The sequence below is a fragment of the Malania oleifera genome, chromosome 13, assembly GCF_029873635.1.
Source record: "Malania oleifera isolate guangnan ecotype guangnan chromosome 13, ASM2987363v1, whole genome shotgun sequence".
In the NCBI taxonomy this organism is placed as follows: Eukaryota; Viridiplantae; Streptophyta; class Magnoliopsida; order Santalales; family Ximeniaceae; genus Malania; species Malania oleifera.
In genome coordinates this window covers 10,470,579-10,614,757 of record NC_080429.1, presented here as the reverse complement: position 1 = coordinate 10,614,757, position 144,179 = coordinate 10,470,579, and the positions used below count along the sequence as shown (strand labels likewise).

General features: G+C 36.8%; 2 protein-coding genes across 3 annotated transcripts; one reads left to right on the top strand and one right to left on the bottom strand.

The window, feature by feature from the left end:
• Nucleotides 1-35,226: 35,226 nt before the first annotated feature.
• On the top strand, nucleotides 35,227-81,012 carry LOC131146450 (uncharacterized). 2 transcript variants are annotated; one of them, XM_058096072.1, is made up of 15 exons: nucleotides 35,227-35,397; nucleotides 35,504-35,651; nucleotides 36,153-36,271; nucleotides 36,433-36,520; nucleotides 37,771-37,925; nucleotides 43,272-43,424; nucleotides 43,534-43,644; nucleotides 54,785-54,896; nucleotides 59,287-59,430; nucleotides 59,648-59,685; nucleotides 59,762-59,854; nucleotides 62,997-63,080; nucleotides 73,784-73,933; nucleotides 80,161-80,297; nucleotides 80,614-81,012. In XM_058096072.1, exons 1-14 carry the CDS (start codon nucleotides 35,329-35,331, stop codon nucleotides 80,293-80,295), a joined length of 1,599 nt encoding a protein of 532 aa, XP_057952055.1. In that variant the 5' UTR covers nucleotides 35,227-35,328; the 3' UTR covers nucleotides 80,296-80,297; nucleotides 80,614-81,012. The 2 variants fall into 2 exon arrangements, with proteins under 2 accessions (XP_057952055.1, XP_057952056.1); XM_058096073.1 differs by having other exon boundaries at nucleotides 35,233-35,397; nucleotides 80,161-81,012.
• Nucleotides 81,013-82,473: 1,461 nt separating this feature from the next.
• Nucleotides 82,474-106,390, bottom strand: LOC131146449 (uncharacterized). Its single transcript, XM_058096071.1, has 3 exons — nucleotides 106,038-106,390; nucleotides 103,150-103,204; nucleotides 82,474-83,071 (listed from the first exon to the last, which is right to left on the bottom strand). The coding sequence occupies exons 1-3, from the start codon at nucleotides 106,272-106,274 to the stop codon at nucleotides 82,644-82,646; spliced, it is 720 nt and encodes a 239-aa protein (XP_057952054.1). The 5' UTR covers nucleotides 106,275-106,390; the 3' UTR covers nucleotides 82,474-82,643.
• Nucleotides 106,391-144,179: the final 37,789 nt, after the last annotated feature.

Genomic DNA, 144,179 nt, shown 5'->3' with positions numbered 1-144,179 from the left:
CAGGGATACCTATATTATTATTATTATTTATATTTTTATATGAAAGTATTGTATTATTATTTTATCATATATTTTTACAATACATATCGATCAAAAATATTATTTTGTATATATATATTCTTATATATGTGCACTAATTGTATCTACTCTATTTATTCTATTAAATTTCACCTTGATCAGGCCGACCTCTAAGGAGCGACTGAGCCGTAGTGATCTCTGAGCACTTGTTTAGACAAGGTCTTTCTTAGGTATCAAACACAAAATCAATGATCATAACAAAAAAATACTTTTGTATTGCTGCTAACTTAATGATTATTTTATTATTTTATTATTTTTCTTTAACAGTGTATGGAGTGAAACTTTCAGTCAAACATATTATATATGTGTGTGTGTGTGTGTGTGTGTGTGTTCATATAATTGAAGTGGAGGGGGTGGCCAGCATTATTGGATGAAGGGGAAACAAAGGATTCTATAATTGGTGAATTGATGGGTCCGCAGGTGGGCCACGTGTTTTTTTCTGTTTTTTTTTTTTCCAGGTTATCATAGAAACAATTAAAAAATTATAAACATTTGGGGCCTCCTTAGTTGTTGAAAATAATTTTTATTTTTTATTTTAATTTTAATAAAAATCATAAAATTTACTAAAAATTTTCATTTTTACAAAATATGCATGAAATAAATAAACAACAATAAATATTTTTGGCACCATTTGCTTGTTAAAATAGTTTTATTTTTTTATTTTTATTTTTTAAATAATTACAAAAAATGTCATATTATTTTTTAATTTCCAAATTTATATAGAAAACTTAAAAAAATATTTGTTACTATTTCTTTAGATTTTAACTCTTACTTGTGTATGGAAATAGTATGGAATTCGAGTCTTACACTTTAATTTGTGTGGACTTTATATATTTTTTAAAAAAATCTACATGAATTCAAATTAAAGTTTCAAAATTCATAATTCTAAATATTACCTTATATAAATGTTTAAAAATTTAAAGCATATTTTTAAAATTATTTTGAATTATAAAAATAAAAAAAAATTATTTTGTACATGTAAATGAACTCTTTAATTTTTATTTTTTAAACAAATCTTGAAATTGTTTAAAAATTTTAAATTTTATAATTTTTAAAAATCTAAAAATTTAAACATAAAAAATATTTTCTACAACTAAATATTCTTAATTTTTTATACCTTTAAAGTTTAGGAGTCATTTGTTATCACTATCAAAACGAAAACTAGAAATGAAAATAAAAAATTAGAAATAGAAACTAAAAATTAGAAAACAACATCCTGTTTGGTTAACCTTTATAAAACTACTACAAATTAAAAACTTAATTAAAAATGTTCATTTTCATATTTAAGTAAAGTGCAATTATAAAAAAATAATAAAAATAATAAAAATACAAATAATACCTATTAAAAAAGTACTATAATAAAAATAAAATTTATTGTAATTATTTTACTTAATTGTTCTACTTTCAAAATTTACTTTACAACAAAAAAATTATTGAACATGATAATGGAAAATAATAAAAGTATTTTGTAATGCGTTTTATTATTATTTTTAAAGTATATGTATATTTTTTAATTATATATAAATTCATACAATATTTTAATTTTAATTTTAATTTAAAAATTATATAAAATAAATAATTTAATCAAAAAAATTATTTTTGGATATTAAAATTTCTAACAACAGGTTGTCAAAATAATTGAAAATCATAAAATCTAATCTTTATTTTTTTGACAAATAGTTGAAAATTGACAACGGAAACAAAAAACATAAACAAATGCACTTTTATAATTTGTTTCTTCACTAAGGAGAAAGAAAAATGGAAAACAAAAAATAACAATGATACCAAATAGACTCTTTGCCTATAATTTATTAAAAATTTTCATTTTCCTTTATTTCATAAACAAAGTTATTAAAATTTCTAATAGCAGGTTATCAAAATAACTGAAAATCATAAAATCTAATTTTTATTTTTTTGACAAAAAGTTAAAAACTAACAACGAAAATAAAAAATATATAAACAAATGCCTTTATAATTTGTTTCTTTACTCAAAAAAAAAAAACAACAACGATACCAAATAAACTTTTTACCTATAATTTTTTTAAAAATTTTCATTTTCCTTTATTTCATAACAAAGTTTAAAATCATTTTTTGATAAAAATAAAAAATGAGGAGGTTTGTCTGCTTTCGTGAAGGAAAAAAAAATTATTCATACACTAATAAGGGCCCAACGAGGTCGAGTTGGTGGAGTTTTTTTCCCAGTTTATTATTATTTTATAATAATATATTAAATAATACTCTGTTCGGAAAAATTATTCCCAGAATGACGCTAACACAATCTCGCTGCTTGATCCAGCGAGATTTGCCATGTGTTAGGACGAGCTTATTTCCTAGGCAAGTATTGTTGTACCAACGAGCAAGATTTGCTTGCCATGCATCACTCAATCGATTGGGCTACCATTTAAATATCGCCGGACCAAACAGCGAGATTTACTGTGCATTCAGTTTTTTTTTATTAATAATCTTAAGTATTCCATTTTCAAAAATCTTTTTAACTGCAATTTGTAACATGGGCTGTTTAAATTTTTTGTGTTCTCCTTTTTTATTTATTTATAATAATAAAGACAACGACTTGCCACATTAAAAAATAACCCAATGGATGAAATATGCAAATGACTTGCCACACTGGGAAATAATCCCAATTGATGAAATTTGCGGTCCTTGTCTTCTGCCATTTACCACATATGATAACTTGAAAGGCAAGCTTTTATGACAGTACTGAACTTAACACTGAAGTTACAATTAGAAGGGCTAGTGAGATGTCAATCTTAAAAGTGCAGGTGACAAAATATTTGATTTGTTTTTTACTGTTGTAGTGTTGTATCTTCTAGGGACACTTTTGGAAGTCTAAAATGTCGATGTTGATTCAAATATTGAAATGTACCCAACACAACCTGATATATATTGAATACGTATATAAATTGTATTAATTTATTTTTATTTATGAACATGACCGAGACACTTCCGATACGACAAGGACACCTCCAGGACACTTATTGTATTGAAACACTATGCTTATGTTTCATTTAATTCTATTAACAAAATTTTAAAAAAAATATAGGGATAAGTCAAGAGATCGAGAGTGAGGTTCTTTGACATTGAAGTGGTTGGACTTCGGAACCCTAACGTCACTACACTAGCCTTGTAAACCATGTTAGACCTTCCACCCCCAAAATTCTCCCCCCCCCCCCTCTCTATAAGGTTATCACAATTTTGTCACTCTTTATTAAAGAATGTTTATTTTAATAAATTTGTTAACTAATGACTCCCATTGCCCATATTCAGTCATGCACTTTAAGTTGTTTATTTGCTGTTGAACCAATATTCTATAATATGAATAATATTAAGTAAATATTAGAGCTCAAAATTTGATATGCATATCCATTTTGCAACTTACAAGCTCATGTTCTGGTTTCGACATATAACTGCATAGTTAAATATGTCGGATCTACGCAGTGTGCATCCAACACAATGTGCAGACCGTAATCATTAGTTAAGGGAACAGTCTCATAGAGGATTGTATCATTGAACCCTCACATAGGGTATATTGTAGTCACCCGCAATGCATATTGATTTGGATCAATATGCAAATATTTGTATATTTTTTAATACAATTTATTTAATTTACTCCTATGACCAATTCGAATTGGTTGAACCGGCTTAGTACTGTAACTAACACCTTCTACTCCGATGATAATTTCTCCTTATATACAACAACACCATCACCAGAACACTGTTTGAGCTTCCTGTCATTTAGATCGACCCTCAGGAAATAAAAGACTTATAAAAAACAAAATTGTATATATATAAGTGTATGACATAACAACTCTTTTCATTCATGGTAAGTTAATCAACTATAATCATGACTCCATTAATTATGCAGTAATCTTTTAAAATAAAGTCCAGCATGCAGCATTTATTAATCATTTGACACATAATTTATACACTTTGATTATTTTGGGTAGGAAAAATCTTATGAAAAATTCAGCAGCATGCCGTCTATAAATAAAACATTTTCCCATCCTGCATATCACAAATCATGAACCAGATATCCTAAGAGTTTCTACAGCATGCAATTCACAAGTCACTGCAATAGTTATGCGGGTGGCATTCAATTCATTCAACATGCACTCCTAATCAACTACCAGCATGCATTTCACAATACTGCATCAGCCATGCAGTTGGCATTCCAGATTAATCATGAAAAAGTAGTTCATTCAATAACAGTTAAGAAGTAAAACTATTGTGTGCATGAACATCAAATAGTTAAAAAGTTACTATGACTACAATAAGTCATAGTAGCCATCTCAAACAGTTTGATAGTAAGTTGTTTTCTTTGTAAGACAAAAGAATAATAAAAAATTTTAGAGAAGGGAAGAGGATTATTATCGCATGCCTATATTTTTGACTTGAACTCAGTGACTAAAATACATGGTAATTTCTTTGTAAATTGAGGCAAAATTAAACTTGGAGTAGAAAAGGTGAAGATGTGCAGAAAATTTAAGTAAATTCATTTTTATTTGAAGATACATATCAAAATATTATTTGAACTCAATGATTATTCATGTATAATGCATTTGAACATTTATCATCACCTAAGATAATTTTTATTATATGTATTAAAACTAATATTAAATTAATCATAAATGCATTAACTAAAGTGTTGGATGCATAATCTATATTTAATGATAAGTGATCCACTCATTTTAAATTGTGTTTATGTTTTTTTTTTTCTTATTAAGAAACATTTCAAATGGTTAAACTTGAGATCCACGACCCGAGCCATAAGAATGATGGAAAGATGTATGAAGTAAGAGATGGGTTATCTTTCATTGTATGACTCACGATTAGTGTGGGCAACAATTATGATAATTAGGAGTTATTATAATTATACTTTTTTTATTTACATTTGTAGCATATTTATTAATAGTTCTCATTATTTTTAAAAATATTTTAATGAAAAATTATAAACTAGCAACCACCAATATAGCACATTGGAAAATACTCATGGAAGTTAAAAAAAAAAATCTATTATTGAGCTATTATGTGACAATATAAATGATTACAAAAGATTATTAGAGATACAATATTTTAAAATACATATGTGAATATATTATGTTATTATGTAGTAAATGCCCATAGCATATTTTTATAGGTTGGGGATATTTTTTATTTAAGTTGATATTTTTAACAAAAATTTGACATATTTGTATTTGTTTAATAAAAACTCCTGTTGACCTGGTTGGTCATATCCCGTTTTGATAATGACAAATACCTTGGTACTAATATTTGTCATGAGCTTGCATGCAGGTTCATTCTACGCATGGAATTGAAAAGAACATTATATCATGATGGCGTATGATGACCCCAAGTAAGAATGAAGATTAATATATTTCATTTGTAATTGTATTTTTATATTTTTCATTCTGGATTGTAATTCAATATGGTTTATAATAACTGCATCATGAAGGATAGGACTATATGCTCAGGCTGCCTCAGATTGACCTTTAGGTTCCTACACACTTAATGCACGTAACCCCTATAAGCTCACATATCATCAAGGATAAATTTAAATTAAAGTATGGACCTTAGGCTTAAAATCATAAGCGTTTCGGGTGACCGAACCAAGCAAGTCAAATTGCCTCGATCGACCAAACTGTTGACTGGTCAAATAGTTGACTTGACTTAGGGCGACCAAACTCAAATGACTTGAGTGTCCACGGTCAACCGAACTCATACCCTTACTTTTTCCAACAACTCAGGCACTCGAACCTTCACGTTCAAATCACCCTCGAGCGACCAAATATGCAAGTTCGATAAATCAAATTTGAGACCAGGTGACCGAACCTCAGACAAATTGGAAAATTGCCTTGGCCAGTGGACCGAACCCTTGATCAGGCACCCAAACTTCAAAAGTAGCTTTTCTTCATGTGTTTATTCGGGCGACCAAACCTATGGGTCGGTCGACTGAAACTCTCGAGTTTGCCAAATTTTTACCACAGTTAATTTGAGTTAAATAAGGTTAATTTCTTAAACATATTTTAAACAATTTTAAGAATTCCCTGAGTGTCCCCAATGGTTATAATTTTGTCATTTTCTATATATATAGGTTCATTTGCACAATTAATACAAGATTAGCATTTAGATTAGCCTAAAAATCCTCTAATTTTTTGAGTGCATATTTATCAAATCCAAAGCCCATAAACTCTTCCTTTGTCATTCTTTTGATAAATCAAGCTTCCTAAGAGTGTTCTTGAGTGATTTCATTTGCTTAAAAACTCTTCTTGTTCTAGACTGATTGATTGTTTTTATTAAGAGTTTTAGTCAAGGCTTTTCCCCCGGTTTAACTAATAAATCTTTGTGTGGGAAAACCTTTGTAGCTAGTGAGTCTTTGCATCTTTGTTACAATACTCATCAAACTTGTGTGTTTTTTATTATGTAAAATCTTTTTCACAAGCTTACTTTTCAAATATCTCTTGAGCTATTATTTTGAGAAAATTATCTTTTAGATATTTTGAATACTCTAGTTGGAACTCTTTGAAACTTGTGATGATAGTTTAATATTGATACTTTGTTTCAAAGATTGTTTGAAAATACACTCTAGGACTTGATTGTATATTTACATTAGATTGAGTGTTAGCACACTTTATTGGCACTAAGCATAAATTCTATCATCTGTGTATGCATATTTATCTGGGCTATATTATAGTACATACATGCTTGTGTAGAAGTGCTTAAATTGTACGCAAAGTTTCATATATGATTGTATACCTGAAGTGTATTCGGAAGAGGGAGACTTGGCCTGTGAAAAGTCTCGAATTGACTTTGACCCGGTTAGGAAAGTTAGGTGCACCATCTTGGTAAGGTGTTGTAAACAATGCCGCTTCACCCGTTAAGTGAGTCGTAGTTGAATTCTTGTGCTTGTGAGCCAAGACAGGGACATAGATAGTATTGGCCGAACCCCGATAACATTTATTGTGTCTGCTTTTGAATTTCATACTTAAATTTACGTACTTGAATGTTGTTATTTTAATTATAGTGTTTGGTTGAAAAATATTGAGATTGCTTTAATTGCTTTACATTTATGCTCAGTTTGATTTTTGCTGAGTTGGATACTACACAAAAAGACCCTAAGTTGTGCAATACTGTTGCTAGACTGGTTGACCTAGGAAGAAATTTTTAACTATCCAATTCATCCCCCTCTTGGGATTGCATCAAAGTCAACAACTCTGTAATTATTTAATTTATAAGATATATTTTGCTGAATATGAAAGTTAGAATATTTAATAACTAATTTACAACTATTTTCTCTATGAGGAGGATAAAATTTAACTTTTTGTTAAAAATTTAACCTTTATTAGAATAATTTTTGTTTTTGTTTCTCATGTCTATAGGTCATGAGCTTACTTTATCGAAATAATATTTAATTTACTCGAATTATGGGCAAAATTTTATAATTTTAATTCCTTATTGTACCAAAATTTAAAGGAGTGTATAAATTGTAATTCTTCAACGAAATTCTTTATAACTATTTTTTTTTGTATATTTAACTATAACATAGTAAGTTTGTTCTTTTAAAGAAACATAATATGTTGGCTTTGGTGTATTCCCAAGAGGGGGGTGAATTGGAATTTTAAAACTTATTCCTACCAAATTTTAGCAGTATTTCACAACCTAGGGTCTTTCTAGGCAATCTCAAATACGTTGATAAATATAATATGCGAAAATTTAAATCATGCGCATGATTTATCAACGTATGATACACGTGTGTCAATAAATATGAAGATATATGCAAAACTCATAAGCTCTAAAAAGTTTTCCTACGGAAGGCTTATTTACGAAGCCCCTAGAAAAACTAGAAGTTTACTCTCAAAGAAAAATTAATCTTAATCAAAATGAGCAAATGAGAGTTTAAGCTTGGTGAGATGAACACAAAAGCACTCTTACTAAGTGGTATTTGCAATATGAATGAGTAAGAGGAGTAGTATATGACTTGAATATGATATTTTAGCTTTTTGAAAAACAAAGAATATTTGCTAACTATAATTGTTAATCTCCCACTATTTTTTGCAAATTAGGGGGTATATACACACACCCCTGAATTTTTTACCGTTTGAGACCTATTTGTCATCTTTGGAAATGTTTAAATGAGGTTAATTAAAAAATAACAGCGTTTTAAACTCGGTAATTTTCACCAACCTAAGAGCACCGGTCGACCGTACTTAAGGTTCGGTTGACCAAGTGTTTGGGTTCGGTCGACCGGGAGTATTTTGAACTAGAAATATGGTCGACCGTACTTGAGGGGTTCAAAGGCGATTTTCCAAATGCACGTAGTTCAGTCAACTAGGTCATTTTGAACTAGGATGTTTGGTCAACCAAGTGGTTGGAAATTCCCACGTGGGGGTTCGGTTGATCAGGGCGTTGCCTATATGTTTCTGCTTGGTTGACCCAATGAGGTTCGATCAACTAGGGATTGCCTATATGTTTTTGGTCGGTCGACCGAGCGGTCAACTTGTTGACCCGATGAGGGTTCGGTCGACCAAAGAGTTCTGCGTGTAGAAGTTCAGTCGACCAAACATGCCCTTTTTGTACATTTCAGTCTTTTTCTTCTTATAAAGTTATCCCTATTCACATGATAATTAACACTAAAATTATGGGAGTCATTTTCCTGTAATATTGTGGGTCCTATGATCGATCTAAGGCCTTTGAGCATATACCCTAAAAATCTTACGTCGGTCGACCAAAGGGTAATCATTAAGGTTAATCTATGGTTTTGAGCTTATCTATCCTACCATGCAGGTAAGACATTAATTATTACAGACCATTGAACTTAAATTATTACAGACCTAATAATATTACAACAAATGATATATATATATATATATATATATATATATATATGTCGGGTCTTCATAATTCTTCAAGTTGCTGCGTGCTATCAATGTGATCCAATTAGTATGATCATATACACAAACTTGAAAGTCATCAAATACAAAGAGTATTTGTCATTATCAAAATTGGGAATGACCTATAAGGTTAACAATCTCCCCGTTTTTTATGATGACAAATACCTGCCTACTTCTCCCCCTTTTGGACACAGCAAAAAATACTTTGATAAATCATTTAAGTATGTAGACAAATAAAAGATAATTATCATTCAAATAAAAATATGGTTTTGGGAAATCTTTAAAAAATTTGACAGCATACCGTTTGAAAATAAAACATTTGTTAGAAGAATATTTGTATAAAAAATGACCTGATTGAGTTTTAGATTAACAGTTTATCCACAACTACCAACTCAAACAGTCGAGTATGATAAAGAATTATTACTTTTAGCATCCAAAAAGATAATATAATCATACAATGCACAATGAATGACAAAGTATGAAGTATAGCAATTGAGCACACAAACTATATAACTGGTCATTTAAATGATTTAAATGACATGAAAGCAAGGTTAGACCATAAGCATACACAAACCATTGCAATTAAAACATATCATAAGTGTGATGACCCAAAATATATATATATATATATATATATATATATATATAATTAAAGTACAATAATAATAAAATAATAAAAATAGTCATTAAGTTAATATCAATACAGAAGTGTTTTCTGTAGGATCCTTGATTCCATGTTTGATGCCTAAGAAATACCTTGTCTTAGCGAGTGCTCAGAGACCATTGCGACTCAGTCGCTCCCTGGAGGTCGGTCTGGTCAAAATGGAATTTCATAGGATAAACAGGATAGACACTATTTGTACACGTAAATAAGTATATATACATAAAATAGTGTTTTGACAGACATAATTTGTAGAAATACATAATAAGATGATAATAATATAGGTATCATATGTGGGGCCCACAAGACTATGTGGGGTCCACATGAGTCCCGGAGCCACAAGACACTGTTTATATACGTAAATAAGTACATAAAATAATGTTTTAACTGATATAATTTGTAGAAATATATGATAAAATAATAATAATATAGGTATCCTATGCGAGGCCCATAAGACTGTATGGGGCCCACATGAGTCCCGAAGCCGTATGGAGGTTTTCACAAGTCTCAAAGCTATGTAGGATGCATAAAATCGTATAAGAGTTATTCGAGTTACGTAGGATCCATTCGGGTCTCGAAGTTGTGTGGGGCCCACAAGACCATGTGGGGCCCACATGAGTTTTCAAAATTTAAATTTAATTTTTATTCAAAAATAAATAATAAAATAAATAAATACTAAAAAATGGTTCAAAATTAATAACAATGATAATAATGATTAATAAAAATAATAAAATAATAAAATAATTAATTAACTAATTGATTAATTAATTAGGTAAGTGATTAATTAAAAATTTATTTAATGGGAATGGTGGCAAGCACTCCCACATGGCCTCCATCCCCATCCCATACTCAACCCATACCTTACCCATCCCTTGCCCATACTTTAATTTTTAAAAATTATAATTTCACCCATCTCCCCACACTTTTATAAATTTCATTCTTTCCCCAAAATTTTCTTATAAATAGGGAGCTCTCAACCTTCATTTTTCACAACAATTTTCCAAGGAAGAGAAGGATTAGTGAGTGAAAGAATTTGTGGTGGAGAGAGAATTTTTGAATAAGTTCTCAATCACCCACTCTTTCCGATCTCATTTCTTAAAGATAGTTATTGTGTTCGTAGCACACGGTAAAAGAAGAAGGTAAGTAAATTTTGATTATGTTAGTTTTTTTTTATTTTAAATTCATACCCGAGCTTATTTTGTACGTAAATTTTAATTATGTTACTTAGTTCCACAAAATTTCCATGAGTTTATTTTTACGCATATTTAATTATACCAGTTCTATCTTTAATATACTTGCATATATTTTTGGGTTAAGAAATGTTCCAATCCCCTCGGGTAAATTTTCAGCATTTCTTTCTATTCAAAAATAAAATTATATATATTTTTAACACAAAAATTGTGTGGCATGAGTTTATTTCTACGTTACATTTTTTTATGTAAATATGAGTAAAGATGAGATTTTCATGATATTATTTTAAATTGCATAAATTATAATAAGATGATTTTCAAACCCCTTATGGCAACGAAAGTTCAAAGTTACAGATGCTCGGTACCGCAGCTTAAAGTTTATACGGATCAGAGTGCACCCACACTGTTTACAGAGTGGTTATTTATGTTAGTGGATTTCTCCTGAGTACATACCTGGTTCCGGACCAGGACTTAATAAGGAAAATCTCACTTAAAGTTTACGTACGTTGATTTAGTTTGGTCGGCCAGCCAGCTAAGTCCAGTCTTCGGACCGCACAACCCAGTCATGGGGGTAAACATGACTTACGGCAAACAGACTTAAGGGTTGGTTTTTATAATATATGTTTATACGTATTTAATTACGTGTACAAAGTTACTGATGATTTGAAGGAAAAATGTAAGTTTACGTGAAAATGATCATTTTGGTGCTTAAATGACGATCTAAGGAAAACGTATAAGGAAAAGTATATATATGTTTATCATTAAATATTTTTACAGTTTTAAAGTTAAAAGTTTAATTTAGCAATTATAGTATATGATTGTAAAAATTTACTGTTGAAATTGATGACAAAAGTTTTATGCAGAAATTTTTAAATCTATATTTATTCTAAAAGCAGTCTTGAAGTTATAGTATTAAATATTATTTTACGAAATTCTTTAAAAGCTCATTTTGGCCACACACACTAATAATAATCTTATTTACTTACTGAGCGTCGTCTCACTCCAATCATATTTTTATTTTAGATAACTCTGAAGAGCATGTTGGAAATTAGGCTTAGCAAGCATACGGGTGGGGATAGAAAATTAAAGATTGATTAGAAATATTAGTATGGTTTCAGATATTTATGTTTGTGTAATTTTTCTTCTTTTGAAATAAATGATTGTAATATGGATAATTAGTGCTCTGGTTTAATAAAAATTGAGTTTATTTTGCTTCCGCTGTAAATCAGTAGTAAAAAGTTAATATCCCAGACCCCTAGGGGTCGGGGTGTTACAATAAGACCCGTGGAAGATTTGAGTTAAAGGCACATGACATATGATACCAGAAAGAAGGTTTGAGCATAAAAACAGTCTAACTAGTTTGCATGCATTTTCGTGTAAAGTTACCGAACCGGTTATACAATTTAAAAACATATATGTATATAATAATAATAATATGTATGTATATATATATATATATATATTCCCCTAATGATGTTTTCAAGAGTGCTGGGGGATGCTTGCCAAAAATTTAAAGATCATGCAAGCAAACAACATTATTATGGCTTTAGCATTTAAGTACAATTTCATAATAAAACCAAAATAGGACAACCATATAAATCCTAAAAATTTATCAGTCTCATGCGAGATCATATCGCAACACAAAGAACATGTAACAAAGCAAGATATATCAACTAAAGATTTTCACAAAGATCATTTCCTTTAAGCACATGCCACGGGTGTTCCAACACAGATCTAAGCTGAAAAGTTTGTGAGCATAATATGATAGGCATTTTAATTTTTGGATGCTCCCCTTATCAATTTGAGTTCAGGCTAAGATGTAATAAGCTGCTTATATAAGTTAAAGACCATTTTCAATATGTTTAGTAGTATAAGTCGTTCACTTTAAACCTTTAAACCAACCATACTAATGATTTATTAACAATATTCTGATTAGTATGGTCATCCCTATAGGCAACAAATGCATCAGAAATAGATATTAAGGCATGCAATGTCATGCTCCGAACCCAGTAATGGGACCCAAATGTAGCAACCTAACCTATCCATGTATCATACAAAATACAAATGATACTATAATGAATGAGGGTTCGACCCCGCGGGGTTCCCATACACCCTATACACATTCACATACACGACATATATGCATCGAAAAAGTTCATTTCATACATACATTGTACCATACCAGAGTCTATACAAATAGAGTCTAAGCTCCATATTACAAAACATAACCTAAGGTGCCAGCAATACCCAAAATGACAACCTTGTTACAGTCTCAGTACTTACACAAGTACTTCACGTAGTAAATTGACCACCACGCTCCCAACACAAGGACGCTAGTTCCGATTACTCGAAGGACCTAAAAACATATATGTACGATAGGGGTGAGACACCTCTCAGTAAGGAAGAATCAAGCTATATCGGTGTGTGGCGTATGAGTATTATCATGACATAAAACATATCATAGTTCAATACAATTCCAGTATTTTTCACAAAACAGTTCTAGTATAGTTCTCAACACACACATGATCAAGCAATCCAGTGTCATCACACTCTTCGGCACGAAGCCGGCTCGCATTACACAGTGTCCCTGGCACATGGCGTAGCCCCAGGCTCCCATGGCATCGTATCGGTACATCTGGTAGATACACACCCTTCAGCGATCAGCCGGTAAGAGGCGATATTTCACGCCCTCGGATATAGAGCCAGACACTCCTTCACAACCTGGAACAATTCAGAACTCACGTTCCTATATCTCATTTTAGCAAATCACAACTCAATGCATATTCATATAACAGTTCATTCCACACTCATTTGGTAATCTTAAAATCATGATTTTCAAAATACAGTTTAAAACAAGTCAAGGCACGACCATCTCTATAACAAAATATATCCACGATTTTCCAACGAAACCAAAGATGCAACCCGATGCCCCTTTTTTCCAAAAACTGTAACATGAAAACCCCATAATTTTACCCATTAGGTTTTCCCAAATAAGTAGCCAAAAAACACACTGGATTGTGAATCACAGTTCTACCGAATCTGATTTAAAAAATAATTGATATAAACAGAATCCCCTTACCTTTCCCCAAAAATCCAACACGAACTCTATGCTCCTAAACAATGAACCGAGTGCCCAAAACCTATAAATCACAGTACGATAATTACTTACAATCTTACTCTCTACAGATATACCGAAACAGAACTAAAAATCGAGACTTACCTCGCTTTTTGGGTCAAAATCTGAGGACCTTAAAATGAAGATCCGTTCCAAAGAACACGTAGAGATTCCTTCCCTGATCCTCACAATAATGTCGGTTCGTCGATTCTAATGACGAACGGCGAAGAAATCTAGAGAGAGAGTGGAGTTTCGAGTTATAGAGAGAGAGAGAGAGAGAGAGAGAGAGAGAGAGAGAGAGAAATTTTGAGTATCTTAGCTTCTAAGCAAAGGAAAAGATATTTATAGTACCTTTGACTCAACCAACTTCGTTGACGAGCCAGTGAAAGGAAATTCGTTGGCGTAGTGGTGGTCTCGTCGATGAGCCTGAAATTTCAGGATTTCCCACACCTCTCGGCTTCTCTTTGTCGACGAATCTCTACATTTCATCGTCAAACCGTAGAAGGGCCTTCATCGACAAAACTATGGCTTCGTCGACAAAGCTTGCTCAATTTATTGTTTTACCCTTTTCTTATTTATTTATTCCATATCTCACGGGTCGGGTTCTTACATGCAATGTAGTTCATAAACCAAGAACATTCCATATCATATCATAGAACTTCAAGTGCAGGATATAATGTTCAAGGGTATCAAAAGAGCCTTAATATTCGAGAAACAAATTAATGCATATGAGTTCTTTGAGCCTTTTCTATAGGGATGGAGCTGAGCTCCTCTAAATGTCTGATGATTGTGTCAGGATGAAGTTTAATTATTCAATTGATTTTCACTCATCCTTTCAAAAATATTTTAACTTTAATTTTATTATAATCATCTTTGGATAATATTTTATGTTAGGAAAAGTTTATCAAAATTTCGACTGCATGCCATCTGTAAATTAGACATTTTCCCATAAAACCTTTACTTGATAGGTTCAAATAAGTAATTTATAATTCTGTTTCAAGGCACACAAGAACCTATATCCACTACCAGCATGCAATTCTCATCAACTGCATCCGCCATGCAGGAGGGTTTCAATACAAGCATACAATCCAGTAGTACAATCAACAATTCATAAAATATAAATCATCCATAAAAGAGATGCAATCATTTAATGCATTATGGATATCAATTTGCAATGCTGTTTATAATGACATATAAGCATAAAAGATACGATATCAAGAGAACATTTCAATTTATAACCATGAAAGATAAGAGCTCCCCCTGAGTTATGCACTTATTCATTTTATGTCTTTTTCATCTCCAAATATTTTAGCCAAGGTTCCTAGGATTTTCAATGGATTTAGACTTGGCATGAATGCTTTAGACTTATCATGTAACGACCTGCTAAATTAACTAAGTTTTTTTTTCCTTTTTATAATAATAATAATAATTATTGTGAAATTCCATTTCTCTGATACCTTCCTATATAAAATTAGTCATCCACCTAAGCAGCAAGAAGCTAAAATCACACAACCACCACCATGTATAAATTATGTACAATACTAGAGAGTTTCAATGTTTCCAAACTATACATATATAATTGTTTCCTACCCTAAACTGGCTAGGGCTATACAGAAACACTCCCAAAAATACTCACTTTATTGATAGAGCGGTACTGAAGCCCCACTACTTGCGAGTCTGATCTGCTCACCTGGCTAGATCACTTGAAAAATATTAATTTAATGGGATGAGACGACGATCAGTAATATGAAATATGCTATTGCTAGTGTGTGGCAAATGAGTTACAATACTATAAAAATTTATTTCTATATAATTATGTATAACTGAATCTGTAAATGCAGTAAAAGTAATATAAACCACCACCTTCTTCCATGTTGCTTAACATATCTATATTTTAGGTTTCTATACATAATACTTTTAATATATATAAGTATATTTCCCATTTCTGTGAAACTGTACATACATAATAATAACTGAAAACTTCCCTGGATGGATAACTGTATGTTATGATTTAACCCCTTATGACATGGTTGTGCAACCCGTAGGCGAGATCTATCACTGGCTGGCCTACCAGGATAAACCACTATACTCCATCAGTCCAATCGGCCCTCCTCAACCTATATATAATGGGGTGCCTATCCACACGTGGGCACGATCAACTTATCTACCACGTATTATATAAATAGGTGGTTGCACTCTATTATATATATATAGCAACAGTACCGTGCTCTGTAAACTGTATCTGTAATGGTCCATCGGGGTTTGATACTATATAATACATCTCTATATACAATTATCTGTTTTACCATGATTCTGTAATAATTGTATTAACCATGACGCTATAGTAAAATGTATCTATATCAACTGTGTTTCTGAGATTAACTGTAAATCTGTATGTCATGGTACTGTAAAACTATATAATCATGGTATTCTGTAATTGCTGTAAATCATATTTCCTATCTGTACATTCTGTAAAAACATGATCCTAAAAATTACTGTAAAACATGTTTCTATATAAATACTGTAAAACATGATTTTGTACTGTATTCATATTCTCATGTCACGCAGTAATTTAAAATATATATTAAACATAATTGATAAACTATACAAATTTCTGCTGTGAATAATAATCTGGTAAAAACGTATAATTTATACTAAAAACATACTAGAATTGTCTAGCATAGCATATTTCCCTTACCTGATTCCTGCTAAAAATCCCCTACTATGACGAGTCTTACACCCGCAGGGTTATCCACTTAACACCCTGAAAACCATATATTTCATAACAAAATATTACTATTTTTACATCTACTGCATTTCCTACAACTGCTGGAAAGCTACTTGAAGAGAACTTCCCTAAGAGCGTCGTGGTGGCCTCAGATCGTCGATCCGATGAACGATGGAGCCGAAATCGAAGAAAGAAGAGGGAGAAACCGCAGGGAGGAGAGAGAGAGAGAGAGTTTTTCTGACTTTTGCTGCATTAAAATCCTAGGTAAGCACTATTTATACTATGGAATTCGTCGACGAGCCACGTCATCTCGTCGATGAGGCCAAGAAAAAGTTTCGTTGACGAATATCATCTCCTCGTCGACGAAATTCAGAACTTGAAATAACCTCTCGGTATCTTCTTATCGACGAAACTTGTCTTCGTTGATGAGGCCCTTTTGTACCCTTGTTGACGAATCCCCTGTGTTCGTCGATGAGGACTTGATAAATTTTCTTGGGTCATTACATCCCAAAGTGCAACGTCGTTGACGAACGCGAATCGGATGCCTCATTCTATTACTATTTCCATTTCCCTTTCTTTTTATTATTTAAATACCATTATTCTTTAGGTCGTTACATATCAGACCAAAAGTCATGCATAGTACTTCTTTAGGATCATAAGCTAGCACATACCACTTTGCTTCTATGAATTTCAGGGCGTGAGAGGCACAAAATGGAATGACTTTCAAAACTGCGTGTGTATAGGTCTACTTGAGATTTCATTTCATTTTCTAGATTTGAAACCTAATGCAACTACTTTAGCCATTTAACATTATTTGAAGCTCTAAGAGATTTGACTTAACGTTTTGAGAGCTTATCAAGCTAGTAGGGATAAATACACTTAAAGATTAAATTATTAATATGTTCAAAAGAGTATTTTGGTAGTAGCAGGACAATATACAAGATAACCATTCTAAAGAAAATGTCCTAACTATTTTCGCAAAGAGCATATAGGAGAATATGAATATTTTTTACCAATGCTCTTTGGAGATTGGAATGTATCCTTCGACTATGATCATAGTTTTGGAGCAACGATACGAATCAATGAGAGGATGGATCTTTACCTGATGTGATCGTGATATGGTAAAGATTTTCTATGGAAGAAGTTAACCAGAATTAAAGGATTTACAATCTAAACTTAAAAGGGACACTCCCCTTATGGATGCCTCTAATTTTTTATTAGGAATGATATCTTATTACAAGCACTTATTGGATTAGGAATTTATAATAACTAGTGCTTACACCTAGAGTTATGACTTCTACTTGTTCAAGGCTAAAAAGTTTAAGGATGGGTTTAGGATTAAATGATATATAGTGTGAGATGGATTCCCTAAACCACAAGTTTGTGCAATGGACAATGTGTGCTTAACTAAAGATTTTCATATTTGCGTGTGAGTTAAGCAATCAAAATTATATACTAGGCTTAGTTGTCTTGTCCATTCGGAAGTGGATTTCATTTTAGCAAACTGCCAATGTTTTCACATTTTCACCAATCATTATGATATATATACATTAAGTTCAAATTGGATATATTACATGTATTTCCACATTGACATGATTCTCTAAAGGTTCTTAGTAAAACAATATTATATAGTGAAAGCAATACCAAGATTTGACATATTAAGCAAAGACCACTTCCTAGCCTTTTAGTTATCACTACCCCTAAACCTAGGAGCTAAGGATGGATTAAATGATTATATAATATTAATTTAGATCCATTTTTCCTTAGGTCCTACAAATTTTGCTTTCATGATTATCCATTTCATCTCTTTTTCTAGGCCTCTGGCACTTCTGGATGAGCAAGTAAATCAACTGTGCCTTTTTCTTTTACAATATAAGCAAGTTTTGTAAATACATGAAAGATTATGCTTACAACACTTATGCTTACTTCTTGAGGCACGAGAGTGGGAATCATATGATAATCCTCAATCCTTTTTGAAAAGATTTTTATTTTTAATTTTTAAGGATTTATTATGATTATTCTTTACATTTAAAACTTTGAGTGTAGTTCTAAAATAATCATCCATTTCTTCTTCTAAGCAGATCATTTTCAATATTTTCTTATTCTTTATCTTTTCTAAGATGGCATGATAATTTTCCAACTCTCTCAATTGTTTTGCCAATCTTTTATTTTCATTTTTCACCACAATTCCTTGCTTAGATAATCTAACTAGAAACTCACGAAATTTAAATGAAGCCTTTTCTAGTTCTCCATATGAGGGCATGCTTTTAACACTTAGTTCATCACATGATTCATCATAAGATTTATCTCTACAACTACCATATGAATCAACGCATGCTTTGTTAACATATTTATCATAAGGAATGTCAAATGGTTCATCATACAATATATTGCAGTATTTTTCACCAGAATCATTGCATGCATCATTAACAACACTATCAACAGATGATTCAACATATGACATACCACAATGTTCAGCATAAGAATCATCAATAGAGCTGGAGTAAAAATCATATACCTCCTATTCTGTTAACGCACTAACACTGTCATTTACCACTTCCTAAGTGGTGGTTTCATTCTTCCGGGATTCTCTATATTTTCCTTCAAGTTCATCCCAGATTTCTTGTACACTTCTACATGCCATGATCTCAAGAAAGATGTTAGAATTCAAAGCACAATATAATATTTTCACGGCATATGAATTTGCATGCATCAAAGTAATATCATTTTCATTTACAGATATACAAATTCCTTTGACAATCACCTATCAGACCCTCCAACTCATAGACTTTATAAATACACTCATTTTAATTTTTCAGGTGGTGTAATTGACACCACAAAACAATGGAGGACTAGTACGTAACTGTCCCTCTCCGAATGGGGATACACCAATGAGAGTCATCTCGATCTTTTAGCAAAAAACGTTTAAGTTAATGTAACGAGGCTCCGATACCATTTGTTGGCTTTGATGTATATCCAAGAGGTGGGTGAATTGGAATTTTAAAAATTATTCCTATATTAAACCAGATATTAGCAATATTTCACAACCTAGGGTCTTTCTAGGCAACCCCAAATACGCAGATAAATATAATATATGGAAATTTAAATCATGTGCGTCATTCACACTATAACATACACGTGCAGGAATATAAAAAGCGAAAATATAAATAGACACACGATATGTTATTGGGGTTCGGCCAATACTGCCTACGTCCTCGCCTTGGCACACCCACATAAGGATTACGCTATAAGCTCACTTAACGGGTGGAGCAGCACCATTTACAACCAGGTCAATTAACGGGCCTGACCTCAACTTACACCTTACCAGGATGGTGCACCTAGTTTTCCTAATCAGGTCTAAGCCAATCCGGGACTATTCCACAAGGTTAGTCTCCCTCTTCAGGCCCACGCTTAGAATATAACAAATTTAACCAATAATTTGCGTACACGTAAAATGCTTCTTACACTAAGCACATATGTACTAATATAATCATCACACTACCGGATGATAAGATATGATAAGCTCAGTGTAGTCTTAATATCTACTCTCAAAGATTAATGCAAATATGACAATCAGTTCGTAAGAGTGTATATGAAAAGATCTTTGTATCAAAATAACAGTATCAATCACAATGCAGCAACAAAGATTTCAAGCACACTTCAAATATCCTCAACAAATATTTTTCTCACAATAAAACACAAGAGATATTTGAAGTTGATTTGTAAAATAGTATTTATCTTCAAGCACACTTTCAAATACCTTCAATAAATATTTTTCTCAAAATAAACCACACAAGATATTTGAAATTAGTTTGTAAAAATTATTTGATCTTTGTGTTAAGATGATATTATCAATCAAAAGGTACAATAACAAAGATCTTTAGCACGCAAGCAAATATCTCAAAAAATTTCTCAAAAAATAAGCACAAGAGATATTTGGAAGATGGTTTGCAAAATATTATTTCACAAACAAAACACAATACAAACTCTTGAGTATTGCAATAAATATGCAAAACTCATAAGCTTTAAGAAGTTTTCCTACGAAAGGCTTATTTACGAAGCCCCCTAGAAAAACTGGAAGCTTACTCTCAAAGAAAAATTAATCTCAATCAAAATGAGCAAGTGAGAGTTTAAGCTTGGTGAGATGAACACAAGAGCACTCTTACTAAGTGGTATTTGCAATATGGATGAGTACGAGGAGTAGTATATGGTTTGAATATGAGATTTTGGCTTTTTGGAAAACAAAGGATATTTGCTAATTATAATTGCTAATCTTAAACTAATTTTTGCAAATAAGGGGGTATATATAGACACCCCTGAATTTTTTACTATTTGGGACCTTTTTGTCATTTTTGGAAATGTTTAAATGAGGTTAGTTAAAAAATAATAGCATTTTAGCCTTGGTAATTTTCGCCAACCTGAGAGCACCGATCGACTGTACTTAAGGTTCAGTTGACCGAGTGTTTAGGTTCGGTCGATCGGGAGTATTTTGAACTAGAAATATAGTCGACCGTACTTGAGGGGTTCAAAGGCGATTTTCCAAATCCACGTGGTTCGGTCGACCGGGTCATTTTGAACTAGGATGTTCGATCGACCGAGTGGTTGGAAATTCCCGCATGGGGGTTCGGTTGATCAGGGCGTTGCCTATATGTTTTTGGTCGGTCGACAAAGCGGTCAACTAGGAGGTTCGGTCGACTAGGGATTGCCTATATGTTTTTGGTCGGTCGACCGAGCGGTCAACTTGTTGACCCGATGGGGGTTCGGTCGACCGGAGAGTTCTGCGTGTAGAAGTTTGGTCGACCGAACATGCCATTTTTGTACATTTCAGTCTTTTTCTTCTTATAAAGTTATCCTTATTCACATGATAATCAACACTATGATTATGGAGGTTATTTTCATGCAATATTGTGGGTTCTATGGTTGATCTAAGGCCTTTGAGCATATATCCTAAAAATCTGGCGCCGGTCGATCGAAGGGTGATCCCTAAGGTTCATCTATGGTTTTGAGCTTATCTATCCGACCATGTAGGTAAGACATTAATTATTACAAACCATTGAACTTAAATTATTACAGACCCAATAATATTACAACAAATGATATATATATATATATATATATATGTCGGGTCTTCATAATTCTTCAAGTTGCTACATGCTATCAATGTGATCTAGTTAGTATGATCCTATACATAAACTTGAAAGTCATCAAATACAAAAAGTATTTGTCATTATCAAAATCGGGAATGACCTATAAGGTTAACATAATATTAATTATTTGAAAAGTATTTATTAGATTATTATTTATTTTTTATTATCTATCTTTTAAAAGTTTGATTATTCATTTAAACGGCACTGACAGTTACAATTAACTTTCTTTTATTAAAACACATGGTAATTTCTTTGTATCAATTGTTTCTTTCAACACCAATTACACATACACAATACAGTAGAAATTATTATTTTTTCAATACCAATTACACATACAGTCTACATATGAAAGAAATAAATGGCTGGAAATACACATGAAATTAATGACACGAAGTACAATATTAAATTTAAGTAAATCAACCACAAAATCATAATAACCCTAACCTCAATCTTGGGGGTTTCCAACAAATACTTGCAATCAACCACGAATTTATTAAACACTTGAATCAAACTAATATATTATTCACAAAATCAATAACGTGAGCAAGAGTTGAGGAAGTCACATACCTTATCTCCCCCTTTTATACCTTCTCTCGATTGTTTGACGAGCAATGGTCGGTGAGTCCTCTCCAACGGTCACCTGCTCTCCCGTCCAATCATTCGGCCAGCTCTACCCTCTTATGTGCCTCTGCTCTGCAAAGCCCCTCTCTGGTCCCTCTGCAATTCATTCGCAAGCAAAGGAAGGAGGAAAGTCAATTTTCAAGCAAAACTTGTTGGATGGTCTAGTGAGTTTTGCCACACATCCAACAACGGATGGACCAATGAAACCCATTTCCAAAGCAAATCTCACTGGATGGACCAGCGAGATTTGCCACGAGTCCAACGCTGCAGCACTTTCCCAAGCAAATCTCCCTAAATCAAATAGCGAGATTTAAATGGTAACCCAATCGAGTGTTGACGCGTGACAAACAAATCTTGTTGCTTGATCAAGTGAGATTTGCCTAGAAAATAAGATGCGTGACAAATCTCGCTGGATGAAGTAGCGAGATTACGTAAGCGTCATTTTGAAAATAATTTTTCCAAAGAGAGTATTATTTAATATGTTATTATAAAATAATAATAAAATGGGGAAAAACTCTGAGCTAGTGACCTCTTGAGAGTTTTTTCCCATTTTAATTTTATTTTTTAATAAAATATCAAATAATACTTCGTTTGGAAAAAAATTTCTCATTTTAATGCTTACGTAATCTCGCAAGTTGAGGCTGCGAGATTTAAACAAATCTCGTTAGTTTGAGTTGCGAAATTTAAATGAGCAAAAGAAGTTTGTGTGATTACGCAAGCCAAATCTCGCACGATGGTCTTGTGAGATTTGCATGGGACTTTCTCTCCCCTCACCCTCTGTTATTCCCCTGTGCCTCCATCAGCTCAAAAAAATCCTCCAACCCCAACAGCCTCTCCCCGTCGGAGTCTGCCGACCTCGTCCGAGTCTCGCATGATTTTCTGCAGAAATCTGACTCCGCACTCTGTAGAAAACTACAAGTTCCCACCATTCCTCAATACAAATAATACCATGAATTTAAATTTCTTTTAAGGACAATAAAAGGCAATAAATTAAAACTGCCATACACCATCGTTTTTGCAGCTTGCCTATCCATGGTGATGTTATCCTTAAGCTTTATGAGTTTCAAAGAACACCTTGTTTGGAATTAGAGTGCTGTTGTGGCGTATCAGTGTGGAGTTTTCTGTGAGGGAAAATGGAGTTTTCGTTTTTTGTTTTGTTTTTGTCAATTTTCGGTGTGGGAGCGTCAGTCATAGGGTCAATTTTCTATCTGATTTTTTCTTGGTGTTGAACAGGATGAGTTATGGAAAGAAATATAGCCTTTGAACTCTGTGAATCGGTGTTCTCCGAGCCTCTCGTGATTTTCTGCAGAAATCTGACTCCGCACTCTGTAGAAAACTACAAGTTTCCACCGTTCCTCAATACAACTAATACCATGAATTTAAATTTCTTTTAAGGACAATAAAAGGCAATAAATTAAAGACTGCCATTAGTACTCCATCATTTCTGCAGCTTGCCTATCCATGGTGATGCTATCCTTAAGCTTTATGAGTTTCACAGAACACCTTGTTTCCAATGGCTTTTCACCACCCAACTTTCCATGAACTGTATACAAAAGAGGAAACAAAATCTCCCATATAATGCATTAACTTTAGCACTCACAAAAAAAAAAAAACCATATTTGCAGTAAATATTTTCATCTTTTTTTATCTGCAAATGACATCAAAAATGGTTCTGGCTCCAATGTAAGGTTGAAGAGTTAAGCAGTGATTGAAGTCTAGCCAACCCTGAAGTTCATCCTAACATTTTCTGTATCTATATGACAAGCAGCAGTAAATGATCCTCAAAATAAAACTCCACACTGATACGCCACAGCAACACTCAAATTCCAAACATTCATTCAATGCCTTTTGGATCACAAACACACATGCACCCACAATGGCGGCGAGCTGCGGCACTGCGTTGGGCGGCGACCTGCCGGAGGAGGAGGAGGAGGAGGAGGCAGAGGCGGCGATGAGGTCAACAGACTCCGTCGGGAAGAGGCTGTTGGGGTTGGAGGATTTTTTTGAGCTGATGGAGTCGGGGGAAGAACAGAGGGTGAAGAAAAAGTCCCATACAAATCTCGCAGGACCATCCTGAGGTACAAATCTCCCGGACCATCCTGTGAGATTTAGCTGCACGCGTCATCGCAAACACCTTTCCTTGTTTAAATCTCGCAACTTAAACTTGAGAGATTTGTTAAAATCTCGCAGCTTCAACATGCAAGATTACCGTAAGTCTTAAAATGTGAGATTTTTTCTCAAACAAAGTATTATTTGATATTTTATTAAAAAATAAAATTAAAATGGGAAAAAACTCACACTTTTTTCCCATATTATTTTTTTTTATAAAAAATATATTAAATAATACTCCTTTTTGAGAAATATTTCTCATAATGACTCTGACGTAATCTCGCTACTTGGAGTAGCGAGATTTAAACAAATCTCGCTACTCCAAGTAGCTAGATTTACTTTTGAGAGAAGGAGCTCGTGTCGACGTGTGGCAAATCTCGCTAGACGAACCAGCGAGATTTGCTTTGGATACTTAAATGCTGGGCCACTCGGCGTTTGACGCTTGGCAAATCTTGCTACTTGGAGTAGCAAGATTTGCTTCAGCCTAAATTCAGTCGTTCTTCCTCCTTCCATGCGCAAACAGAGAGTGGTACCTATTTGCAGAAAGATGGGGAAGAGCAGAGCGAGCTGCAAGTTACCGTTGAAGGACAGGCCGGACGTTTGCGCAGGTGACCGTTGCAACGAGTGGGGTTCAAGCATGTGTATATAAAGGAACAAATGGGGTAAGACACATTCTCAATGTTTATGGTTCATAAATTTTGAAATTAATTTTGTTTGATCGAAAACTTGTTTGATAATCGGAGTTGATTGAGTTTAGAGTGCTGAAAGTTTCGTTCGGAAGGGCTTTTCTTTAAGGTTAATACTTGTATTTTTGTATTTGAATTTTCTTTTTTATGAAAATTTTTTTATTTAGAGTGCTGAAATTTTTTTGTATGTATTTATATTGATATAGTAACAATTTTTTTTAAATGCATGTTTTCATTAATCATTGGATTTTGATGATCTCTTATAACATATTATGAATCAAGAAAAATAAAAATAATAATATTATCATCAAGAAACATTAAAATAATAATATTATCATATATATTGAATATATATTTATATTATGAAAATGTAGGATGATAATGTGTATATATATATATATAACAGACACTTATACATTGTTTCTTGATACTGTTTCTTGATAATGCCTGGGTGGATACTGAATTATTATTGTAATTAGTGCTGAGTGGGTAGGCGTGCAAAACTGCAAAATTATATTTGAAATAATCATGTGTATGGTCTTTTTAATTGAATTTTTTCTTGTGTGCTCCACATTACCAATATATATAATTAGTAAAGGAAAATACTTTTGAATAATTGTCACAACATTGATTTTGACTCAAGACTCTCTCTCACTAAAGAATTATCTTTACATATACTTTTTCCGTCTCAATAGGGAAGTTCTTAAATTTTGAAACGAGATTTTTCAGAAGAGTGCCTTAACTATGGGCAAAATGCTATATACATATATAAGATATAAGAAATAACATGTATATTTCTATATCACTGAAGATTATAATTATGTTTTTCATAAGATTATATTAGCAAGATTATGTGTGTTCCTAATGAATACTGCCTTATAAAGGGAAGGGGTCTCTGAGAATAAGAGTGTTCAGAATAGATATGATGAATCCAAGTCCTAATTTAAAAGGTGTAAAATGTGAATTTGAATTTGATTTGAACATGGAGCTTACAATAATTGGGTTTTTGAAATAATGAAAAAGTATAGAAATAATTTAGAAATTTAAAATTAAAATTATTAAATTAAATTATTTAAATATCTATGATTTGTAAATGATGTAATGCAAGGATATCTTGGCAGGAATGAGGGCTATTTAAGAATTATGAAGAGACTTTCCCTTCTTTAATTAATTATAGAGATAAATTCAAGATGTGCCACCCATATCATTTGAGTATTGTTATAATAAGTTTGAAAGGTGAAATAAACCTAAAGTATTTATTTCGTTAAGCTATAAGTAACACATATCACTTATACATACAATTTTATTTTGCGTAGGTTTTTTTTATTTCCCGATCGCCGATCTAAATGGCAGGAAGCTTAAGCAGTGCTCCGGTGATGGTATTATTATATATAGGGGGGGACATCATAACCGGATTAGATGGTATTAGGTATAGTAGTCCGCCAGTTCGACCTATTCGAATTAGCCCTAGGTGTAAATTAAATAAATTATATACGAAGATATATAAATATTTGCATATTGATCCAGATTAATATGCTTTGCGGGTGACCGCAAGATACCCTCTGCAAGGGTTAAATAATACAGCCTTCTACGAGTCTGTTCCCATATCTGATGATTATGGGCTGCGCATTGTATTGGATGCACACTGCGTCGATGAGACATATTTAACGGTGCAATTGTATATCGAGACCATTCCTCAAATGAGTGTAATCGTGGTTAGGCAGCCAGACGCGCCTGCGGAGCAATTGGATGAAGTCGATGAAGACACCGAACAAACACATCACCTCTATATTAGTGCAGAAGTTCGTGCCATGTCTATGGTCAATTTTAATGAATATCTGGAATCGTCATTCGAGCCGTTGGTGCACGAAACACTTGTTCCTAACACGTGTTATTTGCCATTGCGAACGACGCATTGGACAAGAGCATGAACATTACAAACGATGTTCATCTTGAAGATGGAGACATGCACGAGCAGGAAATGGGTGAAGGGTTAAATGATGTCCCCGATGATGTGAACTTACCCCACCGTGACACAGATGATGCAACGTTTGACGCCTAATTCATGGGCGAGCATTTGATGTACGGTCATATTGACCTAGATGCTGCAGATTTAACTGTGATGAATGAGCTTTCTATATGCGTGACTCGTTGGGATGAGTTCTCTGAGTTGAGTAAGGGGATGCTCTTTGGATTGAAGGATCAACTGATCGCCGCAGTGCGAATATATCACGCTCGCACCCACCATGACTTCCACGTTGTGCGATTTACCCCTGATTTATGGGTTGCTAGGTGTAAAGACCATGATTGCGCGTGGAGATTGCATGTCATGTATCGGATGATGCACCGTTTATTCGAAATCACCCAATATGGTGGTCCGCACATATGTCTGAATAAACTTTTGTCGTAGGACCATAACCAAATCATGTCGTTCCTTATTGCTGGGGAGATAGTGAATATGATAAGGGGAGATGCGTCGACGTCGATCACTACATTGAAAGAGTTCATAGATCGTCGATTCGGGTATTCAATCTCTTATAAGAAGGTTTGGTTGGGCAAACATAAGGCAACTGCCCAAGTATTCGGTGATTGGGAGAAATCCTATGAAACGTTACCAAAGTGGATGGAAGCGATGCGCGCGTATAATTCTAGGACTATAGTCAGGTGGAGGTCGACTCCTGTTCCAGGTAGCGAGAACAGCGCAACCTTCATATCTATATTTTGGTCATTCGCAGCATGTATTTAGGGTTTTCGTCACTGCCCTCCCGTTATATGTGTGGACAGGACACACTTGTACAATAAGTACAAGGGCAAACTTCTTATTGCGACGTGCCCGGATGCAAATAGGCAAATATTTCCCCTTGCATTCGCTATTGTGCAAAAGGAAAGCCTCGACATATGGGATTGGTTTCTGTGTTGTCTACGTTCCATTACCGACAAGGATGACATTTGCCTCATATCAAATCGGCATCTAGGGATTATCGCTGCAGTGGAGCGCAATCTTGATTGGCAACCACCACGTGTGCACCACCAATTCTGCCTTTGACATATGGTGAGCAACTTTAATACGAAAGTGCGGAGTGCCAATATGAAGTGAATGGCTGAGCGAGCGAGAAGGAAGCATCATGTGAGAAAATTTGACAAGTGGATGGAGAGGATATTCGATGAGGGTGGAGAGCCAGCCAAGTCATTCTTCGATCAGATCCCTCCTCATATGTGGACTCAGTGCCACGATGGTGGAAAGAGGTATGGGAACATGACCACTAACCTAGTCGAATGTTTCAACGTAGTCCTGAAAGGCGCTCATAGCCTTCCCATAACGGCTCTTGTGCAACTAACATTTTATCGCGTTGCACATTATTTCAATAGCCGACGGGAGGCTGCTCGTAATGCAATATTTGGAGGAAATACGTTGACTCCGCATATATTGCTAACGATGGAAAGAAGGAAGCTGAAGGCGATCGGACATCAAGTCACGATGTTCAACTGGTCTAAGGGTACTTTTAGCATCACGACCGTGCAGTTAGAACCCCATAAAGGAAACAACGTCCAAACTTTGAGCATCCAGAGGTGCAAATGCTCATGCGGGAAGTGGTAATCTTTACACTATCCCTGCTCTCACCTTCTCGCCGCCTGTGCCGAGACACGGCTAAATGCAAGCCAGTATGTTGAGTCATATTTGAGCACTACCGAGCACTATGCGACATATGCTACGGATTTTCATCCGATTATGCATGAGGCATATTGACCAGCTTCCTCGTTGCCAAATTTGCAGGCAAATCCTGTATATGCTGACATAAAGGTTAGCTTAGAGCTTGCGTATATACAACGAGATGGACGCCCGGGAAGATATGAAAAATATCACATGTAGCATATGTCGTCAAGAAGGACATAATCACACGAGATGTCCGAGAAGGACACAACCTGGGGATGCAGTTGAACCTTCGCACTAACCTATCACTTATAGGTTAAATGAAGTGTCCTACACATTTAATTGCCATAAGAGGGGCGAAAGAATGATTATGGGTGCTGCCACACATCAACCATAAGATTATGGGTGCTTAGGAATACTACCACATTTCCAAACATCTTTGTGCCATACTACTTCTATCCCTTTGTTTCACACACGTTCCATATGCAATAGATGAAGAAATTTGCCTATTTGTAGCCCCATAATTTCAACTAGTTTTCTGCTGCCATACTACTCCCTCCTTTTGAACAAGGCAATTTTTAAGATCAACTATTTTTTTTTTTCCACAATTGGGAAGCATCATGCTTAGCCTCTGCATCCCGAAACGATGAGTCTTTAAAATAAGTCAACCGCATCCATTTGGGCCAAGATTCATGATCTTGGGCTCGGTTAAGGAGAGCCTTATTCCTAGATTCCAAATCTAAGATCCCCAGGTTGCCTTCCTTTTTCGGTGAACACATCTCCTTCCATGCTATCGGTTGCCTTGGAGCAATTTAGTCACTCTATTCATCAATGGGGAATAGTGCATCTTGAGAAAAAAAGTTAGGTGAGATATTTTCAGTTGTACACATCTACGATGAAACCTGAGATTTTCGTTCAATTCCACCCTACAAAGCAACCGTGACGTATAATCAATTATGATGATTTTTATGTTGATGCTTTAACTATGCTATCTTGTTTGTAGGATCGATCTAGGGCCTTCCGATCCTAATGTACTGACTATGGGCGATCGTCACTGGTCCAGTCGGGCGTGGACCGATTCGCATGCTGACGTTTTATATTGCCGAGGGGGCACTCAGAGTGTACACGAGAGGATAGGCACGGACCCCAGATTATTGATTGGATACGGGACGCGGGCTTTTATGGCATATATCAAATTGGCCATATTTAGTTGGATTGGCATCTCGTGACTGCGTTGGTGGAGCGATGGAGGTCGGAGACACACATGTTCCACTTGCCGCACGGGGAGGCGACTATCACCTTACAGGATGTCGCGGTGTTGTTTGGCTTGCCGATTGATGGGATGCTTGTCACTGGTCGTCCTGCTGGACCAATACAGGAGGGAGGCGCCGGTCAGGGGGGAGCACTATGTCACATGTGCGAGAGATTGTTAGGAGTGGTGCCTCCAGATGGTGAGCTTGTTGGTGCCTACATTCGCATGCAGCTTCTCAAGGGCAAGCTGTTTCGCCAGCTCCCGGCAGCTACCGATGATCACACAGTAGCGTGCCACGCATGTGCCCACATGCTGCGATTGATATGTGGGATGCTGTTCTGCGACCTCTCGGGCAGTTACGCGCACTTGATGTTCCTTCCACTCCTCGCGGAGCGAGCAGAGATACGCCAGTATAGTTAGGGCTTTGCGACGTTAGCGTGGCTGTACTGGGAGATGTGCCGCGCTACTGATATTTCCCATTCATAGATTGGAGAAGCACTCTGCTTATTGTAGGTTTGGGTGTGGGAGAGATTCATGTCATTAGCTCCTACGTGCCGCGGTTTCCGGCGTCTTATTCAGAGGGACCAGGACGAACGCTCGATTGACCCAGCTCCACTCACGTGGAAGTTAGTAACTCCACTTACAAACCATTCCTTGTATGAGTGCTACGAATATTGAGTCGTAGTACATACTAGTCGTTACACCTTTTTCACTTACGTTATATTTTGTACAGGTGGAGGGATCAGTTGTTGGTGCCTAATGTTGTGCAACATACGTTGCCCTGGTACAGATTTGAGCTGGACATGCACCGGGAGCATGAGGTAGTCTCGGTCATGTGTATTGACCATATTTTGCATACTTTGCAGATATCCCTACCCACCTCTTACATTTACCATATGTTTACGCGCGGTTTGTATGAGCGCCATACACGGATGACATTTTAGCCGACCTACCGACTAACTATGCAGTTGGGTTTGACCTCTGGGTTGCCCGAGTGCCACTCATATGTTTTCATATTATCGAGTGGCATCTCCCAGACCGAGTGATGCGCCAGTTTGGATTTTGACAGGGCATCCCAGAACGCTTCTCTACTTCGGGGGTTAATGTACGTGGGGATGACCTACACAAGATTGATGGTCGTGGTCGAGGGAACACGGATTAAGCTGTCGAGCACGTGATGTACGTGAGTATGTGGGGACATAGGCGGGACTACATCGTACAAGGAGTGGAGGCGAACAGCCAGATGGTTCCGGAGGATCCATATTACACGTGGTACAGGTCGATCACACATCGCTTCGTAGATAGGACCGTGGCGGTCTACATGAGCCTCGTATGAATACTTGAACGCATACCTAATTTGTTACCGTTTACGTTAACAGTTCAATGTTGTAACCACTATTTTCGTATGCTGCAGGCTGACGTATTACACTAGGTCGACGTACTATCATCAGACCCCGCTGTGAGCGATTTAGCGAGAGCTGGTTTGGACATTGTCTACGAGGATGGGCAACGGATCCCTACCCCACGCCGGGCCTCGGCACCACGAGGTGGTCGAGCAGCTCCAGTACGAGGTGGTCAAGCAGCTACCTCCAATCGTCCGTTGAGTCCAGCCTTCTCGCCGCTCGTTGTACATGAGGAGTACGTATTTGGGCTGTCCGCACTGTATGCCCCATCGACAGCCGTTGATATTGCGGGACCCTCCAGTAGACCGACGTATTATCAATTTGACTCTGCCGCGACCTCATCGATGTCGTACCTACTAGACGACCCTCTCGATGCGGAGGAGGTGGACGCACTCGGGTTGCCACCTCAAACTCGTCCAGAGACTACATACGACATAGCTCCCCATCCGCTTCACCTGGAGATAGATTATCCAGTACCTATGGGCAGAGACAACGGACATGCAGCACATCAACGTGACCGGATGCCAGACGCGGATGAGCAGCCAGGTGAGGGCAGACGCAAACGGCAGCCACCCCAACATTGGAGACGACCTCCCTACGACACTGAGTAGGCGATGATCGTCGTATTATTTCACTTCTACAGCATGTATATGTTCATTATTTCACTTTTACATCATGTATATGTTCATTTGTACATCATATATATGTTTACAACTTCATTTGTACATAATGTATTTGTTCATTACTTCATTTGTACATAATGTATTTATTCATTACTTCATTTGTACATAATGTATTTATTCATTACTTCATTTGTACATCATGTAATTGTTTAGAATATATCATTTCTACATAATGTATTTGTTCTTAATTCAGAATCTATAGAGGACCCATATGTAAAGTGCCAAGCATGTTAATTTGTTCATTTGAAGAATGTTTTCTTTGCACAGGTGCGTGGATGGATATGCTCAATTTGTAAATAGGACTCTGCTGAAATTTGTATAGCATTTTGATAGGTTGTATGTATACGAAACTTGTGAATGTAACATTGTGAACATACTGGTATCAATTGTATTTGAAGAATGTTTTCTTTGCACAGGTGCGTGGATAGATATGCTCAATTTGTAATTAGCACTCTGCCGAAATTTGTATAGTATTTTGATAGGTTGAATGTATACGAAACTTGTGAATGTAACGTTGTGAACATACTTTCCATTAACTTTTACCGTAGTTCCATTCCATTAGTCATAAACATAATTGCAGAGTAATTAGTACAATTGTAAATATATTCTTTATTTTTGTATATAGGTATTAAAGTGTTTTCCTCTATTTGTTTGACAATTTCTTGATTTTTATAATTGTGTTAAGTAAATTAGTTAACATATAATTTCTTATCATTTAGGTGGTTCCAAACTTCAATGTCTTCATAATTAATAATCTTAGGTACCAAGTCCATTAGCTTCCGATGTCTTCATGATTCTAAGCCTCTTCACGGTGTTGAGAAACATCCTATACACAAACCAAGAAACATATGTTTACCATCTAAATTTCCAAAGACAATATTGTCTTTTCCAACGACATAGGCCTCTGCCTGTCCAAAGTACTTAGGAACTTGAATGAAACAGACCTTAAAAGCATGGTTCAAAATGTTTAATATTACGTTACTAGTAGTGGAGCTACTACTCCTACACCTTAAAATGTTGCTTGAAATAGACCAACTACTCTTCCACAAGGCTAGTCTTGTCATTTGATGGGATGCCATTTAGGACTTAGTAGTGCATATACAAACATCAGTCATAAATATGTGCATATATACACACAAAGACTCATTCACAAAAACATATATACATAAGTATAAATATATTGCACTAGTATAATCATTTAAAACGAAATGAAAGGTGCATACTCCCAAAGAACATCTCGTACGAGCATCAAGTCCCCCTCCTTATCTTCATCAGTGAGCACAAATTCGAATGATCCATTTAAAAGCTTGGTGGTCTTTCTTGATTGCTCATTCTCTCCACTCGAACCTAGTTACACAATCATAATTACATTTTAAAACTAGAAAGGAATTATCTATGCAACTTATCATTGTCCTAGTCCTACTAATTTGACCTTGATTATCAAAATATTTATGTCATCTTAAACCACTTGGTTCTAAAAGTTAGTCGTTAGATTGAGGTGCAACAATGATTAAACAATAGTTTCACATCAAAACATTTACAAATTGAATTTATAGAAAATAAGTAAATTATACGTTACTAATAAAAAATATAAAAAAGAAAGATTACACTCACAAATGGAAGTGATGCCTGTGGTTGGATTATCGAACATGTCCTCCCGTGCTTGTGCTAAAGTAGCATATATAGAATAAGCATTTAGATCTACTTTCCTCCCTATTGACAATCCATCCATGTTAACCTTAAGAAATCCAAGATGTCCTTTTTCCATAGCAACCGTATTGTTCTTATTGCTACCATTGTACACTTTTTTCTTTGAAGTTTGCTTAAATTTATCATCCTCGCATGTTTCATCTTCTTTAGAGGTCAGAGTCTTTACCTAGTTAGCCAAGTTGTTCATCCTATAAGCCATATAGATAGTCATCCCACAACCTGACTGCTCCCAAGGAACAAAATTAATTATAGTAATGACTAATGAGTAATATATTAGTTGACACATGGAGAGACAAAATAATGGAGGCAGCCATGATCCCAATCATTTTACAATCCAAATTAATGGAGGCATATCCCAATCTTTTAGTTATCCCAATCATTCCAATTTTTTTAGTTATTTAAAAAAAAAAACGATTAACCCTTAACAGAAAAAATTGAAACACCCATATTAGCAAAATAAAAATGACGTTAGAATTTATAGGGAAAAAATGATGGAACAGAAACAGAGAGAGAGAGAGAGACGATAATAAAGGAACAAATACAAAATATGAAATGCCAGAAATGCGAAAATTAAAATCTTAACTCCATCAAAAGGAACAGTATGATAAATTGATGGATTATCGGCTCTCTTTGTGCAAGAGATAGTGGTAACAAATGGAACATGTTAATATTTAAATATTTCATACTCAATAAAATATATAAATTTTTTTTCATTTAATTAAATATAATTAGTGTATATTTATAGTGTATGACTGTTATATTAATTTTTTTTATAAAAAAATATTTTTAACTAAATTACAAACTGTAAATTATAAGTGAAAATTTTAATTAATAATTGATTATTCACTCAAATAATTCAGAAAACAATTTAATTAATAATGAAAACCTAGTGCACAGAAAATTTTGCTACTCCAAGTAGCGAGATTTAACTAAATTATAAACTAAAATATAAGTGAAATTTTAATTAATAATTAATTCTTCACTTAAATAATTCAGAAAACAATTTAATTAAAGTACACAGAAAATTTCGCTACTTGAAGTAGCGAAATTTAAATGTCAGACTCATTATCGCAAAGATGCATGATAATGAAGTAGCGAAATTTAAATGTCAGACTCATTATCGTAAAGATGCATGATAACCAAATCTCGTTACTTGGAGTAGTAAGATTTGCTTAATGCTAATACGTGACAAATCTCGCTAAAATAACGAGATTTATTTAAATCTTGCTAATCGGGGTTAAAACTCAAAAAGCTCGACCTCTTGATCCGGTGCCTATGTTTTGGCATTTTGTTGGATGTGTTTGTAGTCTCGACCCTTTCATCCACTCGGTGAAAAAAGAGCAGAAAGTAGCAGCAAAAACAGGGGCGGCAGGGACGTCAAAGAGCCATGGTGCCGCCGTACGGCTTGCAACTCGCCTCTGATCTCATCTCCTCTAACTTCGGTGATCTCGTCGCTGTAAATCTCTCTCTCTCTCTCTCTCTCTCTCTCTCTCTCTCTCTCTAAAATGTTGTACTTTCTATCATCTTTCATCGTTCATATCTTTGAGTTCTCATGTCCGCAGAAAGTGTGCAGCTGTCTCCTCCGCAGAGGAACCCTACCCTTGACAAGCATAATCCAGTACACCGGGCTTCCTCGCGACAAAGTTATGAACTCCCTTCTTGTATTGATTCAACACAACTGTGTTCAAGCCTTCGCTCAAGAACAACCAGGTATGGCATTCGCCTCCCTTTCTTCTCACAGCAGACGTCTTCCAGGAAACCTTTATTTTAATTTATTTTCCCGATAAAACAGTCTAGCTGAGCTTTGCATTATTCCTATCAATTTAAATTCAGTTATCTAAAAACAAATCATTCCTTATTGCTGGAGAATTTGCCGGGATTTTTTTTTGAAGCATATGAAAACAATAATTTCACGGTGAATATTGTCAACGATTATTAATAAACGTAACGATTTTCAATGCAATTTTTGCTCCGAGGAGCAATAAGAGTACACGAACACTTCCAGCCAGAAAATTCTTCCGAGTACTAGCTTAGGCAAAGACGAACTTTGGACTGTTTCATTTGAATTTTCTTTCTTCTCTCCCTCTCCATAATCCGGATACCAGTGCAGGAAAACAATAAAATTTAAATTTCCTTCGTTTAAAATGTAGTACTATGTAGAGGATAGAGGTGACCTCATAAAGGGTCTGACTAATAAAATCATGGACGTAGGGGGTTTCGGAGAAGCACCGAAGGTTCAAACTCAGTACATGGTCCTGTTTGATAATATCATCCATCGTATGAGGTTTCCCAAGTTCTTGGCAATTGTAACAAGAGAACTAGATGACCAAGTTAGATGTTTCTTCCTCTAGTTTTTATTTTATTTGATATTATAGTTTGGTTTTATTTTGTTTAACTTTGTAGTTTGATTTTAGTTTGATGTGATTTTTAGCTGGGTTAACAGTTGAGTTTTTGTTTTTGATTTCTTGTGTTGCACATTGGTGTTATGCAGTGTCAGAAAGTACTTGAGTCGCTGCTTCAACATGGTAGGCTTACACTCTCACAAATTTATGACAGAGCCAAATCACATCGAAATGAAGGCAAGTTTCTATTGCATACTTGCTTTGAGTCCTTTTATGGATCATATGCCCCCCCCCCCTTCAGTTTAAGTTGAGTTCAAGTTCTTATTAATTGAATTCATCCCCATATTTGTTGTATTGCGAACGTAAATCATTTGACAAAAATGTAAGAAATGCTACTTTAGTTATTGAACTTGATCATTGGGAAATTTATTGGATTAATCACCTGAACAGATGAAAGTTTTTGACTTCTACTATAAGATTTGAACAATTTGAGGATGGGGTGGATGTGGTGTTTGTATCTTGTACTGTGGATTTTAATACTGTTTGGGAGATTGTGGTTGTGCTCAATCACATCATGAATTGAGCTCAACTCTGATCCCAGCAACCTCCTCGCCAACTGTGCGCACCGATTGGCATGAGTCAAGTTCACTCTGAGGATGTGTCTTTTATAGGTTTTCTACAAAAACAAAAGCTTTATGGAGGGAAAGGTTTTTTTTTTTTTTTTGGGGTAACATTTGGGGGCATTGGTGTTCAAGCTCAAATTTGGTTTTAGACGAAGTTGTGGAGACCCACAAGAGTGATTGCTTGGAGGTGTTGTGAAAGAGCTTAGTGATTTTTATCAGAATATTTTCTTATATTGCGGGAATGATGCTGAGGCAATTTCAATTTCAAACGACTTGTGGAAGTGGCATGGAGATGCCGCTTTTTATGTTTCGTTCCGTGTAGGTGATTGTTTGACAGGTGCTATTAAAGGGTTCTTTGACTTTCTGAAAAAAAAGGTGTCTTAATTCGTGGCCTAGTGGTGATGGTTGGAGCATTTCATGTCATGCTGATATAGGGAATAGAGATGCTTCTCTTTTATGTTTTGTGCCACGAATTGTATGGCATATCTAGGAGCAAAGATGGTTTCCCCAATAACTCTCAAATCCTAAACCAGCATCATTTATAATGTTGAATGATTCTTGAATGAGAATTCTTTGCTCTTCCAAGTATACCTCTACCATCCACATGCTAATCACCATTCCTAAGCATGTGGATAATGGAGGTGTGCCCTCTTATGCACTTGTCGCATACACCTAAAAATTTCTCTTCCTAAACCACAGAGTTTTCACTATTTTGATTTGAATTTGAATTCTCTTTCGTGTTTCATTTTTTTTCCCATGTGCTGTTTGCTTTATGCACATGCATGTAGCTCAATGTGGTTTTTTATTTTCCATAAGTTGCTGATTATGTTTTTCAAAAAATCAGTTCATATATTTTTTCCCCAGAAAATTGTGCTGCACAGGATGCTTTAAGAGAGAGCCTTCTTAAGCTTTTACATGTCCATTTTGTGGAACGCTGCCCAGCCGGTGAACCATTTCTTTCCCTGCCAACTGAGGATGAAGAAACTCCTGCAAAGAAGCGAGGCACTAAGTCTGCCAAGGTACTTTTTAATTCTTGTCAAGTTTATCAATCAGTGGTTGCTTTCTGAGTAAAATCATGATAATTTGTTGATTAGTAATATTGTTTTATATTGCAATTATAAATTTATAAATCAATAGTGCGAATCCACTTTTTTTTTTCCTTTGGTCCGTCAATGTACTTGTCACTTGTATTAAAATAAGCATAGTGGATTACCGGGATCTTTTCATATTCAAAAGCTAAAAATGGTGGAAGGGGCTCTAACAGACAAACCCAAGAGCAGTTTGTTGAAGAATTGGGTAATTTGGAAGACCTAATCACAATGACAGGGTCTCTCCCTCTATTTATAATGTATGCTAAGTATATAATGATGACCATATTACCTTTGCTAACTCACACACTAACTCACACTTACTAACACAGCAATAACTCACAATGGTAACACTAAATAACTAACACAAACTGGTTTCGCTCCCCTTTAAGCTAGAGCATAGATATCATATGCTCCTAGCTTGTTACAAATGGACTTAACCCTAGCATCTCCCAAGGCTTTAGTGAATGAATTGGCAAGTTGGAATTCAGACTTTACATAAGTCCTTCTTCTGCACAAGTTTCTATCGAATGAAGTGACAATCAACTTCAATGTGTTATGTTCGCTGAAAATTGTGTTTGAGGCAATATGAATAGCAGTTTGATTATCACACATCAACTTCGTAGGCTGAGAATGTCGAAAACCAAGTTCTTCTAACTTGTTCTTTAGCCACATAAGCTCACATGTAGTGTGGGCTATGGCCTGATACTCTTAACTTAGTACTTGACCAGGCCACCATAGTTTGTTTCTTACTTTACCAAATACCAAGTTACAACTAACAAAAACGCAATATTCGGTTGTGGATCTTGTGATGGAAGGTGACCCAACCCAATATGCATTTGTATATCCTTGAACATAAGTAGGACCCCAATGTTTATATCACCTCTCCTAGGTGCACCTTTGAGGTATCTCATGATACAAATAATTGTATTCTAGTGACTTGTTCATGGAGAATCAAGAAACTAGCTCACGACACTTGTTGTACATTTAGTTGAGTGATTATGAGATAATTCAACTTTCCAACTATTCTCTGGTATCTTCTAGGTCAGTCAACAATTCACCCACATCTAGCTTTAACTTGCTGCGAGGATCCATAGGTGTATTGATAGGATCCCGATAGACCAGTCTCATCCAAAAGGCCTAGAACACAACAACAACAACAACAACAATAACAACAACACTAGAACACACTTCCTATGGAGAAAATGGTTCCTTGAGATTTGGATACTTTTATACCCTAGAAGTATTTCAATGGCTCTAAATGCTTGGTCTAAAATTTAGCTGGTAAAAATGCTTTAAATGCCTGATACCTCGATCATCATCACCTGTAACCATAATATCATCCACGTACATAGTAAGCAAAATCCTACGAGAAGCAGTCTGATGATAAAATATAGAGTGATCTATTGTGCCTCATTGAAGATCAAATTCAAATACTATGACATCGAATTGACCAAGCCATGTTTTGAGGGCTACTTCATTCATACAAAGATTCTTGAGTTGACACACTAATCATGATCCCCACTGAGCACCAAACCCAGGTGTTATTTCATATAAACCTTCTCCTGAAGATCACCATGTAGGAAGGCATTCTTCACATCTAACTGATGTAGAGGCCAATGACATGGGTGATTGAGGAGATGAACAAATGAATTGAGGCAAGTTCGGCAACAGGGAGAATGTGTCACAATAGTCCAAATTGTACACTTGAGTATACCCCTTAGCAACAAGATGGGCCTTCAAATGGTAGACAACCAATCACAAACTGATCAGGAGGAAGATGTATTAGTTCCCAAGTATCATTGTTCAATAATTCACATCTCTTTAACCATTAGAGTCCTCCACTTAGAATGGAATAGGGCTTTAGAAATAGATTTGGGAAATAGGATCCTTTGGTGAGGGGACTAGAGGTGTAAAAGTACAAGCTGGAGGAGGCTCTCCTCCCTTGAGTGCCATGTGTACATCTACAAATTAGGATGATCTAGGCAACGAGGACTCAAATTGGAGGAAGATGCGGAGGATTGGGTAAAGATAATAAGTTAGAATTTGGAAGGCTAGGCAGAGGAAGAGACTCATCAAGGTCAACAAAACTCAAGGAATCATAATAGTATGGTGTGGACTCAAAAAAGGTGACATCGGTGGAAACAAAGAACCGATGTAAAATAGGGTTGCAACATCGATGTCCATTTTGGGTACAAGAATATCCTAGAAAAAGTACATTTGATTGACGAGGATTCAACTTATCCATTCCTGGACTTAACTGATGGACAAAAGACAACCAATTATATGAGAAGGAAGTCGGAACAAAGGAGCCTTTGGGAAGATGGCTTAATATGAGATTCTACCTTCAAGGACAAATGATGACATTTTGTTGATGAGAGAGCAAGCACTGAGCACGTGACACACATCATCACTCCAAAAAGAAAACTTAAGGGACATTCATTTGATACAATGTACAAGAGACTTTGAGAATATGCCTTTTTTTCCACTTTAAAACCCCTTTCTATTGTGGAGTGTGGGCACTAGATGATTGATAGACCTAAGTTAGCTTTATAGGTATTGAATTGGGTAATGAAGTATTCGTTAGTGTCTCTATGAAGTATCATGACTAGCATAACAAATTGAGTCCTTGTTTGAGAATAGAAGGCACAAAAGATAGTTCTTTCATTAAACACAACCAAGTCATCCTAGAGTAATCATTAATAAATGTAACAAATTACTGGAATCCCAACTTTGATGAGACACGGCTAGGACTCTAAACATTAGAATGGACTAACATGAAGGGTGTAACGACCCTTTTTCGACTTGGAAAGTAAAGGGGATACGGTGGTATTTTCCAATTGACAAGACTCGCAGTCAAGATTAAACACAAACCTCAAAGAGGGGATAGTTGTTTAACTTGTCCAATGATGGATGACCAAGGCGATAAAGGATTTGAAGTGATTCAGCGGCAACAGTTGCAGGCAATAGGAGAGAGCAAGTTGTAAAGTCAACTAGCCTCACGTTTTGTATAGACCCTAACAGTGAGGAAAGAAGCTTTCATAACAATTTAGTGACTTTGTTATCTTTCTAACAGACAAATTTAGGAGTGGACAAAGCAAAAGAAAAAGAGAATGAGGGAGTGGGATTTAATATTCCTAGCCCTTTAATTGAAGTAGTGGAACCATCATCAGGAAGAGTAACTTAAGGTAAATTTTTAGAATGCTTTCGGGCAAAATAGAAGTTGGTTACACTTGTCACATGGTCAGTGACAGCATAATCAATAACCTAAGGACTATTGGGAGAGATTAGATGACATGCAAGTTGTAGGCAGGATTACCATTCTGAGCAAAAGATGCAATGTGAGATGCTTCTTGGGATGCCTGATACTGCAGGAGCCTTGAATCTCCTCCAATGAGACAGTAATAGTACGATGTTCACCAACGACTGAACTTGTGACTAATGAGGGAAACATACTTTTGAAATTTGGGGACTCCATCCCAACACACACACAACTAGAAATACACAAGCAACATACTTCAGGATTCATGGACACCATTGAAACATGCACAACCTTTGACAACCAGAGCAAACCACAAACATGCGATGGACAAGATAAACAGCTGAATGAATCTCAACTACAGCAAATACCACTGTTTCATGCCCCCAGTGAACTCAATAAACATTGAAAAACAGCTTTGGGTAGTACCAAACAATCAGTCCTAGAGTGCCGCACATGAGCAACAAAAAAGATGAGATCACCTCAATATTATCTATAGAGGGCTTTGAACAGTGCAGAAACAACTCAGGCAGAAACATGCCTTTAAGAAGCTTCACGTACCCGCTCATGGAGTCAGCCCTGCCTGCCTTCAACCAGAGCATGAGGGCATGTGGGAGCAGCTCCAGTGATGGGGTTTCAGTGGCTGTCAGATCGACAATGTCTGTGGGTGTCTATGTGTTGGTTTTGCAAAGTCTAAAGGGCTTTTTGTGTTCCGGAAGTGGCAGTGTTGTCCAGGGAGTTTCTGCTGAATCCTGTGGTTTCTGGCAGCTGCTGGCTGGTTTTCAGGCCTATGGTGATGCTAGCAATTCTCCTGATGGTGGACATGCAGCGGATTTGGGGTTTTGGGCTTCGTCGGTTTGATGGTGGCTGTGGCAATTAGGTTTTGGTATCATAATCATGCTTTGACACCACGTTGAAGAATAGGGTATATTGGAAGATCTACTCGCTATGATAAGTCTCTCCCTATATTAATAATATATGTCAAGTATATTACAATGGCCATATTACCCTTACTAACTCATGCAATAACTCTCACTAAACAACTACAGTAACTAGTCACACGGTTAAATGGGCATAATCACTTTAGTGGAAGGGGATTAGACCAGATAAGGGGTGGGACAGGTGGTTAGCTGAAGAAGTTGGTTCTGATCATGTGAGGCCATCCTATAGTCAGAAGCATTTTCTATTTTGCAAGTGTCTGTCTTTCTACATCTGGTTGTTGGGAATCTGGGATAAGGTTGTGTGGGTTAGGGGTCTCGTTCCAGAACAGCAGTGTCTTTGTGTATGGGGAGTTGTGTATAAATTTTTTTCCATAAAATAATGAAAATAAATAAATAAATAATTGCTCAAATACGACTGCAGAGACATCAAGCAAGCCTTTGGGCCTACTAGGTGGGGTTGGCTGCATGAATCCCCTGCCCTATTTTGCACTATTTGAGTCAATATTGTCTGAAAGTTGGAGAAATGCACAAATATGTAAAATATATTAGGATAAGTTACTTTTGGTTACTATTATTTTTCATAGCTGATAATATTTAATGCCTCGTGATTATATTTTTATCGATAACAATGTTTGGTTTGTTTATATGTCAATTAGTCTTTTATCTTCAAGGATGATTATTTTGTATTTAACTCCTGGTTAACATTGGATGTGCTTGGATATTTCCTGCGGCATTGACGGATCAAGCAAGCAATAATGCAAATTATCAACCTGTAGTTTCTAAATGAAGGATTATAGTTTTTGATATTATCAAAATCTGATTTACCTGTTGATGCTTTTTCCGAACAAGAGCATAATTTAGTAGTAAGAGAAAAAAAAAAGGAGAATTAGAAAATTGTGGACAAGAAATCCTCCTGAACAAGTGATTAATAAATGAAAAATAGAAAATTTGATGGGCCATATCCTTCCAATCCCTCTGCATATTAGCCAGATACATTCCTTTTTGTAATCTGAATTTTGAGTTTGTAATTTATGCCTGGAGCTTTGTAGAACACTATCTCTTGTTTATCACTTACAGATTATTGAGGAATTCGATACTACAGAGCGCCGTGCCTTAACAGCTGCAGTGCCTATGGAAGCAATGAGATTCTCACTGATAACAAATACAGCAATTGATGATACGGAAAAAAGTGAGGACAATTCCCCTGGTGGTATAACGGTTGGGGAGAAGGTCACTATAGCGAAATTTTATTTATTTTGATTTACATGGTTTGATATGTTCTAAATTGCAGGTTTACATCTTTTTGCAACCTTATTAAAGCAATTTTCACTTGTTACAGCGCAAGCATAATGCTTTAGAGTCTGATAGAGGCATAGAGGCCTCTGAAAGTGAGAGAGAAATTCTTTGGCGGCCCAACTTTGAGGAATTTGTACGTCGTCTTAGGCATAAGGTTTGTTTCATTTTTTATCTTTTTGGATTTGTATTTGTATTTTTTGACTATGTTTGAACAAATGAGAGCATATTATTTTTCTACTTGAGAATATTTTTGACTTTAATGCAAATTGGTTTACACATGAATGCTTTATGTGCCATCTTTTACAATGTTTTAATAGAGCTGGTGCAATTACGTAACAATGAATATGTTAAGGGAGCTTTAGGGTTCATATTAGAGGCATTTGGGATTGAGTTGATAGGATTCGGGCATGATTATAGTTTTATTTATTTTTTCATATTTTTTAAAAGTTTGCTAAATATTTAGATTTTTTTTTCAAACAAGTGTATATGGTTTTTGCTTAAGCCCCAAGTATTAGTCTTACTGATACCTAAACTTAAGGTTTTTCAGTCAGGGTTGATCAATATGAATTTGGCTATGGGTTTTCCCTTGTATTATTAGTGCCTTGGTTTTTTAGCCTAGGAGCAAGGTGCAAAGTGCTGGTTTTCTCCTTATCGCATTTTTAAAAAGTGTACAATAATTGAAAAGACGAACATATACTAGGAAAAGGGCAACAAAAGAGTAATAGTAGTAATTTTTGGGTACCCAAAACGGATGGAAGATTTTGTCTAGGAAAGAAAAGCCATATTTGTCTTTTATTATGTCATGTATAATTCTATTTATTTTTTCTTCTTTGAATACCTGGAAAGAAAAAGACAATTAATTAATCACCAAAAGCTCCATTTTCAAGTGCGCTTCTTGAACCTCAAGGGCACCAACTAATGCATCTTGCCTTGGGTTTTAAAGAAATGGGGCTTCATGCCTTAGTGTCACGAGCTAAGCTTGTTCAGGGCATTATGCTTGCCTGTGACCGCTTATCTCGTGTGTTTGGGATGGGTTTCCATCATGTAAATACTGGTGTAGGGTTATTTTCCAGTATTTATTTCATTGTAAGCCAAATAAGGCAGTATGACTCCTCGGTCACTTTGATGTTTCCTAGTGCCAGAGTGAGAATGGCCCAGAAAGCTCTTTAGGGGAGGGTGAGTGTTCATCAATCATTGTAAAACTCACTAGCAATTGTCAACGTGCTTAGCCTACTTGCCTCCCTCGCTAAGTACAACATGTCAACGGAGGATTTGTTAATGAATTACGTTTGCTTCAATATTTACTGCTTGGTTGCCACGGCTTTCATGAATTGATTATTATTTCCGCTGCTATCTGATTGAATGTTAATGAAAGTGCTTCGTGGATGAATGTTGGTAAACAATAGCCTGGCTAGTTAAGCAAGAGTGCTTTAGCTAGCGCCGCACGGGCCTTCACAACGGTGTGGAAAAGGCGGTCCGTGAAATTTGGTATCAGAGCCAAGGCTCAGTTACTACGAGAATTCAGTTACCTTCGTTGTGGGATTTTGGAAGCTTTGGTAATTGACCATGGCACCAAACACTGCTGAGAGACTTGGTGCACTGGAAGCACAGGTTGAAGAGACAACCAACAATATGGCCAATGAGATGGCCCAACTGAGGGGACTGGTTGATGAGGTGATGGGATCACAGCAACATCAAGCAAGTTTGACAAGTGAAATGTCAGAGGACTTGCACCACACTGTGGAAACTTTGCAGGCCCGGATGGCTGATCTGGATGCAAAGGTGAATCTGATGGTTCTTGCTATGGGGAACTCCAACACTCCAGGAGTCAGCAAGACCAAGATGCCAGAACCCAGGACGTATGGGGGTGCCTGTGATGCTAAGGAGTTAGAGAACTTCTTGTTTGATATGGAACAGTATTTCCGCGCTGTGAGGATGCCCTCAGAACAGGTGAAAGTGGAGACTGCAACCATGTACTTGGTGGGTGACGCCAAACTATGGTGGCGTGCTAAGTACTATGACATTGAGAATGGAAACTGTGTAATCGATAGTTGGGCAGACTTGAAGAGAGAGCTCAAGGCCCAATTTTTTCCTGAGAGATCTCAAGCATACGGGGTCGATCAGCGAATATGTGAAACAATTCTCTGCTTTAATGTTGGATATTCGGGATATGTCGGAGAAGGACAAGTTGTTCTATTTTCTTGAGGGGATGAAACCGTGGGCAAGGACTGAACTTCATAGACAAAGAGTTCAAGACTTGCTTACCGCACAAGCTGCTGCAGAACGCTTGACTGACTATGCTGGGGAGAAAACCACTTCGTCCAAAGGATCTGGCGGAGAGGGAAATAATGGAAAGTCTTTCAAGAAAGGCAAACCCAAGAATGGGGGAGCCGACTATAAAGCATCAACCTCAAAGGAAGCTTCGTCGTCTCGAGAGTTCAACACACCCAAGGGAAAGGGTAAACTTGAGTGTTTCTTGTGTCGAGGTCCTCATAGTGTCTTTGAGTGCCCTCACAAGGCATCACTTAATGCTTTACAGGCTTCCATTGCCGAACAGGCAGGGGAAGATGATGGGGAAGAAGATGAGACCCCGAGGATGGGTGCAATGCGGCAGGTGAGCGCATTGGAAAAGCAGGCGAAAGTACCAAAGGTTACACGAGCCAGAGGGCTAATGTTTGTGGACTTGAGAATCAATGGGAAGAGCACTCGCGCTATGGTGGATACTGGGGCTACCCATAACTTTGTTTCGCAACCAGAAGCTTGGAGACTCAACTTATCCTTAGAGAAGGATACAGGACGCATGAAAGCAGTTAATTCTGTAGCCCAGCCTACTCTGGGAGTAGCCAAGCAAGTTACAGTGAAGCTTGGGCAGTGGGAAGGTCATGTGAATTTTACAGCAGTGCCATTGGATGACTTTCCAGTCATTCTGGGAATGGAGTTCCTAAGGGGAACGAAGGCAGTGATGATGCCTTCGGCTGGTTCCCTATGCCTGATGGGAGATCACCCGTGCATGGTGCAAGCTATTGCAACGAAAGGAGACGATGGGAAGTTCCTTTCAGCCATGCAACTCAAGAAAGGTCTGAGGAAGGGAGAGCAGACATATCTAGCCACGGTGGTGGTAGATAAAGAAGTAGGCAAAGAGCTGGTGCCTACAACTATCCAAGCGGTGTTGGATGAGTACCAGGAGGTGATGCCAGATAAGTTACCTCACGAATTACCTCCACTACGGGGTGTGGAGCATGAGATTGAGTTGTTTCCAGGGGTGAAACCACCTGCAAAAGGGCCATATCGGATGGCGCCTCCAGAGTTGGCAGAATTGAGGAAGCAACTTGATGAATTATTGGAAGCGGGATATGTTCGCCCTTCCAAAGCACCATTTGGAGCACCGGTGCTATTTCAGAAGAAACACGATGGGAGCCTGTGGATGTGTGTAGACTACCGCGTGCTCAACAAGGTGATAGTGCGCAACAAGTATCCGATTCCGTTGATTTCTGATTTATTGGATCAGTTGAGTCATGCCAAGTACTTCACTAAACTTGACTTGAGGTTAGGTTACTATCAGGTGAGAATTGCTGATGGGGATGAGCCGAAGACTACTTGTGTGACACGGTATGGGGCATATGAATTCTTGGTGATGCCGTTCAGGTAAACGAATGCACCCGCAACATTCTGCACCTTGATGAACCAGGTTTTCCGTGAATACCTTGACAAGTTTGTCGTGGTGTACTTGGATGATATCGTTGTCTACAGTTCCACTCTGGAGGAACATAAAGAGCATCTGCGGAAGGTGTTCGATAGGCTGAAGGGAAACAGTCTATATGTGAAGAAGGAGAAGTGCTCTTTCGCTCAGAAAAGCATAAAATTCCTTGGTTATGTGATTGACCAAGGTCATATCAGAATGGATATGGAGAAGGTAAGGGCAATTCAAGAATGGAAGATCCCAACGACAGTGAAAGAGTTGCGTTCCTTTCTTGGCCTTGCCAACTACTACAGGAAGTTCGTAGAGGGGTATTCACGGAGAACGGCCCCTATGACAGAACTACTAAAGAAGGGTCATGGGTGGAACTGGACAGAGGAGTGCCAGGGAGCCTTTGATGACTTGAAGGATGCCATGATGAGAGATCCGGTTCTGGCTCTTCCGGATGTCATGAAACCCTTCGAGGTACAGACAGATGCATCAGACTTCGCCCTTGGAGGAGTCTTGGTACAGGAGGGACACCCTGTTGCGTACGAAAGCCGTAAGCTTAGTGAAGCGGAGCGGAAGTACACAACTCAAGAGAAGGAGATGTTAGCGGTGATACATTGTCTCCGTGTGTGGAGGCATTACTTACTTGGGGCAAGGTTTGTGGTGAAAACAGATAATTTAGGTGTTAGCCATTTCTTCACACAGCCAAAGTTGACACCCAAGCAAGGCCGATGGCAAGAATTCTTGGCAGAATTTGATTTCTCATTTGAGCACAAGGCGGGGCGATTGAACCAAGTTGCGGATGCACTGAGTAGAAAGGCCGAACTGGCGGCCTTACAAATGGTAACACATCTGACTTCAAGCACTGTTACCACAACGATGCGGGAGCGCATCAAAGAGAACTTAGCCAAAGATCCAGTTGCGCAGAACTTAATGAAACTTACCGAAGAAGGGAAGGCACGACAGTTTTGGATGGAAGATGGATTGCTGATAACCCATGGTAACCGGCTCTTTGTGCCATGAGCAGGTGATCTGAGAAAGACATTGCTGAAGGAATGTCATGATACCATGTGGGCCGGACATCCAGGATGGCAGCGCACTTTGGCCTTACTAAAGCGGGGGTACTATTGGCCGCACATGCTTGATGATGTGGTTGATTATACCCGAACTTGTCTCACTTGCCAACAAGACAAGGTTGAGCGGAGTAAAACGGCTGGGCTGTTGGAGCCCTTACCAGTACCGTCCAAACCGTGGGAAAGTGCCTCATTGGACTTCATCACCAACCTGCCCAGAGTGGGAGACGCAGGGTCTATACTTGTTATTATAGACAGGTTTTCGAAGTATGGTACATTTATAGCCGCACCGAAGTACTGTTCGGCAGAGGAGACAGCACAGTTATTTTTTAAGAACATTGTGAAATATTGGGGTGTTCCCCACGACATTGTTAGTGACCGAGACTCAAGATTCACTGGCAACTTCTGGACAGAACTTTTTAGAATCCTCGGTTCACAATTAGAAATCTCTTCGAGTTATCACTCACAGACAAATGGACAGACGGAGAGATTCAATGGGCTACTTGAAGAGTACTTGCGCCACTTTGTCAATGCCAACCAGAAGAATTGGGTGCAGCTACTCGATGTGGCTCAGTTCTGTTTCAATGCCCAAAAGTGCTCCACAACCAACAAGAGTCCTTTTGAGCTTGTTACAGGCCAGCAGCCGCTGTTACCTCACACAGTGGATGAGCCGTACAGAGGAAAGAGTCCCAGGGCGTACGTCTTTACCAAAGAATGGAAACGAAATGCTGAGATTGCCCGAGCCTACCTCGAGAAAGCTACTAAGCGGATGAAGAAGTGGGCAGATCAGGGGAGAAGACCGCAGCACTTCAACGTAGGTGACTTGGTGCTTGTTAAGCTCAATCCTGAACAAGTCAGGTCACTACGAGGACGAGATAGGAGACTACTTCGCAAATATGAAGGACCAATCCCCATCTTGGCCAAAGTCGGGAAGGTCTCCTACAAAATCGACCCTCCGACTTGGATGAAAGTGCATCCTGTGTTTCACGTCAGCTGCCTCAAGCCGTACAACGCTGACACCGACGATCTAAGCAGAAATCAGTCAGCCAGAGCAGAAGTGAGTACAGGGCAACCTGACAGACGTGAAGTTGAAGAAATCCTTACAGACAGAGAGTTCAAATCCTTAAGGAAGAAGCGGCAGGAATTCTTAGTAAAGTGGAAAGGCCTTGGTGACGAAGAAATTAGCTGGGTTTCGGCGGAAGACATGCAACCGTTCGTAGACGAAGTTGAAGTGTACCTAGCGTCAAACGGGGACGTCGACCGCATAAGTGGGGGAGAATGTCACGAGCTAAGCTTGTTCAGGGCATTATGCTTGCCTGTGACCGCTTATCTCGTGTGTTTGGGATGGGTTTCCATCATGTAAATACTAGTGTAGGGTTATTTTCCAGTATTTATTTCATTGTAAGCCAAATAAGGCAGTATGACTCCTCGGTCACTTTGATGTTTCCTAGTGCCAGAGTGAGAATGGCCCAGAAAGCTCTTTAGGGGAGGGTGAGTGTTCATCAATCATTGTAAAACTCACTAGCAATTGTCAACGTGCTTAGCCTACTTGCCTCCCTCGCTAAGTACAACATGTCAACGGAGGATTTGTTAATGAATTACGTTTGCTTCAATATTTACTGCTTGGTTGCCACGGCTTTCATGAATTGATTATTATTTCCGCTGCTATCTGATTGAATGTTAATGAAGTGCTTCGTGGATGAATGTTGGTAAACAATAGCCTGGCTAGTTAAGCAAGAGTGCTTTAGCTAGCGCCGCACGGGCCTTCACAACGGTGTGGAAAAGGCGGTCCGTGACACTTAGCAATTGGATGAGCCCTAGCTATGTATTTAATAGCACTAATCTTTTAGTGATCCATGCGCAGTTTTAAGAATTTTGGTTATTAGTTTGAGTCTGTGTTCACCATTTCTATTTATAGATACAATGCCATTGAATTTGGATTTGATTGAAGGAAATTTGACTATTAAAATATGGAAACTGAGGGAAATTTTAGATGACGATGTGGCTGTTATTTTAATTTTATTTTTTCATCTGTGATGAATTGATTCTGATGGAAACAAACATAGCCTGAAAAGTGTGGGTGAAAAAATCAGAGACTCGAAAAGGTTATGGGGTGCATGATATATTTACATTGAAATAATAACTTTGTTTTTGTACTTTTATCATCCATGAAGTATCATTTAATGCTGCAGAAGTGCGCATTCAAGCAGCCCTTTCAAACAAGAAATAAAATTGACTCTTTTGGTGAAAGAAAATTTGGACTTTGATGCTTTACATTTTATCCTTCTTTTGGTTGCGTTGTAGTATCTTGAATACAATGTGTGAATCCCTTGGTATAATAACTAAATCCTAGACCCATGAGCTTTGAATGTTTTAATTTTTGAGTTCTACCATGCCTGATTTTTTCTTTCCTTTCTTTTGCCTTTTTGAGAGAGAAGGAAGGAGGGGGGGGGGGGGGGGGGGGGGAGGGGTTGGATGGGGGAGTAAGCTTGAGGAACTAATGGCTTTAATATGGTTGTCATTCGATGTTGTTGGGATGTGGTCAAGTATGACTTGTTGAGAGTTTTTTAGGGATTTCATGGTAATGTGGTAATTCCTGATAACATGAATTCCACTTTCATCACTTCAGATCCCAAAAAATATTGTTTCATTTGGGTGAATGATTTTAGACCTATTAGTTTGAACATGGGCGTCTATAAGATTATTGCTGAGGTTTTGGTGGTAGATTAAGGGAGTTGTAGCTGATATTATATCTAGTTTTCAGCCTGTGTCTGTTGGTGGGAGACATATTTCGGATGCCATTCTTGTAGCAAATGAAGCCGTTGAGGATGTTTGGCTGAGTAAAAAGAAAGATCTTGTGGTAAAGTTAGATTTTGAGAAGGCTTATGATAGGTTGAATTTGCTTTTCCTGGATAGACTGTGAGAGTTTGAGGGTTTTTGGGTTGAGATGTAGAGGTTGGATAATGGACTGTCTTTCTTCAGCTTCCTTTTCCATTATTACCAGGGCATTGTTTTAGGCTTCTAGAGGAGTGAGTCTAGCAGATACATAATCTTTTTTTTCTCTTTATTTTGTTGCTGATGTTCTGAGATGGCTGATAGAGCGGTGGGTAGGGGTCTATTTCATCGCCTTTCAGTGAGGAGTGATGGTGTGATTGGGTTGCATTTGCACGACACTGAAGTGTCAGATGGGAGGTCCTTTTAGCTCAATTTGTTTGCGTGATTTAGGTGCTTAATATCTAAATCATGAGGTGGTTTCTAGATTTGCTACTCTTGCTAGTTGCGGTGTTCAACAGCAGCCTTTGACTTATCTAGGTGTGCTCTTAGGTGGCAATCTGCATTCTGTGCAGTTTTGGATCCAGCTATTGCAAAGGCCTGTAAGAATTTACATGGTTGAGGTCAAAATTTCCCCCTCTTTTCTTTTGGGGGTCATAATACTTCAATTCAGGCTTGTCTTTCTTCTATTCCTCTTTATTTTCTTGCTTGTGTTTAAGGTCCTTATTGGGCTAGCAGCTAGATTGAAAGGGATTGTGAGGGAGTGGGGGGAAAATAGGGATCATCTAGGGAGCTGGGAGGTTATCTGTAGGTCTAGGGCCGAGGGGGGGCTTGGGCCGAGGGGGGGCTTGGGTCTCGGGAGTCTGGTCTCTAAAAACATTGCTGTTGTGGGTAAGTGGTTATGATTTCTTTGGAAATTAACTCTCTTTGGCATAAGGTTTTCAAAAGTAAATATGGTTTGCATGCAAATGGATGGGATGCTAATATTGGAAATAGAGTTTCTTGTGAGAACCTGTGCAAATTTACCTTGCTGATTTCGCCTTTTTTTCTGTCCTCTATTTGGTACAAAGTGGGAAATTGTTCTTGAATCTATTTTTTGGAGGATACCTGGGTAGGAGAGCAGTGTTTTTGTGACGCTTTTCCTTTTTTGTTTCACATTATTTTGCTTGAAAATGCTTCTATTCTCATTGTTTATTTATTTTTATAAAATTCATTAATTTAATATTTTTATTTTTTCTATTTTTTTAATGTAATTGAATTCTTTTTTCTACGTCTCTATCATCCATTGTCTATCCTTCCATGGAATATTGGAAAAAAATAGTTAATTTTTTTTATTGAAATTTAGAAGTTGTGTAGTGATATTTTAAGATGTTAAAAAAGGGATTCAATAGTTGTTAGTTTGTTTGTATAATATTCATTTTATTATTTAATTGATATTTATGTGGGGTTATTTTGAAAATAAAATGGCACCATAGTGAAACTTCCCTTTCTATAGGTATAGATATTAGAATACAGTAAACTAGTGATGATATGAAAACAGATTTGAAAGCAGCAAGCAGGTAGTACATTTGTAATAAGTTTTTTCCTTGTCAGTTTAATATTTTTATTTTTTTTGAAACTATTTTATTTTCTTCCATTGGTATTTCTTCTCTGATATAATGAATTCGCTCCATCTGTTTACAAACTATTGGAAGAAATTCAATAAGTAATAGAAGAATATTCTTAATTTCCATGATTCCCTTCAATTATATCTTTCTTTGCATTTATTACTGTAAATATGAATATTAAATTTTATTTTTTTATTTATCCTTTATTTTGGCTCCTCAAATCATAAAAATCCTTTTTTTGTCCCTTGTTTTGCATAGGCATTGGGGAGAGAGTTTGTTTTTGCATGTAGCAATGGATTGAGGATGCTCTGTTCTATATGCTTGTCCCTATCTCTATTGCTTTTCATGTTGTCATATTGCTCCCATTTCTAGATTCTTGTTTGTGTGCCTCTTTAAACTTTTCCTTCTAGAGGAATTTGAATGAGAGAGAAAAACTAATCTTGTGAGGTTGTGAGGGGTGCTTGATTCTTTTTGTTCTCCCAAATAAGATAGTAGGTTTTGGACTCTGGATGCTTCATGGGAATTTTTCTATAAATCTTTTTTTGATTTTCTTAACCGTGATCCCAATGACTCTTGGTTCTCTTTGCCCTCACTTATTGGGAAAGCTAAGACTCCTTCCAAAATCAGGGAATCTGTCTGGTCCATAGTCCTTGATAGGATTAATATCATGATTTGCATCAGTGTTTTGGTTAGAAGACCCTACAGAGCATGTTTTTGTATGTGTGTGTTCTTTGCCTCTATGTGGTGAGTCGATTGCACATATATTTTAGCAGTGTTCCTTATTGTGACATATTTAGAGCAGGTCTTTTGATGCTCTTAGGGAGCATGATGCGTGTCCTTCTTTGGAGAATGGACAGGTTTTGTTTTAGAACTTTTGAGGGCTCGGGGTGTGGAAAGGAGGGGAAGACTCTTGGGATGTGCTATTTTTGCTGTGGTTTGGTGCATTTGGTTGTCGCAGAACTCTAGAATTATTCTTGTCTTTTTTTTCTTTATAATATTTCTTCTTTGTCTAAAAAAAAATGGAATAGCGCATTTGCATGCTATGTGATTGCCAAACACATCTAAAATAGGAAGGAAAGTTGCCAAGGACAAATATATAACCATGGTTTTTATAGATTAGAATTTTGGGCAACTAAGAAACAACATAGACAAAAACTAATTGCAAAATTTTAATATGGATGAGTCATAGAACTCCAAATGATAAAGCATGAAATGAGCAAAACAAATTTAAGACCATCTAGGCATTTACATTGTAGAATAAATAGCAAGAGCAATCTGGTTGAGTTATGAGGTGGACTGCTTTGTTTGGGGTAGCATAAGGGGGACGGGTAGATGTAGCGAAAATTGAATTGTAGTGACATAATATTTGGTCGCCCTTCAACTTTTGGAAGATATTGCGTGGATCGAGTAGAATGGAAACAAGGATTCATATGACCAATCCCATATAGTGAGACTTGAAGCATTTGTGGTGTTGTAGTAGGCATGAGTGTTCAGCCAATAAGAGTAGATTGGTGGATATTGTATTTGGGAGACATGTTAGACTGTCAGTAATCAGTATAGATATTTCTACTGGTGGGAAAAACTCTTCTGGGTTTAATCTCAATATATTTCAAAACTAAATAAAGCATGATTCTGAAGGACAAAATCATGATAAAATTTACTTTGTTGGTTATCATGTTCAATTTGGAGCCTTAATATTGGTCACCTTCTCTAGTTGTTTGTGCTAGCTCTCTTTAGATGTACCTGTCCTGTCCGCATGTGATCAGTTTCATTTTGGTCGCACAGTGGCATCTCTTGTTCTATTTAATTTTTTTTTTTATAAAAATTTGTCAAGTCTTGTTGCTGCTTTCTAGATACATTTGTTTGTATTGTGCTGGAAAGTTTAGATGTTCTCCAATTTGTGGATTTAATATGCATGACTACTATTTTGATTCACATTATTCAAAGCTGTACAAACTTATTTTTCTCACTTATAAATTACTTTCTACTTTCTTGACACTAAGCGGTGGTTTCAATCTGATATCATTTATGGTGATGAGTGAACTAATTTTGTGTGGGATAAAGCTTTAAATGTTTTCTCTCGTTTCTTAATTAGCTTTCTGCAATGTTTTTTTTTTTAATTGAGTGAAATATGCGGTGTGTTCTATAATTCTTCAGGCGTGCATTGAAAATGTGAGGATACAGACGGGTGATGCAGCTGCAACTATTTTAACTGCTATCCTGGAGGCAACCAGAAGTGCAGAGACAAAAGTAAAAACAGAAAGAACAGGTGCCCTACATCTAATACTATTAATTAATTGCTTTGAATTTCTTTTATTCTATGTTACTTATGCGGCTAGCGTAATATTCACGAACTTGAAAGTGTTTTTTATTTGGTGTTGCTCAGTACAATTTATGGTTACTGATTTCTGTATAAAAAATGAGAGGAAGTGTTGAATCAATGAGTTGGTTATTTATGAACCTTTTACCAGATTGACTAAATGATGAGGGCTTCCCTTTAGTTTGATCGATTTAAGCAAGCCATGCTGCTACGATGCCCAAGCCATTGTGTTGGAATGATCTGCTTTTAGGAGGATCATAGGGCTGGGGATGCTCCTTCAACTCAAGCTTTACCTATCTTTTTTCAGTTGTCTAGCCTGTATGATGCTTCATTCTCTGATTTCTTCTTAACTTGAACTCTGGAAGTGTGGAGTCGTGGAATTTCTATTTTGTGAGGAATTTGAATGAGAGGGAGACAAATGATCTGTTCTTTTGTTAAATGTACTTTCTTCTTTTGGTTGATCATTTTGGAAGGATAAAAGAAGTAGGGATTTGAATGTTTGTGGGAACTTTTCTTGCAAATCCTTGTGCTATTCTTTTCCTCATGCAGATTTGGAAAAATAAGGTTCACTGAAAATAAAGGCTGTCACTTGGAAAATAATTTTGAATAAGATCAATACCAACTTTGTGCTTAAGAGGAGAAGGCCAAAATAAGGCACTGTTCAGATTTCTGCTCTTTGCTATTGTAGTGGGTAGACTTGTTAACGTTTTCTCTTACATTTTTCTTTTCCATGGACTATGTGGAATAATCTATTTGGCGTTTTTAGTGAGTGTTGGCTTTGTCCTTAGTATTTGGAGAGCCTTTATCTTCTTTAGGAGTTTCGGAAAGGAAGAGGAGAAAGCATGTTGGAGTTGTACGGCTTTCACAACTATTTGGTGCAGAATATTGAAGAGAAATATGCTAGAACGTTCAATGAATTTTTTTTAAAAAAATTTGATTTTTTTTAGCAGGAGAAATTTACAGAGGAAGAGGAGAAAATGCATCCTAAGAGAAGACGAGATCCTGGAAGCAAGAAGAAAAAGAATGGAAAACAAAAAGAAAGAGAACAAAACAAAACCTAACAGGCTCTGATTAAGAAAGCATCTCCTTAGTAGACAGAACTATGTAATTGCTAATTCATGCCGTCCTTTCTTTGTTCTAGTTTTAGCACCATCAATGCGAACTTTGTTTCCCTCCAGGTTCAGCCAGCTAAAGTCCCATCTTATCAAACAAATTTTGAGCTTTGATATCCTATGCACTAGCCCTCTCCACAGGAGCGGGTTAATTTCTGTACCTATTGATCACTGCCAAGTCTTTTACCCAAACCCCATCCTTACAAATTCATACATCCTCCAAGGGTCCAACCTTTCAAGCATAGGAGGCACATGAGAAATATCCCCAAGTTCTTCAAAAGAGTCGGAAATATTACCAAAGTTTGTGGAACTCATCCAACAATAAACCACTGTCACAGATGTTGTTTCCTGAAAAATCTCCCCATTTCTTTTCCTTCTTAATATGACTTCATTATTCTTCTCTGAGCCTGGATTAGAATAATTCTGAGATTCCTTGGCATAAAAATTCCCTGTGAGTCTCTTTCTAAGACTTGGCTTATGTGCTTCTTAGACTGGATGACGCTTTTACACCTTCATATCCTCAACCTTATTGTGCCCTGTCATCCTTGATATCTCTGAATCTATGCACCACCTCTGAATGCAAAACATGGTTGATTTGCTCCTTATCCTGACCTCCAACAGGCAGAAACTCCTACTCCATCCGAGTCCTTTCACGATTAACATTGATGCCAGAAAGCTCTTTTGACATCCCATGAGGAGAAGATTTATCACACCCAAACAGCCCACTATTGCCATCAGCACCCCTTGGTCTCTTTTCCCCTGTGCAGAAAAGACCCTTGCCTAATATTACCTTCTCTTTTATTTGAAAAAGATGCCTTCCTACCATTAGATCCATTGTGAGAACTGCACTGGGTCTTCCGCTCGTTACACTGTCTTTGACCAGAACCAAAGCAATATGAGCCCTTCAGCACCTCTCCTTTATTTGAATCCCCACAATAGAAATCCCCTGGTCCTTACTGAAAGTGCTGTCAGAACCTTGGGCTGTTTCAAAAGCGTCCTGGGCTCTAATAGTATCATTTGCCTTTTGGCCTGTTCCATTAAGTGGCCCAACGGCTGAGAATTAAATGATCTAGCGGCCTAGCCTGTCTTCCCAATAACTAGCCCAGGTCTGAACCACTAGCATTCTGGTTCTAGGTCTGTTCATTAAACTGGTCCATCTGAGATATAGAAAAGCCTCCTTTCCTTTCCAATAATGGCCCAGGTCCCGAGCAATCATCAATCACCCAGGCCCACTCCTTTCGAATCATCATTGCACTCTCAACCCCAAGAGAAACCTTAGCCACCTCTGTCACCCATGTAGCTCCTACTGAAATTCTAGCAGCTTCAGATGCGGTAATGTAGCTTCTGGACAAAGACTACTAGCTTAAATGATGCCCAATTTTCTTTGCTTGCATCTCACCACCACAATGTGGACTGATCTGATTCTTCTTTGCCATCATTACCTGGCTCCAAGAACGAATACCTTGCTGGACTCCTTTGCCTGTACAACCAGCATCAGGAAGGAAAACCCTAGCCAATGCACAAAATTCTTTCACAAATTGTTGCAACCGATCTCCTTTTGACCCACTAGTAACAAACACCGAAAACCTATTTCTTTTCAAACCTAGCCCTAACTCCAAAAATTTGCCCACCTTCGTTGTTCAAATTAGGGGTGTATATCTAAGTTGAGTGAAGTCAACATAATGTATTGTCAAACTCAGCTCGACTCGAAAATGTTCAGCACGAAACTCGACTTGAACTCATTGATCTCAAAATTGTTTAAAACTCAAACCTTGGCTACAAGTTCTTACTCAAGGTTGACTTGATTAAGTTTGATTTGATTAGAAATTAATATTAAATTCATGCATAAATATATATAGTGTATATATAATATTAAATATATGCATAAAAACATATATTATATGACTTATATAATATCAAAATAATAAAATTAAAAATCTTGATTAGGCTTGATTTGACTCGTGAGTAGTGTTATAGAGCTTGAACTCAACTCATTAAGATATGAGTTGCTCAAACTTGTGTTGAATTGAGTTAGAGGACGAGTTGAGTCCGAGTAGCTCACGAGTAGGCTTGACTAACTTACACCCCTTGTTCGAATTGCCATCTAGTACCCACACCAATACAAGTGCTTTGAAAACACTTAAACAACCTTCCAAAAATTGTGGACAACCCATTGGAAGACCACTTTGCAGTCCTTGTAGCCCCTGAAGATGACCTCGCCCACCTATTAAAGAGATACACCCTCACCTATTGTATGCATCCTCAGCTCGATCTAGGAGCCTTGATCTGGGAGCCTCTTCCTAGAGAGAGAGAGAGAGAGAGAGAGAGAGAGGAGAGGAGAGGAGAGCATTTCTCCCTTTTGTTTGCCAGAATGTTCATTTTCTGGCAAACAAAATGAATAAATTGCAAAAATCCATGTGAGAAATCACTAAATAGAAAGAGAAGCTTTTTGTACTCGGCAATGAAAATCACTAGATGGAAATGGTCTCATAATACCTTTTCTACTCTGCATTGTTTTCTTTTTTTATTTTTAGAAGAATGTGAGAAGAATATATTAGCTTAACAGGAGTAATATGAAGAGTTCAAAGGGGCAAACCCTCAGGCAAACAACCAACAGAACAAAAACTAACCTGCTAGATCAGAACAACTATCCAACAATCTTGGTACCATAGCATCTTCTGGGGACTTCAAAACAAACCTTCTGAATAGTAGCATTAGGTGTAATTGTATCATTCTTGAATAAGCAGCTGGTCCTATATATGATAGACAAGAGCACGCCAGATTAGTTTTGCTTTGACAGCATTCCTTCCTTTCGCCAGATTAGAAAACCACTGCAACACCCCTTCCCAATTTGCAAAGAGTTTGTTGCAGTGAAAAGAAATAAAGATCTCAGAATAGAATTCTTTTGAAAGGGAACATTCAAAGAAAAGATGATCTCTACTCTCACCCCCATGATTGCTTAGTGGACAAATTCTCCTTATAGTTTTGCCCCAACCAGAGTCTCTGTCTAAAGTACCAAGTCTATTCTTTATGGCTAACCAGCAAATAAACTCATGCCGTGGAATATTAGATTTAAACCAGATCACAGACCACCAGAATACCTCAGGATAAGATACCCCGATTTGATTCCAAGCTGAAAAAGTACTACCCATGCATTATTTTCCTTTTCCATTTTGATCATCTTAATTACTTGTTTTTGATTTTACTAACAATTATACAATTTGTAGTTCCTTTGTCATTGGATAATATTTTTGAAGAAGTGATGAAAAGCGAAGCTGGACGTAGTATGACCATGGGCCATGTTGATGCTTGTCTTGGCGAAATAGATGGTCATCCAGGTGGAAGGGGGACAGATGATTTACGTAGCATTGGTACGCTGTTGTTGATTTTATTGATGCTATTCCCTGTAAATTTCTTCTCTTCGACTGGGTTTACAACCCTATCACCCTCACTCCCCACCAATTCCCGGGGGGGGGGGGGGGTCTTGCTTGCAGTGAATTATAGAAGTACAGCTTCTCTATAACCATAAATTTGATCTTTGATTTGCCTTATGCTATCAATTAATATGCATTTCTGTATGTTCAACAGATTTGAAGAAAATTATTCACGTAGCTCAGAATGCCGAGGTTTCTTTTAATGGGAAAGTTCAAGATGCTTTCATTTCATAATGCTAAAGTCTTACTTAATGTTCCTGTGTGGCAGGTGGAATCCATTGTCTTGAAAAGATATGGGAGAGATGCTTACAGAATTTTTAGGTTCTTGTCAAGGGCTTCTCGCCTAATTGAGACTGATAAGGTATTGAAATTTACTCTGAATTTTGTTTACTTTCTCCTGCAGGCAATTGAGGGAATGGCAATAAACTTTTATTGGTTGATGTTCCAAATGAATATGCGCATACCAGTGTGCCTGGTGTGATGATATGAAGAACATGCATGGCATTAGTGAGGGTGCTCCTTATTTGCTTTAATGAAAAATAAGGTTGTAAGGCAACGGTTGAAAGTCGAGGTGTAATCCCAAGAGTGGGGTGAATTGGGTATTTTTAAAATTTAATGCGAAAACTGATCTAAATTTTTTAATAACCACAGAAGTATTTTCAGCAAACAACTATACCAATATCGATATTCCTAATTCCTAAATATGAAAGAGCCTAAACTAAGATTTCAATATGTAATCAACTACACACTATTGACAATGCTTGCAGCAGATCAATATTAACAAAAGTATGCTTGACCGCAAAATAATTCATGCAATAACTTGAATGAATAATGAACAAACACAATAAAATTCCCAGTAGATAAATCACAATACTTATATTCGTAACTACAGCAGAGTTTGATCAATAAGAGTATTCACTACAATCACAACATTCACAAATCAAAGTAAATCATTCATAACAGATATATTCCAAGATAAATATGCTTAGAAAATAAAAGAGACAAGGGAAAGAGTGACACCCAATTTTTTACAAGGTTCGGCAACCGTGCCTACTTCTTTGCCTCAAGTTACCTGCTATGAGGATTCACTAATCCCTCCTTCAGTAGGTGGAGATACCTCTCTCCTTTAGTAGTTGGAGAAGCCTCTCAAGTGAAAACAATCCTTCTGCTTGTCAATGATTCAATCATAGAGCCATCATTTTTTCACAAACAAATAAGAATGGATTTGTACAAAGATAAATCTCCAACTAGAGTGAATTCGTACACAATAAGCACTACGATACTCTCATAAGATATTTGCTAAGAAGCTCAAAGAGATTTGTTCAGTTTTCTGGGTTTGAAATCTTTGAACTTTGAAAGAATAAACTCAGAAAATCAGTTTCAGAAAGAACGGCGCACAGCAGGATTTTTCAATGTAAATCAATGTGTTCTAGTTGCCCTAACACGATTAGGGTTGGCTATATATAGCTAGGTTTGAATTATGGCCATTTGTGCAAGTTTTGGTAACATTATATTTGAAAATTAGAAAGATTTTCGGCCGTTCGCGAAACTTATTGCGCGCTTCGGTCGACTGAACTGGCAGTTTGGTCGCCCGAACCAATTAACTTAGAATTTTAAAACAGGCAGTAGCTATTCAGTTGACTGAAGTCTACGTTCGGTCGCCCGAACCAATATTGTCTGGAACTTTAATAATGACAGTAGTCATTTGGTCAACTGAACCTGAGGTTTGGTCGCCCGAACTCTCTGATGCTAGACCAGTTTGTTTAGACTCATGCATTCGGTCGACCGAGCATTAGCCTCAAGCGCCCAAACATCCTGAAATTCAATATTTTTTATATTTTTTGATTCCAAAAATGATTTTCATAACAAACATCAATTGAAAAGTACTTACATGAGACCTATTTTACAATACACATGAGGCTAACTAAGTCTTCATATACTTAAGCTTGATCTTCATCCAAGCTTATCTTCAATAGCCATTTGTGATTTACTTATGTTCTTCGTGGCTTTCCATTTATTCATCTTTCGTTGTACTTTTATATTGAAATACCAATTAGATGTCTTGGTTTGTCATTATAACGAGATTAAGCCTTATTAGGTTAACAACAGTTATGCTGAAATCTTCACCAACTAATGGATTATCAATCATGACTTTAGGTTCTTAACATAAGTCAACAAACCAGGGCTGAGGAAACCTAATTTAATAAAATCAAATAATATTTGGGAAATATAATCAACTTTTGGGAATAAAGGCTTCTACAGGATGATGCCTTATTTTTTGGCAATGTCCTTTGTTGATACTGAATACCCTCAGCCAGCTTAAAAAGTGGACATACTCCTGTTGAGAAGCCTTCTTTGAAAAGGTTTTTCTAAAGTGGTCTTCATATCTGGAGTAGAAAGGTGTTAGGATCTCATGAAAAGGTAATTAAAAAAAATCTGTCTTCCCCATTTGTGGAGATCCTTTTGTTGAGAAGGTTTCTTACAAAAGGATTTATTAAAGTGATTTTAAGGTCTAGACTCCAAAAAGGTGTTAGCATGTCAAGGAAAGGTAGTCACTCGCATGCCTTCTTTCTCCTTTTCCCTTTTGATTGTACTTTTTACTAAGAGTCTTCAATGTGCAAAGTTGGAGTCCACTTTCTTTTACGAGGTCATTTTATCATCAGAGTAAAGAAAAGGGTGTTTTTTTTTTCTTAAGTAAAATTAATTAGAATTTAAAAATAAAATAAAAATAAACAGATGCCTAAATCTAAAGTTCTCATACCACTTTGTACCACTATGTGAAAAATTTATAATATTTAGCTTTTTTTTTTTTAATTTGGTGTCAATTCATTATGTGATTGTTGGTTGTGGGGGTGAGTTGGGTGTGTTCGGAGTCAATGGAGGATTTTTTGGCTATTTCATTTTCAGGTTTTGGTAGGGGTAAAGATGGTTTGGCCGTTGGCGTTGTGGAGATGTGTGACTTTTGCAGTTTTGTGGGGGATTTGGTTGGAGTAGGATGCTTCTATTTTTACAGGAAAGAGGATGTCTCCAATTATGCTTTGTAATAGGATTTTGTATCTGGCCTCCTCATGGGCTTTTGCAGCAGGATTTTTCAAAGGGGTTTCTTTTTCTGATATACAACATGATTGGCTGGCTATGCTTTTTAATTTCTTTTGATTTATTTATTTTTTGTTCTTATATCTTTTAATGAGGATTTCTTATGCTCCTTGTTGTACTTCTTGCCCTCCTTGATAAAATCTCTTCTTTTTTGATAGAAATATTGTTGGTTGCGGGGTTGTGTTTGTCTAGAACATTGGTGGTTAGCAGGCTAGCTTGCTATGTGTTACTCAAGTGAAGGCTTTGACTTGCGACATCCTGTTTATTATGACTTTAGAACATTAAATACCCCAAATAATTATATATTTTGTGCTATGAACTTCTCCTAAGAGCAAATGCTCTTAAAAGAAATAGGATAAATAATTTAAAAGGAATCTCTAATGTATTTCCCTATAATCTCCTTGTAGATTTCAGATACTACATTTGTTGAAAAGAAGGATACGGCTAAAATTCTTCATAAACTATGGAAGAATGATTATGTGCATATGGAGGTAAACGGCTTATGCTTCATTTTTATTTACATTTTTGCATTGATGGTAAACTGATCACCCATTTGGATATGGTAGTGTTAGTCAAGTATGGAACTATTGATATTGGTACAAAATACGCAAATTCATGAAGTTCTTGTATAAAATGTTAAACAGATCATAGTTAACAATTCAAAGTTGAGCGGTAGAAAATGTGTGTGAATCGTTGAATCAATTTAGGGAAAACAACCATTAAAAGAATGCCATTTTTAATTGATTCTGACCTCGATATGCAGTTACATGATGACGTGCAACATGTATTCTTCAAACAGAAGCATATTGTACCATGTCAACTAATATTTTCTATTTGGAATGGCAAGAGAACTTGCATATGCATTTATACTTTGAAAAGAACTAGTAATTATATCTCAAGATTGTGTAATTGGAGATGCGACGGGGAGTCAAGTATGAAACCCACAAAAATTAGTTAGAAATCACGAAACAGGCTTTGAAAAAGATTTGTGAAAGAGCAAAGACTATTACAAAAAGAACTCTATATCCTTGAACATCAGTGTGACCCTAATCTTGATACATGAGATCTCTGCCATGTGCACATTTGAGGTATCTCAAGATACAGATGATTTGTTCTAACGAATCAAGAAATTTGTGTGCAATGCTTGTTGCAAAAAATATAAGGGGTTGAGTGATTGTGAGATAATTCAACTTTCCAACTAGTCTTCGGTATTTTTGAGGATCAGCCAACAAATACCCACATCTAGCACTAATTTGCTGTTAGGATCCATAGGTATATTGGGGTTTGGATCCTAACAACCCAGTCTCATCTAAAAGGTTCGACATACTTCCACTGTAGCAAGACAGTCCTCACATGAGATCTGGATACTTCCATACCCAAGAAGTATTTCAATGACCCTAAATCTTTGGTCATAAATTTAGTTTGTGGAGAACACTTTAGGTGTTGGATTCCTCAATCATCTTAACTAGTAATCATAATATCATCCACATATGCAATGAGTAGAACCCCACCAGAAGTTGTATGACAATAAAAAGCATAATGATATATTGCTCATCATTGAAGACTAGAGTCAAGTTTTACGACACTAAATTGACCTAACCATGCTCTTGGAGACTGCTTTAGACCATATAAGGATTTCTTATTCAATCAATGAAACCATGCTTTGGGAGATTGCGACAGACCATACAAGGATTTGTTGACCCAACACACTAATCATGACTCCCCGTGAGCAACAAACTCAGGTGGTTGTTCCATATTGACCTCTTCCAAAAGATCACCATGTAGAGGCTAATAACACTTGGTAGCTAAGGAGATAAACAAACAAATTGAGGTAAGTTAGGCGACCGGGGAGAATGTGTTATTGTTGGAATAATCCAAATCCTTTAGCAACAAGATGGGCGTTCTGATGATCCCTAGACCATTTGTATTGACTTTCACAGTATACATCCTACAACAATCAATCACAGACTTACGAGGAGGAAGAGGTATGAGTTCCTTATCATTATCTTGTAATGTACACATCTCTTCAACCATTGCAACCCTCCCCTAAGAATGGGATATTGCTTTAGTATATATTTCAAAAGAGCAATAAAAGAAGAATATATCTCGAAAGAGCAATAGAAGACAATACTAACAAAATTAGAGATTGGATGCTGCATACAAGTGCATTTACGTTTTTGAACAACAATAGGAAGATCAACATCTTGGGAAATAGGACCATCATATGAGGGAACTAGAGGCATAGAAGTAGAAGCTAGAAGAGGCTCTCCTCCCTTGAGTCGCCGTGTGTACACTTGGACATTGGGAAGATCCAAGTGATGAGAATGGCTTAAACTGAATGAAGATCCGAGAGGATTTAGTAGAGATAATAGGCTAGGATCTTGAAGGCTAGGCAGAGGAAGGGACTCATTAAGGTCAACAAAACATAAGGAACTAGAATATATGATGTTGAATCAAAGAAGGCGATATGCATCGATATCCCTATTGAGTACAAGAGTAGTATAGAAAAATACACTTGATAGTATGAGGATCCAACTTATCCATTCTTTAGACTTAACTGATGGATGAAAGAACCAAGTATACGAGGAGGAAGTGAGAACAAAGGGGCTTTTGCAAAGATACTTGAATATAGGATTTTACCACCAAGGATAGTGGATGGCATTTTATTAATGAGAAGGCAAGCACTGATGTCATGAGCTAAGATTGTTTATGGCATTATGCTTGCTTGTGACCAATTACCTTGTGTGCATGAGATGTGTTACCATCGTGTAACTAGTAGTATAGGTTTTGTGCTTTGAGTAGATGTAAGTCGTGGTGTAAAGTGGGAGTATGACTCAACCATTTTGATGTTTCCTAGTGCTAGAGCTAAAATAGCATCTAAAACTCTTTAGGGCAGGGTGATTGTTCATCAGTCTTGTAAAACTCACTAGTTTTTGTAAACATGTTTAGCTTACTTGCCTCCCCGTTAAATACACGTTGCTGACAAAGGTGGTGTTAATGAATTGTGTTGATTCAATGTTACCACTTGCTAGTTAATCGCTTTCATGAATTGCTTACTGCTTTTGTTTACTTTTCATTCAACTATTGTGAATGAATTTTTGTGGTAAACTATGGTAATCTTTGGCTTACTAGTTAAGCAAGAATGCTTTAGGTAGTGCTGCATGGCTCTTCACAAGGTGTGAAATATTCGGCCTGTGACGGTATTAGAGCTAGCTTAATTGCTACATGAATTTAGTTACCTTTCTTGTCGGATTGTGTGAAGCATTGATAAGAGACCACGCTAACCAATACTAAGAGAATTGAAGTGTTAGAGGTGCATGCTGATACAACCAACAATGTGTGACCATGAAGATGGCCAAGCTTGCTGAACTTGTTGATGTTTTGGAGGGATCACAAAAAACATCAATAGGGTTCTTCAATGGAGATTTTAGAGGACCTCCACGCAACGGTAGGAATTTTACAAGCTCAGATGGTGGATTTGATTGCAAAGATGAACCTAATGGTTCTTGCTTTGGGAAACTCCAATGCTATGGTGTATAGAGGAACAAAGGAAGCCAAAATCCAAAATGTATGGGGGTGCTCGCAATGCTAAGGAGTTAGAAAGCTTCTTATTTGACTTGTAGCAGCACTTTTGCGTGATGAGGATGATAAGACCCTAGGGTTTTATCGTGGAGAAATTGGGGAAATTTTAAGAAGGGAAAATAGAAAGAGAAAATAGGGTTTGATCACTTCGAGGGGATCTACCTCCAAATTAGCCAAAGGCTATGAATTATGTTATTGCTTGGATGGAAAAGCCTCTTAGGGTTACATATATATCGGGTAGGGAAACTTACTTCTATTAGGAATGTAAAATATCCCAATCCAAGTCCTTAATGGACTCAATTCCAATTGTTTTGAGAATCCTAACGCATAAAATAAAAATCCTAACATTAAATAATACTAGCATTAAATAAAATTCATTGGGAATCATAATAGATTAATTAGAAATCCCAATTGATTTGGGAATTCTATCATTAAATAGAAATTCCCAATTGATTTAGGAATCCTAACACTCTTGATTCATTCAAATCAGCCTTGTCCTCAAGGTTGAGTAGGAATAAACTTTGGGAATCTCTCGTCCAAAGTTTCCCAAATTGCAACTTCAGATGGTAAGTGAGACTAGTGAACTAAAACTTCTAAGATGTCTCAACTTCTTTGTTTGACCTCCCGGTGATCCAAAATTGCTTGTGGCTACACTTGAACCTCACCCCTAGGTGCAACATCAGGCAAGTGGCGCTGCACCGTGACTTGCTCCTGTAACTTCTTTTTGAGGCAAGATACATGAAAAACTGGATGTACCGTAGAACCTATTGGTAAGGTAAGACGATAAGCAATAGTGCCTATACGTTTTAGGATCTTACAAGGCCTGTAGAATTGAGGAGACAACTTTATTAAAGAACAAACAGTCACATATATCCATCTATAGGGCTGTAGCATGAGAAATACATGATCTTGCACTAAATTCCCTTTGACTATGGTGCTTATCAGCTTGCTGTTTCATACGAGCTTGAGTTGCAACAAGATTTTCCTTCAGGAGCTGAAGCACTTTGTCTTGATCATGTAACTCCTTGTTAACTTGATCATCAACTCTAGATGATCCAATTGAATACCTAGCAAGAATAGGAGGAGCTCGACCATAAACTACCTCGAATGGAGTCAACTTGATGGAGGAATGACAAGTGGCATTATACCACTATTCCGCCCATGGGAGCCATTGCACCCAATCCTTCAGTTTGTCGCTAGCAAAGCAACGAAAATAACTCTCCAAGCACTTGTTAACAACTTTAGTTTGTCCATTTGATATTGGATGATATGCAGTGCTCATATGCAATTGTGTTCCTTGCAAATGGAAAAGCTCCTTCCAAAAGTTGCTAGTAAAGACTTTGTCACGATCACTGACAATAGACTGAGGAATTTCATGCAACTTGACAATATTCTCAACAAAAGTACGAGCAACACTTATAGCTGTATGAGGGTGAAGTTGGCTCTTTTTGCAGCTTTTGGATAATACCTCTAGTCTCTAGATTTTGCAACCATTCCTTCCTAATTTGTTCAAGAGTAGTACATGTAGGTATAGAAATAACTATAAGTTCAACTTGTTCAGGAAGTCATGAGAGTGCCTTTGCCACCACATTCTCGGTCCCTTTCTTGTAATAATCTCAGTCATAGCCCAACAACTTAGTGACCCACTTTTGTTGTTCCATGGAAGAGATTCGCTGCTCCAAAAAACACTTCATACTCTTGTGATTAGTTCGGATTTGGAAATTCCGACCAATCAAATACGGTCTCTACACTTTGTAACTACATGCACTATGGCTAGCATTTCTTTGTCATAAACAGACATGCCGATGTGGGATGGAGAAAAAGCCTTACCGGTAAAGCAATAGGGTGTGTGTCTTGCATTAAAATTGCACCAATGCCAACTCTTGATGCATTAGACTCAATGATGAAAACCTTGTTGAAATTTGGTAGGGCAAGAATTGGTGTGATGGATATTGCGTGCTCAAGCTTGACAAAGGCTTGTTCAGCTTCCTCACTATATTTGAATGCATCCTTTTTTAGTGAAGCAGTCAGTGTAGCTCTAATTTTTCCATAATCCTTGACAAACTTGCGGTAGTAACCAGTTAACCCCAAAATCCTCGCAGCATTAATTGTTTGTGGATTAAGCTAGTCTGTCATCACTTGTATTTTAGAAGGGTCAACTGAAACACCTTCTTGGGAAACAATATGTCCAAGGTATTCCATATGTGATCGAACAAAACTGCATTTAGATTTCTTAACAAACAGATGATGCTCATGAAGAGTGGTGAGTACAAAAATTTAATGACCTAAATGATCTTCAAGAGATGAGCTATATATTAGGATATCATCCAAAAATTTGAGAACAAACTTACGTAAGTAAGGTCGGAAAATGTCATTCACAAGACTTTGCCAGGTCAAAGTGCATTCGTTAACCCAGAAAGCATAACCAAGAACTTGTAATGGCCTCGTGATTTCTAAACATAGTCTTCTAAATGTCATCCTTGTGTATCTGAATCTAGTTATAGCCTGATCTCAAGTTGAGTTTGGTGAACTGCTGGGCACTGGGCACCTCCCAACTCATCTAATAATTCATCCACAATAGGGATAGGATATTTATCCTTCACAGTGTTCTTGTTCAGTGCTCGATAATCAACACACATCCGACCAAGAGCCATCATTCTTCTTCACTAGAAAGACAAGAGAAGAATATAGATTGACACTTGGTTGAATAATGGCTGCAGCTAACATTTCTTTCACTAACTTTTCTATTTATGATTTTTGAAAATAGGGATAGTGATAAGGACGAACATTAGTAGGGACACTACTTGGCAATAGAGGAATACGGTGATCATGTGTTTGTTGAGGTGGCAATTCCCGTGGCTCTGCAAATAGTTTTGAAGATTTTGAAATAAGAGAGTCTAGCCCTTCATCCTGGTTAGATTGTTGCAACTCTAGTGCTTGAAGATGTACCAAGCAACCATGTTGCTCCTTTTTAAGAAGCTTCTCCATATAGTGGATTGAAACTATAGTGGCATTACCACAAAATTTGCCTTTAAGACTTACTCTCTGACCATTCATGGCGAACTTCATAACTAGTTTAGAGAGATTTCAAGCTATATCACCCTAAAATCCTTAACCATTCAATACCCAAAACCACTTCATAGTCGTCTAGTGGCGACGAAAAGAAATGAACACGCAAGCCATGGTTTTGCATTGTAAGCTTAACCTTTGAATGCTTGCTTTGACATGTCAAGGTCCTTTCATCTACAGCCTTCACATCAAACTTTTCATATTGCTCCACAAGATAGGCTAGCCGTTTAGAAATTTTAGTGTCCATGAAATTGTTAGTGCTACCTATATCAATTAAGATAGTAATAAGTTGGCGTTTTAGGAAGCCACTATTTTTCATGGTTTGAGGATTAGCATAACCAGCTAAAGCATGAACTGAAGAGGTGATAGATTAATTATTATCATCATATTTCATACCTTATCTAAATAAGGGGTGTCATCCTCCCTCTTCTGACTCCACTGGTTCAATCATCAATAGTAGTCCCTTTTTGCAACGGTGCCCTCTATGCCACTTTTTATCACAATGGCAGCACAAGCCTCTTGTCATTCTCTCTTTAAGTTCCTCTTGAGTCAAACGTTTGGCAAGAGGATTGCAAGGAGTAGGTGGTGTGATAGTGCTACTGACATTCTGCTAGCTAATGGTCTTGTTGGAGCAATGTTGTTTTTCTCCTAATTTCTCTTCTTCTAACTGTGCAAAGGAAATTGTAGCATTCATAGTTTGTTGCCAACGTAGTTTGACCTCACACCAAATGTTAGGTAGGGGACCTTCATTAAAAGTACTGACGAGTTGGCTTTCATTCCAATCTTTAGTCCTGTTGATAGCCACTCAAATCATGTCTGGTACTCCAAGATAATACTAGTTTGGCGTGTTTTAGAAAGCTATCCATCGATATTCTCATATCTAGTAGGCCCAAAACGAACAAGTAATCCAAAAACAAATTTTGCCTATAAAGGCATTCCATAACAAGTTTCAAACTAGTCGTACCATTGAATAGCATTGCCATCTAGACTAATAGAAACAATCTCAACTTTAGATGTTTCTGGAGCGCGGTGAAAGCGAATGTATTTTTTAGCCCTGGAAACCCAATTGGTAGGATCATCACTATCTCACCCGAGCAAATTCCACCTTCATATGAGAAGGACCACAACCACGATCTCTTTGGTAACCTCCTTCATGTGCGTACGATTGCTCTCTACGATTAGCTAATGTAGAGGCATCATCTTCTCGCTTTTTGTGGGATGATGAATGAGTAGTTTAGAGAGCGATGCCTGGATCTCTCCAAATTGAAACTCAAACATATTACTAAGTTTAGCCTTTAGCCTAGCTTCTATTTCATACTTTGTTTAATTTTCTGAGGCCATTTCATATGAGTTAAGATCAAGAATTCCAAGATCTTGCTTCTGTTGGCGGGTTAATGACATCCACGAGTATGCTAGCTCTGATACCAAATGACTTACCCTAGGGTTTATTGTGGAGAAATTGGGGAAATTTTAAGCAGGGAAAATAGTAAGAGAAAATAAGGTTTGATCACTTCGAGGGGATCTGCCTCCAAATTAGCCAAAGGCTATGAATGGACTCAATCCCAATTGATTTGGGAATCCTAACACATTAAATAAAAATCCCAATGTTAAATAATCCTAACCTTAAATAGAATTCATCGGGATGTTTATAGATTAATTACATATCTCAATTGATTTAGGAATCCTAACAAAGGATCAACTCAGAACAGGTGAAAGTATCCATGGGAACTATATACTTAATTAGTGATGCTAAGTTGTGGTGGCGTGCCAAGTATGATGAAATTGAGAATGAACACTATGTAGTTGATTGTTGGGCAAACTTGAAGAGAGAGTTCAAGGCCTAATTCTTTCTTGAGAATGTTGAGTACAATGCTCGACGTAAACTGAGAGACCTTTAGTACCAAAGTTCAATCAAGGAGTATGTGGAATGGTTTTTTGCTTTGATGTTGTATATTCGGGACATGTTAGAGAAAGGCAAGTTCTATTTTCTCGAGGGCTTGAAACTGTGGGAAAGGATAGAACTTCTCTGATAGAGAGTTTAAGACTTGCCTACCCCCTAGGCTACCACAGATTGCTTGGCTGACTACACTTGAGAGAGTTCCACAATGTCCAAGGAGAATGGCGTGGGTGGAAATAATGAAAAGTCTTTCAAGAAGGGCAAACCCAAAAGTCGGGGAGCAGACACCAAGATATCAACTTCAAAAGAAGTTTTGTTCTTTTGATCATTCAACACCCAATGGTATGGGTAAAATGACATGCTTCTTATGTCGAGATCTTCACAAAATTGGCGAGTGCCCTCACAAACAATCATGCCTTAAAAGCTTCCATTGTGAAGGGAGCACTGCAAGATGATGAGGATGAGGAGGAAGATGGGCACAATGCCGTTACTCTATGCATTGAAGAGGTAGATGAAAGAACCAAAAGTTACTCATGCTAAAGGGTTAATGTTTGTGGATCTACTAATCAATGGGAAGAGCACCTGTGCTATGGTTGATATTGGGACTACCCATAATTTTGTTTTGCAGGCAGAAGAGCAGGGACTCAACTTGACCTTAGAAAGGGATTCATGTCCTATGAAAGCAGTTAAATCCGCGACTCAGCCTACATTGGAGTAGCCAAGCAAGTGATTGTGAAGCTTGGACAGTGGGTAGGACAGGTGAATTTCACAACTGTGCCATTGGATGATTTCCAAGTCATTCTTGAAAAGGAATTCTTGAGGGAGACTAAGGCATTATAGATGTCTTTTTTTGATCCCCTTTGTCTAATGGGAGGCCACCCTTGCATGGTGCAAGCTGTTGCAAAGAAAGGAGACGATGAGAAGTTCCTTTTCGTCATGCAACGGTGAACAAACATGTCTTGTGAGATAGACTTGCAGTGTTTGTCCGGGGATTTCCACCGACTGCTGTGGCTTCCAGCTGCTGCTGGTTGGTTTTCAGGCCTACGCTGGTGCTGGAAATTCTCCTATGATGGTAGACATGCAGGGGATTTAGGGTTTTAGTCTTCAGTTGATGGTGGCTGTTGGAATTTGGGTGGAACCATGCTCTGATACCATGTTGAAGAGTTGGGTAAATTGGAAGACCTAATTGCGATGATAGGTCTCTCTATGATATATGCCAAATACATAACAATGGCCATAATACCCTTACTAACCCACAAGCTAACTCCTGCTTACTAACACAACAATAACAGAGGAGTGACCCTAAATAATTGTAGTAATTAGTAACAAATAAAAGATTGATAAGATGAACAGCTAATATAGAGCGCAGGAAGTCTGCAAAATCCTTGATGTCAACACAGAGACTTTCACACTGCTTCTCGCCTGGTTGCAGGACCAGAATGAAGTCCTCTGCTAGGCTTGCACCAAGCATCAGCCGTCTGTGTCCCCAAACTCAGCTCCTTAGAAAGAGAATCTCACAGCAGCTCCTTCCACTTCCATAAACCTAACAGAAGATCCATCCAATACTATGCTATACTCACAACAGAACTTAACATAGACTGCACACTCCCAAAATTTAATCCTGATTTTGAATCACATCTCTTTCCCTCATTAACATTATGCCCTGTTACATCTAGTGCCTCTAAACTACACCAATCAACTGCTTGCTTCCCCACACGGCCTCAGAGCGCTTTGATCTCGCCTATCATTTGACCCTAATTTTGTTTCCTGCAAACAAACAAAATTGGGTTTTCATTCCCTTAAAAATGCTATCAGAACCATTTTCTGGATTCTTTCATTTATTCCCTTCAATTTCCAAGTAATTATTTCTAATGTCATTCTTATTCATGCCTTGGTTAGAACTAATATGTGTAATTCATCTTTTGTTGATAAATGGTTCTTTTTTATTTTTATATTACGTGACAACTTTTTATTGTAAAAAAAAAATTACATAACTTTTATGGTAAATATTTTTTTTGAGCCCAAATGGGATCACAAAAAGATGTTTCCATTGAGAAACGTATGTTGTTGCATTGAAAGTTGAACCAATATTCCTACTAGCTGATTAAATTTGTAGTTCATTCAATATAGATGTGGAGCCTAATCAAAGCAGCGAATGTTAGTATTTTTAAAAATTTCTGTCTCATTTTTTTTTTTTTAAAACCATGAACTTTTACTACTTTGGCTGGGTCCGTCCATGATACAAATAGAATGGGTTCCAAATTTGATCAATTCAATCCAAGAGTAGATGTCACTTTCTGTGGTCCCTTGCGAGCAGTGGGCACCACTTGGTACAGAGGGGGCTGGCTTATAATAGCAGTTTGTGTGTGTGTGTTTTTATTTATTTATTTTTTTTGGGGTGGTGGTGTTTGCATTACATACACGTGTGTGTTTAAAATACACAAACATCAAAATTACATAATAGAATAATTTTCCTTGTCAGTCAGCCAGAGCTACGTAATGGGGGATAATCTTTCCCAAGTTTTTATATGATACTTTACCAAGTTGAAGTATTGTTGGTTTTGAGCTTCCAATTAATGCTTTTTAATTTTTAGTTATTAATTTTTTTCCCTGGATGAGTTGTGAATATATTCTTCCATCTTGCAGAAAGTACTTGTACATGGATCTAGACAATCACAGATTGTGTTATGGAAAGTGAATAAGCGCACTCTTTGGGAACATGTTCTAGATGAGATGTACCATGCTGCCTTAAATTTGAGAAAAAGAGTAGCTTATGAAGTTGAAAAAGAAAAGGAGGTTCGTAAAATGTGCAATATTAGTCACTTGTGATCCTTTTTTCTTTTGATGAGTTATTATCTGTTTTCTACTTTTCTCTTAGTTTTTTCCTTGCCAAATTATTTTCTGAAAATTGATTATTTAATTTGACTTTAAATAGTTGAGTTTACATTTGGAAGAAGCTCATAAAACATGTTTCTTGTGGAGATCAGGATGGAGTGGGTTTTTGTCACACTGCTAAAGATGGATCAAATTGATAGGGCAGGGTCTAGGATTACAAAAAGGCAATGCCTCGTGGGAAAGAATATGGAAGGGATCTTCAAATTGCACTTAGTGTTTCAAATAACATAATAGTATTTATAATAATCCTAACAAAAAAATAATATTATTGTAATTGAAGATAATAGTCTCATTTAATAATTGAATTAATGCCTGGCTGGCTCATTTGATATAAAGCATTTACATGGTGTCTTGTTTTCCTAGTATTTGTATTTCTTTCATTGACTTGCCAAAGGAGAAAGAAAAGGAAGAAGAAAATACTTTAGTGTTGATTAGTGTATGCATGGATTCATTAAAAAGAAATATACAACAACGACAAGAAGCCTTAAGTCCCACTAGGCGGGGTCAGTTACCTGAATCCTTTTTTGCCAATTTACTCGATTTAGAGCGATTTCCTTTATTAAATTAAGGGCTATTAAATCCTTCCTCACTACCTCATTCCAAGTTCTTTTAGGCGTACCCTTATCCTTTTTCATGCTAGAAACAATAACTAACTCACTCCTCCTCATAGGTACTCTACTAAGCCTGCGTTTCAAATTCCCAAACCATTTAAGTCGTCACTCCCTTATCTTGTTTTTAACCAGTGCTATATTTGTATTCTTGTGTATATACTCATTACTTTATCTTTATCTTTTAATGTTAAACCACTCATGCACCTTAACATACACATCTCAACAACTTTCATTTTTTGTACACATTAGTTGCCCAACATTCTAAACCATAAAGCAGAGCTGACCTTATAGCCGTCTTATAAAACTTTCCTTTTAATTTTTAGGATATTCTATGATCACACAACATACTTGACGCACTGTTCCATTTTAACCAATAACAACAACAAAACCAAGCCTTAGTCCCACTAAGTGGGGTCGGCTATATGAATCATTTTTCGCTAATTTATGCGATCATGGATCATTTCTTTTGATATATTTAAGGATATTAAATCCTTACTCACTATCTCCTCCTAAGTTATTTTAGGTCTACCCCTACCCCTTCTATTGCCCTCCACAGTCACTAAGTCACTCTTCCTCACAGGTGCACTATAAGGCCTACGTTGCAAGTGTCCATACCATCTGAGTTGTCCCTCTCTTATCTTATATTCTATAGGAGCTACACCCAACTTATCATGAATATGTTCATTCCTTAATTCATCTTTCAATGTTATACCACTCATCCATCTAAGCATTCTCATCTCGGCAACTTTTACTTTTTGGATATTATGTTTTTTCGTTGCCCAACATTCCGATCCATATAGCATAGTTGGTCTTATAGCTATCCTATAAAGCTTCCTTTTCAATTTTAAGGGTATTCTACGATCACATAGCACACTTGAAGCACTTCTCTATTTTACCCAACCTGCTTTAATTCTGTGCATTACATCATCTTCAATTTCTCCTTCAGCTTGCATAATAGATCCAAGGTATCGAAATCTACAAGTGCTATTTATTTCTTCATCATCAAGTTTAACTTTGTCTCCAATATTCCTCCTATCATTACTAAAATTACATTTCATATATTATGTTTTATTTCTACTTATCCTGAAGTTTCTAGATTCCAAAGCTTCTCTCCATAATTCTAACTCAACCTCTACTCCGTCCCTAGTTTCGTCAATTAATATAATATCATCTGCAAATAACATACACCATAGAACCTCCTTTTGAATACTTTTAGTCAATTGGTCCATCACTAAAGCAAAAAGATAAGGACTCAAAGCAGATCCTTGATGTACACCTATGGTAATTGGAAATTCTCTAGTTTCTCCATCTATAATCCTTACACTAGTCATTACTCCATCGTACATATCCTTAATGATATCGGTATACCTACAACATACACCTTTTTTTTCTAAAACCCACCATAGAACTTCTCTAGGTATCCTATCATATGCTTTCTTAGGGTCAATAAATATCATATGCAAGTCCCTCTTCTTTTCCCTAAACTTTTCCATTAATCTTCTTAAAAGATAAATAACTTCTGTTGTAGATCTTCCAAGCATAAAACCAAATTGATTTTCTAAGATCTTTGTTTCTAACCTTAATCTTTGTTCAACTACTCTTTCCCATAGTTTCATCGTATGACTCATAAGTTTAATTCCACGATAGTTATTACAATTTTGAATATCTCCTTTATTTTTGTATATAGGTATTAAAGTGTTTTTCCTCCATTCATCTGACATTTTAGTTTTTACAATTGTATTAAATAAATTAGTTAACCATATAATTCTGTTATCACCCAAGCATTTCCATTGTAACCGACCTATCTTAATTCTATGCATTATATCTAGAATTTCTCTTTTAGCTTGCATAATAGATCCAAAATATCTAAATATATCAATTCTATTAATCTCCTAATTATCTAGTTTAATCTTCTCTCTATTGTTACTCCTTACATTACAACAACAACAACAAAACCAAGCCTTAATCCCACTAAGTGGGGTTGGCTATATGAATCCTTTTCCGCTGATTTATGCAATCATGAACCATTTCTTTTGATAGATTTAAGGATATTAAATCCTTATTATCTCTTCTCAAGTTATTTTAGGTCCACCCCTACCCCTTCTACTGCCCCCCACAGTAACTATGATATGAATCCTTGCCGACTAGTTGTTACTCCTTACATTACTGAAATTATATTTCATATATTCTGTCTTATTCCTACTTATCCTAAACTCTTTAGACTGTAATGTGACTCTCCAAAGTTCTAGTTTAGATCTCACTCCGCTTCCACTATCATCAATCAACATTAAAAGAAATATACTTACAAAAACATAATCAAGGAGGATAAGGTATCTTCCTAAAAAAAAAAGACACACACAAACTTTAAAAAAAAAATAAAAAAAAAACCAAAAAAATAAGCAAACAAGTCACAAGCAACTAATATTACTTGTTGTATCATTAGTTTATGTAGATTAAATTTTTAGAGGAATTGGTACCAATTTCATAGCTTAAATGAAAACTTGTTCAAAAGTGGGAAAATATAGAAAGTTAATGAAAATGGAAAATGCTAAATAATATCCTAGACCCTTGAATAAAATAAAATTATTTTATATTAGAGTAAATTGATTTGTTAGCTATCCTACTTAACAAAGTCTTCAATCTGCAATTTGTTTTGGTACTTAAAGTACAATTTTATAAAAACAGTAAACAATAATTAAATCAAACCACAAAGCATTCAACATTTTCTCCATATTTTTGTGGTTTTCCACTTACATAAATTTTTGTTTTTTACTTTCATTTCTGAGTGATGGTGTTTGTAGTGCTTTTAGGTGGCAAAAGAAAGAGGGGGTGGTAGGGGGAGAGCTGCCCATCTACATGAATGGCATACATGGAGAAGAAGAAGTGCATATTTCTCCCACGAAACTAACAAAAGGACTAGTATTTTCTTTGACCCCAAAAAACAAAAGGCTCAACACCCCCTTTAAGTAACTGGCAGAAGACCCTACCCTTTAATCACATCCTCTTTCTTTCGGCACATTGCACTTTTATAAAACAATAAACAATAATTAAATCAAACCTCTAAGAGTACATCATGTTCGCCATATTCTTTTTTGTTCTCCACTTGTATTTACTTAAAATTTTATTTTTATTTTCTTTTTTAGTAATGGCATTTGTTGTGCTTTTAAGCAGCTGAAAAAAAGGGGGAGGGGAGGTAGCTTGATCATCTATATGAATGATATACATGGAGCATCTCCATGTATATCATTGGAGATGAAGCTATGTGTCAAGGTCTTTAGAGTTTTGTGACCCAGACACATGGTTCTGGTATATGATTTTGACTTGAAGGGAATGTTGGTTAACCTAGATACAACTATGCAGATGTCATGGGGATGGTTCCTATATGTAATTGTGATATTGTGTTTGGTCTGGATAGTACTGATGGTGGTGTCTCGAACCTAAGATGATCATTAGATCCTTGGTGGTTACTCATGTCTAAACAGGAACACTGTAGAGATAGTACTTTTGGGGGGATACCAGGGGAACGGCCTACCTCCCTTGGTATCCTATTGGGTACTAACTGAGCATCTTGAGGAGTGCTTAGAGGTAGGCTCTTGACATCCTCGAGGGCGTGCCTTAGGCTTTCGTGTAAGCTTGATGGACGATCCATTTGGGAATGAGATTACATGATAATATCAGCCCAGAGGTTTGTTGTCTGCCCTCCTTGGCCGTTGGCTATCTTGTTAGCAGTGTCATTCTAGATCCAGTTGGATTATCAAGGGGTGTTAATCTTTTATCTTCCCTTAGTCTCAATTAACGGGTGGTTAGCAATGGGTATGCTAACAAGAGGTTCATGTAGTGGGGATGAGAGTTACCCTCAGTGCTAGAGGAATGTGAGTTTATCTCCCGTAATACTCAAATTTGGGTTCTTCAGTGATGACTTTAGTTGTTTCAAGGGCGTTTTAGCTGTGAGACTTGACCACTGGGTTAGACATTTGAGTATTTTCTTGGATAAGGATGAGTACGATTGGGCTGGACTTGGTGTAGTCTAGCTGCTGCATGGGCGTGACTCCTTGATATTTTGGGCAGATCTTGGTAAAGGTGATTCCTTTCGGCCTTTGAAATCTCCACGTCCTTGACACTATGCTTAGAAGAAGTTATGCATATTTTCCCACAAAAGCCACAAGGATTATTCTGCTTGACCCTAGAAAATAAAAGGCCCAAAACCCCCTTTAACTGGTAGATGACTCTTCCCTCTAAACACTCTCTTATTTCTTTCTTGCAAAATGCACCAAAGAACACAAAAGGGAGTCGAAGCCCATGCCTCATTCACATATTCCTGCTTTTGCAACGCTTAAACCAGAAATGGAATAGCCTGCTTACTGTCTCTAGCATTAGTTAGTGTGCAAGAGCAATGTCATAAGTCTGTCCCACACCTCCCTTATCATAGGAGTGGGCAATATAAAATTGCTGGAGGTCTCTTAAAAGGCGTCCTCAGGCCACAACAATCGCCCCACTTTGCGATTGTAGGGGTAGGATCATCAGTGTACGCAACCTTTCCCTGTTTTTATGCAGAGAAGCCTCTTTTTTTTTTGTAAATTTTAACTCCTGTTCTCCCTCTTAAAATCTCATCCTTGGGTTCTCATGTCAAGATAATATTCCTAGCTACTTACCGTGCAAAGGAAGAAAAAAGAAAAGTTCCCTCCCCCTTTCTGTGAGCTTTTTGGTCATCCATAATCCAAATACTCTTCGTGAAGACATCCACACTTGCAGCTGTGCAGAGAGCAATAAAAAGATGGTGAGGAGAATGATCTACTTTCGTTTTCCTCCTCTTTTCTCAAGCATCCACACCACCCCAATTGATTCATGATTTCATCCACTCACACCTGTGGCACCTCAGCCGCTAATCCACATATTAGCCATCAAAGCCTTATTAAAATCCCTGGAACCTTCTAATACCCAGCCCACCTACTTGATAAGAGTACATGCCTCCCAGTAGCTCACTAGGTGGAGCTTCTTTAGATTCACCCCACAGAAAAAGCCACATAAAGTAACAAAAAATAAGTGGACATAAACGGACATGAAGTAACTTCTTCATTTCAGTCTCCAAGAAGAGGGATGGGAACAAGCAACATAAAGTAAGTGGAGAGGTGCTGAGGCATGGAAGGCACTTTACAGTAGTGTTATCTTCAATGTTCATTGTCAGCTTGTGCACTAACCTAGACACTGGTATTTTTGGCCTTGTGGTCTTTAGAATTTGGAGCCTCTAGGGTAGTGTCTTTGCCCATCATTAAGCAGGATTGGAATTTTTATTTTTATTTTTATAGCTTTTTTGTTTTTTTGCTGTGTTTGTTTTTTAAGGTTTTGTATTGTTTTCCCTGGGAGGATGCCTTATTCTCCATTTGTATTGCTTTCCCTTATTCTTAATGGAGTTTTTTCTTGCTCCAAAAAATAAAAGAATTGACTGACAATTTCTTTACCTTGCTGTTGTCATTGTGATAACTATCAACCAATCATGTGCTTTGAAACTTGTGCCAGCTTTTACAGCTTCCAAAAGACTCGCGCACTGAGCTACAGGAGAAAAGACATAAGCGATTGACAGAGATCAGGGTACTGTTGGGATCATCCCTTCTGAAGCTTGATGATGCTATCATGCTTTTCCATGACTTCTGAGTGTAAGTCTCATTAGTGATAAACTGATAACAAACCATTAGTACAAAATGAAGGGATGGAATCTTTGGATATTCAACTGCCTTATCATTTCCTTCCTCTTGCTTTATCTGGTTGATGAGAGAATGAGTGGAAAGAAAAGAAAGGTATAGAACCTTTTTCTTTTTTATTTTATGATTAAAAGCATCATTTTGTGGCAGTAGAGTTCCAGTTTCTAATGCCCAACATGATTGGAATCTGTAGGATTCAATTTTCATTTTTTTCCCCTTCTATCAACGACTAAAGACACTTATTTTTTTGCCATGATTTTTTGCTTTCCAGAGCATTGCATGTAAGGTGGAACTTTCTAGCTCTATTTTCATGGACCTTTGATGAACTGTAAACTTAAAGTTGAGCTAGCTCCTTTCACCCTCTGAGAACTGTATATTTGCCCAAACAATGAAAGTGAAGGTTTTGGTAGCTTGAAGAAATTATAGAAGCCAGGCCTTGAAGACTGTAGCTACTTGAGATGGTAATTTGCAGTCAGGAGAAATGTTCTGTTTTTGTAACAATTTTTTTAGCAAATGATTTTATGCGCAATTTTGGGATTACTTGGACATTGGTTGCATTATATTCTCAGGACATATTTTTGGTTGATCAAATTGAATCCTCTCCCCAGTCGTAGAGGATTTTATTTTATTTTATTTTTATAATTTAGATGTCTGATATTTTCCCAATAAATTTCTGTTTTGATGGGCTGCCTATATATATATATATATATATATATATATATATATATATATATATATATTCCAGTTACCATGTTGCATGCAATGCTAATCTACCTCAAGGCAAGGTTACATCTATATCAGTTTGGTTGGAGATTTGTTAAAGTGGGGATTTGTATTAAGTTCTGTATCCTTATAATTCTGTACCCGTGCAAAAAGGCAGGGGTCTCATGTGTTTGGGCTAAACCTTGTGTTTTTTCAGTATGTACCCTATAGATGGAATCTGATTCCGCGGGATGGGTCTCTTCTATTGCAAGTTCTCCACAGCCAAATGGAGCATTGTGCGTTCTTCCCATAACCTTGCCACTCAATTTTCAGCTAAAATCCTGCAGCATCAGTATTGGCTGCTATTAGCTCGACTGCGTTTCATGATTTGGTTGAATATTAAGGTATCAGTTGGCTGGCTGTGTGGGGCCCCCAGAACAACTTAAGAGAAGGGGTTGCTTATTCTCCTTCCATTATACCTGTGCTTTTACGCCTAGAGATGAATTTAATAGATGCCCAACACCAAACCCTCAAGGCATCGTCTTCAGTCATCTTCAGAAGCTGCGTCAATGCAAAGAAAAGGTGCAACCAAAGTACAGCATGAAGAAGCATTCGTGCACCGACACTGCAATCCGAATTCCAGGCTAATCCTCTGTCAGCCCCCATTGCCATAAAATTAAATTTAGCTTGTTTTTTAAGACCACAAATGCAGCAAGCCCTGGTGGTCCCCTGAACAATTAGGCCATTGGTTATTGAAAGCTAAAGAAAATGACTAAAAACATAAGCCCAATCATCCACATGAGACCACCACTTGAACTTGCTGCGCTGCTAGTACAAGACTGCTCAAAATATTTCATTATACTTGGGTCTGAAAGTGCCAACTAAATGGACAACATTAACCAAGAAAGTTTCAGTCAGAAGACCTTTATCATTTTTGTTTTCATTTTTGATCTACCATTTTCTTAAGAACAATTGCACTTGGGAGCTACCAAAAATATATGTAAGAACAAGAGAATCCACCATTTCCATGGGCAAATTTGAGAAGTAACAGAGTTGGGCCCCCGGGGGGCGGGGGGGTGTGGTTGCTCCGCTCCTAGTGTCCCATTCACTTTTGCCAAACCTCCTAATACCAACCCCAACCGCTTGTCCAGCAGCACAAACGTCAGTGGCACCCCCCATCACAGCACCGACTGAACAGTGGTGATCCAACAGCATTTGACACGCATGGTTGGGACCATATCCAAGGGGAGCATTGCAGATGATTATGGGTCCATATCCAATATGAGGGACCTCTAAGATCTGTGATTCTTCCTCGGTCCATCTTTACCTCCCTAACTCAGTTTACTTACTATTATAAATCAGCTCGTGCTGAAAAGAAAAAGAAAAAAAAAAAATGCCAGGGCAAATCACACCCCCATCATGGATCATGTTTATCCAATTGTCTGGGATTAGAACTGGAGATTTTACTAACAGATTGCTGCAAGTATGACCCTGTGAGATAGAATAAATGTATGTGAAATCTAAAAACATCCCACTTCAAAGGCAACACAAAAGTGTACCTACTATGAACACTTCTTGGTGTCTCCACACATATTCACTCTATGTTACGACTGGTGACTTACTGTCATTGGAAATATCAGCATTGCAAGTGGGCATATTAACGATTTCTACTTTGGGATGGTTACTACGATATAACTCCTTTGTTACTCCATAATAAACTGGTTTAGTGCCTCCAAATGTGATGAAGTTCCAACCAAAAACTGACCCACCTACAACATAGCTTCCCTGGATCTGCCCATCCTCCGCTTTCTTCTCTGAGTTGCACGTTGGGGGCTTCTTTCCTGCCAACTTTTCTGGAACCCTCTTTGGTTGAAGCTGCTCCACTTTTTCTCCCTCTTCATCTCCATCCCCGGATTGTTTCCCAAGCGCATCTTCACCTGACAATGGTTCTGGCCCATTTTTTGAACCCACTACTGAATCTGCCCCAAATGTCATCTGCTTGTACAAGTCCATCACAAGCTTCATTTCTGTAATTTGTCAAGCACATGTCATCAACTATGCAATTGAAATAGCAATGTGCTAAGCATCAGGTGTCTTCCACACAAATAGCAAAAACTGAAAAAAAATAGTGATGAGTCCATAAACTTTCAAACTGAGCTCACAACAAGAGCTTAGAAAACTTAGCCAATTGCAGCTTATCGTGGCAACATGAACATGAATTGTATTCACATTATCCTGCCTGCACTAAGTTCCACCATTATGATTGTGAAATTAACGTTCATGATTCTTACGAAAATGAGCCCAAAGTAAACCTATGGATGATCAGCCAAGCCAAGTTGCAACAATATCAGCATGCTGATATGATGAGAATAATATGATGTAAAGAAATCAATGTCAGGATAACAAAAACTGACAAGCAAGACAGACAGGAACTTGATTTCCCTTCATAAAGAAAGGTAACTTCCCTGGAAAATATATATTTTTGGCCAAGCACAAAAATTAACTTAGCGAGAACAAATTTTGGCCCATCTACACCGCTTGTATCCCAATAAAACTCAAATGTAATAGATAAGGTAGGATGTAACTTGTAACATGATCACATTTTTATCATATTTTGCTCGTCAATTATTACTCCTAATAAGAAACCTATGCTTTACATATTAAAATTAAACAAAAAGATAATTTAAACTAGCATGTAACATTCATACATTATGCATCGATTTCAACCCTAAGTTCACCTAAACAAGGATGGAGACAAAAGCCGCAACAGCCTCCCGCTTTTGCCTCGTATTAGTCAGATTCATGAAACCCTTGAAACAGATTTGCTTGGCTAGAATATTGGTGGACCAAATTGCATCTCAATAGCAATATGATTTAAACTCCAAAATTGGTACTTGATCTTTGTGACACATTGTCTTCGTTGGATTGAATTGGGAAAGAGTATATATAACTGTTACTGTAATATGGAGATTTAATCAATGTCATACAATTCTTGCTGTTAGAAATTTAATTTTAAATTAACCAGAGAATCTGAGTTTTAACAAAACAAAACTACTGCCAACAATAATGATAATAATAATAGTTTTTAGATAAGAAAATATTCCCATAAAGATGATGTGACAAAAACATAAACTGTGGAGAACAAGACACATCCTCCAGCAATCAACTAAACGCAATTACGAAATTGCAGCTTTCTAATCTGTTTGGAGGCTAGACAACAAAATCCCCAAAAATTCTCCAAAGGTACCCAAAAAAAAGAGAGGAAAAAAATTCTATCCCATAACAATGGAAACATATTATTTTAGCACTGAAAATGCTTGCAATTCTCTTCAGCCAGAGTCCAAAGTATAGTATGCATCACAGAAGTTTGTAGAACTATTCCTTTTTTACTTCCCCAAAACTCCAAAAGTGCTACAGCAAGAAGTCAACCACATTGTGTGATACCAAAAATATAGAAAAGGGTATTCCAATGTTCTCTGACCACCCAACAACGTAGAAAGAGATGTGCATTAGTCTCATTAGACTCTAGGCACAACATGCAAACAATGACTGATGGTCTTATCTGTAATTATAACAAGTCATTTGTATAAATCTTGCCCTGATCTTAAAAGGAATATTAGCCTTCCAAGTGACATTATTCAAAGGAAAAGAACAAGGGGTTGAAGGTCGCAATGAATGAGGGAAGAATGACTTCAAAAGAAAAAATTTCACCAATCCCCCAGCCGAACACTCAAATCACTCCTCATTTGGGGAACAAAAGAATCCAAAACACTCGCCAAAATAGCAAGCTCATCAGCCTCTCTTTCATTAAGACTCCTAAAGAGGCAGAAATCCTAATAAAGAGAACACTCTCTGAAGAGGAAAAAAAAAAAATAAGGATGTTTTTTATTAGAAACATTGCCTCTCATATCCCACCCATCCTATGAACTCAACACTTCTTACAACCTCGTGCCATAGGGAATCAGCCACTAAAAGGGATCCTACATAACCATTTCTCAACAATAGAGATGTTTTTGGATCTCAAATTACCAAGGGCTAAATCCCATTCTGACTTAGGTCTCCTAACCACATGCCAAGTAACACAAATGATCTCTCATAAGCCTCTCTAAAACCTCTGCTGCACTCAAAATAACTCTTAAATAAGGATAAAAAAATCAATAGGGAAATTAGAAAGAGAAGTAATTCCACTTATGATGCACTTAATGTCCTAATCTTTTCACATACAATCAGTTCCAAGCCTAGGTAAAGGAGGAGGATTGCGTTAGGTAGTTGAGAGCAAGCATAAAACTTATCATGTCACTATGATATGCATCCTTGCCGATTTTTTGTTGGGGCGTCCCCTACAAGCAACGCATTACACTTATACTACTCAGGTGTAGTAAAAAGTAGGTGAAGGTGGGCCAGGTCATTGCCTTGAAGCAACGCGCTGTGTTGGTGCTCAAGTACGGTGTTAAATATGTGAGGGTTCCCTCATCATTTTAGATGTGGGGGAGTAAAGAAATTAATTTAGGAGATTAAGATTAAATTAGCAACTTGTAATATAGGGGCATTTACGAGTAAAAACATGGAAATTGTGGACACAATGATCATAAGAAAAATTAATCTAATATGCTTTCAAGAAACTTAGTTGGTGGGGGAGAAAGCTAGAGAAATTGAAAAATTCAGATTTAAACTTTGGTACACTGGAAAAGAAAAACATAAGAATGAAGGTAGGAATTATTGTAGACAAAAACTTCAAAAATAACATTGTAGATGTCAAAAGAGTAGGGGATAGAATTATAAAAATCAAGATGGTCTTAGGCCAAAAGATAATAAATATTATTAGTGCTTATGCTCCTTAAGTAGACTCGCAATAAACCTTAAGAGACAATTTTGGGAAGATATAGATAGTATTATACAAGGGATATTAAGGACTGAGACAATATTCATAAGAGTATATTTGAATGGACATGTTGGAAGGGATCATAAAGGTTTTGAAGATATGAATATGGAGACAAAAATGTAGACTTCATGCCATATGATTTTTTTACAATGAATACTTGCTTTAAGAACAGAGAACACTTAATAACCTTCAAAAGTGAACAAAATAAAAGTTAAATATATATTTTCTTACGAGGAGGGTATATCGTTTATCGTGTAAGGATTGTAAAGTTATTCTAGGTGAAAGCTTAACCTCACAACATAAGAGTTTTAGTGTTAGATATATGTATTTAAAAATGGAAGAGAAATGATAAAATAAATTACTGCAAGAGAACTAGGTGGTGGAACCTAAAATTTAAAGATAAAATGATCAAAGATGTTGATTGGACTATAGAGGATTGTGTTGACACAAACATTTTTTGGAGTTGGATAGCTAGCTCTATTAGAAAAGATAACAAAAAAAAAAAGATGAATCAAGAGGAAGGTTCTCGAATAGCAAAGAAAGTTGGTGGTGTGATCAAGATATCCAAAAAGTTGTAAAGACAAAGAATTTGGTATAAAACATGGAAAAATGTAGAGACATGGAAAACTTTGAAAAGTATTAAAAGGCGAGAAAAGATGCAAAAAAGACCATTAATGAAGCTAAACATAGAAAATTTAATAATTTGTAGTTAGATTACATACAAAAGAAGGGAAACATGACATATTTAAACTTGCTAGAGCTAGAGAAAGAAAGAGTAAGGACTCAGGTAATGTAAAGCAGAAAAAAAGTGAGGATGATATTATCTTGGTTAAGGAAGAAGACAAAAGAAAAATGACAAAGTTACTTTAGTAAACTATTTAATGAAAACCAAGTAGAAGGCTTAAACTTAGAATCGACAAATGAGGAAAAGACTAAAAATGAGATTTATTCATAAAATTAGAGTTAACGTGGTTAGGTTTGCATTAAAAAAGATGGAAAATGGAAAAACTATAAGACCAGATAACATCCCAATTGAAGTACGGAAATGCCTAGGTGATAACAGAATTATATGGTTAATTAACACAATTATAAAAACTAAGAAAATGCCAGATGAATAGAGGAAAATCACTTTAATACCTATATACAAAAATAAAGAAGATATTCAAAATTCTAATAACTATCATGGAATTAAACTTATGAATCATACAATGAAATTGTGGGAAAGGGTAGTTGAACAAAGATTAAGACTAGAAATGAATGTCTTAGAAAATTAATTTGGTTTTATGCCTGAGAGATGTACTACATAAGCTATGTATCTTTTAAGAAGAATAATGGAAAAATTTAGGAAAAAGAATAGGGACTTGCATATGGTATTTATTGACTATCTAAGAAAATTTTATGGTTGGTTTTAGAAAGGAAAAAAAAAAAAAAACAAAAAAGGTCTATGTAGTAGGTATATTGAAGTTATTAAGGATATATATGATAAAGTAATGACTAGTGTTAGGACTATAGGTGGAGACACTTGAGAATTTCCAATCACAATAGGTGTGCATCAAGGATTTGCTTTGAGCCCTTATTTTTTATTATAGCGATAAATGGACTGATTAGGAGTATCCAAAATGAAGTTCCATGGTGTATGTTGTTTGTAGATTATTTTGTCTTGATTGATGAAACTAAGGATGGAGTAGAATCTAAGTTAGAATTATGGAGAGAAACTTTAGAATCTTGAGGCTTTAGGATAAGTAGAAATAAGACAAAATATATTAAATGTAATTTCAGTTTTAGTAGGCGAAATATTGGAGACAAAGTTAAACTTGATGATGAAGAAATTAATAGCACTAGTAGATTTCGACACCTTAGATCTATTATGCAAGCTGAAGGAGAGTTTAAGAAGATGTAATGCATAGAGTTAAAACAAGTTGGGTAAAATTAAGAAGTGCTTTGAGTGTGCTTTGTGATGGTAGAATACCCTTAAAAGTAAAAAGGAAGTTTTATAGGACGACTGTAAGACTAGCTATGCTATTGGATCATAATGCTAGGTGACTAAGAAACAACATATCCAAAAAGTAAAAATTGTTGAGATGAGAATGCTAAGATGGATGAGTGGTCTAACATTAAAATATAAATTAAGAAATGAAAGTGTAGCTCCTATAGAAGATAAGATAAAAGAGGGATGACTTAGATGGTTTGAGCACTTGCAACATAGACCACATACTATGCCAGTGAAGAAGAGTGAGTTAAACACTATGAGAGGTAGGAGTAGACCTAAAATAACTTGAAATGAGATAGTAAGGATTTAATAACCTTGAATTTGTTGAAGAAAATTGTTCATAATCACATAAATTGGCAGAAAAGGATTCATGTAGCCGACCCCACCTAGTAAGACTTAAGGCTTGGTTTGTTGTTGTTGTAGTTGTTATATATTAGAAAGAGAAGTATTAATAAGAGTAATACAACCCCCTAAGGGCATGCCCATCCTTCTCCAGTCTATTACTGACTCTCTCAACACCACTAGATTAAACAGGCAATAGAAAGTAGGATACTCCCTAAAGAAGGACCTAAATAACACAAGGGCCAAACTCAAGAAATATAACAAACTAAGGCCATGAGCCCCTCCATGTTGATACCTACCACCTCACTCTTAGACATGTAGATCTTCAATCTTGAAATCTTCTCATAAATTCTCAACAAAATATGAACCTTTTGAAATTTCTCAACAGCATCCTCAAGAAAAAAACAAAAGAAGTATCACTTGCCAATTGAAGGTGAGACACTGCCACCTCCTCCTTTCCTATCATTAAACCTCTAATTGCCCTAAATCTTTGAGCATGAGTAATCAACTACTCAACACATGAACAACCAAGGCAAATAATAATGGAGATAGGGGATCCCCTTGTCTCATGGGTTGAACATTACACACCATGTGAAGGGTTATGCAACACTAATTGTAAGGCAAAATTGCACTAGCTTAGCTAGTCCAAAAGTAAACAACAAAGTCACACATGTTCGAATAAAAATAACGCCGAAGTAGTACACAAGCATGAAAGTAAATATGAATCAAGTGGTAAATCGTAAAGTATTGCAATTCAAATTATTACAAACAACATTGGCAATGTGCCTTTGGTGAGAAAGGTAGGTAGGTTAAACACGTTTATAAAAGCTAGTAATTTATATAATGATTCATGAACACCCACCATTCCCTAAAAGTTTTTATGCCAATCTTACTCTGGCATTGGGAAGCATCAATGTGACTAAGGAGTCATATGACTCATACCCCCCCCCCCCCTTTCACTAAGACATTACTCTACCCAAAAATAAAACCAACGTTAGTATTTACATGATGCTTACTTACCCATCGCGCACAAGGCAAGAAATCACAAGCAAGCATAAGCATAATTGAACAAGCTTGGCTTGTGACATTCTCCCCCACTTATGCATATACTTATAAATTTTAAAGCATTGTCCATGAATGGCTGCATGTTTTCTAGTGACATCAAGTTGATTTCTTAATCTTTGAGGCCTTTTCACTTCACTAAAGATTCAGGTCATTGTCCCTTTAATAATGTGATCTCTATATCTACAAGGATCTCTTCAACCTTCTCATAAGCTAGGTTGTGAGGTTTTCAGTGTTATTATGGTTTACTGACTTCAAGTTGGATTTTCAGTGTTTGTGATGAATGGCTTGAGGGTGCACCTTCATCCAAGCCTAAGGATCAACCTTGTAAAAGGTCTTCCTGACTTCTACCAAGATGAGGATTCATATTTGCCAAGTAATCTCCTATCTCGACCTTATAATGACTTGATTTGTTATGATAGGTGTTAAACAAGCATCAAGCCTCCCATGTCGAAGTGCAACTATCTTCTCCCTTGATCTACACACTTCTTCATCCTCTTAAAAGCTTTCTATGGGTAGGCTTGGACAATCTTTGCACTTTGTCTCCATTCTTTAGTGAAGATATACGCTCTTAGGCTCTTTCCTTTGTACGGCCCATCCATTTTGAAGCAACAACAATTGTTGGCCTGTAACAAGCTTAAAAGAATTTTTTTTTTTTTAAAAAAAATCCTCTTATCAGTTGTTGAGTTCTTTTGGGTATTGAAAGAAAACTAAGCTACGCATCGAGTAGCTACACCCAATTCTTCTTGCTGGTGGTGATAAAATGACGCAAGTACTACCTTTAGTAGCCCGTTGAATCTTGCGTTTAACCATCAGTTTGCAGATAATAGCTCAAAGAAATGTCAAGCTATGAATTGAGGATTTTGAAAAGTTCTAACCACAAGTTTCTTATAAATCTTGTGTCTCGGTCATTGATGATGTTTAGGAAACATCCTAGTACTTCACAATATGCTTGAAGAACGATGGTCATCTCTCTTTAATTGAGAAGCACTTTGGTGCTAGTTATGAAGTACCATACTTTGAAAACCTATTTATTACCACAAGTATAGATCCTATGTATTCTTAACCACCTCATCTCACTTGTGTGGTTGGTAGTAGCCTTACTTCAATAATTCCAAAGTTGGTGTCATCTTTGGTGGTTGCACACATGGTGTTATAACACCCTCACAACAGCATCTTCCTTAGGTCATTAGCTCAAACCATGCTCCAATCATAAGCCATCCTCTAACCAACATTAAAGCATTTTGCCCTCTTCTACCAACTTGTTAAGGTTTTGAGTGACTGAATCTTTAACAAAGTTCTCCTTAATGCGAGCTATCATGATAAAATTACTTATGTGAAGTGCCTTACTAGTTCTAGGACAGCAAGCTCCGCCTTTCTACTCAGTACATCTACGACCTAGGTCATTCATTCCGCCTTGTGCTAGAAGAAGAAATCAAACTCTGTCAGGAGTTCTTGTCAATGAGCTTGATTGGTGGATAAATTAGGCTATATAAAGAAATGGCTAACAATTGAGTTATCCCATTTCACCACGAACTTCGACCTAGCCAGATAATGTCAACACACGTGAGAATGCCCCTTTTGTAACAAGACTCTATCGAGGGCATAGTTAGTTACCATTGTCTCTAGCTTGAAAGGCTTTATGATATTCGAAATAACAAGTAAAGATCCTTCATCATGGCTTCCTTCAAGTTGTCAAAGGTTCCTTGGCACTCTTGCATCTAGTTTCACCATGACCCTTGTTCAACAATTCAATTAACAAGGTAGTCCTCCTCAAGTACCCCTTAATGAACTTGCAATAACACTTGGTAAATCCAATAAAGGAACTCAGTTTCTTTAACTGCCGTTGAGATTTTTCAATATTAAATAGCTCTCACATGTTTTTTGTTCATCCACGTATGACCTTGTCCAATCACATAGCCAAGGAATTTAATACTGAGCAATAGAGCACTTTTTTCTCCACAGATAGGTTGTTCTCCTTTAGCATATCTAACACCTTATATATGCTCTTGATGTTCTTCTAAAATAGAACTTTAGACAATGACATTGTTAAGGTACATCATGACATACTTGTTAGGGTAGTCATGGAACATTTTGGCTTGCACAAAGTTGCTACCACATTCGTCAATTCAAAGGCCATTACCAAGAATTCATAAATCCTATACCATGTCAAACAAGTAGTCTTTAGTTCATCACCAGTTGCTATCCTCACTTGATAGTAGCCTAGCCGCAAGTCAAGTTTGGTGAAGTACATGACATGACTTCACTAATGAAACAAATAAGCAATCAGTGGAATGGGATACTTCTTGCGCATAGTCACTTTGTTCAGTGCGTAGTAGTCCACATACATTCGCATGCTCCCATCATGTTTCCTCTAAAGCAACATTGGTACTTCAAATGGTGCTTTGGAAGGCCATATGTAACTCGCTTCCAATAACACATCAAATTGCATTTGTAGTTTTGCTAACTTCTAATGCATGATTTGGTACAACCTTTTAGTAGGGGGCTTCACCTATAAGAACTCAATCTCATATTCTACATCTTGTAGCGGCGGCAAGTTATGTGGTAGTTGATCTGAAATCACAACTTGCAGCTTCTTTAATACATCTTGGATGGCAATAGACACCAACTCTAGCCTTACACCTTTATTCATCACCAATGAGACGAGATATGTTGATTCATCCTTTCCCCAATCCCTTCTTGAGTTGCATAGCAGAGAGGAACTTCCTTGTCATCTCCTTTCTTCACCACAACTTGAACCATGCAATGGTGATCACATGATAGACAAATGTTACCAACAAATCTCATTGGGATTGCCCTAGTCTCTCATAAGATTTTCATTCCAAATATTACATAGAAATCGTGCATTGGAATGATAATGGAATTCACATGTCCTGCCTATTAATCAAGCTTCACAGTTGAGTCTCTACGCTTCATTAAGACAAAATGGTGGATAGCCCAACATCCACAATAGCACAAATGCTTTTCCCATTGATCTATAGATCCATAAAGATTTAACCCTATTGTTTGGGCAAAATTGGATTTTTTGTTTGCCTCTTCAATACGTTAAGTAACTGCATCGCACCCATCCTTGAAGTCCTCATCCTTATCTTGTCCCTATGACTTTTTTGCAATGGAGGCTTGCCAAGCATTGAGCGAGAACTTGAAAAAGCAATCAACAATTTGATAAGGGTTTTGAAGTGTTTTGAAGCCCCAGTTTTGAGTTTACCCTTCTTGCAAAATTTTCCAATGTTTGCATCCTATGAGCCACTCTCTTTCAACGTAGGGGAATTCTCTCCAACATAGCTAGTCAAGCGTTCCACAGTAGCTAGTAGGCAAGTCTCGAACTCTTTGTTGATGAAGTTCAGCACTTGCCAAACTTGCCTTTTCTCTAACATGTCTCAAATATCCAACATCAAAGCAAATGATTGTTTTACATATTCTCTTATTGTTCTAGTGTGCTTAAATTTTATAATTTGTGCTGAGCATTTTACTTAACATTTCAAGAAAGAATTGAGTCTTAAGCTCTTTCCTTAAGTCTTCCCAAGTATCAATTCTACAATGACCATTCTTAGTCTCATCATACTTGGTACACCATCGCAGCTTGGCATCCCTACTCAAGTACATTATAGCCATGGATTCATCCACCTCTTTTGAGTAGGCTAACCACAAGAAAGTATCATTCCATGTCAAATAAGAAGTTCTCCAACTCCTTTACAATGTGGGCACCCCCAAATGCTTTTGGTTCCAACTTCACAATGTGTTTGAAAAACAATTTGTGTAGTCTCCTTTTCCAAATAGTACTTTGATGTGGGTATAGAAGTATTGTACTTCAAAAACCTATCTATAACCACAAACAAAGACCTTGCATCTCCAACTCCAGGTAGACTGGTGAAGTCAAGTGAGACACTCTCCCACAGCCTCATTGGTACTTGAAGAGGTTCCAATAACCCTGCAATCTTCTTTCGCACTAGCTTGCCTTGTTAGTAGATGAGACAAGTATGAGTATACTTGACCACCTCATCACGCATGTGTGAGCATGCCTCTACTTCAACAATGTCAAAGTGTGATATCATCATGGATGGCCTACTCACATGGTGTCATGACACTCTCTTAGCAATGTCTTCCTCGAGTCTCCAACTCGAGGCACAGAGAGCTAGTTACCATGTCTCATCATGAATCCATCTTCTAACTAGAGTCGGTTACCCTTGCTCTCCATATTCTAACCTTGTAAAATTGGCATTCCCAAGAGCATGAACCAGCAAGTTCACTCTGGCAATAAGCTAACCTATATGATTTTAAAGAACTTTCACAATACCAAAAAAATCTCGTTGTTTGTGGGATCCCTCCAATACATTTAAGTTGGGCCACCTCTACGACCACTTGACTAACAATCTTAATCTGCACCTCCAACACATCAAGTTTCTCTATATTAGTGCACAACATGGTTTTGCTACCGATGCTTCACAAATAGTCTAAAAGGCAACTAGATCATGACGCAATTACAAGTGCTTTGATACCAACTATCATGGGTCGAACACTTCATATCATGTAAAAAAAGGTCATGCAACACTAGTTGTAGCACACAAGCTTAACTAGTATGCTGAAAGTAAATTGCAAATTCACCACATGAACAATTTCACTACCATAAAAATCCAAATAATGTGGAAGCAATAAGCAAGGATCAAAGCAAACACGAGTCAAGAGTTAAGTTATAAAGCAAAGCAATTCATATTATTACACCACCATGGGCAACATGTGTTTACGAAGGAAATCGAGGAGGCTAAACATGTCTAAAAAAACTAGTGAGTTAATGATTGATGAAAACTCACCCTCCCTTAAAAAGCTTTCTGGCCAAATATGCTAAATCTCACTCTAGCCACTAGGAAGCATCAACGTGACCGAGTAGTCATACTCTCCTTTCCACAAAGGCATTGCTAAAAAAAGGGTGTCCCCGGGCCACAAGGCTCCCCACTTTGTGAGGGTAGGGGGGGCTCGTCACAGTGCACAACCTCACCCTTGCTTTTATGCATAGAGGTTGTTTCTTTGGACTCGAACTCGTGACCAACCGGTCACAAAGAAGAAACCTTAGCCTTGATCCAAGGCATACCCTCCCACTAAGGCATTATTTTACCCAAATAATAAAACCTACACTAGTATTTCCATGATGGTTACCAACCCATTGTGCACAACTACACAAGACGAGTGGTCAAAGGGAAACATAAAGCTTTAAACAAGCTTGGCTTGTGACACCTTGCCTCAACCCACAAGAAAATGACAAATTTTTTTAGAGTACAAACAATCTTTAATACAATTCCCTCCAAATTGACCCAAAACCTTCCTAAGCCATCATTATATCCAAAAAAAACTTTGCTCACCATATCATAGGTCTTTTTTAAAAAATCCAACTTGAAAATAACACTACTCTTTCTCCTCCTCCTAAAATCCTCAATCACCTCATTAACTACCAATATTGCATCTAAAATTGTCAACCTTTAATGAAAGAAAACTAGGCCAAATTCACCATACCCCCACAACCTCTCGAAGCATCTTAGAAAAACTTTTGTCAAAATCTTGTAAAGACTAGTTCCCAAGCCAAAAGGCCTAAAATTTCTCACCCTCCTAGATTGTTGCTCCTTCATAGGAATGAAGGATGAAGGCTATAAAGCTAGAATTCACACTCTTATCCACCATCATAGCAAAATAAAAAATCTCATAATATCCATTAGAATTACCACATGGAAAAGGAGTCATAAAACCATCAAGTCCTAGAGCTTTATCCCTATCCATCTCAAACACCAACCCCCCCCCCCCCACCCTTCCCCGGTCCCCGCGATAGAAAAAGGAAATCGTAAAACCATCATGTCTTGGAGCTTTATCCCTATCCATCTCAAACACCACCTCCCATAGAAAAAGCAAATCGTAAAACCATCATCTCCTAGAGCTTTATCCCTATCCATCTCAAATACTACCCCTTTATCTTCCCTAACATTTAAAGGTCTTTCTAACCCAAAAGCTTTACCCTTCCATCCCACCTGCCAACTAGGATTCCAATCAAAGTCCCTTAATGATTAATATTTGTCTACAGTCATTGGAATATTAGTGATGTTGAACAAGAAGTCGGACTGTGGGTGGAACCTTGTTGGAGGCTGATACAGAAGAACTAGCTTTGAGGAATCATCAAGTCCTAAACCCAATAGATCTAGGAGCAGTCAATTAGCATTATGATTACAACTGTTTTTATAATTAATTATGGCTTAGGTATTTTTTATTTAATAAGTGGTTTATTTGTAATTTTATTATTTTTGTTCTTTCTCTTCCCCCATTCTCTTCTTAGGGGTAACCTTATCGTTGTTACTGCATCATTTGGTATCAAATTGAAATCTCAATTTCTCTCTTCCATTTACAACCCATTTGTTTCCCCCTTTACTCAATCTTTCCTTAACCCATTTTAATTCCATTACCTCCACAATTTTTTGAACGTAGCCTTGCCAAAAAAATTCTGCGAGACTTCTATCACCATCCAACACATACTATGAATTGGCCTTTCCCAAGATCTCATCACTGAAAACCCATCATCACGCGCTGCCAGAAATTCCAACAGCTGCTATTCCACTTGGTCGCCATTGCTTTGATCTTCACTGCAGTTTTCAGCTGCTGCTCCTGTTTGGTTCCCCATCTTCCGATCTGCCATCTCCTCAAAAGTCATTGCTGGAATTTTCTAAAAAATGTCTCATACGAACCAAAGGCTTTTTTCCCCTCTCTCCCCCCACATAACCTGACCCATTTATTGGTTCCTTGCTTTTCTTTAAACTCTGTAGACTTGCTTCATTATTTGCAAGGCTGGTTACATTAAAAAAAAACACATCCTCTTTACTGAAAAGAAAACAAGCCCCTGTTCCACTCTTCTTTAACCATAACCAGAAAAGTCAATTAAACCCATCCTATAGCGCCCTACAAGCACACCACGTCAGCTCCCACACTCAAGACAAGTCCTGAGTCACGTAGGTAAAATCGCCACCTCATCAATCTGGTTTAACTTTTAGACCTGGGTTTGACCTAGTTAAATAAAAAAAAAACAACAAATCAGCTCACCTGCCGTTTATTGTATTTCCTATATATTGAATTTCAACCCCCCAAAACAAAATTGGCCCATTCCACGATATTTGACTCATTTTATTTGTTCTTTCCTTATTTTTTTTTGGGTTTAAGATCCAGCCATGCTCATCCAAAGCTAATTTAGCCAAGTCCATTTCCTTCAACACTCATCTTCTTTCCCCTACCTTTCCCTTTTTAGTTGAAAGGGATATAAAGATTATATATATATGTGTGGCTGTGTGTGTAACTAATCTATACATATATAAGAGAGAGAGAGAGAGAGTATGTAGTAGGCATATAGATGTCATTAAGGACTTGTATGATAAAATAATGACGAGTGCTAGGATTATAGGTGGAGAGTACATGGAATTTCCAATCACAAGCATACATCAAGGATATTTGGGCCCTTATCTTTTTGCATTAGTGATGGATGAACAGTATACAGAATGAGATTCCATGGTTTATGTTGTTTACGTATGATATTGTCCTAATTGAACTAGGCTGGAGTAGAATCTAAGCTAGAATTATGAATAGAAACTTTAGAACCTAAAGGTTTAAGATAAGTAGAAATAAGAAACAACATATGAAATGTGATTTGAGTTAATGTTAGGAGGAGTATTAGTGAAAATATTAAACTTGACAATTAAGAAATTAGTAGCACTGATAGATTTTGATACCTTGGATTTTTTATGCAAGCTAAAGGAGAAATTCGAGATGTAATATATAGAGCAAAAGCACGGTGAAATGGAGAAGTGTTTTAGGCATGCTCTATGATCATAGGATACCTTTAAAATAGAAAGAAATTTAACGGCTATAAGGCCAGTTATGCTATATGGATTAGAATGTTGCGAAAATGAAAAAACAATATATCAAAAAAATAGAAGTTTTCGAAATAAGAATGCTAAGGTAGATAAGTAGTACAACTCTTAAAATATAAATCAAGGAATGAACACATTCATGATAAGTTGCGCATAGCACATGCACAAGATAAGATAAAGGAGGGCGACTGAGATGATTTGAGTACCTACAACAAAGGCCAAATAACACATTAGTGAAAAGGAGGGAGTTAAAGTTAGTGGTAGTAGGAAGGGAACATGTAGACCTAAAATAACTTGGAATGGGATAGCAAGTAAAGATATGATACTACTCCATTGGTCAAAGTATATTGCCCAAGATCATGCACACTGATGACAAAAAAGGGTTCATGTAGCTGACCCCACTTGGTAGGTGTAATGATGTTGAGCACAACTCAATAGTTGGAGCTCAAACCAACCTTACAAGCCGAAGATTTCCCTAGTACACATCCAACATGGGACTATGACATTCTCCAGTGTCAAATGTCGGACGCCCTGCCTCCAAGCAAAGGTTCCACATGATAGTACCCCTAGGGTGGCTCTAATACCAAGTGTAATGATCTTGGGCCCAACTCCAATGAGGAAGCTTTGGAGCATTGGCCTAACAGATATGTCTTATAAAAAAGGTGTCTCACGTAGTTGGAGCCCAACCAACCTTATAAGCCCAAGATTTCCTTAGTACACATCCAATGTGGCACTGTGATAGTGGGACACTAGGGCTTAAGACAAAGAAATCCCAAGGTGACTCAATACCAAATGTAACGATCTTGGACCCAACTCCAATGAGGAAGCTTGGCCTACCAGCCTCACGGATTTGTCTTATAAATAGGGCACCTCAGCCCTCACATAGTTGGAGCCCAAACCAACCTTGTAAGCCCAAGATTTCCTTAGTACACATCTGATATGGGATTGTGATAGTAGGACACTAGGACTTAAGGCTCAGTTGTTGTCCTTGCATATATGTGTGTGTTTGTGTATATATATACATACATATATATATATATATATATATATATATATACACACACATATACATATTATTTGCTCAGAGCGAAAAAAGATCCAACATGGTCGCAAATTATTGGAAGAAGGAATGCCTTTTGTCAAACTTTGGGCACAATTTCAAGCATTTTCACACCTTTCTCAAGTGTGGATAAAAAATATGCTATTTGTCATTGATGGAAGGTGGCCCCTGAAAGGGGCTTCTAGATATGGTGTCGCTTGTATGCAGCTTCATCCTAAAACTCATCCACATTGATGGAAGATTCCCCATGAAAGTAGTTTCTAGAAATGGTGCTGCCTGTATCACTTCATCCTAAACTTGAAATATCTTGCATTCATACTTTACATGTCTATGAAAGATGTTTTGTTCCTACCGATATGGGAGACGGGTGACTATTTTGATGATGTTTGTAGTCATATCATACCCACCCTCTCCTATGTGAGTTTCATGGAAATCCTATTCCCATGGGAATCTTATTTTTTTGACTAAATTGCCCCATTATTTTGGTTGATTGAAAATTAACGCCCCCGTAATAAAAAAAATATAAATCAATAAATATAAGTAAAATATAAGTCAAGAAAAATATTAGTACTGTTATTACTTATTATTATTATGCATTAATAACATGACACAATAGTTGAAATTTTGAAATCATATTGACCTATTTTATTTTGGTTAATTGGATTATTATGTGTTGAATTTTTTTCTTGAATTAATGATGATTGATGGTTGAAAATTTTAGAACATGGATTTAATTTGGTAGATATTTAATGCTAAAAATATGATCATTCTTCAATATTATTCATACACAAGTTAATGGTATAATAATGATCTTTTAAAATGCCACCCAAAATTCCATGTTGAACTAGACACTAACAAGGCATTTTATACACGTTCTTGGGAATCTTATAATGCGAACCAAACAAAAATATTCATATGAGGTCAGCATCCAACCCGACATATGAGCTTGTTTGGTTGAAAAATATGTTGAAGAACTAGGTTTTCCATATTCTCAGTCTACGGAGTTGATGAGTGATAAATGATAATCAAGTTGCTCTTCATATTGCCTCCAATCTAATCTTCCATGAGCGAACATAACACGTTAAAATTGATTGCCACTTTGTCCATAAAAAACTAGTGTAGAAGCTCATTACAACCACTTAGAGAAGTCCGATATGCAGCTTGCTGATTTGTTTACCAAAGCTAGGGGAGTGTTCGTGTCAAATTCATTTGTAACAAGCCAAGAGCATGGTCTTAAATTTCCACGAAATTGTCGAAATTTCCGATTTCTGTCACCCTCAAAATCAAAATGGCAGTCGATTTCTGTCTTGCATAATTTCTGTCGAAATCTCAACGAATCATCCGAAATTTATTGAAATCTCAAAATTTTAGCAACACTTGTCAAAATTTTAACTATACAATGAAATTTTGTCGGAATTCAAATGAGAGATTTAGGAGTGAAGTGAAATTTCTCTTTTAATTTATTTTATTGAAACAAAAGATTATTACAAGTGCTTTTGAAATTATATGAAAAAATAAACTTACATTAACATTTTATTTAACCATTCATGTCTAAATTACTATTATTTGTATAATAAATAATATTTAAATGATTTATGAATTTCAATTGTATTAACTAAATATGTTTAATGTTCATTATCTCACAAATATGTTTGATACACAGTATTTTACAACTTTTCTACCTCATACAAAACATATATGTATTTAATTTGTTATATATTAGTCCTGAAACTTATATCATTATGTTTATTAACCATTTCTAAAGTTTCACAAAGAATTCCATGCTTTACTACTAATTTCCAATTTTTTTTCAAAACGAAATCGAAATTGACATCGAAATCAAAATTTCAGTCAAAATTTTCATACTTTTGGAGCTTCGAAATTTGAGTCAAAATCGAAATTTAAGACGTTGGCCAAGAGCATATGATATGCTCTAGCTTGAAGAGGAGTGTTAATGGTCGTTTTAGTCATTTAGCATTATTAGTGCATCCGTGTTAATGAGTGATAGTAAGGGTATTATGGTTATTAGAATGTACTTCATATATTATAAATAGAGGGAGAGACTTGTCACTATGTTAGTCTTTTGTTTTACCCCAAATTTCAACAACAATAATATAATTGTTGTGACTTGATACTCGTTGTTGGCCCACAACCTAATAGCTTAAGATTTTAGGTAAAGTGGTGGAGCATAATCTAAAATGGTAGTAATCGGAGGCATAGTTGTTAAATCGAGATTCGAATAGTGAAATGGAATTCAAATTTGGGAATCAAGAATTGAATCGAATCGTAACATTTGGTACAAATTTCCAAAATCAATTCTAAATGAGATGCATATTTTAATATACAAACAACAAGCAAAATAATAAAATACATGTAAATTTTGATAATTAAAAAAAAACACAAATTTCATGTTCATGCTTTTCCTAAACAAATGAAAAGTAAGAGAACAAGTCAGGAAATATCAATAAAAATTTGAACTTTATGTTGTTTGAGGGAAGGAATCAATAAAAATTAACAAAAAATTGAACTTTTGGAGTTTATCAACAATTTAAAATAATAATAATATTTCATGCATATTCTTTCTTTGATTGAAAAAAAAAAAACCTAAAATAATAATAATAATAGAACAAACAACTAAGAAAACCAACTTCTGAATCTTATCACCAGAAAGGAACGAGAGTACCACCTTAGCCGATGAGTGTTCCGCCGCTTCTTCTCAATGACAAAACACTATACTCCTTAGAGTGAAGAATGATTTTGTGAAGGCAACATAAGACCTAAAGTTCTATTTTCTCTTTTTTTTTTTTTTTTTTTTTTCTTTTAGCAAAATCAAACATGGACAAGGAATGGAAGGTAATCATGTAAAAATAAAAGTGATAAAAAAGGATGTTGTTTTCTTGGGGTTTTAAACTAGTCAGGTTTGTTCAAGTTATGAGAGGTCCAAAATTGTGTGAATTGATAGATTTGGGTCAAACTAATAAATTTTTTAGGGTGAATTGATAGATTCAGCAATGATTAAGTTGTTTTTAGATTCATTAGTAAGATTCAAATCAATTTGGTATAGAAGTGATACGAATCGTAATAATCAAATCACGAATCATAAGACTCTAACTACTATGACAGGAGGTCATGTTCTAGCCTTGTTGCCCATGTTCATTGACTAATTGTTAAAAAAATATCTTATTCCCTGTAATTGGTGTCATTTAGCAGTTGATTATCTCTCCAAGTGCAATCACATGTGGTCATGTTCTAGTCTTGTTGCCCACGTTCATTGTCTGATTGTTAAAAAAGTATCTTATTCCCTATAATCGGCGTCATTTAGCATTTATTTACCTCTTCAAGTGCAATCACATTGCGCATGCATGCATGGGGAAGGGTGGGGTGTTAAGGCTTGAATGGCTTGAGATACATTGTTAGCCCACAACCTAACAACTCAAGTTTTTAGGTAAAGCAGTAATCTTTTTTATAATAAAAAAAACGTAAATTAATAGAGAAAGTGTACAAAACAGGAGAATAAGGAATCCTGCTAAGAAAAAAGAAAAAAGAAGAGAGAAAAAGAAAAATTAAACCAGAAAAACAAAACAATCAATACAAAGCAGCAAACCAATCATGCTGAACATCTTCAAGACAAATTCCCTTGAAACAACCAGCAGCAATAGCCCATAAAGAAGCCAAATACTAAGTCTTATACCAAACCAAAACCTAATAAGTCTTCTTCCCCTTAGATTGCAAACGTTTCTTTCCATTCAAATACCCCACAACACAGCAAACAAACCACATCTCCATATAGCAAACTTGCAAAAAAGAAATGATTAACATAACCTCCAGACTCCAGAGAAACCAAACTTCCCCAACAAGATGGAAAATCTTGTTCCAAATCCTCCAAGAGAAAGAACAATGCATAAACAAATGAGAGTCGGATATAGAACTAATAAAGAAATAGCACACACAAATGGAGATAGTGCCCTAGAAGGCCTCCTACTCTGCTGCTGATTGTTAGAGTTCACTCTTAAGAACAACCAACCAAATAAAACATTAATTTTTTAGGGAAATTTGACCTTCCAAATTATATGAAAGAAAGAAAAGGACATGTTCACTAGGGAAAATAACTCAAAGAATTGCAAGAAGATTTCTCTTGAAGACTCCAGCACCCACTTTCTCATATCCTCATTGGAAGGACAGCAACCCCCCAAACAAATTCAACGAAGACACAAGCTCCTCCACTCTCTCTCTATCATTCAAAGACGTATGGGAGTGAAAATCACATGAAAAATTCTCCCCATTAGAAAGAAAAAAGAAGAACCAGACTCTCTAGGTTACCAAGAAAGATGATACAAATGAGGAAACAGCATGAAAAGATCCAAATTCGACACCCAAGGGCCTTCCCAGAAACAAATGCACATCCCATTACCCACCTCAAATTTGGTATTAGGAATAAAATGTGGCTAAAGCTAAGATATAAATCTCCAATGACTCTCAGAAAGAAGATTCAAAACTACATTAGAATCCCAACCATTTCCTAGTATGCCCAATTTACTTTTTAACTATTTTATGCCAAAAGTGAGTTCTCCTATAAAGGAAACCTCCATAATCATTTATTCATCAAAGCAATGTTTTGAGGCACCAATTTCCCAAGACCCAAACCCCCTTTCACCGCCTCCCGTCTAACCAAATGATCTTTCTTCTCCCCAACTTTGACCAAAGAACGTCTCTTATAATACTCTCAACAGTCCAAGCCACCCCAATAGAAAGGAAAAGTAGTAATCTAACAACAACAACAACAACGACGACGACAACAACAATAATGTTTATTCAAGAATGTGAAATGCACATAAGCATCTAAAAGAGCTAACGTTTTCGAATTTCGTGAGCTCCTTTGCAATTTCGTAAGTCGGGTGTTCGGAGAACCTGCAAAGGACAAGAAACAAAAAAATTAAATTTAGCCTCTTTGCTGCCAGACAAAATTCAAGAAGAAGAAAACTTAAAATATGTCAAATAAACCTATATATTTCGGGCATATTTCAAGCACTACATATCCTTCCACGAGTAGAATGTGCTAAACTATTGGCACGAGTAAAATTAAAGCCGATGAGTAAAATTTCTTTGTGCTAATTTCCTTGTGCTTCAGAACCCAATAGTAACAACTAATGGAAAAGAATGTGCTAAACTATTGACACAAGTAGAAACTACAATGTCAAGAAATTACAACCTTCCAAAGAGGAACTAGCCAATACATGGGTATACCTACATGATTCTCAACGATTTAAGGGAACATGAGATGGGAAGGTTTAGCATGGATAGCGAGAAGCTTGAAGGGGCTGAATGATGCATTGGGAGGATTCGTGGAGTTTTCATATGGGGGGCTATTCATATTTGTAGTTGAAGATTAAAATCTTAATGCAGTTTTTGATATAGTAGAGATTTCATAAGAGAATTTGTGGATGTAGGCACATTGCTAAACCACGTAAGATTGTTGCATCCTTCTCTCTTTTCTATTCTGTTTTTACAATTCTTCCTTCTTTTGTATTCAATTTCATTTTGCTACAGGTGTGCATAATCCAAATTGTATTGCAACAGCCTGAATAAGAGTTTAGTCAATATCAACAAATAAATTTATCAAAGGCAAAGGTTGCCCTCCCTTCCTCCTCCTCCTACCATAGTAAATAACTTTGTAAGTGTGCAATTTAACTCGCTTGAAACAACAGCTCATTATTCATCTAGATGGCAAAGATAAAATTATGCATTTGTGCCATGTTGTTGCATTGGCGTTTGTTGATTTAAGCTGAACAAATGTATGCTTACGTTAGTGTTATTGGTTTCATAAGAACAATATACACCACAGATCCAAGACACAATTATTGATTTTGACTTGCACCTAATGGCTTCATTGTCCAATTTCAAATCCTTCCCACTTAATGATTTAGGACAAGTACGGAAATTTAGACATAGGAGAGAGAATTGAGAGAATTTAGAAGACAAAGAGAAGAAGAAGAAAGAAGAAGAGAAGCAGCAGCAGCAACAGGGAGCCAGAAGTGATAAGAGAATATAAGCTCAATTAGAAGAGAACAGGACACAGATGAGAGGGGAACAAGAAGAAGAAGAATGCAGGAACCTGCGGAGGAGAGAGAGAGAGAGAGAGAGAGAGAGAGAGAGAGAGAGAGAGAGAGAGAGAGGGAAACTGCAGCAGTCTGAATTCACATCAACTTGCATGTCCAGCACTTAAACCACTAATACAACTAACACATATTTACAAATATGACCCAACTAAACACATAATTACAATTACTAAAGGAAGTCATTAAAAATAACAAAGAAGTCCTCCATACACAATATTTCCTAAACCTTCTTAAGCCTGCGCCTAAAATACATGTGCCAAATGGGTGGCCTAGGGAATATAGGTGGTCCTCCACCACTAAATCCTCTATAGAAGTAGGTGTGCCACATTAAGAAAAATATAACAACAAGAACAACAACCAAGTCTTATGTCCTATGGGTTCGGGTACATGAATCCCTTTCCGCCAATTTGCACAAACTCACAAATAGAGGGCTTTTAATCCTAAGTCACTCTCTCTTTCCAAGTTATTCTAAGTCTATCCGACTACTTCCTAACATTAACTAGCTCCCTCCTCCTCACTAGTGCAATATTTGGTTACAGCCACGTGTGTTCAAAACATTTCAGCTGCCCCTACCTTATCTTATCTTGTACTATGCTGTTCATTCCTTAATTTATCTTATAGAGTTATACCACTCATCCACAATAATATTCTCATTTTGACAATTTTATTTTTCAAATTTGTGTTTCTTACTTGCCCAACATTCTAATCCATATAGCATGGTTGATTCTATCCTATAAGACTTCCCTTTTAATTCTAAGGGTATTCTACAATCACAAAACATGTCTGAAGCACTTCTCCAATTTACCCAACCTACTTTAACTCTATTTATTACATCACATTCAAGTTATTTAGGTTGCACTATAGATCTAAGGTATCAAAATGTACAAGAACTATTAATTTTTTGAATCTTTAATCTTTTCTCCAATATTACACCTACCATGACTAAAATTACATTTCATATATTCTATCTTATTTCTACTTATCTTAAAACTTCTAGATTCTAAAACCTCTCCACAATTCTAACTTAGATTCCTCTCTACCTCTAGTTTCATCAATCAACAATATCATCTACAAACAGCACACACTACCGAACCTCATTTTGGATATTCCTACTAAGTTCATCCATCACTAATGCAAAAAAGTAAGGACTCAAAGCAGGCCATGATACACACGTACTGCAACTGGAAATTCCTAGACTCTCAACCTGTGCTTGCGAGTAATTTTATTGGGAAACATCCTTAATATCATTAATAAACGTACTGCATACTCCATTTTTTGGCTTTCTCTAGTTTTAAAACCATGTGTAAGTACCTCTTCGCTTCCCTAAACTTTTAACCATTAGATTTTGTAATAGATGTATAGCTTCCCTAGTTGATCTCCCACGCATTTAACCAAACTGATTTTTTAAACCCTCAGTATTTAAAAAAGTCTTTGATCTATTATCGTTTCCCGAAGTTTCTAACTAAACCAATAAAAAAGGATAATTACCCATTACTGCATTGGGTTTTCGATTGCCGGAAACCCAATGTCTCATCCAAAAACCCAAACAAATGCAAAATCCAGAAAATTCACCCAAAAAAAAAAAAAAAAACCCACGAAGGAAATCGAGAGAATATATGAATCACCTCAAGGAAATGAGGTCGAAGGCCATGAACAAGAGCACAAATCTTGTAGAAAGGAGAGCTGTGAATGTCCACATCGGCGAGCTTTCTCTTGTTGCTGCCGCTGCTGTTGTTGTTATTGTTCTGAGGAGGAGGCGGCGGCGAAGGAGCAGTTTGAGGAAGTGGCGCTGGTTCTGTGTTGGGGGGCGTCGCTGATGTGGAATGGGTCTGTGAGCTTTGAACAGGATTGTTTTCTTCCATGGAATTTTTAGAGAGGTGGGGACTAACAGGGGAGCAAAGGGGAAAATGCAATTTTGTAACCCTGTTAAAACTTCCAAGATTGGCACTTCAAAAATTAGCATTCGCAGCCCCATGATAAAATCATAAATTTATCCTCTTCTTTTATTTATATAAAAATAAGAATTAAAGAATTAAAAAAAAAATTTTAAAGATGAAATTATTATTAATGTATAGTCAATAATAATTTTTAAAATGTGCACCTTTTTAATACTATAATAAATAAATGCTTAAAAATATAAGAATTAGACTCATTCTTCCTCAACTATCTATTACTTTAAAGATGATGCCTTTAACTATTAAGTAATACTAAAAGGCTTTAAGCCTAAGGTATAATTTAAATGATGGCACTTAATAATTTAGTAACTTTTGGAATGAAATTGTTCTTATAAAGTAATTTAATTAAGTTCAAAGAACTTAGAGAATGTGACAAACTCTTTGTTATTTTAATGTTTTATAAAATTTGATATAATTTTATTACATTTTATGGTCATTTTATTTCATTTTTTTACATTACTTTGATATTTTTATACTACTTTTATTTGGTTTTTTTAAATGACATTAGTTTCATTTAGTTTGATACAGAACTATCAAAATTTTCAATATTTCTACAGACTTATTAATCATACAATGAAAATGTGGGTAAATAAATAAAGAATAATGTTAGAAACGAGAGTCTTAGAAAATCAATTTAGTTTTATATTTGTAAAATTGATAACATAAGCTGTTTTTTCATCTTTCAAGAAGGTTCATGAAAAAATTTATAAGAAAAAGAAGAGGGACTTGCATATGATTTTTATTGACTTAAAGAAAGCATTGAATAGAGTACATATAAAAGTTCTTTGTTGATTTTTATAAAAAAAGAGAGGATGCAGTAGTTATCTTGATTTTAACAAGAATATATATAATAGAATAATGACTAACGTTAAAATGGAAGGGGGAGGGTATAGAGAATTTTCATTCACAATAGGTGTACATCAATGTTTTATTTTGAGATCTTATCTTTTTATTTTAGTCATAGATGAACTCATTTGGAACATCCAAAATGATATCTCGTGGTATATATTTTTGCAAATTATATTATTTTGATTGATGGAAGTAGGAGTAAAATAGAATTTAAATTAGAACTATGGAGAGTAACTTTAGAGCTTAAAGATTTTAGGATAAGTAGAAATAAGACAAAATGTATGAAATATAATTTCAACTATGTAAGGAGGAATATTTGAGATAGGAATAGACTTTGATAATCAAGAAATAAATTACACTAATAAATTTTAATACTTTGGATCTATTATGAAAATGGAAAGACAAATTAAAAGGAAACAATACATAGAGTTAAACTAGGTTGAGAAAAAGAGAGAAGTGCTTCAAGTATGCTATGTAATCATAAAATACTCTTAAAATTAAAAGAATCTTTTATATTTTTTTTTCTTATTTACTTGATAATTTAGGACTTAATAAAAAATTGTCTGAATCAATTTGAGGTAATTTATAGTTAATTAGGTAACTTTTGTAGAATAGGTGCGTAGGGGGTGCTAATACCTTCTCCTTGCATAATTGTACTCTCGAACCCTATTCTGGTAAAAACAGACTGAGACTACTAGTTTCTTAACTTTAAGATTAGTCTATAAACCAATTGATACGGAACCCTAAGAATGAACGTCTGGAGACCCCAAATCAGATTTATCAAAACCCCAAACCCAAACTAAGATTCAACATGACAGTGGATCCTTGACCTATTGCTTGACATGAAGCACAAACCAAGAATATCAAATTAGTGGGATGAATGCCACAAAGGTAGCACCTTTGATAAGTTCGGTGAAAGTTCAATGAAGAACTTGAAAAGAAATAAACCTCACTTGTAATTGTATTCAGCAAAAATAATCATCCTTTAATACAATAGAGAGTTGACTACTTATAGAAAATAAAAGAAACCCATGACATCAGTTCGGCCAATAAAAATAAGCTATGACATCAATCGGGCCAATAAAATAATTCCACATAACCTTAAGCATGCCATGTCATTTAATGAAACATATGCAAGTCACATGCCATGTGTCATTTAATGAAACATGTGCAAGTCAAATGCCATGTGTCATGTCATTTAATGAAACATGTGCGAGTCAAATGTCATGCTTAATCGACACAATTGGCCCACTATTTAATCCATAAAAATTCCCCAAACAACCCTTATTGACTTAAGGTTCCAGCTTCACACGCCTTTAGACAATTTAGCATCTTAGGCTCTTCAAGAAACTTTTTTTCTTTAGTGTCCATGGCTCTCGTTGACTCTTGCTCAAACAACTTCTCGATTAGTCCTTGCATAGCCTCCTTGACTTTCTTGGCTCTAGCTCTTGTAATGGGTCCACTTGGCACGTGCAGATCATCGTGTGCAATCGGATCTTGTGGGTTCATATCATTCCCCCTCTCTTTAAAAAGATTCGTCCTCGAATCATCACCTACATCAAAAAAGGATAAATCAGAAACATTGAAAGTTGCATTGACCTTATACTCACCTGGTAGATCCAACTTGTATGCATTATCGTTGATCTTTTCTACCACTTGAAAAGGTCCATCACCCCTCGGGTGTAGCTTTGTTTTCCTTTTAGTAGGAAACCTCTCTTTTCTCATATGCACCCATACCCAATCTCCCGGTTCAAAAGTAACGAACTTGCGCCCCTTATTAGCTTGAGATGAATATTGTTAGTTCTTCTTTTCAATGTGCTGCTATGCTTGTTCATGGATCCTCTTCACCAAGTCAGTCTTGTGTCGTCCGTCTAAGCTAGCTATCTCATTCACAGGTAGCGGCATCAAATCCAATGGAGTCAAAGGATTAAAACCATAAACAATTTCAAATGGAGAAAAATTAGTAGAAGCATGCACAGTTCTATTATAAGCAAACTCGACAAGTGGTATGCATTCTTCCCATGATTTTAAATTCCCTTGAATGACCGCATGCAATAAGGTTGCTAAAGTCCAATTAACTACTTCGGTTTGACCATCGGTTTGAGGATGACAAGTAGTAGAAAACAATAGCTTAGTTCCTAATTTTCCCCATAAAACCTTCCAAAAGTAGCTAAGGAATTTAACATCCTTATCACTCACAATTGTCCTAGGAATGCCATGCAATCGCACAATGTCCCTAAAAAATAAATTGGCTATATTTGTGGCATCATCAGTTTTATGGCAAGGAATAAAATGTGCTATTTTAGAAAATCTATCAGCCACCACAAATATAGAGTCCCTACCCCCTTTGGACCTAGGCAAACCTAATATGAAATCCATTGAAATGTCTACCCAAGGTTCACTAGGTACAGGCAAAGGAGTATAAAGGCCATGAGGTAAGACCTTAGACTTAGCTTGTTTACATGAAATGCATCTAGAACACACTCTCTCTACATCTCTAGGCATATGTGGCCAAAAGAAGTCTTCATGCAAAATATCTAAAGTCTTTTGTACCCCAAAATGTCCCATCAAACCCTCGCTATATGACTCTTGCACAAGCAATTCTCTTAGGGAGCAGTTAGGCACACAAAGTCTATTCTCCCAAAACAAATATCCATCATTCCTATAGAATTTATGAAACACAACTTTATCACATACCTTATACAAATTAGCAAAATCAGAATCTTTAGCATATAAATCCTTTATGTACTCAAAACCCAATAGCTTAGTGCTAAGTGTAGTAATTAAGGCATACTTGCGAGAAAGCGCATCAGCTACGACATTTTCTTTCCCCTGCTTGTACTGAATGACATATGGGAAGGTTTCGATGAACTCTATCCATTTGGCATGGTGGCGATTTAGCTTACCTTGCCCCTTCAAATGCTTTAATGATTCATGATCAGAGTGAATCACAAATTCTTTAGGCCACAAGTAGTGTTGCCACGTCTCCAGTGCCCTCACCAAGGCATACAATTCTTTATCATACGTGGAGTAGTTCAATGCTGCCCCATGAGCTTTTCACTAAAATATGCAATGGGATGCTTATCCTGCATTAAAACAGCTCCAATACCAAGCCCAGAGGCATCACATTCAATCTCAAAAGTTTTAGTGAAATCAGGTAAAAGCAACAATGGAGCAGAACATAACCTATCTTTAAGCATTTTAAAGGAATGTTCTTGTGCAGTACCCCATTTAAACCCCACGTTTTTTTTATTACTTTAGTTAAAGGTGTAGCAATGGTGTTAAAATCTCTCACAGACCACCTATAAAAACTAGCCAACCCATGAAAACTACGTACATCAGTCATAGATTTAGGTGTTGGCCAATCTTTTATTGCTTTCACTTTTTCCTCATCCACTTCTACGCCTTTAGCACTCACCATATAACCCAATAAAATAACCTTTTCTATGCAGAAATCACATTTCTTTAGGTTAGCAAACAATTTTTCTTTTTTAAGAACATCTAGTACACCTTTCAAATGATCCAAGTGATCATCAAGATTCTTGCTATACACTAGGATGTCGTCAAACATGCAACACATGATTCATCAAACTCATGAAAGTACTAGGTGCATTGGTCAGACCAAAGGGCATAACCATCCATTCATACAAACCATACTTTGTCTTAAATGCAGTCTTCCATTCATCACCCGGTTTCATTCTTATTTGATGGTAGCCACTTTTTAAATCAATTTTAGAAAAGATGCAAAAGCCATGCAGTTCATCTAACATATCATCTAGTCTAGGGATAGGATGGTGATACTTTACAGTGATTTTATTGATGGCTCCACAGTCAACACACATCCTCCATGATCCATATTTCTTCGGTACTAGTAGCACGGGTACCGCACACGGACTCATGCTCTCCCTCACATGCCCCTTGGCAAGCAGCTCCTCAACTTGTCTTTGAAGTTCCTTAGTTTTTTCGGGGCTGCTCCTATAGGCTGGACGGTTGGGAATCGTAACCCCAGGGATGTAGTCAATCTGATGCTTAATTCCTTTAACTGGTGGCAAACCATTGGGCACGTCCACAGGAAAGACTTCTTTGTATTCCTGCAGCAAAGAAACAACAGCACTAGGCTAGGAAGAGGTGAGTTCGTTAGTGCTCAAATATGCCTCCTTGTACATGAGTACAACTAGAGGTCTTTGTGCATAAAAAGCTTTCATACACTCTTTTTCTTTTGCATACAAACTCACTTTTTCCTCTCTCGTTGTTTTTCTCTCATTTTCACCACTTTTTTTTTTTTTTCTAATTTCAATGCTCTCTGCCTCTCCTTTTGTTTTATTCTCAGCCTTTTTTTTATTTTTCTCATCATTTGCTCTTTTCAATCTCACTTGATCTTCATACACTTGCTTAGGAGTCAATGGTACAAGGGTCACACTCCTCCCATCTTTTAGAAAGAAATACCTATTCTTGAACCCATCATGAGTGACATGTCGATCATATTGCCATGGCCTGCCCAATAAGATGTGACTAACATGCATAGGGACCACATCACATAGAATCTCATCAGAATATTTTCCAATTGAAAATACAATCGACACTTGCTTATTCACCCTAACCTCCCCACACTCATTTAACCATTGAAGTTTGTAAGGCCTAGGATGTTTTATGCATTGCAACCCCAACTTCTCTACTAATGTGGTACTAGCTATGTTAGTGCAGCTCCCTCAATCGATGATCATGCTACACACCTTATCATTGGTGTAACATCGAGTATAAAATATATTCTCATGCTGCTCCTCATTTTCATCTTTCACCACATGAATGTTTAAAGCTCTCCTAGTTACTAATGCCTCACCATGGACAGCATACTCAACATCACTAGAATCTTCTGGTGAAGGCAGGGACTCATGATCGCTCTCTTCATCATCAGTCTTAATAGTACTATCATCTCTCATAATCATTGCTCTTTTGTTTGGGCATTGTGATGCAATATGGCCAGTCCCTAAACACCTAAAACACTTGGTATTTCTATACCTACTAGATTGAGAAGAAGTTATACCTTTTTCATGGTTGCCCACTTTGTCTTTGCCTTTCTCATTCTCTTCCTTGGATTTGGAAACAACCATTTCTTCTTTTGATTTCCCCCAATTCGGTTTCCATGTGGAATAGGAAGCCATAGTTGTTGTAGCATGCTTGTTTCCACCCTTGTGTTTGAGTTGTCTCTCTACTTTCATTGCCATATGCACCATGTCCTCTAACTCCACGTAGTGCTGTAGCTCCACTATGTTAGCAATTTCCCTGTTCAACCCACATATGAATCGTGTCATCGTAGCTTCTCTATCTTCCTCTATATTTGCCCGAATCATAGCTATCTCCATCTCCTTGGGGTAGTCCTCCACACTTTTGGTACCTTGGGTAAGGCTTTGAAGATGTTGGTGTAAGTCTCGGTAGTAGTGGTTTGGTACAAATCGCTTCCTCATCACCGCCTTTATTTCAACCCACGTCTCAATAGGTCTTTCCATGTTTCTATGCCTACTAAGAAGAATTTGATCCCACCATACCAGTGCGTAGTCAATGAACTCCATAGCTGCCAATTTCACCTTCTTTTCTTCGGAGTAGTTATGACACTCAAAAATGAGCTCAACCTTCCTCTCCCATTCAAGGTATACATCTGGGTTATTTTTCCCTTGAAAAGGAGGAATCTTCATTTTGATACTTCTGATGTTTCTATCGATGTTATCTCGACCCCTTGGCTCCCATTGAGGTTGTCGCTCTTTCCTAGCACCTCGATAAGCAAATCTTCCCATACCTCCATGTTCATCATCACTTGCTTCATTGCTACCTATATCATATTCAAATTCAGCAATCGGAGGAGTATGTGGCCTTCGCCGCCTTTCATTGGATTGCCCTCTTCTCAGTCCATTAATTGCAACATCTTGTCTATCCAATCTATCTTTGAACTCCCCAAAAATCGTATTGAGTCTTTCAAATTGCTGTTGAATGGCTTGCAAGGTGAAGAATGAGTCTTGTGGAGGGTTCTCATTCTCGTTACCTTTGCTAGAAGTTTCAGCGCCAACCACCTTCTACTCATAATTTCAAACCTGCAAAAAGGATATTAGAGAGAGAAAAAAAAAATTCCTCACTCACTCCCTTACGTGTTTACCCTCCAAACAATGACACTCAAAGCTCGTGTTTTTTACATAATTTTTTTTTTTTGGCTTTTTCCCTCCGATACGCTTACACACTCGTGCTTCTTACCACTCAAGATTTCTCTTTTAGTTCTTTAATGAACTAATCCCAAACAAATCAAACGCAACTAAATCAATGAAAACAACTAAATCACGACACGAAACAACGAAGGAAAGACAAAAAAAAGTCAAGAAAAACAATAATGACGCAAACGAAATAAAAGAAATTCAATGGAACAAAGTAACCAACTTGACCAAGGATATATTCAAACACAAATTAGACTAATAAGCTGTTGTGTCCTCTTTTTTTTTTTTCTTTTTTTTTTTGGAATGCAAAATACTGCCTTTTCTTTTTCTTTCTTTTTTGAATGCACAAAAATGGGTTTTTTTTTTTATGTGCTTTAATTGGCCTTGCTATATTTCTTCCAATTTCCAGCCACAAAAGATTCAATCTTGATGATGGACGATATTAAAGAAGAGATAGAAAATTTCGAAAAATAAGAAAACAAGATAGGTAGATCGGATGATAGAAGAATATGAAATAAGGATAAATGATTATAAGATAAAGGAATTTTCGAAAGCAAATAAGAAAAATAAGATAGATAGAACCTGATTTGAACCAAAGCTCTGATACCAAATGGTACGGAACCCTAAGAATGAACGTCTGGAGACTCCAAATCAGATTTATCAAAACCCCAAACCCAAACTAAGATTCAACATGACAGTGGATCCTTGACTTATTGCTTGACGTGAAGCACAAACTAAGAATATCAAATTAATGAGGTGAACGCCACAAAGGTAGTACCTTTGATAAGTTCGGTGAAAGTTCAATGAAGAACTTGAAAAGAAATAAACCTCACTTGTAATTGTATTCAGCAAAAATAATCATCCTTTAATACAATAGAGAGTTGACTACTTATAGAAAATAAAAGAAACCCATGACATCAGTTCGGCCAATAAAAATAAGCTATGACATCAATCTGGCCAATAAAATAATCCCACATAACCTTAAGCATGCCATGTCATTTAATGAAACATATGCAAGTCACATGCCATGTGTCATTTAATGAAACATGTGCAAGTCAAATGCCATGTGTCATGTCATTTAACGAAACATGTGCGAGTCACATGTCATGCTTAATCGACACAATTGACCCACTATTTAATCTATAAAAATTCCCCAAACAGCCCTTATGGACTTAAGGTTCTAGCTTCACACGCCTTTAGACAATTTAACATCTTAGGCTTTTCAAGAAACTCTTTTTCTTTAGTGTCCATGGCCCTCATTGACTCTTGCTCAAACAACTTCTCGATTAGTCCTTGCATAGCCTCCTTGACCTTCTTGGCTCTAGCTTTTGTGATGGGTCCGCTTGGCACGTGCAGATCATCGTGTGCAATCGGAGCTTGTGGATTCATATCACCAATTAATGAGTAGTAATTAGGTGAACTAACCACACATAGGTAAATAACAGGTTGGTGATGACTCTAGTGGACCTGAAATAACACAAATCCCTCTCACCCATCGCCATCCTGGGTTGATCACGTGTTGACAGTAGTTATTAGACCACAATGCGATCTCCTCTTTTTGAATCAAAACATAAAAGAGTTTATGTATATATTAAAAAAATGATAGATTTTTTTTTTTCTTTTTTGGTTTCTTTTTCATTTTAAAAAGTGATTTGAGGTTTGTATGCTACCACTAAGCAAGGGCTTAATTTTGCAAACACATCCGTTCTTTTAACTTTCTTTAGGTCAATTATATATATATATATATATATATATATATATATATATATATATAGTACAATTTTTCTAATGCACAATGTCATTAGGGTCGTCTAAAACAAACAAAACATACAGATCAACTTGTTCATTAATGCATGACTAATGATGTAAATATGAAATTATTTTGTATGATGCTATCATGTCCATATTATCTTACCTACACAAACTAGGACATTAGGCAAGGGTAGACTCAACCAATATTTTATAAAGCAGTACAATTTACAATTTATCATAAAAATATCTAACTTAAAAGGTAATCTTATGGTTTCCTTATAATTGTAAAATAATATTATTGTATTAAATTAAAGTTTTTTTTTTTACAAACAATGAGGAACAAATAAAAACAAAGCATGAGACTACTGGTTCCTTGGCCTTAGTATTAGTCTATAGACCAATTAATGAGTAGTAATTAGGTGAACTAACCACACATAGGTAAATAACAGGTTGGTGATGACTTTAGTGGACCTGAAATAACACAAATCCCTCTCACCCATCGCCATCCTAGGTTGATCACATGTTGACAGTAGTTATTAAACCACAATGCGATCTCCTCTTTTTGAATCAAAACATAAAAGAGTTTATGTATATATTAAAAAAAATGATAGATTTTTTTTTTCTCTTTTTTGGTTTATTTTTCATTTTAAAAAGTGATTTGAGGTTTGTATGCTACCACTAAGCAAGAACTTAATTTTACAAATACATCCGTTCTTTTAACTTTCTTTAGGTCATATTTTAATATATATATATATATATATATAGTACTATTTTTCTAATGTAAAATGTCATTAGGGTCGTCATAAAACAAACAAAACATACAGATCAACTTGTTCTATAAAATTAGTTTGTATGATGCTATCATGTCCATATTATCTTACCTACACAAACTCGGACATTAGGCAAGGGTAGACTCAACTAATATTTTATTAAGCAGTACAATTTACAATTTATCATAAAAATATCTAACTTAAAAGATAATCTTATGGTTTCCTTATAATTGTAAAATAATATTATTGTATTAAATTAAAGTTTGTTTTTTTTACAAATGAGCAAATAAAAACAAAGCATGAGAGTTGGTGTGACATAATTCTGATGATGGATGTTGGTAGTGTCAAGGTAAAGAACAACTAGTGTGCATAGTGGTGATCCAAGCACAATAAGCATGGACAGATAGGAACAAATAATGTGAATTCTACAGTTGTTTTAATTTGTTTTGAATTTTTCCTAATATCAGTATGGATATATTTAATGTCCAGTTAGGTTGACTCAAGTGGTAAGGACGATTTGTGACTTTAATAATCCTAACGTCACAGGTTTGATTCTCCCTTGAGAGTTTACCTCGATGAATACTAGGGATGCGTCAATGGATGGATGGCGGAGTTCCCAAATTATGTGTGTGGATATATTTAATGGCAAGGTGAAATAGTTAGGATGTTTGATTTTTTCATTGTATTAACAAATATTGATGACTCTTTTTTTGATAGACTAAATAAAGCTCTAGGATAGGTAGTATCACTTAACCCATAGGAAACATTTAGAGATGTATTGTTAATACACGTAACACCCCCCTAGGTTCTAGTCTTTATCTTTCAAAATGAAAAATAATTACCTTTCATTATGTAGCATAACCCTAATGAGTCTTTAATATATGAAAAAAAATAAATAAATAAAAATTATAAGACAATAAATCAACCTTCATACACATCTAATTCCTTAAGAACATGTACTACAATCCTAAAATTATGTTTGTTCATAATGATAACTTTGACAAATTGTCATTATGATGCGTGAGTAGAAATAAGGTAAATGTCAAATGACCTATTTTGATGGGATCTTATGGAGTCAACATGTTTGGGTTAATCAAAAGCTTTGGTTATTTGGTTTTATGCTTCCCTTTATATCCATTCATTCAAAAAGGTACTATTATGTTAGTATTTTTGTCCATACTAAGAGAAAATACGCAATTGCTTATGTATGTCACTTGCAGATCCATTCAAGGCTCAATTCTAGATAGTGGAGTGATATTTTCTACTTTTTCTTTCTTTTCTCTTATTTACACTTGTATGACTTCTCTTCTTACTTTTTAAACAATAAATTTTAAAAAAAATTAGAGACAGTGTAGAGAGTGACTATGATATTTAAAATTTTAAAACAGGGTATGGAAAAATAATTAAAATAAATTATCTTTCTTTATACTATTTGAGATCGTATATTTTTATGTTTACACGGCAACAACATGTAAGTAGATGCACCCATTCAACTTTGAGAATGGAGTAAATTTAGGGTTAGTTTTGTCATCATGATAATATGAGATTGGATAGTTCCAAATACTTTGTAGAGAAAGATCGTCCCTTGTATTATGGATCTTTGCAAAAGAATGTGAAAATAACTAGTCAAAAACTTAGTTTCAAGTATGAATTTCCTGCAATAGTTCGTCTAACCAACTTAGGTTTCATGCTTAGGGGCTATCAAGACACTACAGGAAATTTGATCTTTAGCAACAAATGTTTTAGTGACAAACTAAATTTCGTCACTAAAAATTACATTTGGTGACAATATATGATTGTCACTAAAAACTAGAGTAGAGATATCTTTAGTGACGAAAATTTGTACTGTCATCGCTAATGGTTAGGCAAGAAAACATTTCTATTTTCGCAACTTGAGTGGCCACTTTTAGTGATGAATTGCAACTATTTAGAGACGAAGTATATTTGTTGCCAAATCCTTTAAATAAGACTACTTCAAAATTATGTTGTTTTGTATATTTGAAACAATATCTCCCCATCCCTATTAGGAGATATGCATAAGGTCAATGAAATTTTGAGGACCCCATTTGGGACATTCATTTGAGTCTTGATTTAAAAGGCAAAATCCTGTCAATGAATCCCTGAGAATAAACCCCTGTTTTGAAAGTCCCTGTCATTTGAGTTATTCATTTAATTATTATTATTATTTTTAACTTTTTAAGTCTGATCCTTGTTTTAGTGCTCACAAAGCACCAGTATTTTATGTGTGCATTTAGATAGTGAACAGGTTAAAATTCAGCACACATATAACGTAAGGGAAATGGAAGCCAAAAAGGACTTAAAGCTTACATCATCTAGCGCATTCCATGAAGAATCAGAAGAGCAAAAGAAGAAGAAGAAGAAGAAGAAGACAGTTTTGTAATGCATTTTGTTTAAATTTGGTCTGTAACAATGCATTTCATGCATAATGTGATTGAAATCTCAGGATGACCGTAGACTGACCGTAGGAAATGAAACAAAGACCATAAAAAAACTTTAAAGACCAAAATTTTTCATAAAAACCTTTTACATAAATTGCCAAAACTTTTACAAAAGGTTAAATAATTTTTGGGGTCAAATTCTAGACTTAAACTCAGATCCCCAAGGTGCTTAGTCGACCGACCTATTAACGCCTTACATAGCTCAGTCAACCGACCAAAAAGTCAACATTTTACAAAGCTCAGTTGATCGACCAATTTTTTAATGAGTTCCCTTAGTTTACCAAACCTTGTAAAATGTGAGTTTCACTTTTTGGCCAGTTGACCGGTACCTTAACCAGTTGATCTAAGTTCTTAATCTGGCTATACTTTATAGCTCAACTGACCGATGATGAAGAGAAAATTGTGCTCAGTAGACCGGCATTGTTCACTCAGCCAACCGGTTAACATGACAGCCAACCGAGCATCGAAGGCTTGGAAAATTGCCTTAGGATAGCCGACCGACCCTTTCCTTGGCCGACCGAGCCAATACAAAAAATTGAATTTTGGCTTAGCTCAGCTGACTAGCACCTTCGCTAGTCAACCAAGCCTCTCGGGTTTGGGAATTTCTCAGCACTTAAACACGGTTAAATTTTAATTAAACAAATTTCAAAATACCAACCATGTCCCTAACGATCAAAATTTTTCTAGAAAGTATATATACCCCTTTCATTTGCTTAATTAGTAACTTTGATTATTTTCAAAATCCTCTCAATTTTTTTATTAATCAATGTTCCCCCACATTCTTTTGCAAAAATATTTGGGGCAAATTTTTTGTCACGCCCCAAACCCGGTAATAGGACCCAGTGGTGAATTAGTAACCTATCATATCCCTGTATCATACAAAACACCAATGATATAATAATAAATGAGGGTCCGACCTCGTGGGGTTCCTGTACACCCTAAATACATTCACATACAAGACATATAACTCGGGTTTCAACCAAAACCCAAAACAACAACCCAATATAGTCCTAGTACTTACACAAGTACTTCACGCAGTACACCGACCACTATGCCCCCAACACAAGGACACTAGTTTTGGTTACTCGAAGGACCTGAAAACATGTACGTACGATAGGGGTGAGACACCTCTCAGTAAGGAAGAATCAAGTTATATTGGTGTGTGGCATATGAGTGTTGTCATGACATAAAACATACACAGTTCAATACAGTTCTAGTATTTTCACAAAAATAGTTCTAGTATACCAACGATACAAAGTAATATGATCTGGTGTCGTCACACCCTTTGGCCTAAGTCGAATTGTCTATTGGTATTTCACACCCTTCGGCAAAAGCTGGTGCCCGCAGTAACCTGGCATAGCCTAAGCCGCACAGCGTTGAACTGGTGCAGATTTGGGGTTTTCACACCCTTTGGTAAAAATCGGTCGATCTATTGGTATTACGGACTCTTCAACAAAAGTCAGACATCAAAGCTTGGAACAATTTGGAACCCTGTTCCTATATCATGTCATCAAAACACAACTCATGCATGTTCATATAACAATTCATTCCACACTCATTTGATAATCTAAAAATCATGATTTTCCAAAATACAATTTAAACAAGTCAAGGCACGACTATCTCCATAACACATATATAACACAATATAAATTCACGGTTTTCCAACGAAACAAGAGATGCAACCCTATGCCCCCTTTTTCCCAAAACTGTAAGATGAAAATCCCATAATTTTCACCCGTTAGATTCCACAAAATGAGTAGTCAAAACACACACAAGACCGTGAACCACAGTTTTACCAAATTCGATTTTGAAAATAACCGATATAAACAAAATCTCCTTACCTTTCCATAAAAATCTAAACTCGATCTCTATGGCTCCTAAATAGTGAACTGAGTTCCCAAAACCTATAAGTCATAGTACAAAACATACTTACAATTCCATTCTCTACAGAACTACCAAAATAGAAATGAAAATCGAGCCTTACCTTGATTTTGGGTTAAAACTCGAAAACACTTGAAACGAAGATCCGTTCCACAAATCTCGAAGAGACTCCTTCCCTGATCCTCGTAATAATGTCGGATCGTCGATTCTAACAATGTATGATGAAGAAATCCTGAGAGAGAGAGAGAGAGAGAGAGAGAGAGAGAGAGAGAGAGAATTTTGCGTTCTTAGAGAGAGAGAGAGAGAGAGAACTTGATTACTTAGCTAAGAAGCAACACAATGGATATTTATAGCACCTTTGACTCAGCCAACCTCGTCGATGAGGCGGCGTCTTCGTTGATGAGTCAATGTAGACAGTTCGTTGACGAAACGGTGGCCTCATCAATGAGCCTGAGATTTCTGGATTTCCCGAAACCTCTCGGCTTCTCCTTATCGATGAGCACCTTCATTTCGTCGTCGAACAGCATAAGGGCCCTCGTCGACGAATTCTGACTTCGTCGATGAAGCATGCTCAATTACCGTTTTACCCTTCCCTTATTTTTTTATTCCATATATCACAGTTCAGGTTCTTATAACCTCCCCTCCTTACAAAAATTTTGTTCTTGAAATTTGTAATCTCTCATTCATGAACTCATTCATACCACCAAACACACACACTCGATTCTAGAAAGAACCAAAGGCCATTTACATCGTAGCCCCGTCACAATACATACATACCCTCACTTATGGCGTAGGAATACTATGGTTACATACATAAACCATCTCAGGAGTTCACAATAATACACACTCCCAATGACTAACCACCTATTCCAATACAATAGTAGGGTAACACATACATACTTACTGATTCTACTATCAAAACCACAACTCAGAACAATTGTGGATACTTCCGGCGTATCTCCGCTTCCAATTCCCAAGAAGCTTCCTCAACCTCGCAATTCCACTACAATACCTTCATTGACGGTATATCCTTGGTACGTAGCTTCTGAACTTTTCGATCTAAAATCTGAATGGGTACCTCCTCTATGCTAAAGTATCCCCAATTTCCAAGTTGTCATAACTAATAACATGCGACGGATCTAACACGTACCTCTTCAACATGGATACGTGAAACACGTCGTGGATCCTCGAGAGCGCTAGGGGTAGTGCAATCCTGTAGGCTACCAGACCCACTTGCTAAGAATCTCAAATGGTCCGATATACCTTGGGCTCAACTTACCGTTTTTCCCGAATCTCATCACCCCTTTCATTGGAGCGATCCTCAGAAATACCTTACCCCCCACCTCGAATTCCAACTCACGGCGGCGAACGTCTGCGTAGCTCTTCTACCAACTCTGAGCCAATCTAATCCTATCTCAGATCAAACCCACCTTCTCAGACGTCTGCTGCACAAGTTTAGGTTCTAACACCTGACGTTCACCAACCTCATCCCAATACAGAGGAGACCGACACCTTTGACCATATAGAGCCTTGAATGGTGCCATCCCGATACTAGCCTGGAAGCTATTTTTATAGGCAAACTCTACTAGTGGCATAAACTGCATCCAACCACCACCGAAGTCTAACACACAAGCCTGTAACATATCCTCCAAGATTTGTATTATTCTCTTTGACTGTCCATCAGTCTGGGGGTGGAACGTTGCACTAAAACTAAGTTTCGTCCCCAGTGCTTCTTGCAAGCTTTTCCAGAAATGAGAGGTAAACCTCGGGTCTCGATATGACACAATGGATACTGGTACCCCATGCATTCTAACTATCTCATGCACGTACAAGTCTACTAGCCTGCTCAAAGGGTAGCTAATCTTCATTGGTAAAAGGTGAGCAGATTTCGTCAACCTGTCCATGATCACCCAAATGACATTCTGCCCGTGAAGCGTTAGCAGAAATTCGGTCACAAAGTCCATGGAAATATGCTCCCATTTCCATTCTGGAATAACTAAGGGCTGTAATAGCCCTACCAGCCTCTGATGTTCAGCTTTCATCTGCTGACACGTTAGACACTACTCCATGAGCTAAGTAATTTCCCTTTTCATACCACTCCACCAAAAGGTTTCGCATAAATCTCGATACATCTTCATGATACCTGGATGTACCGCATACAAAGAACGATACACTTCCTCCAGAATCGTCCTTCTGATCTCGTCGTCATTTGGAACACACAGCCTGGTTCCAAACCTCAACACACCTCCTTCAAAGATGTTAAAATCCACAGTCAATCCTAGATCATGTCTAGGTTAATTCTTCTCATATTCCTTGAGTTGCCGAGAAACATAAGCTATTATCTTACCCTGTGGCATAAGCACACATCCCAGACCTTTCAGAGATGCGTCGCTATAGATCACAAAACCACAATCCCTCGAAGGAATGGCCAAAATTGAAGCAGTAACCAATCACTGTTTCAGCTCCTAGAAACACCACTTGCAATCCTCAGTCCAATCAAACTTCACCCCCTTCCTCGTCAATCGTGTCAAAGGCCCAGACAATTTAGAGAATCCCTCCACGAACCGATGATAGTAACTTGCCAGTCCCAGGAAACTTCGAACCTCCTGCACACTCTTCGGGCTCACCTAGTCGACTACAACTTTAATCTTGCTAGGATCAACTGAGATACCACCCTTAGACACCACATGGACAAAAAATGCAACCTACCAGAACTCACACTTCTTCAGCTTGGCATACAGCTTCCTCTCGCACAAAATCTATTACACCAACCTCATATGATTTTCATGCTCTTCCAGACTCCTTAAGTATACCAAAATGTCATCGATCACCACTACAAACTGATCTAGGTACTCATGGAAAACCCTATTCATCATATCTATGAACACTGCCGAAGCATTCGTTAACCCAAAAGGCATGACTAAAAACTCATAGTGGTTGTATCTGGTTCGGAAAGCAGTCTTCGCAACATCCTCAAATCGAACCCTCACCTGATGATACCTTGACCATAAGTCGATCTTCGAAAAGACCTGCGTCCCCTGCAGCTGGTCAAAGAGATCATCGATACGAGGCAACGGGTAACGATTCTTCACAGTTACCTTCTTGATCTCATGGTAATTAATGCACATACGCATCGACTCGTCCTTTTTTTTCACAAACAAAAATGGAGCTCCCCAGGGCGAAACACTAGGTCAGATAAAGCCCTTGTCCAGTAACTCCTACAACTGCTCCTTCAACTCTTGAAGTTCTGCTGAAGTCATCCGATAAGGAGCTTTAGAGATTGGTGCCTTGCCAGACAATGACTCTATCGCAAACTCCACCTCACGATCCGAAGGTAAACCGGGTAAGTCTTCTAGAAACACATTTGGGAACTCGTTGACCACTCAAATATCCTCTAGCTTCAACTCATCTCACGACAGTTCCCTTACGCAAGCTAGGTACCCCTGACATCCGTCCAAGAGTAACCTTCTTGCTTGTAATGCCGATACAACCTGTGGCATCGAACGCACACACGATCCTACAAACTCGTACTCCTGCTCCCCAGGAGGTCTAACTACTATCACCTTTCCACGATAGTCGATCACAGCATAACTGGAGGATAACCATTCCATCCCTAGTATGACATCTAACCCAGACATGTCATATACCACAAGATTCGCCGGTAGCAATCTTCTATGAATTACAACTGGGCACTTTTCTAACATCCTCCTACAACATGATACACTCCTAGATGGTGTAGCTACAGAAAATTCTTTATTCATGACTCGGTTCTCAACCCCACATAGTTTTACAAAGTTAGCATATATAAAGGAATGGGTCGCACTCGAATCAAATAAAACCACAGCTCTATTTAAAAGCAACATCATGATACCTGTCACCACATTCCCCGTATGCTCAGCATCCGCTGGAGTAAGCGAGTATACCCTTACCGGAGTTGTGTTCACCTGATAAGTTCCCTGGGATACCTAATTACTTCCCCGATTCTGACTTGAAGAGGGCGTACCCCTTTTTGGTGCGTGACAATCTTGAGCCATGTGACCTGATTGGCCACAATTTTAGCAGTTACCCCCAAAGGAATGGCATTCACCATCATGCCATTTATGATACAATGATCACGCGACTGATTCACCTGAGAACCCTGACGCTTGGTACTCTAATGGTAACCTGAGCTTTTGTTCTTCTTCTTCCATGATCCTTGGTGAGATCTAGACTGAGAACTAGAAGGTAATGGTCTCTTTTCCGATTCCTAATCCACCTCATCCTACCGGATGCCAGTATCGATCACAGTGGCCTTATCCATCAAAATCGAAAACTCACGGATCTGAAGCATATCCACTAATTTGGGGATGTCCTTCCTCAGACCGTTCTCAAACCTTCGAGTTTTCTTGTACTCATTCGAGATCAAACACGGTGTGAAACGAGATAGCTCTATGTCCCAAGCAATATACCCCTGCACCGTCATATCTCCCTATGTCAAAGCAAAGAACTCATCCGCCTTTACATCACGTGTGGAGGTCGAGAAGTATCTCTTAAAGAACACTACCTTGAATCGGCTCCATGTCATCACGATAGGATCTGCTCTCTGCTTCTCTAGCAGACTCACCGTAGTCCACCATCGCCTCGCCTCTCCAGATAGCTGGAAGGTAGCATAGAGGACTCTCTGCTTATCAGTGCAGTGTAGAACCTCAAGAATACTCTCGGTCTTCTCGACCCAGTCCTCCGCCATCATCGGATCGGGTCCTCTTGCAAATGTCGGAGGGTGCATACGTGTGAACCTCTCGATGGTACGCCCCTCAGCAGTAGGAGAGCATTTGCGTCTCTTAACACTTCGCTCAATCTCCCGCATTACCTACCTCATCAACCCTCGAGGCACAGAAGGAGACTCATCACTCGCAGTCTCTTCGGAGCCACTTTCCAAGTTATTATCCTTGGGCTCCATTCTGAAAATACAATAGGAACTTATTAGCACTCCTATGTCACGTACAGTTAACACAATCATTTACAACTAATCATGTTAACTACCATCTCAAGGGTCCATGTCTGCCCTATCATACTGACACAAAAATCATCAATGGTTTGCCATGATTTTACTAAAATCATCATTCCAGTAAAAACACATAACACTGCCAACGAGTTCTATCTAGCAACAAAACAACCCTTGACCTACTCTACCCATTTCCTACATCATATACTCTGGTATGTACACATAGCTACGCCTAACCAAGTCTACAAGACCTAGGAATTTGGTTAGCTCTGATTCAAGCTATCACGCCCCGAACCTGGTAATAGGACCCATGGATGAATTAGTAACCTAACTTGTCCCTGTATCATACGAAACACCAATGATACAATAATGAATGAGGGTCCGACCCCGTGGGGTTCCCGTACACCCTATACACATTCACATACAAGAGATATATGCAACAGAAATTATTCTTTTTATACATACATTGTACCATGCCATAGTCTATATAAAAGGAGTCTAAGCTCCATAATACAAAATATAAATCTGGGTGTCAGCCAATACCTAAAATGACAATCTAATATAGTCCTAGTACTTACACAAGTACTTCACGCAGTACACCGACCACTACGCCCCCAACACAAGGACACTAGTTTCGGTTACTCGAAGGACCTGAAAACATGTATGTACAATAGGGGTGAGACACCTCTCATTAAGGAAGAATCAGGTTATATCGGTGTGTGGCATATGAGTGTTGTCATGACATAAAACATACACAATTCAATACAGTTCCAGTATTTTCACAAAATAGTTCCAGTATACCAATGATACAAAGTAATATGATATGGTGTTGTCACACCCTTCAGCCTAAGACGGATTGTCTGGTGGTATTTCACACCCTTCGGCAAAAGCTGGTGCCCTCGGCAACCTGGCATAGCCTAAGCCCCACAGCGTTGAACCGATGCAGATTTGGTGTTTTCACACCCTTCGATAAAAATTGGCTGATCTAGTGGTATTGCGCACTCTTCGAAAAAAGACGGACATCAAACAATTCGGAACCCCATTCATATCTCATTTCATCAAAACACAACTCATGCATGTTTATATAACAATTCATTCCACACTTATTTGATAATCTAAAAATCATGATTTTCCAAAATACAGTTTAAACAAGTCAAGGCACGGCCATCTCCATAACACATATATAACACAATATATATTCACGGTTTTCCAACAAAACCAGAGATGCAACCCAATGCCCTTTTTTCCCCAAAACTGTAACATGAAAATCCTGTAATTTTCACCCGTTAGATTCCCCAAAATGAGTAGTAAAAACACACACAAGACTGTGAACCACAGTTCTACAGAATCCGATTTCGAAAATAATTGATATAAATAGAATCCCCTTACCTTTCCCCAAAAATCCAAACCTGAACTCTACAACTCCTAAACAACGAACCGAGTTCCCAAAACCTATAAGTCACAGTACAAAGCATACTTACAATTCCATTCTTTGCAGAACTACCAAAATGAAAATGAAAACCGAGTCTTACCTCGATTTTGGGTTAAAACCTGAAAACGCTCGAAACGAAGATCTGTTCCACAAATCTCGAAGAGAATCCTTCCCTGAACCCTCGTAGTAACATCGGATTGTCGATTCTAACAACGTACGATGAAGAAATCTAGAGAAAGAGAGAATTTCAAATTCTTAGAGAGAGAGAGAGAGAGAGAGAGAGAGAAAACTTGATTACTTAACTAAGAAGCAAACCAATGGATATTTATAGCACCTTTGACTCGGCCAACCTCGTCGACGAGGCGGCATCTTCGTCAATGAGTCAATGTAGATAGTTCATCGATGAAGTGGTGACCTCGTCGACGAGCTTGAGATTTTTGGATTTCTCAAAACCTCTCAGCTTCTCCTCTTCGACGAGCACCTGCGTTTCATCGCCAAACAATGGAAGGGGCCTCGTCGACGAATTCTGGCTTCTTTGACGAAGCCTGCTCAATTACTGTTTTACCCTTCCCTTATTTATTTATTCCATATATCACAGTTTGGGTTCTTACATTTTTATTCTCTCTTTTATTTTGAAAATTTTTGGAAGAGAGCATTTATTTGGGCATTCAATTTTATACATAAAAAATCATTTACTCTCATCCATATTTCCATTTTCGAAAAACATCTCTTGAGTGTAAATCTTGATTTTCTCTACATATTTTCTTGATAAAAATTTTGGAGAAACGACTTATAGCTTGTGAACCTTTTTGCATATCCATTACAAGATTCATATGCTCATCTTGTTTATTGCACAAATCTATTTTGGGCTAAACTTCAAAATCTCCTATACTCTATTTTGAAAAATATTTTTGGAGATATCCTTTGAGAATTTCAAGATCTTTGATGTATGTATTGCATACTCCATATTGTAAATCAAAGATCATATATATTCATTTGTGCAAAAACTCTTTGAAAGGAAAACCCTAGGTTCTCCTAAAATTCTATTGAAAAATATTTTTGGGAGAAATATTTATTTAGGGTTAAATCTTTGAAATACTCATCGTATACATTTTAATCAAAGGTGTCAAAAACATTATTGTGAAAAATACACGTACTCACTTGAGCTTTATTTCATATCATACGTAAGTGCATATAGTGCTTCATTGTGTACATTCTGCTTTCTAAGAAGCAAGTTATTTGTACCAAAAAATTTTATATCTATTGTATTTCAGGCGTGTCCTGAAGAGGGAGACTCGCCCTGTAAGGAGTCCTAGATTGGCTTACACCTGGTTAGGAAAGCTGGGATTTGCACCATCCCGTAAGGTGTGCACAGTTTGACTCAGCCTGGTAATTGAGCTGAGGTGTCTCCGCCTCGTAAGGAGAATTGGTTGTGGCTCAGTCCCGTAATTTGAGCTGGGGAGTCTCCGCCCCAAAAGGAGAGTGTAAACGGCGTCGCTCTGCCTTGTTAAGTGAGCATTTAATGATTTTTCTTGTAGGTGAGCTTGAGGCGGGGACATAGGCGCTGTTGGTCAAATCTCGATAAAAACCCTGTGTCATGCTTTCCTTATACTTTTTACTTTCCTGCATTTGCTTGCTTTTTTTACCTATTGATATTACTGCTTGAATATATGAGAATTAAATTTTTGTTGATTGGGAAATACTGGAATTGTAGAACTTGTGCAAATTATTTAATTGTTCATATATCTGTTAAATTAATACTTGTCTAGACAGACCCTAGGTTGTGATATACTGTTGTAGAACATTTGACTTAGAATTTTTAAAATATCCAATTCACTCCCCCTCTTGGGATTACATCATTCGCATCAATTGGTAAGTTGCAAAAAGCTTAACCACTTATGTTAAAAATGCAATGGTTCATATTGGTCTATCCCTATTCAATGAGGGACAATCCCTTTCTAAGCCTCCAATATTTTACGGTGAAAATTTTACTGTCTAGAAAATAAAAATGAGCATATTTATAAAATCAACAGGTTAGAGGGCCTGGCAAGTGATTGATAAAGGAATTCGTATGTCTTTGAATGGAAATGATATTAGTTTAATGCATGCAAATTCTAATGCCATGGATTTATTTTATTGTGCTTTAAGTTCCATCATTTTTCATGAGATCATGGCATGTCAAAGTGCGAGGGAAATTTGGGATGAGCTTGAAAAGAAATATGGAGAGACTAAAAGAGAAAGTAAATCATGAGCTAGTAACGTTAATCGACAAAGAGGTATATGATTCTCACCCTACCTCAAGTGATAATTCATGTGATAAATGTAGTGTTATATCTTATGTTGAATCATCTGATAGCTCATGTGATAATACGTGTGCTGAATCATGTGGTACATCATGTGATGAATTATCTATTGTCCCTTGTGATGATTTTGATAATAATGCATGTAATGATTCTCGTGATCAAAATTGTGATATATCATGCATTGATTCATGTGTTATTCATTTTGATAAATTTTATGATGAATCATATGATGAAATTAATTATGAAAGCATGTCTTCTCTTGAAAAACTAGAAACTACTTCATTTATAATACATAAGGTTCTAGCTAGGATGTCTAAGAAGAAAATCTTTTTGATAAATGAAAGTAAAAGGTTGGCAGCACAATTAGAAAATCTAAAAGATTATCATGCCACCTTAGAAAATAAAAAGATTAAAAAGATATTGAAAATTATTTGCTTGGAGGAAGAGATGAACGACTATTCTAGAATTACACCCAAAACTAAAAATGAAAGGAATAATCATGATAAACCCTTAGAAATTAGAAGAATTACATTTTCGAAAAGAGTTCATCTTTTAAAACCCGTAGTCATATTCATGCCTCATTGAGCAAACATAGGTTTAATAAGCATAATCTTTCACATGTATTTAAAGTTTGTCATTATTGTGAAAGAAAAAGGCATGCCTGGTTTAATTGCTTATCTAGAAGTGCCAGAGGCTTGGACAAAGAGATGATATGGGTAATCATGAAAGCAAATCCCTTAGGACTTGAGAAAGAGTGGGTTCCAATAGGAAATAAATAATCCCTCCGTAGTTCTTAGGTTTAGGGTTAGTGATGACTAAAAGGCTTGGAAAGTGGTTCAGGCTTAATATGTAAAAACTTAGTATATGCATCCACTACACAAAATTTTGTATACTAAGAACCTTGGAAAATCAAGCCAACACATACATTCAAGTAAAACATCCAATCCAATCTCTTAACGCATTTATATTATAATGACTGGGTAATACATAAAAATATTGGCTATAGCATGCTACCTTTGAACTGGAAAGGAATGAGTCTATGGAATGTCTATCTCCACACTATTCATACTATTCCTTAGAATTGTTCAAAGTAAAGGTTCAAGGCTTAACTAGCTAAAACATTTAGAACCTTTCATCTCTGAGATGGATAACATAAATCACCATACATTGTATAATATCTCAGAAGCATGTCAAAGAAAATCCCACTTCCAAATGGACAAAGGTATTTTTACCTGGTAAATATTTCCTTATGCTTAACCTATGCCAAATTACGAAAATCTAAACTTAAGCATACTTTTGTCCATTGCACAAGAATTGTGCTTTAGGGAATTCATCCTACATTATATATCGTTTAACCCTAAGCCTGTTCTTGAACATAAATGCCTGATCAAATATTAGTCATCACTCCAGCCATAAGCACTAATTAATAAAGTTCATATCTATCAAGTGCTTATCATTAGACATCCCTGTATAATCAAATCAGGGAGCATCCACAGAGGAATTCGAGCTTTTCACTAAGTCATATTAATATATTCCCATTGTGCTTAAAATGCAAAAATTCCCTAATCTTGATTCACCTTCTTCTTCATAGGAAATCTTTACCAATCGACGATCATATTTGGTAAGGATTCTCCTATTCCTTGGTTCGTATTCTTGCTCAAAATTGAGGTCACATCTAAAGGATACCTTCCATCAAAGGCAAATCAGAAATGACCAAAGAACATTGTTCAAGAAAAATCATATACTCCTAAATGCTCTTTGCCAAAACAGTCAAGACATATTCGCCAGCACGAAAATATTTTGCATATTGTCCCGCTTCTCCAAAATATTCTTTTGAACTTTATAATGATCTATCTTTTAAGAGTATTAATCCAAACTCCCGTCAGAAAGCTCTCAAATTAACATCAAATCATTTAGAGCTTCATCTTCTTAGAATAAGTTGAATGGCTAAAATGATTGCATTATGTTTCTATCTAAGATAAAAATGCACATAAAGTTAAAAAATTCAAAGCCATTCGAACTCATGCTTCTCACACGCTTTGAGATTCATAAGAAAAGAGGCAAAGTAGACTTATGAACCTAAAGAAATATTCATTGTGACTTTTTGGTCTTCTAAGCCTAGGCATTTAAAGTCAAGTTTGAATCATTGAAAATCTTAAAACAATTGGCTAAGATCTTGAAAAATAGATAAAGGCATAAGATAGCAATAGTGCATAATTTAGGGGAGCATTTCTCTTTAAAATTTTAACTTTATTAAATGCTCTCATGCTCATAATCATATGCCTTTATGAAAATTGCTTTGAAAATTACTATCCATAATGCATTAAATGATTAAGTTTCCTTGATGGATAGTTTATATTTTATGATCTATTATTTGAGCTACTTGATTGCATGCTTAATGTAGAACACCACCTGCATAACTGATGTAGTGATGTGAATTGCATGCTGGTAGTGGAATTGAGTTGTTGCATGCTTGAAATGAACTATTTGCTGAATACAACCAAATTTCAGGTACAAGTTTTATTTTATGGTAAAATGTCCAATTTACAGACGGCATGTTACCGAAATTTCATTAAAATTTTCCCAACAAAAATCCATGTGCTAAGATGATTATGTTAAAAGACATGCAAAAATGTTTTTGAAAGGATGAGTGAAAATTAAATGGATATTAACCTTCATCCTCACATAATTATAGCATATTTAGGAGAGCTGAGCTCCATCACTAAGAAAAAGTATAAAGAACTCACATGCATCACTTTCGCTTTTTAAATATTAAGGCTCTTCTAAAAACCTTGAACATCATATCCAGCTCTTAAAGTTCCATGAATAAATATGGATTGTTCTTGATTTATGAGAATTATATCATGCCTTAATATCTATTTTTGATGCATTTTTGGCCTGCAGGGATGCCTATACTAATTTGCATACTCAGGGAAATTTATCTTTGATTAGTATAAGCAGTTCATCTCATCTAAGTTAGAATTCAAATCGAAAGGAGGAGCATCTAAAATTAAAATTTCTATCTTATTATGCTCACCAATATTTTTAATTTAGATCTAGGATAAACTCATTGTGTCATGCATTTAAATATTATAATTCTTTTGAAAATCTTTAAATGAAAATATACTGCTTAGCCACAGTTCCTTGGTCTACTGTATGATCATGCATTTAAATTGTTTATCTTTAAGATTCATATGGTTGCTTTTTCTGGTTATATTATGATTCATGCATAAATGCTTAACCAGGAAAATGTTTACTTGCTTGAGCATTTTATATTGAAGTTTCTTTTTCAGTAAGCATCGTCCCCAGTATTTTTTGAAAACATCAAAAGGGGAATTTTTTTTAGATGCTTTATGGCAAGAACTATTTTCAAAACTAAATTTTTTATATCTTGCCTTGTTGTTTGTATTGTTTTTATATTTATATTTTGTTGACTTTTTGAGATTGATCCTTGTTCTGATACTGACAAAGCACTCGTATTTTATGTATGTTTTTATATGATTGAATAGGTTATCATTCAATACACACATAAGGGGACTGGAAATAGAAGCTTGAAGGACTTAATGTAGAGACCGAAGAATTATATTATTTAAATAATAATAAAAGAGGGAGGGAAGGAAATTCAAAAGGATAAATTGAAGGGCTCGTCGATGAACACTTCGGTTTTGTCGACGAACTCATTACTAGATTCGTCGCACGCCACGTGTCTCTTAGACGAGAAATTATCGAGAGGGCTATTTTCTGGGCTTGAACTTCATCGATGATGTGTAAGTGTTCATCGACAAACTCTCTACTTAGCCTCGTCGACGAAGGCAGATGTATAAATAGGCTCAAATCCAATTTTCTGCGAGAAAAATTCATGTAAACCCTCCTCTTTCTCTCTCTTCATCCTCCACCCATTCTCTCTAAATTTTTGGTCCAGTTCTTCGCCAGTTCAACGATCCGAAGCTGCTACGCTACTCCTAGGAAGATTCTCTCCATATCTGCTGGAGTGGATCGTTGATTAGGCCTACTTGGGAACCATCCCAAAATTTGGATAAGTTAGTTAATTTCAATTTTATTGAGGTATTTGGTATTTCTAGGCTGAGGAAAGGTAATAGATGAATTTCAGGGTGTTGAGCTGGGGAACACACGAGGGTGATTTTGGGTATTTTGTGGGCTTCCCAGAAGGCCAGGTAAGGGGATAAACCAAGTCAGTTTTCTTATGAAAATATGTTTTTATTTTATAATATTTAATTTTAGATAAATATATATATATATTGTAGAATTACGTTGGAAATAATGCTGTTGATCAAAAATATGATTTTAGAACAGATTTTATGTTAGGATATTACACCTTTTTGTGTGGCATGAGTAACATTTACCATGGAAACTATGATGATAAATTATTATGTTTCAGAATAAGCATGTTATTATTGTTTTCAAGAAAATATTAACAACGATACAGGGATTTTCAAACTATGGATTTTATATGATATGTTGGCGTAAGGGCCATGATTTTGTAAGATACAAAATGCCGACGTAAGGGTTGCGAATTTTATATGATATATTATGCAAGGTTTATGAAAATATTAATATGTCAGATATTATTATGAAATAGTCATGTATCATTATTTGAAAATATATTATATGTTATCAGAACCTGGTTGGCTTGGTTTAGGCTTTCACAAAGCATGGTACCGTAACTATATGATCATGATCAGTTATATGTTAGTGCTACCACTAGCCGTAAGGGGCAGTGGGAGATCGGCAGTCGATGTGGTTTTACGGTAGTGCAAGCGTACCTCTAGTGTCCGGACCAGGAGGGGCAAACCCATCGTACTTACAGACTTATGCTGATCTAGCGTGGTCGGCCAACCATTGTTAGGTCCCGCCTTCGTGCCGCACAACCTAGTCATGTGAGGGTAAGACATGACACCAGCCAATTATCCATCTAGGGTGTTTTTCTTGTACAAATATATGAGATGATTTATATGTATAGAAATTAAGTATGTTATTCCATGTTATGATAAATTATGTGTTTCCCAGATATGTTACAGATAGTTTTATCAAAAATAATTATTATACTGTTATATGTAAAACACTAAATTAATCATGTTGCCACACACTGATATTAGTTTATTTTCCTTACTGAGAGGTGTCTCACCCCAGCTATATATAAACATTTCAGGGAATCCAGATAGAGGAGTAGATAGAGCTTGGTGGCAGCAGAGTCTGACCGAGCTACCCTATCTGAACGGTGAGTTATTGAGCTAGGGTCTGGTTTATTTTTGGGTTATGACCCTAGGGTACATTTGGCCTCTTTGGTGGATGATTGTATATATAACAAGTTTAATAGAACTCTGGTATTGTGATTGGTTGGATGATATGTATGTGATTACGCTTCCTGCTGCTTAGGCATCAGAGTTGTATTTTTGTGTACATCCCTGGTACCCATGGGTCCAGGTTGATTACATTATATAGTTATACAAGATTATTATATTGAATGTTATTATGAAAAAAAATGGATAAATTAGACAAGTTGTTATAGTTTGGTATCGGAGCCTAGGTTGCAAGGTTCTGTAGACTTTAGAGTGCAACGGAAACAATACCAGAGTAGGTTAAATACAAGACTTCCGTGGTGGTTTCTATTTCTTTTCTGGGGTGACAATTTCAAGAAAGTCATAGTAAACTATTGCCAGGTTGTGTTTCTAAAGTATAGGACTGAATCTTGAAATAAGATAGGGGATTTTAGTTAGACGTGTAAATTATAAGAATATAGTTCTTGAGTCATGTTATTGTCTTTTCAGGATGGACCCTGGAGGAGGTAGTTCCCATGCAAGCGGTAGTGATGGTGCAGGGCCCTCGAGTGTAGGCGGGGTTGATTCTGATGCTGTATTACGCAGTGTCGCTTAGCAGGTTATGGCTGAGATAGCTAGGAGCTCCAGGGAGCAGGGAGGGTCGTCTATAGGCCATGGGTGCATGATAAAGAAATTTACCAAGATGAATCCTATGACATTTTTAAGAGGAGTTGATCCTGCAGCTGCCAAGAATTGGATGTAGGAGATCAAGAAAGTTTTGGCGGTATTACAGTGTATGGAGGAGCAAAGGGTCCTCTTCGCCACTTATAAACTGACAAGGGAGGCTGAGAGGTGGTGGACTGCTGTGAGACTTTTGGAGTCGTAGAGGACGACATCGATAGCTATGACATGGGACCAATTTAAAGAATTATTCTTTTGACAAATATTTTCCAGCCACTATCAGGGAAGCTAAGGTGGAAGAGTTTTTGAATTTGAAGTAGGGACAGCAGTCGGTTCAGCAGTATGCGGCGAGGTTTATAGAGCTATCCCTCTTCGCCCCATATATTGTTCCTGATGAAATGAAGAAGGCAAGACAATTTGAAAGAGGATTGAGGCGAGGAATATATAAGCAGGTAGTGGTGCTGAAGATACAAGATTTTGCTGAATTAGTTGACATAGCAGCTTTGGCAGAGGCTAGTAAGCGTATGGATGCAGAGGAGCATGGACAAAAGAAGAGATCTATGCCTACAGGCTTCCAAGAGGGATCTAGGTAGGGAAAGTGGAGGAGAGGAAGCTATGGTAGAGGACAGGAGTAGGAAATTGGAGGCCATGAGTTGCAGACGGTGCAGAATTTTCCTGAATGTTAGACTTGTGGAAAGAGACAATTGGGAGAGTGTCGAGTGGGGAGAGCCATTTGATATCGTTGCGGTAGGTAGGGACATTTGGTGTGAGATTGCCTTACACCACCTGATACTGCTCCTGCTCCCAGACTGTTCCGAGGAGGCTATTAGGCGCCCCATAGAGGCCAGCAGAGGAATGTAGCTCCAACAAGGGTCTATCTAATGCCTAGAGATACTGAGACATCCGACAATGTGGTGACAGGTATGATTAACATGCTTTCATTTAAAGTTACTGTATTATTTGATTCAAGAGCCACATACTCATTTGTGTCTATGGAGTGTATTAGATTATGTGGGGCATAAACACAGTTGTTAGACACCAAATTGTTAGTAACTACCCCGAAAAGGCTAGTAGTGAGGTGTAGTTGTAACAACCTGCTTATTTTACCATAAAAATGTCTAATATAATAATACTAGCAAATCATAACCCACTTGGACCCATGGGTACCAGGGGTATTACCTGAAATCCAATACTGATACCTAAGCAGCAGGAAACGTGAAATCATATACATATCAAATTACCAAATAACACAATATTAGAGTTTACTACAACCGTCATATGAATACACACAACCCAAAATATCCAAAAAGTGTCCTAGGGATATACCCAAAAATCTGTCATACCCTAGCAAAATGACTTACCCTTCAAACAGGGTAGAACAATCGAACTCTAGCGCTGCAGAGCTTTATTTGCTCTCCTATTTAGGGCTCCTGAAATGTTTACATAGCTGGGGTGAGACACCTCTCAGTAAAGGAAATAAACTAATATCAGTGTGTGGTAACATGAGTATTTTCTTGTTATACATATAACATTACATAAACATACTTGATAAAACTGTCTGTTTCATATTTAAGAGAAACATGTTTTATCATATCATGGTATAACATACTGAATTTCTATACACATAAATCATTTCATATAACTGTACATAAAAAAAAAAAAAATCCTGGATGGTTACTTGGCTGGTGTCATATCTTACCCCCATATGATTAGGTTGTGCGGCCTGAAGACGGGACCTAGCAATGGCTGGCCGACCACGCTAGATCAATATAAGTATGTAAGTACGATGGGTTTGCCTCTCCTGGTCCGGACACTAGAGGGATGCTTGCGCTACAATAAATCACATCGACTGCCGATCTCCCACTGCCCCGTATAGCAAGTGGTAGTACTAACATAGTCATGATTGTGATCATATAACTACGGTACTGTGCTTCGTGAAAGTCTAAACCAAGCCAACCAGATTCTGATAACATATAATATATTTTTAAATAATGATACATGACTATTTCATAATAATAATTGTCAAGTTAATATCTTCATATAATTTTGCATAACATATCATAAAAACCTTCGGCCCTTACGCCGGTATTTCATATAAAATCCTTGGCCCGTACACTGACATATCATATAAAAATCTAAGCCCGTATGTTGACATATCATATAAAAACTTTAGCATGTACGCTGACATATCATATAAAAACCTTGGCCCGTACGCCGATATATCATATAAAATTCTTAGTTTGAAAAATTTCTGTATCATTTTAACATTTATCTGGAAGCAGTAAAAGCATACTTATTTTGTAAACATAATATTCCATCATCATAATTTTTCATGGTAAATTTTAGTCATGCCACACAAAAGAGGTATTAATCATATTTCTGATCAACAACATTATTTCCAACATAATTCTACAACATACATATTTATCTGAAATTAAATGCTGTATAATAATAAATACATTTTCATAAAATTCTCACTTAGTTTATCCCCTTACTCGACTTCTGGAAACCCCCTAAAATAACCAGTCCTGCACTCGCAGGGTTCCCCGTTCAACACCCTGTAAACAACATCGCCCTGAACAAAACTTCAATATTTCTTTGAGTACTACCTATTCTATAACTGTAGGAAAGCCAAATACCAAATAAAAAACCTTACCCTGAACTTGGGATGGAGTCCAAGTTACCCCCACCAATGATCCACTCCAGCAGACTTGAAGAGAACTTCCCTAGGAGTGTTGTGGCGGCTTCGGATCGTTGATTCAGAGAAGAATGGACCTAGAATCTTAGAGAGAAGGGAGAGGGGACGAACATGAGAGAGAGAGAGAGAGAGAGAGAGAGAGAGAGAGAGAGAGAGAGAGAGAGAGAGAGAGAAAGAGGGAAATTCCGCATGAAAATTCTGTGCTAAAAATTGAGTTTGAGCTATTTATACACCTGCACTAGTTGACAAGCAATGTCACTTCGTCGACAAGGCCATGAAGGAAGTTCGTCGACAAACACCTATTCCTCGACGACGAAATTCAAAATTGAAAATAGCCCCTCGGTATCTTCTTGTTGACAAGACATGTGTTCCCGTCGACGATCCCAATAAGCCACTTCGTCGACAAACGTGAGGACCTGCTGTGACCCCCCTTTACAATTTCATTTTTCTCCCTCTTTTATTATTTAAATACCATAATTCTTTGGGTCTCTACATTCTCCCATACTTATAAAAATTTTCTCCTAGAAATTTACTATCCATATGATTCACTATCCCTTAAAAGCAAACAGTCTACTTATTTTATTACCTACCCTCACTTACGACGGAGGAATACCGTCGTTACATTCAGAGTTCTAGGAGATTACATATATAAAATAAAATTCTCCCAAAACCAAAATACTACTTACTAACTAAACTATTACATATACTGAATAACCTGCAAAAGAAACATTACATAACTACTTCCACTTTTCTGATTACAACTGAGCTCCACAAAATAAACGTGGATATTTCTGCCTTATCTGTTCCTCGAGCTCCCAAGATGCTTCTTCTATTGCGTGATTTCTCCACAGGACTTTCACTCAAGGAATCTTCTTATTACGTAATTCCTGCTTTTTCTTGTTCAGAATCTGTACCAGTACCTCCTCATAAACTAGTGAATCACTGACCTCTAATTCACCATAACTGATCACATGAGAAGGGTTTTGGACGTATTTCCTCAACATGGAAACGTGGAATACGTCGTGTATCCTGGACAACACAGGTGGTATAGCTAACTTGTAGGCAACCAGCCCCCACTTCCTCTAGAATCTCGAATGGGCCAATGAACCTAGGGCTAAGTTTACCATTCTTCCCAAATTTCATAACCCCTTTTAACAGACCTATTTTCAAAAAACAAGGTCACCGATATCAAACTCCAACTTCCTGCTGCGATTATCGGCGTAACTCTTCTGTCGGCTTTGAGCTGCACTGATTCTGTCTCTGATGAGCCGAACCTTATGATATGCTTGTTGTACTAACTCTAGCCCCACAATTCGCCGCACACCCATCTCATCCCAATATAAAGGAGAACGACATCACCTACCATAGAGCGCTTCAAACGGTGTCATTCCAATGTTGGCCTGATAACTATTATTGTACGCAACTCCACCAGCGGCATAAACTGGGTCCAACTACCCCCAAAATCCAGCACGTATGCTCGAAGCATATCTTCTAATATCTGAATCATCCTCTCAGTCTGCCTGTTTGACTGGGGATGGAATGTCGTGCTAAAGGATAATTGAGACCCTAGAGCTTCCTGCAAGCTCCTCCAAAATCGTGATGTGAAACGCGAATCTCAATCTGACACTATAGACACAGGAACACCGTGATAACAGACTATCCCTTAAATGTAAATCTCTACCAGTCTGTTAATGGAGTAGCTGATCTTGATGGGAAGGAAATGGGCAGTTTTAGTCAACTGATCCATAATCACTCAGATTGCATTTTGGCCATACAATGCCGATAGCAACCTTGAGATAAAATCCATAGATATGTGATACCATTTCCACTTTGGGATAAAAAGTGGCTGCAACTGACTTGTCGGCCTCTAGTGCTTAGCTTTTACCTGATGACACGTCAAACACTGCACTACATACTCGACAATTTCCTTCTTCATACCACTCCAACAATAAGACTCTCACAGATCCCTATACATTTTTGTGCTGCCAGGATGGACTGTGTATAAAGATCTGTGAGCCTTTTCTAGGATAATCTTCCTGATATCAACATCAGAAGGAACACATAATTCTGTAATACAAAATTCCTCTCCCTGTCCACCCTATACTCTAACCATTACCTCTGTTAGTTTGGGATCCTCCTTCTGAGCAGCTTTAATCCTTTCTTGCAGAGTAGGCTGCACCACTAAGCTGGTAATACATGCCTGAGGATCACCCTCGATCAACTCTATGCTGAGTCTCTCTAGATCCATCATGATCGGATACTAAATCTCTGTAGCTGCCAACGCTTGCCCCATAGACGTCCTACTCAGTGCATCAACTACCACATTTGCTTTTCTTGGGTGGTAACTGATAGTACAATCAAAATCTTTAATTAGCTCCAACCACCTTCTCTATCTCATATTCAGTTCCTTTTGAGTGAAGAAATACTTTAAACTCTTATGGTCAGAGAAGATTTCACATCACTCATCATACAGGTAATGCCTCCAAATCTTCAATGCATGTACTACTGTAACCAATTCAAGATCATGGGTAGGGTAGTTCTTCTCATACTCTTTCAACTGCCTAAAAGCATACACAATCACCCTACCATGCTGCATCAATACACAACGTAGTCCCTTCAAGGATGCATCATTGTAGATAACATAACCTTTACCCCTTTATGAGATGATCAACACTGGTGCCGTGACAAGCCTTTGCTTCAATTCTTGAAAGCTCTACTCACAGTTGTCATCTCATTCAAATCTGGTATTCTTTCTAGTCAGTCGTGTTAGAGGCCCTGATAATGCTGAAAATCCCTCAACAAAATGACGGTAATATCCAGTCAGCCCCAAGAAACTCTTGATCTCCTGGACGTTCCTTGGTCTAGCCCAATTCACTGCCAGATCAATTTTACTAGGATCCACAGAAATTCCATCCCTTAAGATGACATGCCCCAAAAACACAACATTCTCGAGCCAGAATTCACATTTGCTGAACTTGGCATACAACTTATTTTCCCTAAGCATCTGTAAGACCTGCCTCAAATGCGTCTCATGCTCCTTATAGCTCCTCGAATAGACCAGTACATCATCAATAAAAACAACAAAAAACTGGTCTAAATATTGGTGGAAGACTCTATTCATCAAATCCATGATGTCATAGGAGCATTTGTCAGACCAAATGACATAACGAGGAATTCATAATGCCCATATTTGGTCCTGAAAGCTGTTTTCGAGACATCTTCAACCCTTACCTTTACTTGATAACCTGATCTAAGATCAATTTTAGAATACACTCATGTACCCTGGAACTGGTCAAATAAATCATCTATACGGGGTAAAGGATACTTGTTCTTGATTGTCACCTTATTAATATCCCTATAATTTATACACATCCTCATGAATCCGTCTTTCTTCTTCACAAATAACACCGGAGCTCCCCATAGAGATACACTAGGTCGTATAAATCCCTTATCAAGCAAATCTTACAACTGATTTTTTAATTCTGTCAACTCTGCTAGCGCCATTCGGTAAGGTGCTTTAGAGATCAGCGTTGTACCTGGAAGCAGATCAATAGGAAAATCTACCTTACGATCAGGTGGCAAGCTTGGTAACTCATTTGGAAAAACATCTGTAAACTCCTTTACTACTGGCGTACTAGTGAGCTTCAATTCATTCCCTGACATTTCCTTCACAAAGGCCATGAATCCCTGACAACCACGCAGGAGCAGTCTTCTCGCCTGAATAGTTGAAACTAATTGAGGTGGGGATTGCACTTGCGACCCTATAAACTTGAATTCTAGTCTTCCTGGAGGTCTGAATATTACTTCTTTCAAACGATAGTCTATGTTGGCGTAATTGGTTTCCAACCAGTCCATACCAAAAATTAGATTGAACTCGTACATGTCTAATACTATCAAATCAACTGGCAAAATTTTTCCTTGAATATCAACTGGACAGTCTAGGAGCACTCTACTACACCTCACTACTGACTCTGTTGGTGTAGTTACTAACAGTTCGGTGTCTAACAACTGTGTTTCTGGCTCACACAATTTAATACACTCCATAGACACAAATGAATGTGTGGTTCTTGAATCAAACAATACAATAACTTTAAATGAAAACATGTTAATTATACCTATCACCACATCGCCGGCTGTCTCAGTATCCCCAGGCGTCAAAGCATAGACCCTCATTGGAGCTACATTCCTTTGTTGGCCTCCACGGGGCGCCTGATAGCCTCCTCGATACGGTTTGGGAGCAGGAGCGATATCTGGTGGTGTAGGGAAATTTCGCACCAGATGTCCCTATCTAGCGCATCGATAGCAGACAACTCTCCCTACTCGACACTCTCCCCAGTTCTCTTCCCACAAGTTTGACAGACAGGAGAATTCTGCACTGCCTAAACCTCACTACCTCCAGTCTCCTGCCTCTGTTCTTTGCCATAGTTTCCTCTCCTCCAGTGACCCTGCCTAGATCCTTGCTGGAAACCTGAAGGCGCAGATCTCTTATTCTGTCCCTACTCCTCTGCATCCATGTGCTCACTAGCCTCAGCCAAGGTTGCTCTGTCGACTAACTCATCAAAGTCCTGTATCTTCAACACTACCACCTACTTGTATATGCCTCGCGTTAATCCTCTTTCAAACTATCTCTCCTTATTAAGTCTTTATTTGTTTTGAGTCGAGAAATGGAGTCTTAGCTAATTCCTATGAACCTTTTTTTGAAATACTAGTCCTTGTTTTTGTTTTTAATTTCCATTGAGCCCAATTTTTGAGTCCAGTGTTAATTTCTTGAAACTACGGGTCCCACGTGACTAAAAAAGAAGGAGTCAACATTTTATTATTAGGGTATATCGGGATATGTTTCCCATGGGATACAACATGGGAATGTAAAATATAGGGGAAATACATTACAAAATACAAAGAAAATACACAAAAGACAAATCTTTAGAGGTGCCGAGCAACACCCATGTGCCTTAGGATTACCACAACATCTTTAAATATACTCGTCCACAAATTTAGAAAGAAAATCAGGCAAATGGGAGGGAAATTCAAATGAATCAAAGAGTTAAATGAGAAAATCAGCAGAGGTTGAGAGCATGCGCAAAAATCATAAAAGATACCTTGATTCTGTGAATTAATTTGGAAACAATTCTTGAAAAAATATAACACAAATTGATTAAAAGATTTTTGGAAATTGGAGTGTATCCCCCCATATTCTTAGCCAAACTCTCCATTGAAAGGAGAATCGACCATATCACAAAATAGGGGGATTCCTTTGTTGTATGAAGGAAAGCACACATTAGGGTTTCTGCTTAGAAGGAAATAATGAAGAAAGGAAAGACCAGACATTGCTTAAACCGACCTAGCACTAATCCTATAAATAGAGGAGTCTTGCATAGACCAAAACTCAAAAAAGGAGAGAGTTGAATACATAGAGAATTCATAGGGAAGGTTGAGAGTGCAGTACGAGGGAATTCTGAAAGAAAGTGTTAAAGGAGCATAACCCTATGGACTCCTAAGGTTGGAGCCTTCACCTCACTCAGAAGGCACACCCACTAGTGCCTACCATCGACATTTAGAAAGCACATACATCACGTGCCTCCATCAGATGTTCAGAGAAAAACCTCCCAGCTTAGAAGGTTACCCCAGAAAAACCTAGAAGGTAACCCTAGATGGACACAGAAGGCGACCTCAGACAGACTTAGAAGAGAGGAAAAGAAAACTGGAGTAGTTAAAGACTTTAGGTAAGATAGACTATTCCTTCCCTATTCTAATATACAATATCGAAACTATTGGTGCATATGTTGTTAGGTTACTTCCTCTGAAGAAAGCTTAAATTTGAACCTAGATCCGAATCGAAACCCTGAGTCATAACAGACTCGAACCCACTGAGCCCTGAACCAAGGCTGACTCAAACCTACCAAACTTGAACCTGAACTTGAACCAAGCACATACCTGAACCCACTGAACCAAGCATAGACCCAAACTAGAACAAAACCCACAAAGGTCCTTATAGCCCCTACTGGGAGCTCGCAGCCAAAATCCGACATTTTAAAACTAAGGCCCAAACGTGTTTACAAAAACCCAAGCCCACCTTTCTTTTAAAATACCTAGGGTCGAACCCAACATTTTAAAACCAAGCCCAAACCTTTGTTTTTTTTTTTTTCAAAAAAAAAAACCCCAAGCCCACTTTTCTTTTAAAAACACCCAGGTTCAAACCCATTTTTTTAACTAAGGCCTGAACCTGTTTACAAAAACCCAAGCCCACTTGTCTTTTAAAACAACCTAGGCCCCAACCATCTTTTAAAAACCCCTGGGCCCAAACACAACATTCAAAACTAAGGATTAAACCATCTTTTAAACAACCAGTCCTGAACCCACTTTTAAAACCCAAGCCCAAACACATTTTTAAAACCAGGCCTTAACCTATCTTTTAAAATAAACTGGGCCCAAACCAACTTTTAAAACCCAGGCCCAAACACATTTTTAAAACCCAGGTCCGACCCATCTTTTAAAACAAACCTAGGGTTGACTCTCCTCTTTTA

What these genes read in the sequence shown, in the direction of transcription:
- LOC131146450 (XM_058096072.1), top strand. Translation starts at nt 35,329, where the DNA reads ATGGTGCCGCCGTACGGCTTGCAACTCGCCTCTGATCTCATCTCCTCT. An exon ending in AGTAAAAACAGAAAGAACAG is followed by an intron (nt 54,897 to 59,286) that starts GTGCCCTACATC and finishes TACAATTTGTAG; the next exon opens with TTCCTTTGTCATTGGATAAT. An exon ending in ATGATTATGTGCATATGGAG is followed by an intron (nt 63,081 to 73,783) that starts GTAAACGGCTTA and finishes TCCATCTTGCAG; the next exon opens with AAAGTACTTGTACATGGATC.
- LOC131146449 (XM_058096071.1), bottom strand. Translation starts at nt 106,274, where the DNA reads ATGGAAGAAAACAATCCTGTTCAAAGCTCACAGACCCATTCCACATCA. An exon ending in TTCGACCTCATTTCCTTGAG is followed by an intron (nt 103,205 to 106,037) that starts GTGATTCATATA and finishes TGTCCTTTGCAG; the next exon opens with GTTCTCCGAACACCCGACTT. An exon ending in AGCTCACGAAATTCGAAAAC is followed by an intron (nt 83,072 to 103,149) that starts GTTAGCTCTTTT and finishes GACAAATTACAG; the next exon opens with AAATGAAGCTTGTGATGGAC.